Here is a 144,179-nt window from a genome sequence, read left to right as displayed (position 1 = left end):
CCCCACCATCTCTCCACACACTCACTTTCATCTGCAGCTACCCGCTCTCCACTTTCCACACACAACTTTCTCAACACCTCACTCTCCACTTCACACGCCTCCTATTCCTCAGCCTCATTCTACCTCTACCTTTACCCTCATATCAAGATCACTTAACAAGTCAGTAGCTCTGTAACCGCGAACGCTGCAGATTCCAGATTCACGGTAATGTTCGTTATATTGAGGAAATCACAGTTAGGAACGCCACGGGCTGGCTTATGTATGTTGCCAGCGGGGGGAGGGGGGGGGGCGCTGGTAGCGGACCCAAATGCAAGACACAGACACTGAAGTACTGGGAGCAGGGCTAAGATTATCCAGAATGCAACGGAAGTCAGGAGGAAAGGACGCTGGACATGGATACAGGCCCTGGACGAGACAAGCACACTGAGCCTGGTCTAGGACACAGACTGTGAAAGCGGGACCTGGATGAGGAACTTGGAACTAGATGTCTGGACTAGGCCTCCGAGACAAAGACTGGACAGGGACCCGGAACATGGGTCTTGACTCGGGCTCGGAACCCGGATCCAGTCGAGGACTCGGGACTAGGAACAGACTAGACACAAGATAGCACTGGGAACACAGGGACGTGGCTTTGACTAGACCAGGATCTTGGACGTGGCTAGGGCTGGACGAGGAATCTCCAGTACCAGGCTGGGCGAGGTACTCCTGGGCTCAGTGAGGCACCAGAACTGGATGAGGACACGAAGCTCAGACTTGGACGGGGCTGGAACATGGCGCCCTAACCTGATCTTGGAACACAGAGCCTTGGTGTTGGAATACAGGGTCACTGAGCCGGGACCCCTCCTTGGAAACAGGACTAAGAGCCAGGTTTCTACACAGAACACAGAACCGGAACCCCTCCTTGGGAACAGGACTTAGGGCCGGGGATCTATACAGAGTCAGGACCCCTCCTAAGGCCGGGACTCTTTCCTTGATGGACACTAAACACAGGGCCACAAAGAGACAGATCCAAACTCAGCAATAGATACCTCCATATTTTGGCATGGCGAGGCTCCAGTCTCACTCCGGCGGTTGAACATGACGGCGATACAGGCAAGGACGCAGGCGAGGTTACAGGCAAGATAGCAGGCGAAGGAAACTGACGAAGGTTAGTGCCAAAATAACTGTTGAGGTAAGATGCCAAACTAACTGCCAGAATTTCAGAAGTGCAGGGACAGGAAGAAAGGAGAGAACAGTCCAGCAGACTGAAGATGAATCCCAAAGCTATTTATGGAGCCAGCACAAAACGAGAATCACTACCTGCGTCTCAATATCACCAAGACCAAGGAGATGGTGGTGGACTTTAGGAGATCTAGGCCTCATATGGAGCCAGTGATCATTAATGGAGAATGTGTGGAGCAGGTTAAGACCTACAAGTATCTGGGAGTACAGTTAGACGAGAAGCTAGACTGGACTGCCAACACAGATGCCTTGTGCAGGAAGGCACAGAGTCGACTGTACTTCCTTAGAAGGTTGGCGTCATTCAATGTCTGCAGTGAGATGCTGAAGATGTTCTATAGGTCAGTTGTGGAGAGCGCCCTCTTCGTTGTGGTGGCGTGTTGGGGAGGAAGCATTAAGAAGAGGGACGCCTCACGTCTTAATAAGCTGGTAAGGAAGGCGGGCTCTGTCGTGGGCAAAGTACTGGAGAGTTTAACATCGGTAGCTGAGCGAAAGGCGCTGAGTAGGCTATGGTCAATTATGTATTATGACCATGTATTTATGGTCAAACCCTGAACATCCTCTACATAGCACCATCCAGAGACAGAGAAGCAGTTTCAGCGACAGGTTACTATCGATGCAATGCTCCTCAGACAGGATGAAGAGGTCAATACTCCCCAATGCCATTAGGCTTTACAATTCAACTGCCAGGACTTAAGAACTTTTTTTAAAGCTATTATTAATGCTTTTTGAGTTAGTGATTTAGATGCATATCATATTATTACTGAGTTAAGTATTGTATGTAATTAGTTTTTGCTACAACAAGTGTATGGGACATTGGAAAAAAAGGTTGAATTTCCCTATGGGGATGAATAAAGTATCTATCTATCTATCTATCTATCTATCTATCTATCTATCTATCTATCTATCTATCTATCTATCTATCTATCTATCTCAATTAAGGCAGCCACTGGACCCAGGGAAAACAGGAAATCCCGGAATGAGGATCGATGAACCGGACCGTGAACCGGAATGCGGATTTCACGGACCGGACCATGACACTCACTCCAGTACAATCGCATGTTTATTGTGATTCTTTTTCTCAGTTAATCTGAGAGGGGGTAAGTTCAAAGGAGATGTGAGAGGCAAGTTCATTCACACAGAGATTGGTGGGTGTCTGGAATGCCTGGGGTGATGGTAGAGGCAGATATATTAGACACTTTTAAGAGACGCTGAGACAGGCACATAAATGTGAAGAACATGGAGGGAGATGGACATTGTGCAGGCACAAGGAATCAGTTTAGTGGCCATTTGGTTGCTAATTTATTTGGTTGAGCTCAACATGATGGGCCGAACTTTGTTGACGTTCTTTGTTAGGTCAGCAATATTTCAATGTTATTTTCAGTTCGGTGCATTGTTTTACCGTACCGAGCTGCAGAAATCCTTTCAGCATTTTGTCCAACTTTGCCAACCCATTCCTGATTTCCACAGAGGATTCCCACATCACTCCCTGGGACTGGGAGCCTTTCCCCATCACCAGGTCTGAGGAAAAGCGGGGAATCCTCTGTCACGGTTTCCTTCTCTGTGAGTTCTGTGATTTCCTGTAAACATGGAAGGTGTTGAGTGATGGACTGAGTGAAAGAGAATGGAGAAGAAATTATCTGCTCAGTGATGAAACGTCTCAGTGACTTTGATCACAGCAACAGTCACTGGGCATCCTCGCCAGCCATTCTGTAAATTACCCGGTTCGGTAATTAGCAGCAAAGCACATGACTGTGGAAATTACAAATCAGAATATTATTAGAGTCACAGAGCCCAGCAGCACTGGAACAGGTTTTTCGGCCCTTCTAGTCAATACGGACCCGTTTTTGTTTTTACTGCCAACAACCTGCATCCACTTCCCATCCATGTCCTTCCCCAAATTTCTCTTTAGTGTCTAACTCGAACCCACATCCACCACTTCCACTGGCAGCTCATTCCACACTCGCACCAACCTCTGAGTGAAGAATCCCCCTTCAGATTCCCCCAAAATATTTCACATTTCACCCTGAGATATCAAGTGTGACAGTGGGAGAGTGGGTCTGGAACCGGAGGAAATAGCAGAGGTACTTAATGAATACTTTACTTCAGTATTCACTATGGAAAAGGATCTTAGTGGTTGTACTGATGACTTGCAGCAGACTGAAAAGCTTGAGCATGTAGATATTAAGAAAGAGGATGTGCTGCAGCTTTTGGAAAGCATCAAGTTGGATAAGTCGCTATGGATATGAACATTTGGAGAGGTATAATATGATTAGTAATAGTCAGCATGACTTTGTGAAGGACAGGTCGTGCCTTACGAGCCCGATTGAATTTTTTGATGATGTGACTAAACACATTGATGAAGAAAGAGCAGTAGATGTAGTGTATATGGATTTCAGCAAGGCATTTGATAAGGTAACCCATGTAAGGCTTATTGAGAAAGTAAGGAGGCATGGGATCCAAGGGGACATTGCTTTGTGGATCCAGAACTGGCTTGCCCACTGAAGGCAAAGAGTGGTTGTAGACGGGTCATATTCTGCATGGAGGCCGGTGACCAGTGGAGTGCCTCAGGGATCTGTTCTGGGACCCTTACTCTTTGTGATTTTTATAAATGACCTGGATCAGGAAGTGGAGGGATGGGTTGGTAAGTTTGCTGATGACACAAAGGTTGGATGTTTTGTGGATAGTGTGGATGGCTGTCAGAGTTTACTGCGGGACATTGATAGGATGCAGAACAGGGCTGAGAAGTGGCAGATGGAGTTCAGCCCAGGTAAGTGTGAAGTGGTTCATTTTAGTCGGTCAAATATGATGGCAGTGAAAATGTCGGGACTGAGATGAGGGGAAATGTCTCCACGCCGAGGGTGGTGAATGTCTGTAAATCCCCACCACAGAGGGTGTTGAAGACTCGGTGATCGTCCTCACATAAAACAGAGGCTGGCAGATGCGTGGAGACCCAAGGGATCGAGAAAATGAGGATCGGCAGAAGCATGTGGCTGAGATGGGAGAGTAGCCTCCATCTTGCTGATGGTTAAAGGGGCCGATTGGCCTCCTCCTGTTGTTTCTCACTTAATGTTTCAGTGTTCCTGTCCAGTGAGGCTAGAGGAATGTGAATAGAAATGAGTGTTTATAAACATAGACTGATTTAAATGACAAACACCAGGAAATCTGCAGATGCTGGAAATTCAAGCAACACACACAAAATGCTGGTGGAACGCAGCAGGTTAGGCAGCATCTATAGGGAGAAGCGCTGTCCACGTTTCGGAACGTTTCAGGACCGTCGAAGGGTCTCGGCCCGAAGCGTCGACAGCGCTTCTCCCTATAGATGCTGCCTGACCTGCTGCGTTCCACCAGCATTTTGTGTGTGTTGACTGATTTAAAAGAAACCTGCTCATTTTCTGTGTGGGTCTGAATTGTGTGTCGGGATGGGAAGTGAATCAAAACTATAACTCTGAGAACTCTGTGACCTGGGGCTGGAGGGAAAGGGATCGGGGAAGATATGGAAGGAAAATCTAAATACGTATGGAAATGATATAGGGAAATAATGAAATAATGTGGGAAATGCGGCGGTGGGTAGGGCAGTATGTGAAGGGCGAGGAACAGTCACCGGTCACATGGGAGACTCTCCAGCGAAACGTGATCATGTTTTACCGCAGATCGGCAGCATTTGCGGGTTTGTTTCCGTGGCCCCGCCCACCACCTGTGACGCAAACGAAGCACATTGCGCATGCTCACAGGCCCGAGCCAGGCAGTGATGTTTTTTTCGTTCTTTGTGTAAGTGGGTCAGCGGTGGATCCGGGTTCGGGTTCGGGTTCGGAATCGGGAGGGGGTCCTCGCCCCCTTGGACGGGGAGCCGGAGACGGATTATTCAATGCGGGGCAACACCAACGATTTCCCTTCGGTGAGTATTGAAGCCGGTCCCGAGCGGGGAGGTCTGACGTTGAGTGGTGAGTTAACTTTCCCGAACTCAAACAAGAGAAAATCTGCAGATGCTGGAAATGCGAGCAACGCGCACAAAATGCTGGAGGAACTCAGCAGTCCGGGCAGCATCTAGGGGAAGAATACAGTCGACATTACCGGCCGAAACCCTTCGGCAGGACTGGAGAATAAAAGGAGGGGGTGGGGAGGGAGAGAGAAACACAAGGTGATCGGTGAAACCTGAAGGGGGAGGGGATGAACTTTCCCGAACTGGCGGCCTCTCCTCGCTTCCTTCACAGAATCTGCCGGGGTCGGTCCGGGTTGTGAGACCTTCACACCGAACCGTCTGAGATGAGCCGCCGCTCAGCCCCTGTTGTTCTGGTCCTATTAGAAGAATGAAAGGATGAAGTAAAACATGTTTCTATCTTGTTACTGACAGAGAATTGTATAATTTGTGTTCCGTGTGTTATCTGAATGTACTTGCCTGTGATGCTGCTACAAGTCAGTGTTTCTCTGTCCCTGTACCTTCCCGTACTTGTGCACTTGGTAATAAATTCAACAGGACCTGAGAAATCTCAGTGAGATTTGATTAGTGATGATCATCTTGGCAGCTCGGTAGGTCGATTGTATGAGACAGTACACTGTTAAATGCAAAACCCTGAACAGTGTCGATAATCAGAGGGATCTTAGACTCCAAGTTTATCGCTCCCTGAAACAGACTGCTCAGATTGATCGGGTGGTTAAGAAGGCAAATGGCATGGTTGTCTTTATCAGTTGAAGCATTGAGTTCAAAAGTCGGGAAGTTGTGTTGCAGCTTTATAAAACTCGTTAAACCACATCTGGAGTGTTTCATTCAGTTCTGGTCGCTCCCATTCTCGGAAGGATATCGGGGCTTTGGAATGGGCGCAGAAAAGGTTTACCAGGATATTGCCTGGATTAGAGGGTCTGAGTTTTAACGGAAGGTTGGACAAAATTGTGTTGTTTTCTCCGGAGCCGTGCCAGCAGGGGTGAGACTGGATGGACGTTTATAAGATTACCAGAGGATTAGAAGCAATGTCTCAGAAAGGCAGCGTCCATTATCAAGGACCTCCAACACCTAGGGCATGTGGTTTTCTCAATGTTACCAGCAGGTATGGAGGTACAGAAGTCTGAAGGCTCACACTCAGTGATTCAGGAACAGTTTCTTCCCCTCTGCCATCCGATTGCTAAATGGATATTGAACCCTTGAACACTACCTCTCATTTAAAATATATAGTATTTCTGTTTGTTGCACGATTTTTAATTTATTCACAGAAACATATAGCACAATACAAGCCCTTCGGCCCACAAAGTTGTGCCGACATGTCCCTACCTTAGGAATTACTATGGTTACCCATAGCCCTCTATTTTTCTAAGCTAGTATTTCTTTATTTTTCTCCAGTGTCTCCAGGTACCTATCCAAAAGACCATATTCTACCCACCTCCACCACCTTGCTGGTAGCCAATTCCACACACTCACCAACCACTCCCTGAGTAAAAAAGCTTATCCGTAACATTTCCTCTGCAACTACTCCCCAGCACCTTAAACCTGTACTGTCTTTTCATAACCATTTCAGACCTGGGAAAAAGTCTCTGACTATTGTTACGTACCCGTGACACGTGACAGTGGTACCCTTGTCACGTGACTGGGGTTGAAGTTATACTGGACATGAGGTAATGGTGGAGTGATGTCATTTTCCCGCCAGTAGAGGTCATGTGACAGGTTTTTTCTACAGGGTATAAAAGGAAGACCCACCCTGTCGGGTGGGGCAGTTCGTGGCTGGATTTGCCAAGATGACTTCATATCACTGTGTGATTTAATGTGATGACGCAGTTTAGTTGAAAAATGAAGTTTTATATAATGCCTAAAGTTTAAAAGGTCAGAGCCAACGGTTTCTTTGCCAAGGGAGAGTGAAGCTTGGAAGACAAATTGAGAAGAATCGATTTTCGATGGATTGACTTCGACCTTGTGTGATCCTCATTCGGAAGGATTTCGTTTACTATTCTCACGATAGTCTCCGCTGGAAAAGCGGGAGATTGAGAATATTGTGGAAGGAAGGTCAGTCACTTTAAGTTGTTATATTTAATAAAATTCGACGTGGGAGTTCGACGCTGGGAATCGAAGGACATCGACGTGGAAGAGAATTTACATCGCTTTAAAAAGTCTCTCCTTCTAAAAGTACCGTGAGCTTTTGAACTGTCGGCATATCGTTCTTTGAACTGTTTTCATTCGGCAATTCGCTTTAGAGAACTGAGTTTTTTTCAATACTGCTTTAAAGACTGTTTGGGACTGCAACGCTATTAAGAACTGTTTGATTCAGCTGCCAGCAGCTGGTTTCGGGTCATTGTTTGGGTTTGTTTACTTTTGAAGGGGGTTTGTTATCAGTGTTTAATAAACGTGTTATTTGTTATAAAACCCCTTGCCTAACTCATCTATATTATTGTTGCCCGAATACGTAACATAATTATGGGGGCTACGTTCGGAATTGAATTACTTGAGTTTAAAAAGTTTTTTGAATTTTGAATCGGTGTTTTGGTAACGGGGATTGCTCGATTTTTTTTTTGTTTGATTGGCTTGTGAGTGGTATTCGGCAACGATGAATATTGATGAGTTTCTGGATTCGCCAGTCGCGGATTTGTTAGCGAAGGCGAAAAAAACTGAAGTCTTTGAATTTGCTGATCGGTTGCATCTTAAAGGGATTTTGCCAACTACATCAAAAGCTGTAATACAGAGAAAGATCGCATCACATTTTGTGGCTTCGGGTCATTTTGAAGAATCGATTTTAGAATCGTTTCCAATAAGTAATCTGGAGATGCAGTTGCAAATTGAACAAATGAGGTTGGAACAAAGTAAAGCAGAGTTAGAGAGGTGTAAATTGGAATCTGAGCAGAAGAAAAGAGAATTTGAATATGCAATGGTGAATTTAAGGTCTGAGAATCAGTCTTCTGATTCTAGAAAACCGTTTGTTGCTAGCCAAGAAATTAAATTGGTCCCTCCATTTAGTGAAACAGAAGTGGAGAGATATTTTCAACATTTTGAAACTATTGCTCGGATGTCAGAGTGGCCGAAAGATAAATGGTCAGTGTTGTTACAGAGTGTAATCAAAGGCAAGGCACAACAGGTTTACACAGCTTTAACTGCTGCGCAAGCATTAGATTATGATATTGTGAAAGAAAATATTCTCAAATCGTATGAATTGGTCCCAGAAGCATACAGGGAAAGATTCAGGAGTTTGAAAAAGTCTGTGGAAAAGACTTATGTGGAATTTGCCTATGATAAAGCTATGTGTTTTGAGAGATGGGTTTCTTCTAAAAATGTAAATGGGGACTATGAGACATTGAGAGAGCTGATTTTAATGAAGGAATTTAAAAGAAGCATTCCTGTTGAAGTAAGGACCTACTTAAATGAGAGGGATACTGATAAATTGCAGGACTGTGCTAGATTAGCTGATGAGTATGTTTTAATCCATAAGAATAAATTTCCTCAGGGTAGAATTTTCAAGAGGAAAAATAATATGGAGACTCCAGGTAAATTAGAAATTAAATCAGAGGTTAATGAGAGAGGTAAGGAGGAAGGAAAGCCTGTGAAGGAAAGACAGTTTGGTCTTATTTGTAACTATTGTAAGAAGCCTGGCCATGTAATAGCTAACTGTTTCAAATTGAAAAAGAAAGAGAAAGAAGCAGTTCCGGATGCTTGTGTGCAACATACTAAAGCACCTGTAAAGTTACAGGGTTTGGTAAACACAAATGAGGATTTGTTAGAGTCTGACAAAGTTAGAAAGGGATATGATCATTTTATAACTGAAGGGTTTGTATCCTTGAAAGAAGGATCTACTCTGGTGCCAATAAAAATTCTTAGGGATACTGGAGCTTCTCAATCACTGATGTTAGATAGTGTGTTGAAGTTTAATGAAGAGAGTGATACTGGTGAGGTAAATTACATAAGAGGTGTTGGAAGTGATTTTATGCCTGTACGTTTACATGAAGTAAATTTAAAGTCAGGGTTAGTTACAGGATTTGTTAAGGTAGGACTACAGCATAGCTTACCTGTGAAGGGTATTTCTTTATTGTTAGGTAATGACTTGGCAGGTGGACAAGTTTTTCCTGAAGTGCATTTGACAATGGAATCAGAGGAACCAGAGGTGAATTCTAACACAGATTCTTCTTGTGTTGTGACTAGAGCTATGGCTAAAAAGATTGATGTGCAGAATGAGGTTGTTACTCATGACTGTTCAACTCAGGATTTGAGTTTTGAGGATGTGTCAGAAACTTTCTTACCTTCGTTGTTTGAACAAGATTCTGGGAGTAAGTCTGACTATGAAGATTTATCTCTGTCTCGGAAGGAGATGATAGCAGAGCAGAATAGAGATCCTGAGATTGTAAAATTAAGGGAACAAGCTTTACTAGGTAGTGAAATTGAGAAGGTGTCAGTAGGATATTACTTGGAAAAAGGATTGTTGATGAGGAAGTGGAGGTCGCCTACAATTCCTGCAAGTGAGGAATGGAATGTTGTTTATCAGGTGGTTGTTCCTAAAGTTTATCGGAATGAGATTTTGACTTTAGCTCATAGTGTGCCTTTAGGTGGACATCAAGGGGTAAGGAAAACTGTGGACAAGATTTTAAAACATTTTTACTGGCCTGGTTTAAGAAAAGATGTGGCGATGTTTTGTAAGACGTGCCATACTTGTCAAATTGTGGGTAAACCAAATCAGGTTACACCAGTAGCTCCATTACAACCTATTCCAGCATTTGGTGAACCGTTTTCTAAAGTTATTGTAGATTGTGTTGGTCCATTACCAAAGACAAAAACTGGTTATCAGTATTTGTTGACTATCATGTGTACTTTGTCTAGGTTTCCAGAGGCAGTACCACTTAGGAATATAAAAGCTAAAACTGTGACGAAGGCTCTTATAAAATTCTTTACTTATTTTGGATTGCCTAAGGAAATACAAACTGATCAAGGTAGTAATTTTATGTCTGGATTGTTTCAACAGATAGTTTATAAATTGGGAGCTAAGCAAATTACTTCGTCTGCATACCATCCAGAATCGCAAGGTGCCTTGGAGAGGTTTCATTCTACTCTCAAGAATATGATTAGGACATATTGTGTGGAGAATGAAAGTGACTGGGATGAGAGTATAAACTTACTTTTATTTGCAGTAAGGGAATCGGTACAGGAATCTTTAGGGTTTAGTCCATTTGAACTTGTGTTTGGACATAGAGTTAGAGGACCTTTAGCTTTATTGAAGGAACAGTGGATTAGTAAGGAAGTGCATACTAATTTGTTGGACTATGTTTTGAAATTTAAGGACAGGTTACATAAAGCTTGTAGCTTAGCCAAGGAAAATTTAAAGTTGGCTCAGGAGAAAATGAAAACTTGGTATGATAAGGAAGCTAGGATGAGGATGTTTAAGCCTGGAGATAAGGTGTTGGTTCTTTTCCCAGTGCAGACAAATCCTTTACAAGCTAGATTTCATGGACCTTATGAAATTGTGTCTAGAGTTAATGATGTGGATTATGTAATAAAAACTCCAGATCGTAGAAGGTCAACACAACTTTGCCACATAAATATGATTAAACCATATTTTGAGAAACAATCTGATACTGTGACTGTTGTGGTTAGTGAGAATGAGTTGGATTTAACTGGGAACATGATAGATGATTCATCTGACTTTCATTCTAAATCTAACATTGTTTCTGTTAGGTTACCTAATTCGACTATTTTGCAAAATATTGATGAGAAATTAGCACATTTACAGCTAGAGCAGAAACAACAGATGAAGGAATTGATTTTTAAGTATAAGGATTTGTTTCCAGATGTTCCGAGAAGGACTACTATAGCTTCACATGATGTAGATGTTGGAGATGCCAAACCTATTAAACAACATCCAATATAGGATGAACATGGAAAAATGTGAACTTGCTGAGAAAGAAATTGAATACATGTTAGAGAATGATATTATTAGACATTCTAACTCGAATTGGAGTTCGCCATGTGTAATGGTGCCAAAACCTGATGGTAGTATTAGGTTTTGTACGGACTATAGGAAGGTGAATGCTGTAACGAAGACAGATGCCTATCCAATTCCTAGAGTGGATGATTGTGTAGATAAAGTTGGGAAAGCAAAGTTCCATACAAAGATTGATTTATTGAAAGGGTATTGGTGTGTTCCATTAACGGACAGAGGTAGAGAGATTTCTGCATTTGTAACTCCATCTGGGTTATATGAGTATAATGTTCTTCCATTTGGGATGAAGAATGCCCCAGGTACTTTTCAGAGGATGATTAATTCTGTGATTCAGGGATTGAAAGATACTGATGCTTATATTGATGATTTAGTGACAGGAAATGATACTTGGGAAGCACACATTATTGCGGTGGAGAAATTGTTTGAAAAGCTTTCAAAAGCTAACTTGACTATTAATTTAGCCAAGAGTGAATTTGGACATGCTACTGTGACTTACCTTGGTTATGTTGTGGGTCAAGGTAAGGTAGCTCCTGTTCAGGCAAAAGTTCAGGCAATTTTAGAAATTCCCACTCCGACGGGGAAAAAAACTCTCAGAAGGTTTTTGGGAATGGTAGGATATTATCGAAAATTTTGTAAGAATTTTGCTAATGTTGCCCTTCCATTAACTAATCTTCTGCAGAAGAATGTAAAGTTTGTATGGACAGTGTTTTGTCAGGAAGCATTTGAAAAATTGAAAACAATGATATGTGAACAACCTGTGCTTAAGGCACCTGACTTTGAAAAACCTTTTTCATTAGCTGTAGATGCTAGTGATGAAGCTGCGGGAGCAGTATTGATGCAGAGGAATGAGGGTGATGAGGTTGATCATCCAGTAGCTTACTTTTCTAAGAAATTTAATAAGCATCAAAGAAACTATTCAACAATAGAGAAAGAATTGTTATCTCTTGTTTTGGCTTTGGAATATTTTGAGGTATATGTTGGTACGACTCAAAAACCACTTATTGTTTACACTGATCATAATCCGTTAGTTTTTCTGAGTAAGATGAAAAACAAAAACAGAAGATTGTTAAATTGGAGTTTGATGTTACAAGAGTACAATATTGTGATAACTCATATTAAAGGTAAAGATAATGTGGTTGCTGATTGTCTATCTCGATATTGAATGTACAATGTTTTTTTTTGGAGTGGTTTTTTTTTATTGTAACACTCCTACTGTATTGTATATTGTGTATGTTATATAATTTATACATTTGTTTTTCTTGTAAGTGATTGTTAAAATTTTTGTTCTTGTCAGACCAAAAATGTTTTTTTTGGAGGGAGGTGTTACGTACCCGTGACACGTGACAGTGGTACCCTTGTCACGTGACTGGGGTTGAAGTTATACTGGACATGAGGTAATGGTGGAGTGATGTCATTTTCCCGCCAGTAGAGGTCATGTGACAGGTTTTTTCTACAGGGTATAAAAGGAAGACCCACCCTGTCGGGTGGGGCAGTTCGTGGCTGGATTTGCCAAGATGACTTCATATCACTGTGTGATTTAATGTGATGACGCAGTTTAGTTGAAAAATGAAGTTTTATATAATGCCTAAAGTTTAAAAGGTCAGAGCCAACGGTTTCTTTGCCAAGGGAGAGTGAAGCTTGGAAGACAAATTGAGAAGAATCGATTTTCGATGGATTGACTTCGACCTTGTGTGATCCTCATTCGGAAGGATTTCGTTTACTATTCTCACGATAGTCTCCGCTGGAAAAGCGGGAGATTGAGAATATTGTGGAAGGAAGGTCAGTCACTTTAAGTTGTTATATTTAATAAAATTCGACGTGGGAGTTCGACGCTGGGAATCGAAGGACATCGACGTGGAAGAGAATTTACATCGCTTTAAAAAGTCTCTCCTTCTAAAAGTACCGTGAGCTTTTGAACTGTCGGCATATCGTTCTTTGAACTGTTTTCATTCGGCAATTCGCTTTAGAGAACTGAGTTTTTTTCAATACTGCTTTAAAGACTGTTTGGGACTGCAACGCTATTAAGAACTGTTTGATTCAGCTGCCAGCAGCTGGTTTCGGGTCATTGTTTGGGTTTGTTTACTTTTGAAGGGGGTTTGTTATCAGTGTTTAATAAACGTGTTATTTGTTATAAAACCCCTTGCCTAACTCATCTATATTATTGTTGCCCGAATACGTAACACTATGCACACGATCAATGCCTCTCATCATCTTATACACCTCTATCATGTCACCTCTCATCCTCCGTTGCTCCAAGTAGAAAAGGCCGAGTTCACTCAAACTATTCTAATAAGGCATGCTCCCCAATCCAGGCAACATCTGTGTAAATATCCTCTGCACCATTTCTATGGTTTCCACATGCTTCGTGTAGTGAGGCAACCAGAATTGAGCACAGTGGGGTGTGACCAGCGTCACATATAGCTGCAACATTACCTCTCGGCTCCTAAATTCAATCCCACGATTGATGAAGGTCAATGTATCATATGCCTTCTTAACTACAGAGTCAACCTGCGTAGCAACTTTGAGTGTCCTATGGAGTGGGACCCCAGGATCCCTCTGATCCTCCACACTGCCAAGAGTCTTACCATGAATGTTATATTCTGCCATCATGTTTGACCTAACAAAATGAACCACTTCACACTTATCTTGTTTGAACTCCATCTGCCACTTTTCAGCCTATTTTTGCATCCTATCAATGTCCCACTGAAACCTCTGACAGCCCTCTACACTATCCACAACTCCCGCAACCTTTGTGTCATCAGCAAACTTGCTAACCCATCCCTCCACTTCCTCATCCAGGTCATTTATCAAAATCACAAAGAGTAAGGGTCCCAGATATGCTGTAAATGATTCAGTTGTTTATTTTTATTATTTTATTTTGGGTTTTTTCCTTCTATAATATGTATTGCATTGAACTGCTGCTGCACAGTTTTCAAATTTCATGACACACACCGGTGATAATAAACCTGATTCTGATTTTGAGTGGACAGACAATCTATTTTTCCTGGGGATTGAAATGTCCAATATATTTACAGTGAGAGGAGATGTAAGCAGCAAGTTTGTTTCTTTACACAGAGTGGTGGGTAGCTGGAAAACTCTGCCTGGGGTGGGAGACCCGACTGGTCACGTGATCCCGTTTTCCCCTCCCATTTAACAGCAGATGGGCAGCACCTGTGCATCTGTTTCCGAGGCCCTGCCCTCCGGATGATGTGACACTCACTTCGCGCATGTTCACTGTCTCCGGCCAGTGCTGAAGTGCATCATCTGTGGGATCGAGGGAAGGGTCCTCACCTCCTGGGTGGGGGAGCCAGGGGTCGGGATCACTGTCTGTGGGCCGAAGATATTGCGTTCCCATCGGTGAGTATTGAGACCGATCCCAAGCAGGGAGATCTGATGTTGGCGGTGAGCCCCGAACTGAGGACCAATTACTCATTTATTTTCCGATTATCTGGTCTGGTCAAAAATGTGTAGACTTCACTTAATCTGCATTGAACGATCCAAACCTGGAGCCCAGGCTGTCTATTTCCGCAGAGTTGAAATGGGAGACCCACCAATAGGTCATGTGAGGCTGTTTACCGTCGATCAGCCCTACCCTTCACTTTGTGATGCAAGATGACATGGTGTGTGCTCAGAGTCCCCGGTTGGGTCAGGATGCTTCCTCTATGTTGTGTTGGGGGATCTGACATTGGTCACTGAGTCTCGTTAACTTCCCCCAACTCGCCACGCTTCCTGAGGCTGCTCACATTTGTCCTTGAGCTTTCTGGCTGTTGTTTCTTCTCCCGGATTGGGGTGGGTGAGTAATGAGAACATCCCAGGTTTTGGGGATCTTTGATTTCACTGCCTGCTTTACCGAGGGACTGGGAAGTCTAGGGGCTGAATGCTTTCTGTGATGTGCACATGGCCGAGTGGTTAAGCAATCTGAAGATCATGAGTTCGAGCCTCAGGCCAGGCAGTGCATTGTATCCTTGAGCATGGCACTTAACCACACATTGCTCCTGCACGTTTATAGCCCAGATGGATCAAATCACCAAATCCTGTTCCTGTGTCTTATGTATTACCATGACAGAATGATGGCTCCTTCTTATCCCATATTGTTTTGTGATGTGTGAGGGACAATAAAAGATTGTTCACTGAGATTATTATATTTGGCTTCAACGTTTAAATTTCAGTGAGTTTTGTTCTTAGTAACATTAAGCAGAAATGTTTGCTTCTCCTTTTCATTGTTAATGTGCTTCATTATATCTCTGGTTAATGTTAGACCTGCGGTGAGAGGTTTATTGGAAGAAAAACCCCAACTGGAAGCCAACCACGGCTGAAGATGTGGGAATAGCAACAAGTGAACCAGCCCGAGGACTGAGAGCATCAACTGGAGAGAACAACTCTGAATCAGCTGACTTGGAGTTCCCAGTGAGTCAGTGAGGAGGAAGTTTGGTGAGTCTCATTTACTCAAACACTGGTCCTTTATACATTACATACCTGTACAATAGAAGGTGGGAAATAGTTGGTGAGACTGAATGTGCCCAGAAGAACCATTTATGCCTCTGTCAGACACAGTTGCAATCACACCAGGTCTGGTAATGTGCTTCCAGCAGCCCAGCCCTTTAAAATCACTCGCATTTTGTGGAAGTCAAAGCTGGATAAAGCGGTGGAAATCGGGCAGAATCTCAAGTTGCTGGAGATCTGCACTAAAAACTGAAAATGAAGTCATCCTGACAAAATGTAATTAACCTGAATTGTAAAGATTGTTCCTCTCCCCACAGCTGTTCCTTACATGCTGAGCAGTTTGGTAATACCAATTTCTTTTTATTACATTCACTCTGGATTGGTTTATGTTTCCTGAAATGTACCGTTTTTAATGTGGAAGTGGAAATGGCTGACTCTGTGATAGTAGAACAGTAAAGTAACCACAACTTTTCCCTGCAAATTACCCTGGTACCAATTAGCTTGTTATTCCTAGAAATGTGTTCAGTACAGTTGTTGCGAACAAGGTTTACAAGAATAATCTCAGGAATGTTCGGCGTTATGTTTGAGGAGCATTTGATGGTTCTGGACCTGTGCTCAATGGAGTTCAGGGGGACAGTGGGGGTGGTGGGGGATATTTGGTTAAGTAAACCTACCAAATGCTGAAAAGCCTGGATACAGTGGACATGGAGAGGATGTTTCCATTAGACTGTGATCTGATGGCACAGTATTGGAATAAAGAAGCTTCCCTTTAAAACTGAGAGGAGAAATAAAATTTGGCCAAATGATGTCTGATCTGTGGAATTTGTTGCCACAGAGGTTGGTTGAGGCTGCCATTTGGGTATATTTATGACAGAGATTAACATATTCATGATTGCTGAGTAGCTTCAGGGTTACAGGAGGAAGGCAGGAATATGGTGTTGGAATAAACATCAGCCATGGTTGAGTGGTGGGCAGACCTGATGGATCGAATCACCTAATTCTGTTCCTGTGTCTTATGTCTTACCGTGACTGAATGATGGCTCCTTCTTATCCCATATCATTCTGTGACATGTGAGGGACAATAAAAGATTTTTCACTGAGATCATTAAATCTGCCTTCAGTGTTTAAATTTCAGTGAGTTTTGTTCTTAGTAACATTAAGCAGAAATGTTTAGTTCTCCTTTTCATTATTAATGTGCTTCATTGTCTCTCTGGTTAAAGTTAGACCTGTGGTGAGAGGTTTATTTGAAGAAAGATCACGACTGAAGACGAGGGAACAGCAACAAGTGAAGCAGCCCGAGGATTGAGAGCATCAACTGGAGAGAACACATCTGACTCGGAGATTCCAGTGATTCAGTCAGGAGAAAGTTTGATGAGTCTCATTTACTCAAACACTGGTCCTTTAGACATTACGTACCTGTACAAAGGAAAGTAGGAAATATTTGGGAGTGAGACAGAATGTGCCCAGAAGAACCTGTTATGCCAGTATCAGTCTGACCCAGTTGTGAAGATGCCCCCCCATTATATTCCCTTTAAACTTTTCGCCCTTCACCCTTAATCCATGTCCTCTGTTTTTTTTTTCTCCCCTAGCCTCAGTGGATAAAGCCTGCTTGAATTCACTCTATCTGTACCCATCATAATTTTATATACCTCTATCAAGTCTCCCCTCATTCTTCTACACTCCTAGGAATGAAGTCCTAAACTATTCAACCTTTCTCTGTAACTCAGTTTCTCAAGTCCCGGCAACATCCTCATAATCCTTCTCTGCACTTTTTCAGCCTTATTAATATCCTTCCTGTAATTCGGTGACCAGAGCTGCACATGATACTCCAAATTCGGCCTCACCAATGCCTTATACAACCTCACCATAACATTCCAATTCTTATACTCAATACTTTGATTTACAAAGGTCAATGTATCAAAAGCTCTCTTTACTACCCTATCTACCCGTGACGCCACTTTTAGGGAATTTTGTATCAGTATTCCTAGATCCCTCTGTTCTACTGCACTCCTCAGTGCCCCACCATCTACCTTATATGTTCTACATTGGTTTTTCCTTCCAAAGTGCAACACCTCACACTTGTCTGTATTAAACTCCATCTGCCATTTTTCAGCCCATTTTTCTAGCTGGTCCAGATCCCTTTGCAAGCTTTGAAAACCTTCCTCACTGACCACTACACCTCCAGTCTTTGTATCATCAGCAAATTTGCTGATCCAATTTACCAAATTATCATCCAGATCATTGATAAAGATGACAAATAACAATGGACCCAGCACTGATCCCTGTGGCACACCACTAGTCAGAGGCCTCCACTCAGAGAAACAATCCTCCACTACCAATCTCTGGCTTCTCCCATTGAGCCAATGTCTAATCCAATTTACTACCTAACCTCCCATGTGGGACCTTGCCAAAGGCCTTACTGAAGTCCATGTAGACAACATCCGCTGCCTTGCCTTCATCCACTTTCCTTGTAACCTCCTCAAAACACTCTAATAGATTTGTTAAACTTGACCTACCACACACAAAGCCATGTTGACTCTCCCTAATGTCCCTGTCTATCTAAATAATTGTCGATCCTGTCTCTCAGTACTCCTTCCAATATTTTACCCACTACCAACATCAAACTTACCAGCCTATAATTTCGAGAATTACTTTTAGAGCCTTTTTTAAGCAATGGAACAACATGAGCTATCCTCCAATCCTCTGGCACCTCACCCGTAGATAATGACATTTAAATATATCTGCCAAGGCCCCTGCAATTTCAACACTCGTCTCCTTCATGGTCCGAGGGAATACCCTGTCAGGTCCTGGAGATTTATCTACTTGCCTCAAGGTAGCAAGCCCCTCCTCCTCTTCTCTCTGTATAGGTTCCATGACCTCAATACTTGTTTGCCTTATTTCCATTGACTCCATGCCAGTTTCCTTAGTAAATTCAGACACAAAAAAAACAATTAACATCTCCCCAATTTCTTTTGGTTCCATACATAGCCCACCACTCTGATCTTCAAGATGACCAATTTTATCCCTTAACTATCCTTTTGCTATTACTATACCTGTGGAAGCTCTTACTATCCTTCACCTTGACTGCCAACGCTACCTCATGTCTTCTTTCAGCCCTCCTGATTTCTCCCTTAAGTTTTTTTTTTGCACTCTTTATACTCCTCCAGTACCTTATTTGCTCCCTGTTTCTTACACATGTCATACATCTTTCTCTTCTTTATCAGAGTTCCAATATCCATCGAGAACCAAGGTTCCTTATTCTTATTCACTTTGCCTTTAATCCTGAGACTTTGTTCCCAGGGTGTCCTCATGGGCCGTCCAGAAATGATTTCAGCTGGTGACAGCCCTGTTTTCCCCTGTGGGGTAACCCTCATGTGGAATCAGGCTAATGGTCGGACCTTCAACCAAGTGAGTCCAGTCTCCGCTGTTAATCTGGCCAATTTACTCTTCAGAATGCCATTGGCTCTTTCCACTCTGCCAGCGGCCCATGGGTGGTGTACAAAGTAGAATTGTTGCTTGATAGCTAGTTTGTTACATACCCCTTCGTTTGCTTTCACCATAAAGTGTGGGCCATTGTCAGAGCTCAGCATCTCTTGCAGGCCATACCTGGGAATTATTTCCCGTAATAATACCTTCACAACAGTCACAGCAGTATTGATGGCAGTTGGAATAGCTTCAATCCATCTACTAAACACATCTATAATAACTAAGCAATATCTGTAGCAATGTGCTCTAGGGAATTCAATAAAATCAAATTGTAGACACGAAAAAGATCCACCTGTCTAGGGAGTCGTACCCGGTGTGCAGGGTACAGGTTACCAACCATTCCCTCCTTTCCCAGGTGTGTAAAATCATGTTTCTGATCGACTGATATTGGTAAAAAACTATTTAGGAACACAAACCTGTCCTGCTGGGTGATCCGAAAACTTACGCCAGGGACTTTCTGGCACCTCATATGGGACTACAGTTTGCACTCCTCCACAGAGGTGTTTCCCTGAAAAGAAATAACTTGAGGTAGCTGTAGAGTGGTGTATAAGTTCTTTACAAAGGTGGCATTACTAATGGGGTGGCCAAAGGAAGTCAGGAATCCCCATGTTCCTAGAGAGCCCTGTAGTCATGTACAATTCCAAATGCATAACGGGAGTCTGTGTAAACATTCCCACTTTAGTCTGTTGCTTGGATACATGCACGAGTCAGAGCAAACAGCTCAACCTTCTGGGTGGAGACAGCTGCTTCAAAAGATGCCTGCTCAATTACTTCACTGTCCATCACTATCGCATAGTCAGAATATCATTTTCCTGCTGGATCCACAAAAGAGTTTCCATCCTCATAAAATGTTGCCTCAGGCTAGAGGGGGTATTGCAGAATGGATGGGAGAGTCTGTTCTTCTTTCACAGTGATCCAGACGGGCTAGAGGGGGTATTGCAGAATGGATGGGAGAGTATGTCCTTCTTTCACTGTGATCCAGACGGGCTAGAGGGGGTATTGCGGAATGGATGGGAGAGTCTGTCCTTCTTTCACTGTGATCCGGACAGGAGGGCTGACTTCATGGACTGAAATTGCCCAGAGATGGGGTACAAAGTCTTGGGTTCGGTCACTATTAAAAGAATGTCTTACCAGATGTCCTGTCTTCACCTCAGACTCCTTCCAGTATCGGAGTTGGCCCGCGGCCAAGTCTTGCCAGTTTCCCTTGGTGCTGGAGGCCTGTTTTGTCAGGGTGTAGGCAAGGAGCCCTAGTCTCTTTGGCTTGAACCCAGGGCAAACCCTAACGGTGGTATGGGGAAACACCAGTCCTGTCTGTCGTCAAAAGAAATCTGGAACTTCGACCAGAAATGCAATGTCGTCTCTTCCTTTAACCTCTTCAATCACCATGACTGGGAAATTCTGTCCCTCGAGGGGTGCATAATATTGGCTTTCCTCAGTTGAGCACCATGTAGGGCCATAGCACAGAATCACATGGGAGCTGGCCACTGGCAGACGGGGTTCAAATGCAGTGGAGTCCAGAAAAAGTGCCCACCACTGGGTGATCAGAGGAAGCTATCAGTTGTTCGCAGTTCCAGCGTGCTATCCTTGTCCCTGCATAGAATCTCGACTTCCAACAGACAGAGCAAGTCTCGCGCTATGAGATTACTCCCCTGAATGGTGGTGACTGTAAATGAAACCTCACACTGGTTCCCCTAGAATTCCACCTGCAGTGGCTGGGTACGTGAATACGTACGTTCCGTGCCTCTGAACCCTGACAGAGTGATTGTAGCGTCTGATAGCTGGAATCCCTTTTCCGATACTATTTCCTGATCGAGAGTGGTTGTGGTTGCCCCATATCAATCATAAACGGAATTGAAACTCCAGCAGCTGTCAATATTACACTGGGCTCTTCCTGAGGGGTGGTACTCACGGTAGGAAGCATCCTTGCTTGTCAATTTCTAAACGGGTTGTTGTCCCCACCTGTCCCTTGGTAGGTTTTTGTTCCCATTTCTGATCCCCAGATATAGCCCGCTCGCGTCCTTCTTCCGGCTGAGCATATTCACCTTTAATATTAGTTCCCTTTGGGGTTGATTGGGATTCGAAAGTTGGGTCCTAATGATAGGTCAAAGCTCGTTGCATTCGATTTCGGTCATTGTCAGTCCAATCCATATTATTTGTTTTAATCATGTTGGCTAACTTAGTTGGTAAGCATTGGAGCAGTAAGGTATTATACTGGGGGGACAGATTCCCATCATTAAATATTTGGTCTCCTGCGAAAGTGCCATAGCAGGCCACAAATCGCTCCCAATAGCCTGGTCCTGATTCCCCAAGGTTAGGTTTGCATTCAAGTACTTTAGTGATGTTTACAGGTTGCTGGACAGCCCTTTCCAGGGCTTGAATGATCTGGTCTGTCTGTTCATACTCGTTATGTTTTCCTGCCTGTAACTCCTGATAGGTTTGGTTTCTCAATTCTGCCTTCCATTTCCGCCCCTCATCAGCTGAGAGAATCATGCAGGAGAGACCGAATAAATCTTGCAGAGTTGCATTAAACATTTGTGTAGTACTGTGGACACACTGAGCAAACTGTGCTGGTTTTTCTTTTCTATCTGGGGCCTGATTCATGATCATTATCATTTCTTGAGGCTTCCAGGGTGCATACACAGGAATCACTGAGCGCTGTCCCTCCTCCTGCTCGTGGATTGGGCAGCATTTGGGTGGGCAGTTGTCTTTGTGGAGCCATTAACTCTGGGGTTTTATTGGATTCTTCCCTCCCTGTCTTGGAATAATCCTGGGTATTCCCTTTCTGGATCTCAGGATGTAGTGACATCCCTTCCCTATGCCGCTGTTTTACCTGAGTGGCCACCGTATCTGAGTACTGGGAGGATTGGGGTTTGGGAGCACTGGGTGAACTTGGCCCCTGGTAAGGTAGGAGAGGTACGGGGTCGGGGGGTGCCCATTCCTCATCACGGTCATTGTCCCCAAACTGAGTCAGTATGACAGACATGGGTTCGTGATCCCTTGTTTCCCTATACGTTTGAACTTTAGACTGACGTTCCTGCCCTTCTCTCCTATCTGGACCAGCCTTGGTTTGCTTACGTTGTTTTTCCTGCTCTCATTTTCAGCATCCATCCCCCCATTCACACTCCGCTTTTAGCGTCTCCCAACCTTTGGCGTTCCTTCTGCAGTACATACCTCTATCCCTTTGTCACATGTATTATTCCTCCAACTTGCTGATAATATAATGTTCCACTTTACATCTTCATTCCATTCCCTTTTCAACAAATTCCTCTTCAATCCACAGTTCTTTTTCCACATCAAATTTACTGCTTGTTCTCATGAGGTAATATCCCAGGTTCCCACCCTCCCCAGTGGCCACATTTTGTTCCCCAATTTCCTATTCAGTGCTGCACTCAACATTCACAAATCTTTTTCCTTGTCTGGAAAACTCTCACAGAAAATTGTGCAGGGCTGCTCCTGGCCCACTCCAGCTATTGCTGCTCTGCTGTCCTTCCTGTTAGTGTCCCTTTCCAGTCAATCTCGGCCAGATCCTCTCTCATGCCATTCCTTTATTCTGCTGAAATACCGACACATTGACATTTAGTTTCTCATTAAATTTCAAAGTGAACTCGATCATATTGTGATCACTGTTCCCTAAGGGTTCCTTAACCTGAATCTGTCGTATCACCTCACGGTCATTACACAGCACCCAACCCAACACAGTCAATCCCGTATTGGGTCCAACAACAAGCTGTTCCAAAGAACCATCTCTTAGACATTATTTAATTTCTCGGTGTTGAGTTCCAGTACTGGCCTGGTTTGCCCAAACCACTTTCATGTTTAAATCCCCAACGATTATCATGACATTGCCCTTCTGACAGGCCTTTTCTATCTCCTGCTGTAATTTGTAATCACATCCTGGATGCTGATTGGAGGCCTGTTTACAACTGCCATTCGGGTCCTTTTACCCTTGCCATTTCTTAACTCAACCAATAGAGTCTCTAAACCTTCTGATCCTGTGTCATTCTTTTCTCATACACAGAGCCACACCACCCATTCTGGTTACTAACCTATCTTTCCGATACACCGTATATCCTTGGACTTTCATCTCCCAATGGCAGCCATGTTTCAGAGATGGCCACAACGACGTACTTGCCAATCTGTAGTTAAATATCTTCCGTTTTATTTCTTATGTTGTGTGTATTCAACTGCAACACTTTCAGTCCAGTATTTGTTGCTTCAACTGCACCACGCCTCCATTGACCTGCAACTCATCCCACTGGCAGTGATTATGCCTCCCCTGCTGTCTTTCCTTCTATCATTTCTGTTGCTCGCTATCTGTGATTTATTTCTATTTTCCCCTTCCTGATGCATATCACTCTGGTTTCCATCCACCTGCCCATTAGTTTAAACCCTCCCAAACAGTTTGTGCAGGGGATCTTTCTCCCGGTCGTGCGTTGTCGAAAGCTGCGACTAGCGTTTCAATCAAAGCTGAAACGAGCCAAGTACACTTGTAATAACATATCTCCGTTCTTGTACACTGTGCCTCAGGAAATTAAACGAGGTTTCCTGATGTGTAACAACTAAGATTTTATGCTCTTCGCAATGACTTCTTGATGACTTTAATCTTGCGCTGATTTAACTGTGGTTCCATATGAGCATAAGACCATAAGATATGGGAGCAGAAGAAGGCCATTCGGCCCATTGAGTCTGTCCAGCCATTCAATCATGGGCTGATCCAGTTCATACGGTTCATACACTCATCTGCCTTCTCCCCATACCCCTTGATGACCTGGTTAATCAAGAAAATATCTACCTCTACCTTAAATACACCCAACGGCTTGGCAACAAATTCCAAAGATTTTCCACACTCTGACTATAGTAACGTCTCCGCATCTCTGCTCTAAATGCCCTCTTGCCCTAGACTCCCCTACCACGGGAAATAACTTTGCCATGTCTAATATGTTCAGGCCTTTTAACATTCGGAAAGTTTCCATGAGATATCCCTCCCCCCATTCTCCTGAACTCCAGGGAATACGGCCCAAGAGCTGCCAAACGTTCCTCATACGGTAACTCTTTCATTCCTGGCACATTCTCGTGAATCTTCTCTGAACCCTCTCTAATGTCAGTACATCTGTTCAAAGATAAGGAGCCCCAAACCGCACACAATGCTCGGTGCGGTCTCACGGGCCTTTATAGAGCCTCACAGTCACACCGCACACAATGCTCGGTGCGGTCTCATGGGCCTTTATAGTGCCTCACAGTCACACCGCACACAATGCTCGGTGCGGTCTCACGGGCCTTTATAGAGCCTCACAGTCACACCGCACACAATGCTCGGTGCGGTCTCACGGGCCTTTATAGAGCCTCACAATCACACCGCACACAATGCTCGGTGCGGTCTCACGGGCCTTTATAGAGCCTCACAATCACACCGCACACAATGCTCGGTGCGGTCTCACGGGCCTCACAGTCACACCGCACACAATGCTCGGTGCGGTCTCACGGGCCTTTATAGAGCCTCACAGTCACACCGCACACAATGCTCGGTGCGGTCTCACGGGCCTTTATAGAGCCTCACAATCACACCGCACACAATGCTCGGTGCGGTCTCACGGGCCTTTATAGAGCCTCACAGTCACACCGCACACAATGCTCGGTGCGGTCACACGGGCCTTTATAGAGCCTCACAGTCACACCGCACACAATGCTCGGTGCGGTCACACGGGCCTTTATAGAGCCTCACAGTCACACCGCACACAATGCTCGGTGCGGTCTCACAGGCCTTTATAGAGCCTCACAGTCACACCGCACACAATGCTCGGTGCGGTCACACGGGCCTTTATAGAGCCTCACAGTCACACCGCACACAATGCTCGGTGCGGTCACACGGGCCTTTATAGAGCCTCACAGTCACACCGCACACAATGCTCGGTGCGGTCACACGGGCCTTTATAGAGCCTCACAGTCACACCGCACACAATGCTCGGTGCGGTCTCACAGGCCTTTATAGAGCCTCACAGTCACACCGCACACAATGCTCGGTGCGGTCACACGGGCCTTTATAGAGCCTCACAGTCACACCGCACACAATGCTCGGTGCGGTCACACGGGCCTTTATAGAGCCTCACAGTCACACCGCACACAATGCTCGGTGCGGTCACACGGGCCTTTATAGAGCCTCACAGTCACACCGCACACAATGCTCGGTGCGGTCACACGGGCCTTTATAGAGCCTCACAGTCACACCGCACACAATGCTCGGTGCGGTCTCACAGGCCTTTATAGAGCCTCACAGTCACACCGCACACAATGCTCGGTGCGGTCACACGGGCCTTTATAGAGCCTCACAGTCACACCGCACACAATGCTCGGTGCGGTCTCACGGGCCTCACAGTCACACCGTTGCTCTTATATTCTTTCCCGCCAGTCACTCTCGGCCACTTCACCACCAGCTCAACCCTGGAGGTTCATCTTTAGGGTACACTGCACAAAGACCCCAAGTCCATTTTGCATCTCTGTATTTTAAATTCTCTCCGGAGTTCTAACTCGCTAACTGGTTGCACTGAAAGCCACGGATCTGCTGATCGGTGTTCTGGGCCAGATATTAAGCAGGGTTCCGAATATTTCAATACCAATCGAAATTTTCTTCTGTTCTGAGTGTACCCCATCCACGCTGTTCCTCTTTGTTCGGTCTGGGACATAGTCTCCTTCACTTTTGATCGATCTGTGGCCATTTGTTCCCAAAAGAATAAAATAAAATGCACCACGGAAATCGCGGCAATGATTCTGGGGACACTGATAGTGATCAGCTGGTTAAGTATTTTCCTTTCTCGTAGTGTTAGACAATAATAATTACTCTATTTATTTGTTTGCCTTTTGTATACTATTTGTCCTTATCTTTCGCGATGCTAATGAACTTATTTAGTTGCATCCTCAACTTTGTAAATCCCAATCCTAATGGTTCTGACGAATGGATTAACCGTCGGGTACGTTTTAGTCACCAGCAGAGGGCGCAGGAGTGTCCGATGTGCTGACATGGGGAAGGTGCCAGAGACCCGGAGATGGAGAATCTTCGGAAACCTCTAGTGCCACGAGGTGCTTAAGGGCAGTAACAAATGCAAGATAACACTTAGGAAGAAAGCAGAAGGGTAAAAAAAAAGGCATAATGTTGCCTTACCATACAAGGTGAAGAAGATTCCTCAGGACTGCTGCTGATATGTTAAGAGCTAAGAGATTGCAAGAGACTGACTTGGTCCTCTGGGAGATCAGAATGGTAAACTGTGTGTGCAGCCAGAGGGATGCATTCAACGTGCATCTGTATTTACTTGGGAGACGGAGAGAGAGTCTACAGAGGTAAGGCAAAACGGCATCAAGTCCATGGACTATACAGTTTACAGAGGAGTTGTTTGCTGCCTTGAGGCAAATGATGGGGGATAAATCAGTGCCCGTCTTCTGCTGTTTTCATCGATATGAACGATCTGAATGATAATGTGGTTAAATGCATCAGGACAGTTTCGGTTGACGCCAAACGTAGAAGTGCGTTCGGCAGCAGGGAATACGACAGCGGCTTGCAGCGGAACGTGGGCCAGCTGGCAAAATGACATCACAGATCAGCGGGGTGGTGAGGCAAGCTGCCGGCACACAGGCCAAAGTGCCGAGTACACGGGACGGGATGGTAAGCTGAAGTTGTACAGGACACTGTCGGTGTCTAATCTGAAGGGTTGAGCGCAGCTTTGGCCAGCTCCCCGCAGGGAAAATGTGAGTCAGGTGGGAAGAGGGCAGAGGAAGTTTACAAGGATTTGGCCGGGTCTGGAAAACGTGAGTTATAAGATTAAAACTGGCTCCTTAGAATATAGAAGATTCGAGAGGAGATTTTACGGTGGTATACAACGTTATGAGGGGTTGAGATAAGGTAAATGCAAGCAGGCTTCTTCACTAATGCTGGTAGGACCACAACCGGAGCTGATGGGTGAAGGGTGAGGAAATTAAGAGGGATACGAGGTAAAACCTCTTCACTCAGTGGGTCGTCAGAGCGTGGAACGACCTACCAGCACCAGTGTCGCATGTGAACTGGATTTCTACGTTAAGGAGATCGTTTAGAATGTAGGGCTATGGTAGATACCGCCCCTGTGCAGATTGGTGGGAGAAGACAGTTTAAATGGGCCTGTCTCTGTGCTGTACTTCTCCCTGACACTTTAACTCTGTGACTCCTTGGTGGCTCATTCACAACTGTCCACGGGTTGATTACACAAAGATCGGAAGTTTTATTATTCCGTCCTAAATTCACCAAGTATATTCGCGGATATTCTTGGATATTTTTTGAGGTAGTTAAAACTGCCCCGCCCACTACACCAAACGTTCCCTCTCGCCAGTCGGGGAAGAGGCCGGGTTACTGATTAATTCGGAAGGTTCGGGTTGTTGTTCTGAGAGACTCGGGGCTCAGGTCTGTGTGACAGCAGCGGCCTGTCCGCCCACATTCCTCAGGACAGGGAGCGGCCTTTCTGCTGAAATCAAATCCTACCGGTTCGACGATTCACTCTCACTCAGGTGTGAACAACGCCACTTTAATATTGTATTTAACCATTTCTGCTGCAGGGAAGAGTGATAGGATCTTTAACGTGATTCAAAGAAAACTACCTGGGGTCTTCAACTCGCAACTTTACCAGTCACTCTACCCCGTTCGCAGCGAGTTTCCATCATTTTATTTCTACTCCAGACTCGCGTCATCTGCATTATTTTAAAATATTTTTAAATATAAAAAAACAAATTTTAGAAAAATTGAGTTGTAAGGAAAGATCGAGTAGGTTCGAAATTTATTCCTTTGAACGAAGAGGATCGAGAGGAGATATAACAGAGGTAGAGAAAATCATGAGGGGGATTGAGAGGGTAAACGCAATCAGTCGTTTTCCACTGAGGTTGGGTGGAGCTATAGCCAGAGGTCATGGGTGAAGGGTTGAAGATGAAAAGTTTAAGGGGATCATGAGGGGAAACATCTTCACTCAGAAGGTCCTGAGAGTGGGAACGTGCTGCTGGCTACACATGTTACAAGAGAGTTCGATTTCAACCACTAAGAGACAGTCTGGATGGGAGGGTGTGGAGGGGTGTGGAGGGCTTCGGCCCCGGTACAGCTCGAAGGGATTAGACAGTTTAAATGGCTCAGCCGAAAGGCCTGTTTTTATGTTGTACGTTTCTATGTTACCTTGATCTCTGATTCATAACAGAGACAACGGGTTAACTAAACAAAGATCTGAAATAATTATCAGAATTTTAATTCTCCACAGCTTAATTCCCCAAGAATATTCTAACAAGGAGGATATGTTCTGAAGACTTTTCAAGCTGCCCCTTCTCTCTGCCCCACGCGCTGATCTTTCGTAACCATGGTAACACACAAAATGCTGGAGGAACCCAGCAGGACCGGTAACATCTGTGGAACGGTGAACTAAGTCGAGCTTTCGGGCCAAGACCCTTCAGTGGAACTGGAAAGGAAGGGTAAAGAAGGCAGACCATGGATGCGGGTTGTTGTTCTGTGAAACTCAGAGCTCAGGGTCTGTGTGGAAGCATCGGCTGGACCCCACATTCCTCGGAACAGGGAACGGCCTTTCTGCTGGAATCAAATCCGACCGGTTCGACAATTCACTGTCACTCAGGTGTGCAATAACTCACTTTTATAATGTACTTAACCATTTCTGTTGCAGGGAAGACCGATAGAACCATTAATGTGTCTTTAAGAAATTTACCTGGGGTCTCGAACCTGCAACAATACCCGTTACAGTGCTGCGAGTTTCCAGCATTTTATGTTCCCCTCGGACTCGCATCAGCTGTAATTATTCTACAAGTATTTTCAGGATTCCTTCAAATAATCAGTCCGTGGCATTCCTAACCGCAACATTAACTTAGCTATGTTCCCAGTTACGGCTGCCAGTAATTTTTAAATATTTCCTGTAACCGCGAGGGTGAGGGGGAGGGAGAGGCTGATGGAAAGGAGGAGAGTGCAGGTTGAAGGGGTGAGCAGGCGGAGGAGGGGCAGGATGAGAGTGTGCAAGTTGGAGAGGGGGAAGATGAAGTTGCATCAGGAGCAGAAAGAGTGGGAGAGAGTTAAAGAGATGGGAGACATGGAGAGAGCGAGAGAGAAGGGAGAGACAGAGAAAGAGGGGAAAGTGAAACAGATGGAGGGAAAGCAAGGGGCAGATAGAGGGCGGAGATAGAGGGAGAGTTTGAGAGAAAAGGTATGAGGCATCGGGAGAGGGTAACTGAGAGGGATATCGAGCGCGTCTGGGAGAGATGATAATAAGTTGGAAAGAGGGTGAGTCACGGGTAAGGAGGGGAATAGGATAAGAGAGAGAAGGGTGGGAAAAGGGGAGAAGGGAGAGAGTGGCGGCAGAATGTTCAGCAGAATGGGAAAGACGATGATGGAGAGGGGTGCGAGGAGGGTTGGGTGAGGGAGAGGAAGGAGTGTGCACGAGGAGGCGTGGGAGGGGTGAGAGGGAAGTGCAGTGAGCAAGAAGGGTAAGTGACCGGGAAGCATAGAGGAGAGAAATGAGTGAGGTGGGCGCCAAGGAGAGAGGGGTGTAGAGGGGTACTCTTTGCATCTCGTGATCACAATGGCACCGTATTCAAAGAAAATATGGAAAAGCGTATCTGCATGGGTTGCGATTAAAATTTGGAAAGGACGATTTGATGGTATCAGAAATGACCTGGCCACTGTGGAATGGGGCAGGCTGTTTTCTGACAAAGGCGTTCTAATAAGTGGGGGACCTTCAAGGGAAACATTTTGAGAGTATAAAGCTGTTAATGTGCCTATCAGAATAAAAGGCAAGGATAACTGGTTGAGGGAACCTTGTTTTATTTTTGAGAGATGTTGAGGCTCTGGTTACATAAAAGGAGTTCCTTCGTAGGTTAAGGGTGGTTGTTACTTACTGAGTATACGAAATGCAAGGTAGAACTTAAAAAAAAAATCAAGTTTGCTAAATGAATGCTTTGGGTGAAGGCCAGTACTAACGGATTATGCAGATTAGAAAAAAAGGATTGCAAGGAATATCATTGGTCCCCTGGAAGATCAGAACAGTAAACCATACATGGAGCCAAAGGAGATGCGGAAATGACGAGATGGAAGCGATGGATATTCTGCATCTGTAATTCCGCAGGAGATGGATACAGAGTCTGTATAAGTACCGCGATCCTGGATCCTCTGTGGATTAGAGAGGATCCTCTGTTTCAGAAAAAAAGTCTAAAACTCTATAACATTCTCATAATGTTATAGGCAGGTGAGTCTGATATCAACAGCGGGAAAGATTTTGGGAGCTATTCTAAGCAATAGGATATATGATTTATTTGATCGACATTGACTGATTATGGATAGTCAGCATGGCGTCGTACGTGGTTGGTCCCGTCTCAGCAAACTTATAGATATTTGTGACGGTGTTACCACGAAAGTTGATGAAGACAAGGCAGTGGATATAGTCTTCATAGAGTTTAGAAGAGAATTGCCAAGGTCTGGCATGGGAGGGTAGTCAAGAAGGTTCAGACACTCGGCATTCAATAAACTGGATAAGACATTGCCCTGGTGATAGAAATCAGAAAGTAGCAGTAGATGGTTACTACTCTGACTGGAGGCTTGAGACTAGTGAAATGCTGTAGAGATCAGCGCCGTCTCGGTTGCTCTTTGTCATCGAAAGCAACAATCTACATGATAATGTCGTTAACTGGATCAGCAAATTTGCAGAGAGCGACAAGATTAGGGGTATATTGGATATTGAGGAAGGTTATCATGACTTGCAGCGGGAATTGGACCAGCTGCAAAAATGGGCTAAAAACCCCAAAGGTAATTTAATGCAGTGCGAGGTTTTGCACTTCAGCAAGACCAGCCAGGGTAGGACTTAAGCAGTGAACGACAGGGTACTGAGGAGTGTAGAAGAACAAAGTGATCTGGGGTTACTTTTCCATAATTCATTGAATGTAGCGTGACAGTCGTAAAGAAAACAATTTCAAACATTTGCCATCATAAATCTATGTATTGAGTACAGGAGATGGGATGTTATGTTGAAGTTGTACAAGACTTTGGAGTACAGTGTGAAGGATTGGTCATCGACCTGCAGTAAAGATGTGAATATGGTTGTAGGATACCGAAAAATTTTACAAGGATATTGCCGGATCGGGATGACCTGAGGTATAAGGACAGATTTAATAGGTTAGAAAATTGAGAGGGGATTTGATCGAGGTATACAAAATTATGAGTCATATAGGGCAAGTTTAAACAATCTTTTTCCACTGATGGTGAGTGGGACTGCAACCAAAGGTCACGGGTGAAGAGTGAAAGATGAAAAGTTTAAGAGGAACATGAGTGGAAACTTCTTCACTCAGAGGGTCATGGAATGAGCGGCCAGCAAAAGTAGTGCATGAGAACACCATGTCACAGTTTAACTGATCGATTGGATGGTAGGGGTATGGTGGGTTATGGCCCCGGCGCAGGTCGGTGGGATTAATAATTTGGATGGTAGGGGTATGTTGGTCTATAGCCCTGGCGCGGGTCGATGAGATTAATCATTTGGATGGTAGGGGTATAGTGGGCTATGCCCCGGCGCAGGTCGGTGGGATTAATCATTTGGATGGTAGGGGATGGTGGACTATGGCCCCGGCGCAGATCGGTGGGATTAGGCAGTTTAAATTCCTCGGCCGAAGGACCTGTTCCTGTGCTGTACTTTTCCATGTCTCCATTACTCCTTGATCTCCGATCCATAATACAGACAAGGGGCTGATTAAATTATTGTCCAAAATAAATATCAGAAGTTGAATTGTTCACACTTAATCTCGCCGCCCAAATAAAATCCAACAGCATGGATGTGTTTTGAAGTAGTTTCACACTGCCTTGTCCATTGCGTCACACGCTCCCACTCGCCGATCTTTCGTAACCATAGTAACACACAAAATGCTGCAGGAACCCAGCAGGTCTGGCAGCATCTATGGAAGTGAATCATCAATCGATGTTTCGGAATGAGGAAGAGGCCAGATCATTGTCCGTGCACATTCCTCAGAACAGAGAGCGGCCTTTCTGCTGAAATCAAATCGGACCAGTTTGACAATTCACCCTCATGAGGGTGTGAAACAAAGTCACTTCAATAATGCATTTAACCATTTCTGCTGCAGGACAATGCGAATAAAAGCTGGAATGTGATTTATAGTAAATTACCTGGGGTCGTGAACCCGCCACGTTACCAGTTACAGTTGCTGCTGCCCCGTTTGCTGCGAGTTTACAGCACTTTATGTTCACCTGAGACTCACATAATCTGCTGCTGTTTTAGAAACTATTTTTCATGATGCCTTTAAATAAATCAACCCTTGGCATTCCCAACCTCGACATTCCACAATATAAAGAACTGTATCGAATATCTGGAACCTGGCTCATACCTAGTCACAGTTACAAGTAAACTTGTAAATGGGGCTGATGTACGGGTGAGAGTGAGGGGAAGGGGCTCTGTGATGTGGATGGTCAGGGGGTGAGCAGGGCAGGGTGTGGGGTGGAAGTTGGAGAGGGGAAAGCTGAAGATGTGTTTCACTATTTGGGGCAGGTAGAGGGAGAAGGGGGAGCGAGAGAGCAAGCTAGGGAGAGAGATAAGGAGAGAGGAGAGAGTGAGAGGTGAGGAGAGGGAGAGAGCGGAGGACAGCGAGGGGAGAGAGGGTGAGTTAGAGGAGGAGATTGTGAGAGAAAGGGTCTGAAGGATGGTGAGAGGCTGAGTGAGAGAGGTAGAGAGAGTGTGAGTGGGATAGAAGAGAGAGAGGTGGAGAGGGGAGGTAGTAAAGTATGGGGAGAGAGTGAGGAATGAAAAGGTTAAGTACGATATGATAATGTCCTGATGGTGATATGACTAACATTTCAGTGTAATAATCACTGAAGGACAGGCAGATGAGCTACTGTAGTCATTAGACTTGTTTACAGGACGGCAGGCGTGGCAGCTCAGAATTTCGGCGTTCCGGTGTTTTAGATGCAAGAATGTGGGCGGGATTAAAGGGGGGTTGCGGCGTTACTGGTCAGGGAAAAGATCACATCATTGCTCAGTCAGGACAGACTGGAGAACTCTTCCACAGAGAACACAGAACAGCACATCATAGGAACAGACCACGGGGCCCACAATGTTGAGCCAAAGCACCTCAGAGGCAAATCAAAGCACACAACCACTAATCCTTCCCACCAACACCATGTCCATATCCCCAGTCTTCCTTACATCAATGTGCATATCCAAACGTCTCTTAAAAACCTCTACTGTCTTTGCCTCTCTCTCCATACCAGGCAGCACATTCTCTGAACACGACTCTGAATAAAGAAGCTTACTCCTCACATCCGCCTTGAAGCCACCCCCTCCTGCCTTCAATGCATGCCCTCAGGAATCAGACATTGCAACCCTGGGAAATAGATAACCCCTGTCCACTCCATTTAAGCCTCTCATAATATTTTAAACCTCTATCAGATCTCTGCTCAGCTTTGTTGCTCCAGTGAACAACGCATTTATTCAGCTTCTCATGGTAACTCATACCGTCTGTACAGGGCAACATCCTTGTAACCCTCTCCAAAGCCTCGACATCCTTTCCATAGTGGAGTGACCAGAAATGTAGCAGTTCTCCAGATGTGGACTCACTAGAGTTTTATAAATTTGCAATATAGTCTCAAACTTTTGAGCTCAATGCCTCGACTGATATTGGCAAGCATTCCATAAGCCTCCTTAACCACCTTAGAACATAGAACAGTACAGCACAGTAGTGGCCCTTCGGCCCACAAAGTTGTACCGACCCTCAACTCCTGCCTCCCATATAACCCCCTACCTTAAATTCCTCTTTGTACCTGTCTTGTAGTCTCTTAAACTTCACTAGTATATCTGCCTCCACCAGTGACTCAGGCAGTGCATTCCACGCACCAACCACTCTCTGAGTGAAAAACCTTCCTCTAATATCCACCTTGAACTTCCCTCCCCTTACTTTAAAGCCATGTTCTCTTGTACTGAGCAGTGGTGCCCTGAGAAAGAGGCGCTGGCTGTCCACTCTGTCTATTCCTCTTAATGTCTTCTACACCTCTATCATGTCTCCTCTCATCCTCCTTCTCTCCAAAGAGTAAAGCCCTAGCTCCCTTAATCTCTGATCATTATCCATACTCTCTAAACCAGGCAGCATCCTGCTAAATCTCCTCTGTACCCTTTCCAATGCTTCCACGTTCTTCCAATACTTAGGCGACCAGAACTGGACACAGTACTCCAAGTGTGGCCTTACTCGAGTTTTATGGAGCTGCATCATTACATAGCGTCTCTTAAACTCTATCCCTCGACTTATGAAAGCTAACACCCCATAAGCTTTCTTAACTACCCTAACTACCTGTGAGGCAACTTTCAGGGATCTTTGGACACGTATCCCCAGATCCCTCTGCTCCTCCACACTACCAAGTATCCTGCCATTTACTTTATTGTCTTGGAGTTTGTCCTTCCAAAGTGTACCACCTCACACTTCTCCAGGTTGAACTCCATCTGACACTTCTCAGCCCACTTCTGCATCCTGTCAATGTCTCTCTGCAATCCTTGACAATCCTGTACACTATCTTTCTGAATAAGCCTACCGTGAGAAACATTGTCAAATGCCTTACTAAAATCCATGTAGATCACATGCACTGCACTACCCTCATCTAAATGCCTGGTCACCTCCTCAAAGAACTCTATCAGGCCTGTTAGGCACGCTCTGCCTTTCACAAAACCATGCTGACTGTCCCTGTTTAGACCATGATTCTCTAAATGCCCATAGATCCTATCTCTAAGAATCTTTTCCAACAGCTTTCCCACCACAGACGTAAGGCTCATTGGTCTATAATTACCTGGACTATCCGTATTACCCTTTTTGCACCTTATCCACCTGTGTAGCCACTTCCATTATGACTTTGGATCACGGATCTCTCTGCTCAGCAAAACTGTTAAGGATCTTGTTCCTGACAGTGTACCATCTGCTTGCATTTTGCCCTACCGAAGAGCTGCACCTCAGATTTATCTGGGTTAAATCCATCTGCTATTTCTCAGCCATATCTGTGACTGTTCTACATCACGTTGTATTTATTGACAGTCTTCTACACCATCGACAATTCCACCCGTCTTGGTATGATCCTCAGATGTACTGACCGACTCCTCTGCATTTTCATGCGAATCATTTATATACAGCACAAACAGCAGAGCTCCCGATGCAGATGCCTGCGGATTTCCACTAATTCCAGACCACTAGCTCGAATTAGTCTCTTCAGCCGCTACCACCTGCCGTCTACGCACAAACCAGTTCTGAATTCAAACAGCGAATTCGCTGCGGATCCCGTGCATCCTCCTCTTCTGGATTAGATTTCCATGAGGGGCTTTGTCAAATGACTACTAAAATCGTTGTAGACAACATCCAGTGCCCCACCCCCATCAATCTCTCTCATCATCTTGTCAAAAGCTTCAATCAATTTGGTACGACATGACAAAACAAACACACAGCCAAGCTGGCTCTCCCTAATTAGGCCAAGGTTTCCCAATGCTCCAAAGTCCTAACCGAATAATTTCCTTCCGCAACTTCACTCCACCTGACGTGAGACCCACCGGTCTACAGTTCCCAGGATTTTCTCCTTGCTCCTTTCATAAAAAGAGTTGCAAAATTATCGGCCTGCCTGTTCTCCGGGTCCTCGCCGGTGGCTTGAGAGGACAGAAAGATACTGGGCAAGGACCCAGCAATCTCATCTCTTGCCTCGTAAAATAAAATGGAGTAAACCCCAAAAAGCTCTGGGGACCCATCCACCTATCAAATGTTATGAGGAGCAGGCCAGGGAGTGGGATTGAGGAGGGGTAAAAAAGGATCAGACATGAGTAAATGGCGGAGCAGACTTGATGGGCCGAAAGGCGTAATTCTACTCCGATGTCTTATGGTCTTATAGTCTTAATACTCATTAGGATGTCCAACACCCCCTCGTGTGTTTCTGTTTGATCAAAACTTCTGGAGTTTAACTTTTCCTTCCTGATTACTTTTGACCAGATTTATTCCAGTCGAGTGTGAATATATATAGCCGAACGTGTTTGATTTAATTTCAGCAAAAAAGGTGGCTCCCTGTACCTTAACAGGCGAGGGACGTTGGAACTGAAACTATACCTATTCCGGGCAGTCCAGTTAACACACAGGGCTATGCTCAGATCCTCCGAGAACCCGGACAGGATCAAATTTGCAGCCTGGGACTGGCTGAGTTAAACAGAGAAACTCCGCCCCACTGGTTGCGATGAAACAAAAAGGAGAGATCCACACGGAAATCCGGACAGAAAGGTTAACGCAGCCTGTTTGTTTTCCTCTTTAAGGTTGCTACATTGACCCCACTCCCACCTCCTCCCGCTATCTGACCCGTCCTGAGTCGGTGAGAGTTGACTGCGGCAGTCCCGCTCTACCCCGGCTCACCGGCCCTGTCCATCTGTACTGAGCGACGGGCACATCACAGCCCAGTGGCCTCAGGAGCAGCAGCTCAGACTCAACTCTCTGTACAGGGTGAGCTCACCGGGGCAGGAACATTGTCGATCACCCGGGAAGTCAATCTGTGATTTCCCGGGACCACACTGAACGCCGTCTGGTTACAACATCAGAGGTAAGTGTTGTCTATGATTCTGTACAAATATTCAGCGTTTACAGCGAGGCTCGGCTTTGGTCGGGATTGGGAGAGAATTTAGTGGGAGAACGGAGTCCTGACATGTCCATGTTAACGAGTCAATTATTGTCCAAATGGATTAAGAGAAAAGAGAGTGGTTTCTATTGAGTGCGAGCAGAAGAAATCTTTCACCCTTGTAGTGAGATGTGAAATATCCCACGGGGCAGTGACCCGTCACCGATCTGTCTCAAACAAGAGTAAAAAGCAAATGCTGGAAATCCGAGCAACATACACAAAATGCTGGAGGAACGCTGCAGGCCAGGGAGCGTCTATGGAAAAGAGTACAGTCGACATTCGAGAGCCCAGTAATGTTCTTTACATTGTGCCTTTGGTTCTACTACTCTTCCCTGTAGCAGAAAGGGTTAAATGCAATATTAAACTTTCTTCACACCTGAATGACAGAGTTTTGTCGAACCGGTTTGGATTTGATTTCAGCGGAACGGCCGCTCCCTGTTCTGAGGAATGTGACGGACAGGCAGCTGCTTGCTCGCAGACCCTGAGCACCGAGTCTCACAGAACAACAACCCGCACCTTCCGAATAAGTCAATTATTTCCAAACAACCAGCATTGGATTAGCGACCAAGGAGATTTTGTTTTTTTTAAGCCACTTCTGGCTGTGGTGCCTTTTGTGTTCCAACTGTTTCCTGCTGGCATGATTTACATTTTCCACAGGTTCAGTAAAGTTTAAGATCAGCTCCAGTACAACGGCCACCTGTTTCTAAGCAAGGGTGCGGGATCTGTACAGCAAACACCTGTTCCCTTTTCAGATTTTCTTATTTCAGACGAATACATTTATTGGTCTTGTATTGATTGTGATCAATTTGAACTCTTCTTCTCAATGACCAGCGGAAGCAAAGACTGTAATTCTGTTTAAGCACGGGATTCTTGGCAAACAGTGGGTTTGAAATGTTACAGGGATGGACATAGGGGAATAGGTAATTAAATTTTAGATCTGATCTGCCATGATTTCATGATCCGTAGCAGTTTCGAGATCCCGTGTGGTCGAGTTATGCATGTTGATCTCTTGACTAGAAAAGCTCTAACAATTTAATCAGTGTAAGCTGGTATAATGACTGCCTGCGAAGGGAGACAGGATTTTATTTATGCTTTGAAGTGAAATCAAACATTAATTATTTACGTTCAGCTTTGTGTGGTATTTATGTACCCCAGCTGCGAGAGGGGATCGAGTTTATGACTAACTCTGTGAATTGTACACGCTCCCCGTTCCCTGTTAATCCCGCTGCAGACTCTTTTGGGATTTCCTGCAGCAGCTCACCGCCTCGCCCCGCCCACTGCCCGACACGCGCGCTCTCGCGGAGCTCGTTACCCTCGTGCTCCCGGGCTCACGCTCAGACCATTTGGGAAACCTTACGGTCTCGTCATCTGCCAGACAATTGTCGTCAATTGATGAGCGAGTTATTTAGCTCCCTTTGCTGCCGGAAAATGTCAATTAATGCCTCATCTCAGAGTGAACTGACCTCGCAGGTTAGGCACACTGGACCAGATCCATTGCCCCTCACCCGGGAATTCAGATGGGGTTACCCGACACCGTGCTGAACGCCGCCCGGTTACAGCATCAGATGTAAGTGGTGGCTCCTATATCAGGTTATAGGCTTTATCGGTTTCCCTGCAGGATAAAGGGTTAAAACGACTTTGCTCATTCCGTAATGAGAGTGAATTGTCGGATAAATTGGACTTAATTTCAGCAGAAAGGCCACTCCTGTATGAGGAATGTGCGCGGACAGGCAGCTGCTGACACACAGACCCGAGTCCCTCAGACCCACAAGCGACGCCTCCCTAATCAATCAATCATCTGGCCCTTCTCCATCCCTATCCTATACTGATTAAGTTTCTCGGCCCGGTACGTTGACTGTTTATTCCGTCCACGGATGCTGCCAGGGCTGCTGAGTTCATCTCGCATTCTCCCAATGCTAGAAAACATTAGCGAGAGCTCGCGTGTGAGGCAGTGGGCGGGTTGATTTGAAAGGAACAATTTGCTGGATGGTGATGCATTTATGGATACAGAAATCGTATCCACACTGTCAGAATATTTCTGGGGAATTAAGAAGAAATCCCCACGGAGCCCCCAAGTAGCCGGAGGTCCCCACACGCTACTAGTGGTTGGAAGCCGGAGGGACAACAGAGAGAGCTCGGCTGTCCGGTCCTTTCTCTGTGACACTCCCGACCTCCACATCAACTCAATCCATCTGATTCTAGCAAACTTTAACAATCAGCAAACACAATTCCTCTCAGCGACCAGCTGTCTGAATGATCCCCTGGCTGTTAGGGAAAGGGTTCCCTATGCTCCACATTGTCAGAGTGTATAGTTTACCAGGATTTAAAGACTGCAGTAACGAGAGGTCTTCTGTTGTCAGACCAATGGTCACTGTGTGTAGACCCGGCTGGCAATTCTGGTGTACATTAGTAAAACAGCTGTTTTTCAAACTACTGAACAGTGGGACACTGAGCCGATTAAAGCTGTAGGAAACAGAATCATCCTAGAAAGTCCCCGGCAAAAAATTGGGATTTTGTGACCCAACTCGTGGCAAACAGCACACTGCCCACTACACCAGGAACACGGTACGGCTGGGCGAATCCCATGATTGATTCTGTTTTCCCTTGGAAATCAAATTTAACGTCCATTCAGGTACTTTAAAGCACAAATGCCCCCCCCTCCCCACACGGGGATCTGACGTCATATGTGTGGTATTTTACGTCATACACGCACTGTCCAGCTCACGCTGAGATGGGTTAATGGCTGAAGTATTAATCACGTCACCCCACATCCACCGGCGCTCTCAACAGAGTATTTACAAGGCGCGTTACTCCCAATGATTCGCAGAGATGTCAATCACAGGCTACACCCAATAGCGGAGGCGGACCAGCCAAGAAGGCGTTATCCTCGCTGTTCAGCGTCCCATCCCGCTCCGAATTCCCCATCAAATTGGAACAAACATCAAAGTAAATGTTCGCTTTCTGATTTATTTCCATTTCTCTCCGAGGGAAGTTGAGGCCGTTTGTGAAGCGTCTCCTGCGGCCGGAGTCCGATGTATCACTGAGAGGTAGCAGGAGAACACTTCTGATGCCGGCTCCCCAGAGAAGGAGGGATCGCAGATGAGGAAAGAGGGAGAGAGAGGAGGATTTTGTTGAGAAGATTTACCGTAGATGTTGTGAGAGGGGACGGGCAGGACATTTGTCCCGGTGGGGACAGGAGGGGCTCATCTGTGGAAATGTCTGAGCCCACGGTGGTGACGAGCATAGGGATTCACACATTGGGGGGCAAACACGGGCAGACTGTTGTCCTGCAAATGGGACCAATAGTCCAGGAAAGCGGGGATAGGAGTAGTGTTGGGGGGAAAGGATGTACTGGCTTGGGGTGTTATTGAATGAAATGACATGCTGGAGGGGCCGAGTGGCCTGCTGCTGTTCCTGAGTTTAAATACAAGGAATAACCAGATCCTTCTAGGCCTGCAGGATGTCCCATTGGGTGTTGTAGGGACCTGTGCTTGGAGCCTAGTTGTTCCCAAATTGTCAACAATTTGGTTGAGGGACCAAATCAACATTTTCAAGTCTGTTATCGATACAAAATGCATATTTATTTATCGTTATTGACATAAAACCGATATTTTTATATTGCTACTGACAGAATTGTATAACTTATGCTCCGTGTTTCATCTAAATGTACTTGCCTGTGATGCTACCACAAGTCAGTGTTTCTCTGTACCTGTACCTTCCCGTACTTGTGCACTTGGCAATAAATTCAACAGGACCTGAGAAATCTCTGTGAGATTTGATTAGTGATGATCATCTTGGCAGCTCGGTAGGTCGAATGTAAATGCAAGAGACTTAAAAGTGTCGATGAGCAGAGGGAATTTTGGAGTCCAAGTTCATCGCTCCTTGAAAGTGATGCCACAGATTGATCGGGTGGTTAAGAAGGCAAACATCATGCTTTACTTTATTATTCGAGGGATTGAGTTCAAAAGTCAGGAAGTTGTGTTGCAGCTTTATAAAACTCAAGTTAGACCGCATCTGGAGTATTTTATACAGTTCTGGTCACCCCATTATAGGAAGGATGTTGGGGTTTTAGAAAGGACGCAGAAGATGCTCACCAGGATATTGCCTGGATTGGAGGGCAGGAGCTATAACGAGAAGTTGGACAAACCTGGGTTGTTATCTCTGGAGACATGCAGGCTGTTGTGAGCCTTGACAGAGGTTTACAAGATTATGAGAGGCATAGGCAGAGTAAACAATAACCATCTCTTTAAAATAGTAGAAAGTTCTAACACTAGAGGCCATATTTAAGGTGAGAGGGGCTAGTTTGATAGGAGATGTCAGGGTCAAGTGTTTCTTACAGAGAGAGTGGTGGGTCACTGGAATGTGCTGCCTGGGATGGTGGTAGATCAAACAGATTGGGGACTTCACAGGGACGTTTGGATAGGCACACGGATGTGAGGAAAATAGAATGCGCCCTCTTCTTTGTGCTGGCGTGTTGGGGAGGAAGCATTAAGAAGAGGGACGCCTCACGTCTTAATAAGCTGGTAAGGAAGGCGGGCTCTGTCGTGGGCAAAGTACTGGAGAGTTTAACATCGGTAGCTGAGCGAAGGGCGCTGAGTAGGCTACGGTCAATTATGGAAAACCCTGAACATCCTCTACATAGCACCATCCAGAGACAGAGAAGCAGTTTCAGCGACAGGTTACTATCGATGCAATGCTCCTCAGACAGGATGAAGAGGTCAATACTCCCCAATGCCATTAGGTTTTACAATTCTACCGCCAGGACTTAGAACTTTTTAAAAGCTATTATTAATGCTTTTTGAGATAGTGATTTAGATGCATATCATATTTTTTTTACTGAGTTAAGTATTGTATGTAATTAGTTTTACTACAACAAGTGTATGGGACATTGGAAAAAAGTTGAATTTCCCCATGGGGATGAATAAAGTATCTATCTATCTATCTATCTATCTATCTATCTATCTATCTATCTATCTATCTATCTATCTATCTATCTATCTATCTATCTAATATGGGCATTGTGTAGGGAGAAGGGATTTGATTGGTTAACATTTTGAATTAAAAAAATTATTTCATTGTCACAGCATTGTGGGCTGAAGGGCCTGTTCCTGTGCTGTACGGCTCTATTTTCTGTGTCTCTTGTCTAGAGATTTCAGCGTAACTGAGGCAAAAGGAGTGAGTGGGAACAACAGGTCAGCGGGAGCCCAATGTAGGAAATGTGAGATCACCCATTTCTGTAGGAGAAACAGAAATACTGTGTTGGTTTAATGGTGATAGACTGAGGTTCCGTGGGTAGGGAGGAAGGTCAAAAGTACATTGTATTGATTGTAAGACTCATTGGTATAAGACTGACAATTACTTTAACAATTAGTTGCATTTTGTTGAGATTGTACCTGAAATATGGTGTAAAATCCAGCTCCCCATACTAACCCGGGTTATACAGACCAAAGAACAAATTGCCGGAGGAACTCAGTGGGTCGGGCAGCATCTGTGGAGGGAAATGGACCGTCAACATTTCGGGCCGAGACCCTCCCTCTGGACTGAGAGTAGACGGGAAATAGCCAGAGAAAAGAGGTGAGGGGTGGGGATGGGTCAAGAGCTGGGGAGTGAGAGGTGGATCCAGGTGAGGGGGGGGAGGTGGGAAGGTTGAAATACTGACAGAGGTCGGCAGCTGTTTGGAGACCGAAGGGATCAGGGAAATGAAGATTGGGACGAAACATGGAGCAGCCGTCATCTTGCTAAGGTTGGAGGGGTTGAATGGCCACCTCCTGCTGTTTCTCACTTGATGTTTCAGTGTTCCTGTCCAGTGAGCCCGGGGAATGTGAATAGATATTAGTGTCTATTAAACATAGAAGTGGTTTGAATGCACAATTCTTTTTTGGGTCTGAATTGTCTGTTGGACAGTAATAGGAATCGAACCCCTATCTCTGTGACCCAGGAGTTGCAGGGATGGGACGGGGAAGATGCAGAGAGAAAAATTAAAAATGTAACTGGTGCAAATTTGAAATGTGGAAAATGTGGCACGTGGATCAGGCAGCGTGTGAGGAGCGAGGAGAAGAGTCACTGGTTTAAATGAGAGACCCTGCACCCATCACATGATCCTGTTTCCCGCTCCCTTTTTACCGCAGATCGGCAGCATCTGCAGGGTTTTTTTTTCTGAGGCTCTGCCCCCGCGATATGACGTACGATCACATTGCGCATGCTCAGTCCCCGGATGGGCAGTGATTTTTTTTTGGATGGATGCGGGGGATCGTGTGGAGTTGGGATCAGGTGAGTGGCCCTGCCTCCTGGGACGGGCAGCGCAGGCTGACTAATAATTTCCACACCATTAAAATGGGAAATCTGTTTATTATTGTCATGTATAGAGGTTCAGTGAAAGATTCGTCTTGCGTTCCAACCACCCACATCAATTCATTAAACAGTACTGTTACGAAGGATGAACAGCTCTGATGGGCAGAAGGGTGCAGGGTTGCCCATGACTCCCTCCCCTGGGAGAATTACAAACCGTTACTGTTACCAGGCTGCTAATGAGAGAGAAAGAGATGGAACAAAACATACTTGGACTGGACCATTTGCTTCAGATAAGGGAGAGATAACACAGGGAGGAAGAGACTTGTTGTTCCACCATATTATGACTCCTGTAAGACTTATGGCTCCGGAGAGACCTGTTTACTTGGTACCATTCTGCTCATTCTCGTCTGGGAGTCTTTTAAATTTTCCTTTGCCAAAGCGCATAGTTTATGGAGTCTTTCCCGGAATTTTAAAACATAGTCAATCACACTGACTTGAACGTTCGGGCTAGACCACTTCCATTTAAGTAGGGTTAAAGGTCCTCTGGGCCTGTGACCAAAAACGGACTGAACCCCAGAGATTCCTGAACCGTATCCCTCACTGCAAATAACAGAAGTGGTAATGCATCATCCCAGTCTCGAACGTTTTCCTGACAGTAAGTTTTAATCATCGTCTTATCTGTTTCTCATCTTTACTCTGTGCCTCTATAAATTCTGTCTTGGCAAAGGGTAGGTCTACCTCCTCTCCTTTACCCTCTTTCACCTCCCTATTCTCCGCTTTACCATCCCCTAACCCCTCTTGGTACAGGGTCGGTAAAAACGTCTCAGCCAAATCAACACAGGACTCATGTAAACTGTCCTCATTCTCAGCCGCCTTTCTCGACATGCTGCGAGTGATTGCGCATGCGGGATAGATCTTAAAATCCAGGGGCGTGTCCTCAGCACTCACAGGCTTGCTCGTCAATTTCACTGCTGCACACACGTCACCACCTGATAAATCATTACCAAGAAGGACGTCCACGCCGTCTCCCGGTAATTCTGACCGCACCCCTACTTAGACTGGTCCAGATACCAGGTCACATTTTAAAATGATCCCATGCAAAGGCACAGCTTCTGTCCCTTTTCCTATACCTCTTAAAACTACCTCTCCAGTCTCAGGACCAAAATCTAGCACCTTACTTAGGATCAATGACTGATCAGCCCCAGTATCTCTCCAGATTCTCTCGTACTCTATCTACCTTTGCCTTCCTCGTCGATTTGCTGATCGACTCAATATACCCTGTAGGGACTGCTGTTTTCCCTTTTCCTGTCTCCTTCTTCGGAGCAAAGCACTTAGATGCAATATGACCAACCTTTCCACAATTATATCAGGTCAAGCCAGAAACCTTCCTGCCAGCCTGCTTGTCCTCCTCCTTACCTTTACCACCAGCTCCCGGCTTATTCTCGACCTTAACCGGTGGACTTACTTTACCGTCCCTACTGCCTTTCTGGTAACTCTTATTTGAGGAAAACTTTGTCTTGTGGGTTAGGGCATATTCATCTGTGAACCTGGCAAATTACGATATAGACTTATTCAGCTTCTCGTTCAGATACATCCGGATATTATCCGAAACACAACCTTTAAATTCCTCAATCAGAATTAACTCTCTGAAACGATGGAAATCCTCCTCCACCTTCTGCAGCACACCAGCGATCCAAGAGCACACCCTTATCATAGGCAAACTCTGCATACGTCTGATTCCACAGTTTCTTTAAATCTTTGAACTTTTGTCTATACGCTTCAGGCACCAACTCATAGGCCCGAAGGATAGCCTCCTTTACTTGCTCATAATCCTCAGACTCGTCCATGGGCAATGCCGCATATGCCCGTTGAGCATTACTTTTTAATGCACTTTGTAACAACGCCACCCACTGATCTCTGGGCCACTTCTGATTCACTGCCACCTTTTCAATATGCAAGAAGTAACTATCAACATCCGTCTCCTCGAACGGAGGTACTAACCTAAACTCCCTACTAACATTAAACTTCTCCTCTCGCTCTGCCCCGCTACCCACATGTTGCCATTTCTCTCTCTCGAACTGCCGTTGTTTTTCAGCCTCCTTTTAGCTTTCCTTTCTTCCTCCTCTGCTTCCAGCTGTTTTAACCTAAGTTCATGCTCCCTCTGTTTCTCTTTCTCAACCAACTTTAATTTTTCTATCTCTAACTGAACCTCCCCCTCGGCTGGTTTCCTCTCAGGGAACAGGTCCAATTCATCTGGTGTGAACACACCCTTGGATAAATAATGCTGAGCTATTTCTCTCTGTATATCCAACTTTCTCATCGACGATTTCACCTCTGGGAGATCTAGTCGTTCAGCCTTCCTGGCACCTCTAATGCCCCCGCAGTCGGATCTTTTAAAAATTTGACAATGTCCATCTCTGCTGGTTTCCCGTCTGGTTCCCCACGCAACCAGATCAAATAATGGACATAGCCCAGTTCACTGGCCCCCCAATTTGGTATCAAATCTCGAGACGAGGCCCCAATTTGTTACGTACCCCGTAACTGGGTGTCTTCCCAGCAAAGATAGAAGCATCCGTTGGAGTCTGGTACTATTATCCAAACAGCGTTTATTAGTAAAATATACAAATCAATATCAACAATGCAAATATACAGATAATACACGTTAGCAATACTAAACCTAAAAGTGTGTGTATAATAATAATCAATAATAAACAAGCTCTACCGATGTCTAGGGGATAATAAATTGTCATACGTGTATAAAGTTCAGTTCAGTTCATACAGGCTGAGGTAGTTGTTGGTCGATGTGTTGTAATTGTTGGAGAGAGAGAGAGAGAGAACGAGCAAACAGTGACAGCCAGTCAAACCTTCCTTTACGTTCTTGATCCGTCGATGTGTTGTTGTGGCCATTCAGGTATGACCCCTCTGTCCTTTAGCTAGACCGTTCTTCTATGGTGGACTCGTCACCCAGGCAAGGGTGGACACACACACAAGCCCCCACCGACCTCGCTATAAACACTGTGTTAAAATTTACCGATCCTTCGTTCGGTCTCCGCTGCCCCCACACCTTCTCGTGAGTTCCAACACTTAAGCAGTGCTCACTATTGTATCTCTTGCAGCGTCTGAGGGGTGTCTCCCCAGACCTCACTTTTATCCCTACTCACTGGACCTCAGGTGTCAATCAGTTTTGAATGGCTTAGCCCATCAAACCAGCCCACTCCGGCTGTCCACTGAGGAATTTTAATGAACAGAATAGTACCAAGTAAACAGCCCTATCCGGAGCCATAAGGCTTACAGGAGTCATAATATGTTGGAACAACAAGTCTCTTCCTCCCTGTGTTACCTCTCCCTTATCTGAAGCAAATGTTCCAGTCCAAGTATGTTTTTGTTCCATCTCTTTCTCTCTCATTAGCAGCCTGACAACAGTAACGGTTTCTGCCGGGCGGGGGGGACATGGGCAACCCTGCACTCTTCTGCCCATCAGATCTGTTCATCCTTCGTAACAGTACATTGAGGTGATTCAAGGTGAAACAATAACAGTGTTACAAAGCATTATGCTTCCAGAGAAAGTGCCATGCAGAAAGTGTCAGGTCACTTCAAGTAACACAGTGTGGTCAGCTGTTCATCTTATCACACTGGGGACATTCAATTTGTTTATAACAGCAGAATGGAAACCGTCCTTGAGCCTGGTGGTACATGGTTTCAGGTTTTTGTAGCTCCTCCCCATTGGGGAATGGGTGAGAAGTGAGAATGTCCCAGGTTGTGGAGACCTTTGAGTACACGGCCTGCTTTACTGAGGCAGTGGGAAGTGAAGACAGAGTCCATGGAGGGGCGGTTGGTTTCTATGATGTCCTCAGCTCTGTCCACAGCTCTCCACAGTTCCTTGCTGTCATGGGCAAAGCAGTAGCCAGAGGAAGCTGTCAAGCATCTGGATGGGATACATTCCATGGTGCGTTCATAACATTTAGTTAGGGGAGAAGGGCATGTGCCAAATTTCCTGTTGTCCTTTCTTGGTCATTTTAGATGCAGTTGTATCTACTATTAATTCAGTATCTGTGTATTTCTGGAGAACCATCAGTGATCGTCCTTCATCCTTTCTCCAATCTGGTTCCATCTCCTCTTCCCCACCCACATCGTTATACCTTTGTCTATCCTGTATCTTACCACCTCAATAATATATATCAACCATCTTGTTCAATTTCAGTCCAGCCTGTGAAGTAGCAATGTTTATATATCAACTATCTCTCTTCTATCGTTGTCTTCATTGTGAAGTATTTTGTCTCACTGAGTTATTCCTGAAATTGGTGTTTGTTACCTGGAATTACCAGAGGATTTATTGAATACAGCACGTTGTAGGGTAATTGCAGCCATTACGATTTTAGTTTCAACGTTACCAAATGTCCACTGTGTTAATCTTAGTCAGAAGGAGACTTGGAAGCAGATGGAACAGCTTGAGAGTAGGGTAGGAAGGATGTTTTGAGCATTGACTGTATCGACTGTATGATTCATGTGTTGTAATGACGGGCTAATTAATGAATGTGGGCATTATATTTGTACAACTTTGTTCAGGCCCTCACAAACATCTTGTAATCAGTCAATAGTTGCACATCATTTAAAGTAAAAAGAGAAAATGCTGGAACCGTTCAGCAGTTCGGGCAAAATCTTGGACAGTCCCAGTTCCGATACTTTCCACACTTCCAATCTGATGTACCGAGTTTCCAGCACTTTGCTGTCAATTTTATATTCAAAGTATTTTATTCCTGTTAGCCTGCAGGAAATGTGATCATTGTGTAGGGCTAGATCCCATTTTCTTCAACTCCAGTTATACCACCAGATCTGAAGCCACTGTAACGACATTTGTATCTCACTGGATGCTGTACGAACCCGTGTCCTTCTCTGGTGCAGAGGTCAGTGACCCCACCCCACCCTGCTTCCCAATCTGCACTGGCAGACCATGCTGGTGACAGATGTGCCAGACTCTGGGACTCTGTAATAAACACAATATTAACAGCAAGATTAGACAGTAACTAATATGAAGAGAGGATTGTTTCTTCCTGAAAGGACACGTGAGCTGAGCTGTCGGACCCAATGGACCAGATCCTCCCTTGTTTACAGCTTAATTTGCCCGGTTCCCATCCTCCCCGGGTCACGCAGCCTCCGATAACGCTCAGTACCCGAACATCCCTCTACCCTGGCAATCGCCCCGCATCCTTCCCACTATTTACCCCACACCCGCAGACGTGACTGATCCCCTTCACCCACATTCAATATCTCAACGACTTCCGCATCTAACTGATCCCACAGTCCCGGGTCAGGCGCAAAACCGGGGCTGCAAGATTGGAGAGTCCGGAGTTTCTGACTGTCAGGCAGAGCTCGGACCCGGCCCTTTCCCACTGCAACCCACCCTCGATTTACACAATCCCGAGATCAGCCCCTACCTCACCACCGCTCGTACAGGAGTACGGCCGGCGTTAGCTGGAGTCGGCACCACGTCTGCGCTTTGCAGGACGTCCCCGCGGCACCATCCGTGGCAGGAGGTCACTAGGTCAGAGCGTTTGGCAGTCCGGTTCTTTCACTGTGATACCCCGAACTGCATATCAACTCCATCCAAACCACGCTAGGCGAACTTTCATGACCAACAAACATAATCGCTCTCAGTGATCAGCGATCTGAATGATTCACACGCTTTTAGAGGAAGTGGTATCTACATTCGAAGTTGTCGAAGTGTGTAGTTTCCCAGGAGACAAAGACCACGAGGTTTTCTGTTACCTGTTGCAATCTGTGTTTACCTTGCGGTTCCAGTTTACATCAATAAAACTGTTATTTGTGAAAATCCTAAACAACCAGACTGCACTGACTGCAGCCACTCCATCCCAAAGCAGATCACCCAGGACAGTCATCACCGCTGATGACGCATTGATCACATCGCGCATGCTCACCTTCTCGAATGGGCGGTGTTTTCCTTTGCATTCTTTGTTGAATCGGTTTCGGGATTGGTTAAAGTCCCCCGGAGCAGCGGGATGGACTGCAGAACGAAGACATAAATTTCCCATCGGTGAGTATTGAGACTACTCTCGAGTGAGGAGGTCTGATGCTGGGCAGTGATTCCCGGTAACACACTCGAACTGATGGCTTTAGCCCCGCTTCCTGGACTGAACCTGCCGGAGCCGGTCCTTCACACCAAATCGCCTGGGATGAGCTGACGCTCAGCCCCTGTTGTTCTGGTTCTCGGGAGGGGTGGGAATGAAGTGGTGATGCTGGGACCACACCCATATTTCGCCCGTTTGTACATGGCAGTGAGAACCACATCTGTCACGTCCTTTCGTTGTGGGCGGGAAATATGTTTTACTTGACTCCATTCCACTCTTACGACCTGCCGAAATGCAGCCAGTGTTTCTGGGTATATTACCCATTTATGTGAGAATTTGGCCTTTTCTATTTTTCTGAGCTTCTCAAAAATGTGTACACTTCCTAAGCCTTCCTCCAGAATTTCCAGTCTATCTGATATGTCGACACAATTAAAATGAGCATCCGGTTTACCGTCACGGGAGACCCTCCACCAGTGACAGGATCCGGTGTCCACCCACTCCTCATTTTACCGCAGACCTGCAGCATCTGCAGGTTTCATTTCAGCTCTGCCTCCCCCCCCCCCCGCCCCCCGCCGAACCGATGATGCAATCACAGCGCATGCTCACTGTTCCTAGAAGGGTGGCGGTTTGGCGGTTTCCTTTCAATAGGGGCTGGGATTGGGAGAGGACCTTCGCCCCCTGGGGCAGTGAGCCGCAGGAAGCATCACCAGCACAGGTTGAATTAAATGCAGTACGAGGCAGGTTAAAAGGAGCCATTGCAACTTTAATTTCATTGTTACAGAATGCTTCGGCGTTGTTCTTGGTAATAATTAAACTCACAGTATACGATGAAGACCTTTGTTATTTGCCTTTTTTGGGTTTTTTTTTTGGTGAGCCATTATTCAGTAACAGCACAAGAAGAGGTATTGGATGTTTTTCATCATTCTCTGATCACTGCCCTTCAGTGAAGTATCAAGTGACCTCAACAGCAGATGTAACAGGTTGACAGTGAGGTGGTGGCGGGGGATTGGGGGGGGGAGGATGTTGTGAACTGTATGGACTGTATTGGAATGAAGAGAAAACTAATGACTATCTGCTTTGCATTTCTGCAAAATCTGTTCAGGATGTCACAAGCATCTTGAAATCAGTCATTGTTTGGGCATTATTCAAAATAAAGAAGAGAAATTACAGGAAATTCAGCCTCCCAGATAACCACATCTGCACCAGTTGCACCAAGCTTCAACTCCTCAGAGAATGTGTTAAGGAACTGGAGCTGCAGCTCGATGTCATTTGCCTCATACGGAAAGCTGAGTAAGTTCAAAGTAAAAATTATCGGAGTACCTTGAAAATCATCATCCACTAAATAATCAGTAAACTCCAAGACCTGACCTCAATACCTCCCTGTGCAATTGGATCATGGATTTCCTCACTTGTAGACCGCACCCAGTTCAGATTGGCAAAACATCTCCTCCACAATCTCCATCAGCACAGGAGTACCACAGGGATGTGTACTTAGCCCCCTGCTCTTCTTGCTTTACACCTGTGACTGTGTGGCTAAGTACGGCTCCACCACCATATATAAGTTTGCTGATTATATCTCTGTTGTGGACTCTATCAAAAGGGGTGGTGATCAGGATACCGCACTGACTGACCCACCCCAGACCAGATCACGCTGGAAAGTCCTCCACAGTAACATTTGGGGTTTTGTAACCCAACTCAAGAAAAAGGCAACGCTGCCCACTCCATCAACAACATGGCAAAGCCAGGCACATCGCAGGGGACATTCGCTCACACAACCCTGGATTCAGTGATAAAACCTGTTAACTTTCCTTCATTGTCCTCCTGAAATCATTAAAAACGTCCATTGAACAGCTTTTGAAAACAAGCTCTCACCCACACGTGACGTCATTCTGTGCCCCCACACTGGGATCTGACGCAGTCTGCAGCCTCACATGCCCGCTGTCACGTGTGGGTTTCCCACATCTGGGTCTGATACCAGTCTGCGCCCCCACATGCCTGATGTCACGTGTACATCACACAGGCTGTGACACGGTTGAACTTTACCGGATAAGGTAACAATTACCTGACCCACCTAACCCACCCCACAGTCAACAGAGGAGTTACATTCTTCCTATTAGTGCGAAGAGATGTCAATCACTGTTTACACCCAATAGCGGAGGCAGACCAGCCGAGAGGGCATTACCCCCTCTTGAGACCGTCTCCCGCTCCAGGCGGAACTCCCCGTCAAAGTAGAACAAATCCGATAGTAGATGTCCAGCATTTTGAATTATTTCCATTTCCATCCAAGGGAAGTTGGGGGTGTTTCTGAAGTATTTCTGCGACCAGTGTCTGAAGTATCGCCGAGAGTTAGGAGGAGACTGCCCGGCCCATCGGTTGATGCCGGTTCCCCGGGGAGGGAGGGATCCGGGCAGAAGGAAGGGGGAGAGGGAATTAACTGAGAGGATAAATATTGTGTGAGTTGTTGGATACGATGGAGTCTGAGAGGCTGCTTGTCCCAGTGGTGGATGAAAGAGCAGGTTGGGGGAAGGAGCCCTAAACAATCGGGAAGGGACATGGGAAGTTCGTCCATGAAAACGTCTGAGCCCACGGTGGTGGTAAGTAGAGATATTCACCACATTGGGAGGCAAACACTGGTAGACTGTATTTCCAAATTGATAGTGACACAGAATTGTACAATTTGTGTTCCGTGTGTTATCTGAATGTACTTGCCTGTGATGCTGCCACAAGTCAGTATTTCTCTGTACCTGTACCTTCCCGTACTTGTGCACTTGGCAAAAAATTCAACAGTACCTGAGAAAACGCAGTGAGATTTGATTGGTGATGATCATCTCGGCAGCTCGGTAAGTAAAATGTGAAAAACATAAAACATATAAATCTAAAGTACATTAAAGGCCCCTCAGCGCACAATGTTGTGCCGACCATGTAAGCTCCTCTAGAAATTGACTGGAATTTATTTGCAGCATAGCCCTTTATTTTTATAAGCACCATGTACCGATCTACGAGTTTCTTAAACGACCCTTTTTATTCCCTTCTACCACCGTCGCTGCCAATGCATTCCATGCACCTACAACTCTCTGTGTGAAAAAAAAACTTGTCATCCCCTGTCATCCCCCTTGTGCCTTCTTCCAAGCACCCTAATACTGTGCTCTCTCTTCTTAGCCATTGTAACCCTGGGAAAAAAGCCTCTGGCTATCGACAGAAGCAAAACCTCTAATCTTATACACTTCTGTCAGGTGACCTCTCATCCCCCAACGCTTCAAAGACAAAAGGCCAAGTTCACTCAACCTATCCTCATCAGGCATGCTCCCCAATCCAGACAACATCCTTGTAAATCTCCTCTGTGCTCTCCCTATAGAATCCATATCGTTTCCTGTAGTGTGGTGTCCAGAACTGAACACAGTACTCCCGAATGGAGTCTAATTAAGGTCTCATAAAGCTGTAATATTACCTTATACTCTTGAACTCTTGAACTCAATTCCATGGCTGATGAATGCCTACACACCATATGCTTTCATAACAACTCTGTGACGTGTGCAACACAAACCTCAAGTTCTCACTCATTCTCCACATTGCCAACAGTCTTACAATTAATCTTATATTCTGTCTTCCAAGTTGACCTACTGAAATGAACCACTTCACGCTTATCAGTATTGAACTCCATCTGCCGCTTCTCTGCCCAGTTCTGCATCCTATCGGTGTTGCACTGTAACATCTGACAACCCTGCAGACGATCCACAACTTCCCAACTTTTGTGTCATCAGCAGACTTACTAACCTATCCTTCAACTTCCTCATCCAGGTCATTTGTAAAAATCACAAAGAGAAGGGGTCCCAGAACAGACCCAAGGGAACACTATCGGTCATCATCATCCCTGCAGAATACCAACATCTACAACCGCCTTTTGCATTCTGTGGACTTGCCAGTTCCCGATCCACAAAGCAAGGACTCTTTGGATACCATACCTCATTATTTTCTGAATGAGTTTTCCATGGAAAACCTTAGCTAACCTCTTACTGAAATCCATATACAGTACTTCCACTGTTCTACCTTTATTAATGTTTTTTGTTACATTGTCAAATAATTCAATCAGCTTCATAAGGCATGACCTGCCCTCGGCAAAGCCATGCTGACTATCCCTAATCAGATTATGTCTCTCCAAATGCTCATAAAGCCTGCCTCTCAGGACCTTCTCCAAAACTTGCCCACTACTGAAGTAAGACTAACTGGTCTATAATTTCCTGAGTTATCTCTACTCCCTTTCTTGAACAAGAGAGCAACATTTGCAACCTTCCAATCCTCTGCTACTTCTCCCCACCTAATTGATGATGCAGAGATCATCTTCAGAAGCTTAGCAATCTCCTCCCTCGATTCCTACACTAGCATCGAGTATATCTGCTTCAGTCACGGCGACTTATCTAACTTAATACCTCGCAAAAGATCCAGCGCATGCTCTTTCTTAAAGTCCATACACTCATGTGTTTCAGTCTGCGGTAAGTCATCCCCACAATTCCCAAGATCCTGTTCACTGGTGAATACTGAAGCAAAATACTCAGTATCTCTGAATATTTCAACGATTGGGAGGTTGAGAAACATCCGTTGAGAATGTAGCGGTGAGATTTAACCAAGCTAATGTGCCATTGCTGGTGACCCCCCGCGGATTTGTTATACTTGCATGTCGCACCCTCAGCTCCCATGCTGATTGGTACAAAAGTCGCTGATATGTATTGGGTCCTTTATTAGCAATCAGCAAACATACAATCGAGAGGCGATGAAACGGAAATGTACCTAAGATTAAGTTTTTCGTACTTGAGTGGATAATAACGATATATTACATTCATCGGTCTTCAGCTGTGTACTGGACTGAACAGAGCAGAAATGATTCCCTTTGCGTTTACCACACCGTCACTGGTGCGATTCGTTACCATAAAAAAGCATCATAAATACACAACGCAGAATACAAAGAGAACAGATACAGGGTCTTCCACCTGAAATATTAACATACTCACTGTCTTGTTGAATAATTCCATCATTTTGTTGTATTTATTTTGACTATTTTTTTCAACTGACTGTTTTGGATGTATGGCATGTCGACATTGTGTTTAACAAGGTGTCATATAACTAACTATCTGATAATAGCCAGGTGATGGGCTCAAAAAAATCTTAACCAAGGTTTGGTGCTAATAATAATTTTAAAGTCCTGCCGGAAAAACTATAGTGGTTCAGGACAAGATGTCACGATGCTGTGTGTGAGATTGCATTGATCAGGTTGTCAGAGTATTTCTCTATAGACTCAAATCATATATTGCCATAGGTGTCAATGCCAGGCGATGTTAAACTGAAAGGAGACGGTGAGAATCAGGTGTGACTGAGAAATCTGTATAATCCAGTGACGAGAGGAATAGCTGTCTCATCTTCAGCAGAGATGATTCAGCCCACTCTGCTGTAACACTTGTCCATAGCGCCACCAGTGGTAGGAGGACCAAAGCAGTGGGCGCTGTCTGCTCAGTTTGCCTTGCTATTCTATTGACACATCACTCCCAGTCCAGGACAGAAGATTGACACTTAAAAGGGAATTTCCTGCAATATAGCAAGTAGATACCCTGTAGAATCCTACTCCAGTGTACAATCCATGGAGAGTGGAAATGGACATTGTGTGACTGTGGGTGGATGGGTGCAGGAAGATCAGGCCATGTTTAGTGTTCGGTGGGTAGGCCCAAGATGTTTGTAAGTGTTTGCCTCAGTTTAAAAACAAAACAGCGTTCTCCTTTATACCCAATTAATGGCTGACCCTCCTGTTTTTTTTTCGTTACAGAGCAGCAAGAAGTGATCATACCTGTACTCAAAATGGATCAAGGTGCGAGCAGTGGAGGAGTTCCAGTGACGTCAACATCGGGAAAAGATACGGGTCTGTTGGCAAATTATTTTAATTTATAAATACTCTACTGATTCTGCGTCTGAGTTTAATGCAATATCGACAATTCACAAAATATTTGTGAAAGATGAGCAGAGAGATGAGAGAAAGAGAGGTGGAGAAAGAGTTAACATCTCTGGAGGAAACACATACACACGTGAAAGGGATACATTCACCGTCTGCTCCTGCTCCTTGAGCAGATTGTGATTAAAGTAGCGAGTTCCTCCAGAAGACAAGACATTCTGCAGATGTTGATAGTTTTGGGCAACACAAAGACACCCAAAATATTGGCAGAACTCAGCAGGTCAGGCAACATCCATGGAGAGGAATAAGCATTTGAGGTTCTGGATCAGGACAACCAGGAGGAGAAAGTAATGTAGCAATATCTAGAATGTCTGTCCCCTCTTTTCCAGTCCGATGAAGGACCTTGTACTGAAACATTGGTTGTATATTCTCCTCCATAGATGTTGCCCGACCTGCTGATTAGCTCCAGAATTTTGTGAGATATTCCAGAAATTTGCTGACGAAGGCGTTGTTCAGACAGGCAGACAGTAAACCAGAGCAAAGCGGTGGTGATGGGCAGTACCAGGAGAGTGATGGTGATGGGTTACTGTATTCTCAGCAATAAGCAGAGTCCTTTCCAAAACAGAGAGGTATATTCCCAGGGACACGAAAGAGCAGCCTTCAACGGATGGAGGTATACCCACTCTTACACCACCCGGCGACCCCCACCCCCAGCCCAAGCCCGTTACTTCTCCCTCCCCTCCCTCCACCATATATATACATTTCGGAATGTGTTTGGTGATCTTTAGGCTCCAGAGGGAAAGTTACTGCCCAGTATGGGGTCAGTAATTTCTTTAATTTTCCCCATTTTCCTTCACAGGTCCGAGCTCAGTGATCACCGAGCTCTTGGCAAGCTGGAATGATTTCCAGCTGCTGCAGTTGACGGATTTCTACCGGGACAGGCTGGAGCAGGCGATGGAAGGAGGAGTGCACGGAGTGAACCTGGCGTTAACGGCCGAGAATGAGTTCAGCGGAGAGGAACATCGGGTGAGTGGGAGGGAGAATGGGTTTGAATTTTCACACATCACAGGACTGATGTGTGTCGGAATTCTCACTCATTGGATAATAAAGCATAAAAACAAATCAGAAATAAATATATATAATTCTTAAAACTGTGACTCTGATGGAATGATTGAAAGAGGTGTAAATACTCCAGTGGTAGCTTAATGCTCATAGCGAGGGGAGCAGGGAACAATTGTATGAGGTTGCAATAAAGGAGTTTAAATGGAAATACAGTAGGAATTTTCATTTTGAAAAGATCGTTCAGTGTGACAGCAGGATGTCAGTGAGAACCGGGACATCATCAGTGGATGCCACAGGAGCTCGAGTGTGTTCTGTTCTGGGTGGAGATGATTGTGTTACAATCTGTAACTGTAAACAGTGTGGATCGGGGAATACTGCCATGTTGTAATGTGTAATCACTGAATAAACCTCCACTGGAAAAGGCAAAGGAAAGGCATCAGGTGTCAGCCGGTAATCCGCTGTCATGCTGGACACTGGCGGACTGAGGAGATGAATCACATAATCTTTTCTGCAACTTCTCTGTGACTGCTCACTCTGTTATAAAAGCCCACCTGACTTCTTTCTTCATCTGTGATCGTTATTTTCTGATTTCTGTTTTACACCGTCAAATCCGGTGAGGAATTATTTATGGATTTGGAGCCACGTCAATGAAGCGTTCACAGACCAGCCAGGATCTCATTGACTGGTGGACCAGGTTCACGGTGAATGTCCCTCCGTGTGCTCTGCACTCAGAATGTACAGTCCATGTCCAGACAGGATCAGCACCCGTCCGGGTGACTGCTCAGTGTGATCCCGTTACAGAGCACATCATTTACTTCTCATTCTCTGTGTGAATCTGTCAGTCCCCAATATGTTCACCGTTACTCTTCACAGAAAATCTCTGATCTCGTTGATAAGGGAGAGCGGGCGGACAGTTCTAAACTCCTCCTGAGCCTGGTGATGGAGAAAGGCTCCTGCGCCCGTAGGGTGATGTGGGAAACCTGTGTGAAAATGAGGATTGGTGTCCCAAAGTTTGACAAAATACTGAAAGAGATACAGGAACATGGTGAGATAATATCAGAGATTTATTTAATTTTGGATTCAAACTACACACTTAATAATTTTACACATTTCAATTCCTTAAATTGTTTATATCCGAACAGGTTGTGTTCCGGTCCATCGACCCGTACCGAAGATTCCCAGAGAGCTGAAAGGTAATTGAAAAAAACCGCTGTTTCCACCAAATGTTAGTATTGTGTAGGGACATATCTTCTTTGAGCCATGAGGATTTGACCAGATAAATGTTGGCAGCGTGACACAGAACATATTAAGGCACATAGTAAATGTTTGCTGGAGGGAATGTTTTCACAGGATAGTATGAGGAAAAACTCGGAGAGTTGGGGAGCTTTCCGAACTCCGCTCTGAGTCCTGCAACGATAGGGCCCTCAACCATGGCCAGAGTGGAGAAGAGGACGATCTGGAGGAGTGAAATTCTCAGAAATTCTTCACTCCGAAATGTGAAATCCTTCCCCTACAGCTACACAACCTGTGGAACAGACCTCATCCTGGATTACTTTTCTAAATTCCCACAGACACACAGGTTATCATTTTTAGAACCGTGAGTCCATTGAAGTCACAGAATAACAATGAGAACATCCATTTAATGAGAAAAGCTGTAAAATCCAACTGCTCTGTTCAACCCCAAAGTAACAAATGAACCCAACTCTGTTCACATCTGCACTCCCTTAGTGCAAACACAGCTAAAGTTATCCAGTTTAATATCCCATTGAATAATCCTGGGGAGTCCATCAGGAGACAGTGTTAGAGATTCTGAGATGGGGAACAGAACCCTCAGCTCAGTACATAGAAGCTGAAATTCAGGTGTGTCGGATTGTGTGATGGACACTGTGGAAGGGTGAGAGATCAGAAATAGGACAGAGAAACTGAGTGTTGTGGGATTGCGGCAATTTGCCTGTACACTTGTTCTGCATTGTTCTTTATGTTGTTTGCTAAGGGATCAGACACAGCATTGAAATACCCACACCTACTTCTGAATACGGAACAGTTTCTCTCCCTGGTTATTGAACAACATCATTTCTACCACTGTCACATTCTCGAAAGTAACTATTTCAACAATCAACGTTTTCCTACGCCCCATATCTCAACCGAATACACTGAATAGAGAGCCTGCACACACCCAGCAGTGTCCCAACACACTGGGAGACCCCAACACCCTTGGTAGACACCCTGACGCACTGTTGGACCCCGCACACACCCCTGACATGGTCCTGACACACTGGAAAACCACACGTACCACTGGCACGGTCCTGACACTCTGTGAGACCCCTCATATCTCTGAGCGAACCTGACACACAGGGAGACACCACACAACCCTGGCAAGTTCCTGAGACAATGTGCTTGCATGGACTTCTTTACCACAGACTCAACCTTCCGGGAGCCTTCCATGAGGACTCTTAGGTCCTTCTGCATCTCTGCTGTTTGAACCTTCTCCCCATTTTGATATTCGTCTGCACTATTGTTCTTGTTTTTACCAAAAATGAAATCTCATAATTTCCACAACACTGCATTCCATCTGCCACTTCTTTGCTCATTCTTCAATTTTGTATTGTTAAGGAGACTCATATTTGGCACCTTGTCAAACGCCTTCAGAAATGTAAGGAAGTGACATCCATTGTCTTTCCTTTGTCCGCCGTGCTTGTTACTTCATCTAAGAAACCATGCTGTCTTTGTATTATTTTATCATTAGTCTCCAACCTTGAAAGCTCATCCTTAAGAATAGACTCCAACACTTTTCCTGCCACTGAGGTTAGGCTAACTGGCCGATAATTTCCTTTCTTTTGCCTCCCTCCCTTCTTGAAACATTTTTAGAAGCCTTTTTGAAACATAGAAAACCTACAGCACAATACAGGCCCTTCGGCCCACAAAGCTGTGCCGAACATGTCCCTACCTTAGGAATTATCTGGTGTCACCCATAACCCTCTGTTTTTCTAAGCTGCATGTACCTGACCAGGAGTCTCTTCGAATACTCTATCTTATCCGCCTCCATCACCGTCACTGGCAGCCCATTCCACACACTCACCACTCTGTGCGTAAAAAAACTTTCCCCTGATATCTCCTCCGTACCTACTTCCAAGCACCTTAAATCTATGCCCTCTCGTGTTAGCCATTTCAACCCTGGGGAAAAAGCCTCTGACTATCCACATGATCAATGCCTCTCATTATCTTTTATACCTCTTTTGTTAGATTTTAAAAGCTTTCATGTAATTGAACCTTCCACTCATTTTTGCTGCCGTATATGTCCTTTTCTTGGCTTTTATGCAGTCCTTAACTTCCCTTAACAGCCACGATTCCCTACCCCTGCTGTTTGGGAACTTATTCCTCTGTGGTGCATATCTATCCTGAGGCTTGTGAACTATTCCCAGAAACTCCAGCCATCTCTACTCTCCTGTCATCCACGCCAGTGTTCTTCTCCAATCCTCCGGTGCAAGCTCTTCTCTCATGCTTCAGAAATTACTTTCATTCCATTGTGATACAGATGTATGTGAGTTCTGCCTCTCCCTCACAACCTGCAGTATGAATTTAATTATATTGTGAACACTGCCTCCTATGGGTCCCATTACATTACAAATATCTGAGTTATGACACACCAGCCAATCTAAGATAGCCTTTCCCCAAGTAGGCACAATCACAAGCTGCTCTAAAAAGCCACCTCATAGTAATTCAACAAATTCACTCTCTTGTGATCTGACATCAATCTAATTTTCACAGACTCCTTGCATGTTGAGCCCCCCATTAGAATTGTGTCATTACCCATATAACATGCGTTTCCAGCACCCTTTGCAATTTAATTCCCACATTGACTACTATTTGAAGGCCTGTATAACAATCCAATAATGCATTTTAACCACTACAATTTATTTCCACCCACAAAAACTCAACACTCTCTGACCGTAAGATAACTCGTTCTAAAGATGTAATTCCATCTCTTACCAACAGAAACACATCACCACACAAGCCTTCCCGTCGATACAAAGTTTATCTTTTGAGATTAAGCTCCTAACTATTTCAGCCATGACTCAGTGATGCGCACAATTTTATACCGACCGATCTCTAATTGCGCCACGAGTTCATCCACCTTATTCCGAATACTACCCGGATTTAAATACAGCACTTTCAGTCCTGCATTCTTCGCCCTTTTGAATTTTCCTCTGAGGTACAATTTAACTCTTTGTTCTGACTGCATTGTACCCAGTCATGCACTTGTCGTTCCTTACATTCATGTTGCACCCATCATCTACCTGCTGACTCATCCTTAGCTCTTTCATACTGCTTCCCATCATCCTGCATTACTAGTTTAAACCACTTCCAACAGCTTGAGTAAACCTGCCACAAGAATATTGGTACCCATTGGATTCGAGTGCAACCTGTCCGTTTATACAGGTCCCACCTTCCTCAGTAGAGGTCCCAATTTTCCAGGAAACTGAATTCCTGCCCCAACTCCAGCCATGCATTTATCTACCACCTCATCGTATACCTGTCCTGACTGTCGCGTGGCATAGACAGAAAACCGGATATTAGCTCCACTGAGGACCTGCTTCTCAGCTTTCTTCCTTCCTAACTACCTGCACTCCTTTTTCAGGTCCTGACACACTGGGGAAACACCACACACTGTTGTAATGGTCCTGCACACGTTGAGACCCCACATATCCCTGAAAGGTTCCGGACACACTGTGAGACCCCGTGCATCTTTGGCAAGGTCTCGACACAATGTGAGACCCAACACATCCTTGGCAGGGTCTGGACACTCTCTGAGACTATTAGGAAGGGTTTAAACTAATTTGGCAGGGGAATGGGAACCGGAGTGATTGGGCTGAGGATGGGGAAAACAGAAATAAATCAAATATAGCGTGCAACAGAGTTTACAGAAAAAGCAGGCGGGGATGAGCCTTAATCATAGCCAGTGGCATGAGTTATAGGGCGATAGAGGCATGGTGCAGTTAAAACAGAAAGCATCAAATACTGGACTGAGAGTGTTGTGTTTGAATGCACGCAGCTTAAGGAATAAAATGGAAGATCTTGAAATTCAGCTGCAGATAGGTAAATATGACATTGTGGCCATCTCTGAAACTTGGCTAAAGTATGGCTGCCATTGAGAGCTGAACGTCCAAGGATATACAGTGTATCAGAAAGATAGATTAGTAGGCAGAGGGCGTGGTGTGGCTCTGTGTATAAGAAATAATATCAAATCTTTAGTAAGAGATGACATAGGATTGGAAGGTGTAGAGTCTCGTTGGGTTGAGTTAAGAAATGGCAAGGGTAAAATTACCCTAATGGCAGTTGTATTCAGACCTGAAAACAGCAGCCAGAATGTGGATTACAAATTACAGCAGGAGATCGAAAAGACATGTCAGAAAGGCAATATCATGATGATCGTTGGGGTTTTAACATTAAAGTGGATTGGGAAAACCAGGTCAGTACTGGACCTCAAGACAGAGAATTTGTTGAATGTCTAAAGGAGGGTGTTTTAGAATATAACGTTGTTGAGCCCACTAGGAGATGGGTTGTGCTGATTTGGGTGTTGTGCAATGATCCGGAGGTGAAGAGAGCTTAAGGTTAAGGAACCCTTAGGGAACAGTGATCACAATATGATCGAGTTCACATTGAAATTTGAGAGGGAAAAATAAAATCCAATGTGTCGGAATTTCAGTGGAGTAAAGGAAATTACAATGGCATGAGAAGGGAACTGGCCGATGTTGACTGGAAAGGGGCATTTGCAGGAAGGACAGCAGAGCAACAATGGCTGGAGTTTCTGCGAAAAATGAGAGAAGAGCAAGACAGATATATTCCAAATAGGAAGAAATTTTCAAAGGGAGAAAGGACACTACCGTGGCTGACAAGTGAAGTCAGAACCAAAGTAAAAGCAAAAGAGAGGGCATGCAAGGAAGTCAAGAGCTGGTGGGAAAATAGAGGATTGGAGAGTATTAAAAACATGCAGAAGGACACTGAGAAGGTCATTAGGAGGGAAAAGATAAATTATGACAGGAAGCTGGCGAATAATATCAAAGAAGATACTAAAAGTTTTTTTTAAGTATACAAAAGGTAAACGAGAGTCAAGGGTAGACATAGGAACAATACAAAATGACGCTGGAGATGCTGTAATGAGAGATGCAGAGATGACAGAGGAGCTGTATGCGTATTTTGCATCAGTCTTCACAGTAGAAAACGTCTATGGTATACCGGGCATTCAAGAATGTCAGGGAAGTGAAGTCTGTGCGGTGATCATTAGGACTGAGAAGGCTAACGTCTGAGTGTGGATAAATCGCCTGGACCTAATGGAATGCACCATCGGGTTCTCAATGAAGTAGCTGGAGTGATTCTGAGGTATTAATGATGATCTTTCAAGAATTCATAAATTCTGGCATTGTACCAGATGAGTGGAAAATTGCAGATGTTACTCCGCTATTTAAGAAGGGTGGGAGTCAGCAGAAAGGAAATTCTGGAATTGTTAGGCTGACATTAGTGATTGGGAATTTGTTGGAATACATTGTTAGCGATGAGATTATGGAATACCTGGATGCACGTGACAGGACAGACCAAAGCCAGCATGGTTTCTTGAAAGGAAAAACCTGCTTAAATTCATTGAGGAAATTACAAGCAGGGTAGACAAAGGAGATGCAGTCGATGTGGTATACTTGGATTTTCTGAAGGTCTTTGACAAGGTGCCGCACATGAGGCTGCTTAGCAAGAAAGGACCCATGGAGTTACAGAGAAGTCACTAGCATGGGTGGAACATTGGCTGGTCGGCAGAAAGCAGAGAATGGTAATAAATGGATCCTATTCTGGCTGGCTGCTGGTTACCATTGGAGTTCCACAAGGGTCAAATGTTGGGATCGCTGCTTTTTACTATGTATGTCAATGATTTGGACGACGGTATTAATGGATTTGTGGCTAAATTAGCCGATGATACAAAGGTAGGTGGAGGGGCTGGTAGTGCTGAGGAAACAGAGAGTCTGCAGAGAGACTTAGATAGTTTAGGGGAATGGGCAAAGGTGTAGCAAATGAAATACAAAGTTGGAAAGTGCATGGTCATGCACTTTGGTGGAAGATGAAAAACAGGGAGACTATTTTTTAGATCGGGAGAGAATTCAAAATGCAGAGTTGCAAAGGGACTTCGGAGTCCTTGAGCAAAATACCTTAAAGGCTAATCTCCAGGTCGGTGGTGAAGAAGGAGATGCCATGTTGACATTCATTTCTAGAGGTTTAGAATATAAGAGCAGGGATGTGATGTTGAGGCTCTATAAGGCAATCGTGAGACTGCACTATTGTGCGCAGTTTTGGGCTCCTTATTTCAGAAAGGATACACTGACATTGGAGAGAAGATCCATTCGTAGCAACCAATTACACAGATTTTCCACCCTATGACTAAAGTAATTTCTCTGCATCTCTGTTCTGAATGGACATCCTTCAATCCTGAAATCGTGTTCTCTTGTCCTAAATGCCCCTGCATGGAAAATAACTTTGCCATATCTAATCTGTTCAGACCTTTTAATATTCAGAATATTTCTATGAGATCCTCCTCTCATTCTCCTGAACTCCAGGGAATACAGCCCAAAAGCTACCAAAAATTCCTCATAAGTTAACCCTTTCATTCCTGGATTCATTCTGAATCTTCTCGGAACCCTCGCCAATGTCAGTATTTCCTTTCTAAAATAAGGAGCCCAAAACTGCATACAATACCCTGTGCGGTCTCACCAGTGCCATATAAAGCCTCGACATCACATCCCTGCTCTTATATTCTATACCTCTAGAAATAAGTGCTAACATTGCATTCGTCTTCTTCACCAACCTGGGGGTTAATCTTTAGGGTATCCTGCAGAAGAACTCCCAAGTCCCTTTGCATCTCTGTATTTTGAATTCTCTCTCTATCTAAATAATAATCTACCCGATTATTTCTTCCACCAAAATGCATGACCATACACTTTACAACTTCGTATTTCATTTGCCACTTCTTTGCCCATTCCCCTAAACTATCTAAGTCGCTCTGCAGGCACTCTGTTTCCTCATCACTATCCGCTCCTCCACCTATCTTTGTGTCATTGGCAAATTTAGCCACAAATCCATTAATACCATAGTCCAAATCATTGACATACATCGTAAAGAGCAGCAATCCCAACAGCGACCAGTGTGGCGCTCCAAGGGTAACCGGCAGCAAGCCAGAATAGGATCTCTTTATTTCCACTCACTGCTTTCTGCCGATCAACCAATGCTCACCCTTGCTAGTAGCTTCCATGTAATTCCATGGGATCATATTCAGACATCCCACCTCTCCCAGAAGTTCTGGAAGTTTCCTACATATTGATAGCGGCTTCTTGGTGCCCGCAAATTATATACGATATCCCGGAAATTGATTTTTTGAGAGCGCGCGAGAGAGAGAGAGAGCGCCATGGCAGAGTATTCCAAAAAAGAAAATGCAAAAGGTACGTCACCCTGGACTACACTAAAGTGTTCCCCTGCCTAATTGGGGTCAAAAATAATGACAGTGTTGCTCGCTGCACTGTTTGCAACAGTGACTTTTCTATTGCCCATGGTGGGTTAAATCACTGTTGAGGTGAGCTTAACAGGTGTCATTCGTTCATTCGCAGAACAAACGTTATTTAAACTAGCTGGCTAGCCGCTAAGGAGCTACTCTATTGCAAACATCCCACCTCTGCCGGTAATTCCGGCAGTCTACCTCAAATTAATCGTGCTACCGCGCTAAATTGCTCCCTGAATTGAATCCTTCCCTGAGAGTTGCGTGCTCAGTCCACTGCTGTTCACTCTGCTGACCCACGACTGTGCTGCAACACACAGCTCAAACCATATCATCAAGTTCGCCGATGACACGACCGTGGTGGGTCTCATCAGCAAGAACGAGTCAGCTTATAGAGAGCAGGTGCAGCGGCTAATGGACTGGTGCAGAGCCAACAACCTGTCTCTGAATGTGAACAAAACAAAAGAGATGGTTGTTGACTTCAGGAGGGCACGGAGCGACCACTCCCCGCTGAACATCGACGGCTCCTCGGTAGAGATCGTTAAGAGCACCAAATCTTTGGGGTTCACCTGACGGAGAATCTCACCTGGTCCCTCCAGCTCCATAGCAAAGAAAGCCCAGCAGCGAATCTACTTTCTTTGAAGACTGAGGGAAGTCCATCTCCCACCCCCTATCCTCATCACATTCTGCAGGGGTTTAATTCAGAGCATCCTGTGCAGCTGCATCACTGCCTGGTTCAGAAATTTCACCATCTTGGATCGCAAGACCCTGTAGCGGATAGTGAGGTCAACTGAGAAGATCATCAGGGTCTCTCTTCCCAAAATCACGGACATTTACACTACACGCTGCATCCGCAAAGGAAACAGCATTATGAAGGACCCCATGCACAAGTCATACAATCTCTTCTCCCTTCTGCCGTCTGGGAAAAGGCTCGGAAGCATTCGGGCTCTCACAACCAGACTATGTAACTGTTTTTTCCCCCAAGCTATCAGACTCCTCAATACCCGAAGCCTGGACTGACACCTTGCCCTACTGTCCTGTTTATTATTTATTGTAATACGTGCACTGTTTTTGTGCGCTGTATGCATTCCTGTGTAGGACTGTAGTCTAGCTTTCTCTGGGTTGTATTTTTTTTATTGCGTAGTTCAGTCTAGTTTTTTTGTACTGTGTCATATAATACCATGGTCCTGAAAAAGGTTGTCTCATTTTTACTATGTACCAGCATAGTAATAATTGGGAATTTTAACATGAAATTGGATTGGGAAAACCATGTCAGTATTGGACATCATTTCGACCAACAGTATGGTCGAAATGACAATAAAAGTGACTTGACTTGACTTGAAATGAGTTTTTGCAGGATGCGATGTCTGCATATTGCTAAGCAGCCTCCTGTGTGGCACCTCTCAAAGTACTTCTGAAAATCCAAGTACACCACTTCCACTGCATCTCGTTTGTCTACCCGGCTGGTAACTTCCAGAAAAAAAAATATGCAGTAGGCTCTTTTGGAAGGAGACAGCGAGGCTTTGAGAGGAAATGCGGCGGCGGCCATTTTCAAATTGCTTCTCAGATCGGAGTTCTGAGAGGCGGGACTGCGCAGGCGCGTGAAGGAGGCCTGGGAAGGAGGGAAGATATAAAAAAGAACGCAGCCTTAAGCAGCGGGCAGCTTCGTTTGCGGGCAGCAGAGTGAGCCGGGAGTAGAGTGTAGGGCTTGGGCTCAGAGGGCTTCGGCGGAAGAGGGCACAATAGGCTTATCTTTTAGTTCTTGTTATTTTCAGTTATTCGAGAAGTATGAGTGTGAGGGCAGCTTGTTGCTCTCGGTGTCGGATGTGGGAGATCCTGGAGTCTCCGAGCCTCCTGGACGTCCACATCGACGCCGGGTGCGCCGACCTGCGGCTCCTGAGGGACCGAGTTAGGGAACTGGAGCTGCAGCTCGATGACCTTCGCCTGGTCAGGGAGAGTGAGGAGGTGATAGAGAGGAGTTACAGGCAGGTGGTCACTCCGGGGCCACGGGAGGCAGATAGGTGGGTCACGGTCAGGAAGGGGAAGAGGCAGGTACTAGAGAGTACCCCAGTGGCTGTACCCCTTGACAATAAGTACTCATGTTTGAGTACTGTTGGGGGGGACAGCCTACCTGGAGGAAGTGACAGTGGCCGGGCCTCCGGCACAGAGGACGGCCCTGTAGCTCAGAAGGGTAGGGATAGAAGAAAGAGGACCATAGTAATAGGCGACTCGATAGTCAGGGGTTCAGACAGGCGGTTCTGTGGAGGTGATCGGGAGTCCCGGATGGTAGTTTGCCTCCCTGGTGCCACGGTCCGGGACGTTTCTGATCGCGTCCAAGATATCCTGAAGTGGGAGGGTGAGAAGCCAGAGGTCGTGGTACATGTAGGTACCAATGACATAGGTAGGAAAGGGGAAGAGGTCCTGAAACGAGAGTATAGGGAGTTAGGAAGGCAGTTAAGAAGAAGGACCGCAAAGGTAGTAATCTCGGGATTACTGCCTGTGCCACGCGACAGTGAGAGTAGGAATGGAAATAGGTGGAGGATGAATGCGTGGCTGAGGGATTGGAGCAGGGGGCAGGGATTCAAGTTTCTGGATCATTGGGACCTCTTCTGGGGCAGGCGTGACCTATTCAAGAAGGACGGTTTACACTTGAATCCTGGGGGGACCAATATCCTAGCGGGGAGGTTTGCTAGGGCTACAGGGCAGACTTTAAACCAGTAAGATGGGGGGGGGGGGCGGGAATCAATTTGAGGAAACTAAGGGAGAGGAGGTTAGTTCACCAGTAGAGCAAGTAAGTAGACAGTGTGTGAGGGAGGAAAGGCAGGTGATGGAGAAGGGATGCGCTCAGCCCGAAGATGTAGGGGAGAAGAAAGAAAAGGATAATAAATTTGAATGCATTGTTAGGGATGAAAAGAGAGGAGAAGGTGGAGAGTATCTTAAATGTATCTATTTTAATGCTAGGAGCATTGTAAGAAAGGTGGATGAGCTTAAAGCGTGGATTGATACCTGGAATTATGATGTTGTAGCTATTAGTGAAACATGGTTGCAGGAAGGGTGTGATTGACAACTAAATACTCCTGGATTTAGTTGCTTCAGGTGTGATAGAGTAGGAGGGGCCAGAGGAGGAGGTGTTGCATTGCTTGTCCGCGAAAATCTTATGGCGGTGCTTTGGAAGGATAGATTAGAGAGCTCCTCTAGGGAGGCTATTTGGGTGGAATTGAGGAATGGGAAAGGTGTAGTAACACTGTTAGGAGTATATTATAGGCCACCTAATGGGGAGCCTGAGTTGGAAGAGCAAATGTGTAAGGAGATAGCAGATATTTGTAGTAAACACAAGGTGGTGATTGTGGGAGATTTTAATTTTCCACACATAGATTGGGTAGCTCATTCTGTAAAAGGGCTGGATGGTTTAGATTTTGTGAAAAGTGCGCAGGATAGTTTTTGCAACAATATATAGAAGTACCGACTAGAGATGGGGCAGTGTTGGACCTCCTGTTAGGGAATGCGATAGATCAGCTGACAGATGAATGTGTTGGGGAGCACTTCGGGTCCAGTGATCACAATAGCAATAGCTCCAATATAATTATGGAGAAGGACAGGACTGGACCTAGAGTTGAGATTTTTGATTGGAGAAAGGCTAACTTTGAGGAGATGCGCAGGGATTTAGAGAGAGTGGTTTGGGTCAAGTTGTTTTATGGGAAGGATGTAATAGAGAAATGGAGGTCATTTAAGGGTGAAATTATGAGGGTACAGAATCTTTATGTTCCTGTTAGGTTGAAAGGAAAGGTTAAAGGTTTGAAAGCGCCATAGTTTTCAAGGGATATTAGAAACTTGGTTCGGAAAAAGAGGGATGTCTACAATAGATATAGACAGCATGGAGTAAAGGAATTGCTCGAGGACTATAAAGAATGTAAAAGGAATCTTAAGAAAGAGATTAGAAAAGCTAAAAGAAGATACTAGCTTGGTTTGGCAAATAAGGTGGAAGTAAATCCGAAAGGCTTCTACAGTTATATAAAAAGCAAGAGGATAGTGAGGGATAAAATTGGTCCCTTAGAGAATCAGGGTGGTCAGCTATGTGTGGAGCCGAGGGAGGTGGGAGAGATTTTGAACGATTTCTTCTTTTCGGTATTCACTAAGGAGAAGGATATTGAATTGGGTAAGGTGTGGGAAACAAGTAAAGAAGTTATGGAACCTATGACAATTAAAGAGGTGGAAGTACTGGCACTTTTAAGAAATTTCAAAGTGGATAAATCTCCGGGTCCTGACCTTATGATGTTCCACAGGACCTTGAGGGAAGTTTGTGTAGAGATAGCAGGAGCTCTGACGGAGATCTTTCAGATGTCATCAGAAACGGGGATTGTGTCGGAGGATTGGCGTATTGCTCATGTGGTTCCATTGTTTAAAAAGGATTCTAGAAGTAAGCCTGGCAATTATAGACCTGTCAGTTTTACATCAGTGGTGGGTAAATTAATGGAAAGTATTCTTAGAGATAGTATTTATAATTATCTGGATAGACAGGATCTGATTAGGAGTAGCCAGCATGGATTTGTGCGTGGAAGGTCATGTTTGACAAACCTTATTGAATTTTTTGAAGAAGTTACGAGGAATGTTGACGAGGGTAAGGCAGTGGATGTAGTCTATATGGGCTTCAGCAAGGCCTTTGACAAAGTTCCACATGGAAGGTTAGTTAAGAAGGTTCAGTCGTTAGGTATTAATGCTGGAGTAATAAAATGGATTCAACAGTGGCTAGATGGGAGATGCCAGAGAGTAGTGGTGGATAATTGTTTATCAGGATGGAGGCCGGTGACTAGCGGGGTGCCTCAGGGATCTGCTTTGGGCCCAATGTTGTTTGTAATATACATAAATGATCTGGATGATGGGGTGGTAAATTGGATTAGTAAGTATGCCGATGATACTAAGGTAAGAGGTGTTGTGGATAATGAGGTGGGTTTTCAAAGCTTGCAGGGAGATTTATGCCGGTTAGAAGAATGAGCTGAACGTTTGCAGATGGAGTTTAATGCTGAGAAGTGTGAGGTTCTACATTTTGGCAGGAATAATCCAAATAGAACATACAGGGTAAATGATAGGGCATTGAGGAATGCTGTGGAACAGAGAGATCTAGGAATAACAGTGCATAGTTCCCTAAAGGTGGAGTCTCATGTAGATAGGGTGGTGAAGAAGGGTTTTGGAACGCTGGCCTTTATAAATCAGAGCATTGAGTACAGAAGTTGGGATGTAATGTTAGAATTGTACAAGGCATTGGTAAGGCCAAATTTGGAATATTGTGTACAGTTCTGGTCACCGAATTATAGGAAAGATATCAATAAATTAGAGAGAGTGCAGAGACGATTTACTAGGATGATACCTGGGTTTCAGCACTTAAGTTACAGAGAAAGGTTGAACAAGTTAGGTCTCTATTCATTGGAGCGTAGAAGGTTAAGGGGGGATTTGATCGAGGTATTTAAAATTTTGAGAGGGATAGATAGAGTTGACGTGAATAGGCTGTTTCCATTGAGAGTAGGGGAGATTCAAACGAGAGGACATGATTTGAGAGTTAGGGGGCAAAAGTTTAAGGGAAACACGAGGGGGTATTTCTTTACTCAGAGAGTGATAGCTGTGTGGAATGAGCTTCCTGTAGAAGTAGTAGAGGCCAGTTCAGTTGTGTCATTTAAGGTAAAATTGGATAGGTATATGGACAGGAAAGGAGTGGAGGGTTATGGGCTGAGTGCGGGTAGGTGGGACTAGGTGAGATTAAGAGTTCGGCACGGACTAGGAGGGCCGGAATGGCCAGTTTCCGTGTTGTGATTGTTATATGTCCCATCTACAGGGTGGTGTCTCTCAGCAGGGAATGTTCTCCCGTCACAGTGTGTTGTCTGTCGGACTGGGAGTGTTCTCTCATCTGTAGTGTGGTGTCTCTCAGACAGGGAATGTTCTCCCATCTACAGGGTGGTGTCTCTGAGACAGGGACTGTCCTGCCATCACAGTGTGGTGTCTCTGAGACAGGGAATGTTCTCTTATCTGCAGTGTTGTGTCTCTCAGACAGTGTATGCTCTCCTATCTGCAGTGTGGTGTCTCTCAGATAGTGTATGCTCTCCCATCTGCAGTGTGGTGTCTGTCAGATAGGACATGTATTCCCATTTGTAGTGTGCTGTGTATCAGACAGAAAATGTTCATTCTGGGAAAAGAGGGATGTGAACTTATACCTCCCTAGAAATGGAAAGTCAGAATATTCGTTTTCTCGTTAATCCTTCCACTAATACCTGAAACTCTTGATTCGTGCTGTTTGACCGAAATGCCAAGGGATATTCACACCTAGTTATTCTGCCTGGCATGTCTGAATTCATATACCTCGAAATAATTGCTCTAAATAATACCTTGAAAGTATCCCACATTTCCAAAGAAACCACCCCTGTTCCCTTAAACCTTGTTCTTCCAGAGTGTATCATTTGATGAATCTCTGGCATATATATTTCAGATCATTCTTGCTTTGTTTCTCAGAGCTTTGTGTGTTGAAATATTTAGGGATCTGTGTCTCTGGTAAGGATGAGATGTATTGTCTGTCAGTTGCCCAGTGAGTGAGCTGTTGGTTCCAATCAAGCCAAACCGCACGAGAACGGGGCAGTTTCGAAGATGGTTCAGAACAATGACGGTGATGTGGAAGGAAAGGCTATTTCTCCAAGTGGTGTTCCGTGCAGAGGGCAGTGCTGCACGCGTTGCGCTTGTTATCTCTGAGACTGTGGGTTTCAGAGATGCTGTTGGAATCTGGCCAGCAAATATCTGCAGTGCATTTCTGTCAAGGACCAGAGGTACTTTGTGACATTGGTGGATTTGAATATTTAGGGTGAATGCAAGCAGGAACTAGGTGGGGCAAATGGCTGCTGATCCTCTTCCACTATTGATTAAGATCACAAGTAATGAAACCTGTCCTCACTATGACTTTTTTGCTCTTTCTCTAGAATCTGTGATACTTCCGCCTTGAATGTGTTTAAGATTCCAGTCCTAAACAGCTTGTGCAAGAGAACTTCAAGGAGTCACGATAGGGAATAAATTCATACTAATCTGTTTTGAATCGATCCATAAGATATAGGAGTAGAACTAGGTCATTTGGCTCAACGAGCACACTCCAGCATTTAATCATGCCTGATCAATTTTGCCTCTCAGCCTCAGTCTCCTGCCTTCTAGCCTTATCGCTTCAGGCCCTGACTAATCACGAATACTAACAACCTCTTCCTTAAACGTACCAAATGACTTCACCTCCACAGCTGCCTATAGCAACGAATTCCACAGATTCACCACTCTCTGGTGAATGATATGCATCCTCATCACTGTTGTAAACAGAAGTCCCTGTATTCTGACTCTGTGTTCTCTGTTCTTAGACTCCTCCACCATACAAATCATCTTCTCCACATCCATTATATCGAGGCCTTTCAAAATTCGACAGGTTTCAATGAGGTCACCCTCATTCTCTTGACTTCCTGTGTAGAGAGCCAGAGCCGTCAGACGCTCCTCATATGCCCCTCATATGGAAACTCATTCCCATAAACATTCTCATGATGTTCCTTTGAAACCTCTCCAATGTCAGCACACCATTTCTTTTGATAAGGAACCCAAAACCTCACATCACTCAAGGTGGGGCCTCACCAGTGCTTTATAAAGACTCAACATTACATAGTTGTTTTTATATTTTAGTCCACTCGAAATAAATGACAATATTGCATTTGCTTTTCTCACCACCGACGCAACCTGCAAATTAACGTTGAAGACATCCTGCACAATCACTCCCAAGCCCCTTTGCACCTCAGGTTATTGAATTTTCATTCCATTCAGTAAAAGGACAAACCTTTTATTCCTTCTAACAAAGTGAATGATCAGACGTTTCCCGACATTGTATTAAACATGCCATATCTTCGCCCATTCTCCCAATCAGTCCAAGTACTTCCACGTTCTGAGGATAGCCTCTCTACTTCCTCAAAACTACCTTCCCCTCCTCATATCATCTGGAAACCTGGCCAATAAGCCTTTAATTCTGTTATCCAAATCATTGACCTATAACGGTCCCAACACGGATGTCTATGGAACACGACTAGTCACCAGTAGCCAACCAGAAAAGGAAACCCTTTGTCCCACTCTTTGCCTACTGCCAATCAGCTAATCCTTAATCCATGCTAGAACTTTTCCTGTAATGCCGTGGGCACTTAACATTTTCAGCAACCTCTTGAGTAGCAACTTATCAAAAGCCTTCTGAAAATCTAAGCACACAATATCCACGAATTCTCCTTTGTCTATCCTGTTTGTATTTCTACAAAGAATTCCAACAGCTTTGTCAGGCACAATTTTTCCTTGAGGAATCCATGCTGACCACGGCGTATTTTTATCATGTGCCCGCAAGTACCCAAAGCCAACTACCCTTGGTACCCTTAAGTGTATCAAGTACCCTTAACAATCAACATCTATACCTTTGCAAACGGTGAGTTCAGACTAACAAGCCTATAATTTCATTTCTTCTGACTCAGTCCATTATTGAAGAGAGTAGCAAAATTTACAATTTGCTATTCCTCGTGAGCCATGCCAGAATCAATGAATTCCTGAAAGATCATTGCTGGCACTTATACATATGCAGTAAAAAAAGAGCTTAGCTAGAGAATACAGGAATATCTCGAACTGTTTTTGCTGCTGTGGCTCAGAAGAGAACAGATGTCGTGATGATGGAAGATTCCTTAGTCGGAGGAACAAAGATGAGATTTTGTGGGCACGATGGAGAGTCCTGTATGCTATGTTGCCTCCCAGGTGCCATGGATGACTCTGTTCAGTTCCACAGCATTTAATAGGGGGGGGGAGGAGTGAGCAGCACAGGTAGTAAAGGTGAGGTGGTTCTGGTAAGAGATTTCAGGGACCTAGGAAGAGAACAGGACCAGCAGGGTAGTAATTTCAGGATTACTGTCATGGCGCCCAGCATGGGGGTAAATATACGATGACTTGGCAGATGAATGCATCGCTAAGGAACTGCTGCGGGGGGGGGGGGGGGAGGCGGGAGTGGAGGGATCAGATTTATGGATAATTGGACTTTGTAGCCAGTACAGCTTAAATGCCATCTATAAATTTCTAGACGTACCATGCAAGGCATTCTAACTGGCTGCATCTTTGGCGCCCTAGCTGTATATATGTCCCCAACACTTCTGCGCAACACTGTAGTAATTTTATGTAATGGATGCCACTTCAGCTGCAAAACAAAAAAAAAGGGACTTGTGAGTGATAATAAATCTGACTCTGATATGGGTCTTTATTGTGTACAAAGTTGGAAAAGGGCAGAGTGAAGGGAATCATGATTTGGAAGGGAAAGAACACCAGAGAGACATTCTGTAATGATCAATAAGCCAGTTGTTTGGAATCAAATGACCTTGTCTCAGGGCTGGATGTGTCCATGCTCTCACTACACCCCACCCCAGGCACTCCTTTACTGCTACCTGTCCCACTCCCCTCCCACCTCCTCTGCCACCTGTCCCATACTCCTCACACCATCTTTGCCATGGGTCTCATGGCCTCCCTGCGGCGCATGCTCCATAATCACTTTTTCCAACATAATTTGCTCCCCGTCATGTTTACCAACTCGCTCTCCACTCCACGTTGCACAGTACTGCATTTTTATATTTCTATTCCCAGATTCCAAATCTACGATCTCAGATCTCCTGACACAGTGTGAAGATTATCAGCTGCTCCACCTGACTATTTTCTACCGAGAGAGACTGAAACCTGCGATTGAAGAACGGGTAGAAGGACTCAGCTGGACGTTGAGACAGGAGGGACAATTCAGTGAACGGGAACACGAGGTGATTGGGAGTAACAGTTGGGATACCGTTCATTTTAGTGAAAGGAGGGATGAGAGACAACGGTCAGGCTGGCTCATCCTCTTGTTTCTGTACACTGCAGTGATGATATTGATCACTGAGCAGTTTGTGACCAAAACCTTTACACCAGGGTTAAAATCAGTGAATTAGAAAAATCCGAACTGCAGATTCAAACTTTATTCATCAGTCCAAATAGACTGAGCTCAACACAGTGGTGAGAGAAATGTGATTCAATGAATCAGCATTAGAAATGAAAACCTGATCAAAATACCATCAAGGCCTTTGGTCACATTGGGATGAAACTCATTTCTCCTCATGGATGATGCAAATGTCCAGTTCTCTGCTGCCATGTGTGGAAGGACACCTGGCTACCACAACGAAGTGGTCACATTACTCCCGAACACAGCCAGGTACCTGGAATTTTGCCAATTGTCATGACCCTAGAATTAGAATCACACAACAGGAAAATGGGCCATATCACCCTAAAGCTTTCCTATCACCTGTTTCTCGAATTATCCTCGGCATTTCAAAGTTTCAAACAACACTTATTATCAAAATATGAATACAGTATACAACCCTGTGATTCACTTTCTTACAGAAATTGAAGAAACACAATAGAACCCATTTAAAAAAATAGAAACTCACATAACAAAGGCCGCCAAACACCCAATGGTTGAAAAACAGAACAGATTGTCCGAACACAAAAAGGAAGTAATTAACTCTGAGAATATGAACTGCAGAGAAAGTGAGACCACGGCCACCGAGCCAGATTCACTATTGAAGCCGGTCCTTGAGCCCAGACCAGTAGCGCAGATGTGAGTAAACTTCGCGAATCAGTGAACTAAACTAATGCAGCTGTGGCATCGGAACCTTTTTGATTTGGTCTAGCACTGATATCGACCAAACATTGGCTGATTACTTACTTTCGGGCCCGTTCCCTGCCACTTTGATCTGGCCCCAAGTTCTCATTAGCAATGACAGTGGCGGAAGTGTACACTCGAGACTCCAGCTTGCCGAATTTCCCCACAGCCCCACACATACACCAGGTCGGTTCAAAAATAACAACTTGCAAATGAAAAATGTGTCAATAATTGTGGTACAGAAATGTGTTATTGAATGAGTATTCAGAGTTTTCTTTGCTGCCAGTAAAGCTTCGCTGTGTCTCACCAGCTCTATTTTTCTAGGACAGTATGAATGTATTCATGATGTAGAATCTGATAACTAACTCAGGGGATTCACTTTAGATGAGGCCACATCAGCCCGGGTCACCCGGGAGGATCCTTTAGGACAGTCAATATCATGAACAGGAATTTGCTGTTGTCCCAGAGACCAGTCAAGACACAATCCAATATAATCAAACATAGTCAGCTTTTCCAACTTGTGGTATCGGCCAACAGAGGTCATCAGCCCAAGTGTTTGTGGGTAGGAAATGTTCTCACTGAGCATATCCATGTCACTTCCATCACACTGAAAGAGACAGACCCAGACCAGAGAGCAGCGAGTGAGAGCGCTCTTTGTCCATGCGATAATGCATTGTGCAGGAACAGTAGAGTTGTAATGAGCCATAATCCACTGTTTAATGGCCAATGCCTACCTCACATTGCCCTCACCAACAAAAACATGTAACAGCTCTACAAGCGTTATGAAGAAATGTGGCACTCATTTGTCACTCTGCGACAATAATCCCGACTTGTAATTGTCTTCAGTTCGTGTTTCGGTTCCATTTCCTGACCCCATAGATTTACAGAATGGACCAGGAGACAGACCAGTGGTTGTCCCGGTGCTCTTGGGCAATGAGACTAGTTGAATATCCCATCAATGAGCATATTTTCTTCATCGTTCTGTGTCTGTCTGTTCGATCTTCACTGTTGTTCTTCACAGGAAGTCAAAAAGCTTGCGGAGTGGGGAAACTGGACAGAGAGTTCCAAACTCTTCCTCAGCCTGGTGATGGAGAAAGGCGCCCAGGCCCAGAGGGTGATGTGGAAATCCTTTGTGGAAGTGAGGAAGGAGTTACCAAAGTTAGAAAGGATACTGAAGGAAATCCAGGAACTTGGTACCGTGAAATAACGCACTCTGCCGTAAATCAGATTGAAACTTTCCAGATTTAACAATGCATGTTGGATTCAAGTTCATGGAAGTTTTTCGATGTCAACAGGTCCTGATCCATATGAAGATATGAATGTCAGCCGAGGCTTTTGTGAGTTATCCTCGCAACTGAAGGGTGAGTGATGAAATAAACGATTCAAACTGATTACTTGACAGAAATGATGTTGAACAGCGAGTGTTCACAGTTTGCTGAAAGTAGGAGTCCAGTTGTCAGTGTTTGTTGAAAGGGATGGTCTTGACTGTAAATCACTATCAGTGATTTTGTATCTGAATTAAAACACTTCAGTCCATTTCTGACATTTTGTGCAAATATCTCTGTTTAGTATTTCGGCTGTTCAGCCATAAGAGTCACTCAGGCATCTACACTCAGCAAGGTCGTGTTGCCCAAGAAGCACCCAGACGTTGCTGGCAGTCTGCCGATGTGTTGTGAATTCCAACAATGCTGGTTGTTGATACAGCAGCAAATCCCAGATTGTCTGAGAGCGGAAAAATCAGGAATTTCTTCCACGATTAGGACGACATTCTAGAGTTACGGCTAGAGTACTTCTTTACAGTTCAGTTCCCGCTGCAGACTGTAAGGAGCTTGTACTGTCTCTCCGTGACTGTGCGGGTTTCTTCTGGATTTAAAGATTTCTTCCCACATTCTAAAGATGGAGTCATAGATAAGTACAACACAGAAACAGGCCCATTAGCCCATCTATTCCTTGCTGAACCACTTAATCTGCCTACTCCAACTGACCTCCATCCATGTACCTATCCAAACTTCTTAAATATTGAAATTGAGGTTGAATGCACCACTTGTGCTGGCAATGTGTTTCACACTCTGACAAACATCTGAGTGAAGAAGTTTTCCCATATATTCCCCTTAAAAAGTTAACCATGGCCTCTAGTTGTGGACCCACATATTGTCAGCGGAAAAACTTGCTTAAAATTTTCCTATTTATACCCCCCATAATTTTGTATACCTCTATCAATTCTCCTCTCGATTTTCTGCGTTCCAAGGTTTGCAGACCTAATCTAATCAAACTTTTGTTATAACTCAGGTCTTCCAGACCTGGCACCGTCCGTGCAATATGTTCACTGAACTCGTTGACCCGTATTTCCATCTTTCCTGCAGGTCACCGAAACTTCACACGATACTCCAACCTCAGCATTGCCTTATACAAGTCTTCAACATAGCATCCCATCTCCTGTACTCAGTACATTGATTTATGAAGGCCGATGTGCCAAAAGCTTTCTTTATGACCCTGTCTACCTGTGACGCCACTTTCAATTAATTATGTACCTGTATTCCCAGATCTTTTTGTTCTATCACATGCCGCACCATTAACTGTATAGACCATAGTTGGCCATATCAAAGTGCAACATCACGCATTTGTCTGCATTAATTTGTATCTGCCATGTTCAACCATTTTCCCTAACGTTTCAGATCCCACTACAAGTCATGATGGACTTTCTAGCTCTCCACTACACCCCTAATATTGATGTCGTCGGAAATGTGCTGATCTAGTTAGCTACATTATAATCCAGATCTTTGATATAGATGACAAACAACAACAGAACAAACACCAATTCCTGCAGTACACCTCACCAGTCTTGAGTCAGAGAGGCAACTCTCTGGCTTATCCCTCAAAGCCAATGTCTAGTCCAATTTACCACCTCATCTTGAATGCCGAGCAACTGAAACCTCTTGATCAATCTCCCATGCGAGACCTTGTCAAATGCCTCACCAAACTCCACGTAGACAACTTAAAACTGTCTGGCCTTTATCAACATTCCTGGTAACTTCCTCGAAGAACTCTGTAAGTTTGGTTAGACATGACCCATCACACATGAAACCATGCAAACTATCCTCAGTCGGTCCATGTCCAGATGTACAGGTCAGGAGGTTAATTGGTCACATCGGTGTAATTGGGCCGTGTGGGCGCATGGACTGGAAGGGTCTGTCACTGTGCTGTATCCCTAAAATTAACGAAGCAGCTCCATCAGCCCGAGTCCCACTCAGCACAATTCGCACGAATGTTAAACTATACTTCATTAATTCCACACTATGACCATGGACTGAACAGCTTGTTGATGCACTGTAAAACTGCAGACAGCCCTGGCTGGATCTAAACATACTGTCAAGCAACATGCACTTCCTGGAGTTTCCCGATACATGGTCGATCCCTGAATACACCCCTGGAGGTTTCCTCATACACTGAACTCCAGAGTACTCTTGGCAGTGTCCTGATACACTGAACCTCTCTTGTCTGTAATATATTCACAAAGTGCTTTTGCATTAACATCATAATGTCATGTCCCAGCTGGTCTCATAATTTATTTTAAGTTCCTCTACCCTACTCTTCGCAGAACATTTTCTTTGTTTATATATATACTTTAATCCGAGAACAGCACCTTTTATCAGTAAAACCATTGATATACCTTGATTTTCAATGTTCCTTACAATTTACTCTTTTCTTGCGCACATTGACACCAAACTCCCACTATCACTTTTGAATGGCTCCAGCCTACTGGGTGAAGAATCACCTTCAATCAGTGCTGTGGTATACAATCGAAATCATCCCTCCCGAACGTCAGGATATCTATGTCCAATCCATCTGTTCTCCTTTCCATGACTGCTATGAAGCTTAGCTTCATATTCCATATTTAAATGGTTTATCGACATGAAAGAACAGGATCTCTCCTCAACACACTTTAAAACTTATATCCTCTTCAAGCCCTTAATAAAGGAATCTAGATTCCTTTTTAGGGAAGTCGGAATCTACGTCTACGATGGCACTTTCATTCATAACAGCTCTGTGTGATTTATCTACTCCTGTATCTCCTGATAACTGTTCAGCGGTGTGCGGTATGTCTGAATCGAAGTGGTTACACTCTTTCTGCAAGGAAGGGACTGAGTTTGTTTATGTTCGCTTTCACTTCGCGGTTAAAGAGATATTCTATTCAAAATGTAGGTGTTTTGATTGAGATTTTATCTCAGATTTGTTACTTCAACAGATTTATTGTTTATTACGTTTATGGACAAGAGTTGGGAATCTAACTTCAATGCAGCTTGATGACCTTTGTCTGGTCAGGGAGAATGAGGAGCTGATAGAAAGGAGGTATAGGCAGGTAGTTACACTGTGGCCTTGGGAGATAGATAAGTGTGTAATAGTCAGTAGAGGGAAGGGCAAGAGTCAGATACTAGAAAGTACCCCATTGGCTGTCCCTGTTAAAAATAAGTACTCCTGCTTGAGTACTGCTGGAGGGTGAGACCTACCTGGGAGAGGCACAGAGTCTGGCCCTGTGGCTCAGAAGGGAAGAGAAAGGAAGAGAATGGCAGCAGTGATCGGGAACTCTATAGTTACGAGGTTAGACAGAGGATGCAGGAAAGAAACGCATTTTAGTTAGTCTCCCAGGTGCCAGAGTCCGGGATGATTCTGATCGTGTCCACAATATCCTGAAGTGGGAAGGAGAACAGCCAGAGGTCGTGGTACATATTGGTAGCAATGACATAGGCCGGGAAAGGAGGAGGTCCTGAAAAAAGGCTACAGGGTGTGAGGAAAGAATTTGAGAAGCAGGACTTCAAAGATAGTAATCTCGGAATTACTGCCTGTTCCACGAGACAGTGAGTATAGGAATAGAATGAGGTAGAGGATAAATGTGTGGCTGAGGGATTGGAGCAGGGGGCGGAGATTCAGATTTCTGGATCATTGGGAACTCTTTTAGGGCAGGAGTGACCTGTACAAAAAGGACGGGTTGCATTTGAATCCCAGGGGGACAATTATCCTGGCAGGGAGGTTTGCTAAGGCTATTGGGGAGAGTTTGAATTAGAATTGCTGGGGGGTGGGAATCGAACTGATGTGATGGAGGAAAGGGAGGTTGGCTCAGAAATGGAGAAAGCTTGGAGACAGTGCGAAAAGGGAGGATAGACAGGTGATAGAGAAGGAACGAGCTCCAACCGATGGTTTGTGTTGAGTCTATTTTAATTCAAGGAGTATTATGAACAAAGCGGATGAGCTTACAGCCTGGATCATTACTCGGAGCTATGATGTTATGGCCATTACACAGACTTGGATGGCTCAGCGGCAGGAATTATTACTCTGAGTGCCAGGCTTCAGAAACGAAAGGGAGGGAGACAAAAGAGGTGTGGGCCGTGACACTCTTAATCAGAGATAGTGTCACGGCTGCTAAAGAAGGAATTCATGGAGGGGTTGTCTATGGAGTCTCTGTGGGTGGAGGTTAGGAATAGGAAGGGGTCAATAACACTACTGGGTGTTTTGTTATTAACCATACAATAGTAACAGGGACGTCAAGGAGCAGATAGGGAGACAGATTCTGGGAAGGTGTAATAATAACAGGGTTGTCTTGATGGGAGACTTTAATTACCCAAATATCAATTGGCATCTCCTTAGAGTGAAGGGTTCAGATGGAGTAGAGTTTGGTAGGTGTGTTCAGGAAGGCTTCTTGACACAATATGTAGATAAACCTACAAGAGGAGAGGCGGTCCTTGATCTGTTATTGGGAAATGACCCTGGCCAGATGTCAGGTTTCTCAGTGGGAGAGCATTTTGGCGATGGTGATCACGATTTTATCTATTTTACCATAGCATTGGAGAGGGATGGGAACAGACAAGTTAGGAAAACATTTAATTGGGGTAAGGGGAAATATGAGTCAATCAGGCAGGAACTTGAAAACATAAATTGGGAACAGATGTTAGGAAAATGTACGGCAGAAATATGGCAAATGTTCAGGGGATATTTACCTGGAGCTCTGCATAGGTACATTCTAGTGAGACAGGGTACACGAACCGTGGTGTACAAAGGTTGCTATAAGTCCAGTCAAGAAGAAAAGAAAAGCTTACCAAAGGTTCAAAAAAGTAGGTAATGATAGAGATCTAGAAGATTATAAGGGTAGCAGGAAGCAGCTTAAGGAAATTAGGAGTCAGAAGGGGCCATGTACTATGCTCAGTTCTGGTCGCCTCACTACCGGAAGGATGCGGAAAACATAGAAAGGGTGCAGAGCAGATTTACAAGGATGTTGCCTGGATTGTGGAGCATGCCTTAAGAGAATAGGTTGAGGAAACTTGGCCTTTTCTCCTTTGAGCACCAGAGGATGGAAGGTGACGTGATAGTTTATACGATCATGAGAGGCATTGATCGTGTGGCTAGTCAGAGGCTTTTTTCCCTGGCTGAAATTGCTAACATGTGAGGGCGCAGTTTATGATGCTTGGAGGTAGGTACAGAGGAGATGTCAGTCGTGTGTTTTTTTACGAAGAGTGTGGCGAGTGCGTGGAATGGGCTGCCGGCGACGGTGCTGGAGGTGGATACGATAGGGTTGTTCAAGAGACTGCTGGATAGATACATGCTTAGGAAAATCGAAGGTTAAATGCAACCCTAGGTAAATTGGAAGGTAAGGACATGTATGGCACAGCTTTGTGGGCAGAAAGGTCTGTATTGTGCTGTAGGCTTTCAATGATTCTAATTGGTCGTTGGTTAATACATTAAAACTGATATTATGGATCCAGGCGTAGTTTCAGAGACAGAAATCAGAAGGGGAATAAGAACGTGCCATGGTCCAATGAAATCAGTGTCCAAGTGAAAAAATACAATTCAATATTCGCCAGTCTCAGACTCCAGTATCCATGAAAGTGCACTCACTTCCCAACAACTCCATTGTTTATTACATTCCATTTATCAACCCTATCATGGTTGACCAGAGTCCTGTTAACCTAATTGACAGGGGGACATACATGCTTATGATCTCCTCTTGCTACATAGTTTCAACTGCCTCCAAAATATTTTTTTTTCAATCTGTAAGACGGTTTCTATTCCTGTTTATAATATTCTATTTATAACATTGCAATACATCCGTCTACAGTTGCAGTGCAACAGGAACCTTTGCCAGTGAACTAGTGAGCGTAGTTGCCCGGGATATTCAATAGGTATTTTCTCAGGGAATCTATGCCATATTTTTCATATTCTGTCCCAATTTATGCGTGCAATACCCCGGATAACAAATTCAACAATAAAGGGAATGGATATTATATTTCAGATCCAGGGGTATCAGTGGAGATTTGGAGAGCGTGAAGAGGCAGAATGGCTGAACTGCAGGAGGACAGGTTACATGTGGGCTTTTGCGTTTGGGCAGGTTAGAGTACCGGGAGATAACGATGAGCAGCGGGAACTTTCACCTTCAGTGATCGCTGAATACTAGATTGCACAAGTCTTATATTTTCTTGGTCTCTGCACCAGGTATTATTGTCCACACCATCAGCCGTAGGAACGTAGAATTCTTGCAATATCAGCACAGTGATCCGGTTGCAGTTTTCAAGTTGTGTCTTTGACAAGTGTAATCTGGTGATCATTTTATTTCTTTTGCCATTTAAGATGTTCAACAGAAACACAAGAAGACTCTGCGGGTACAAACTGAAACACTGAGAGTGAACACGATCCTGATGAGGGAGAAGGTGAAGGTTTTCCAACTGGTTGATCGATACGCTGAGCTCACGGTCATTTCTACTGTTCGAGATCGGAGACTGGTGGAACATGAGCTCCTTGCAAGAGGCAAAACCCATGAAAAATGGAGAAAGAAATATCTCCATGCAGAGCTGGAAAAAGTCCGGACTGATCAGTTGTTCCAGAGCAGCTATTCCCGGAGTAAAACCAAATCTGGGAGTTCAGCAGCAGTGGCCGGAGTCCCAGGGATCGGGAAAACAACAATGGTACAAAAGATTGTTTATGACTGGGCCACAGGGAAAATATACCAACAGTTCCAGTTTGTCTTCAGTTTCAAGTTCCGGGATTTAAACTTTATTAACTGCAGGATAAACCTGAGGGAACTGATTCTGGATCAATATCCTTACTTTGGGAATTTACTGAGAGAGGTCTGGAAGAACCCAAAGGGATTGCTGTTTATATTCGATGGTTTAGATGAATTCAAACACAGAATCGATTTTGCTGACAGTCGGAGAGATACAGAACCCAAGCACCAGTGCCTAGATCCCGAGTGGTGGTGTGAAGTGTCTGACATTGTGTACAGTTTAATCCAGGGCAAGCTGCTCCCAGGGTGTTCAGTGCTGGTGACCACCCGCCCCACTGCATTACATTTATTGGAAAAGGCTGAGATCAGTGTCTGGGCTGAAATCCTGGGATTTGTTGGTGAGGAACGGAAGGAATATTTCATGAGGTATTTTAAAGATCAGACGGTGGCGGAAGCTGTTTTCAAACACGTGAAGGAGAACGAGATCCTGTACACCATGAGCTACAACCCCTCCTACTGCTGGATCCTCGCACTGGCACTGGGCCCCTTCTTCACACAAAGAGTCAGGGACCCGCAGCGAGTTCCCAAGACCATCACCCAACTGTACTCCTACTATATTTACAACATCCTGAAAAACCACGGCCGTGAGATTGAGAACCCCCGTGATGTGTTACTCAGGGTTGGTCAGATGGCCTTCAGAGGAGTGTCCGAGAGGAAGATTGTGTTTACAGATGGAGATTTGATCAAGTACAATCTGCAGCCTTCCCAGTTCCTGTCCGGGTTCCTGATGGAGCTTTTGGAGAGAGAGGATTCTGGCCGGAGCGTGGTGTACACATTCCCACACCTCACCATCCAAGAGTTTGTAGCTGCAGTCGCACGATTCCTGAATCCACATCCCGGGGATATCAATAAATTCCTCACTGAAGCCCAAAACATGACAGATGGGCGATTTGAGGTATTTCTCCGTTTTGTTGCTGGTCTCTCCTCCCCAATGACAGCTCGGGGCCTGGAGGAGTTTCTGGGTCCATTTCCTCATGAAACAACCTGCCGGGTGATTGACTGGGTGAAGGAGGAGGTTAAATGCCAGAGTGGAAACACGTGGAGTGAAGCTGGTAAAAGGAGCCTCCTGAACACATTGCACTACCTGTTTGAGTCTCAGAATCGTGGACTGGCTCAGGCCGCACTGGGATCTGTGGAAACACTTTCATTCATAGGAATGACACTGACCCCGATTGACTGCGCGGTCCTGTCTCATGTCATCGGACTCAGTGATACAATAAAACACCTCAACCTGGAGAACTGCCACATACAGTGTGAAGGAATCCAGAAGATGGGACCCGGGCTGCACAAGTGCCAGGAGTTGAGGTAACTTGATTTATCTCTCACTCTGAGCTGTGGAACTGTCTCATTGTGTAGTTACAATGTAAAGGAATTTCGGTAAATTTGTAGTAAATCAGATCGTGAAGACTTCATTAGATCAGTGAACAACGGCCATTGGTTTAATGGTAGTAAATCACAGGAATGGCTGTGTTTCTCGCTGCCTGTGACACGTCCATTGACAATGTTACTTCTCACTGTTACTGACACCCAGACCGACACTGACTGCAGCAGGTGGGTCAGAGATTCACACCCCCTTCCCGGTGAGGGACAAGAGTCCGTCAGCAGACTGTCCCAGTGAGAAGGAAAGAAATACCATTGTGAGATTGTCCTCCCCTGCCCTTCCCCTTGTGTGACTTTGCACACTTCCAGATATGCAGAGAGCGAGTGCGCATCTCCTCTGGGCCTCTGTTCAGACCCAGCATACACGTACAAAAAATATCTGCATCATCTCGTCTTGTAGGATTATCGTTTACCCTTGGAATCCTCCTGTGGGACCCCTCCTCCCAATCCCCCTTCCATTCTTTGGAATCTCGCCCCCATCCCCATTCCTCCTGTGGGCTCTCTATTACTCTTTCCTCATCCTCCTGTGGGATGTCTTTTCCAGAAAGCCCCCCCCCTTCCTGTGAGTTCTCTCTTCCCCATCCCCCTTGTGGGATCTCTCCTCCCCATCCCTCTTCCTCCTGTGAGATCTCTCTTCCCCCATCGACTTCTTCCTGTCGAATCTCTCTTTGGCATGTCCTATCGTCCCGTGGAATTTCTCTTCCCCAACCCCCTTCCTCCTGTGAGATTTCTCTTCCCAATCCTACATTCTCCTGTCGTAACTCTCTTCCACATCCCTCCTCCTCCTGGCCGATCTCTCAACCCGTTCCCCCTTCATCCTGTTTAATCTCTCTCTATATCCGCCTTCCTCCCACGGGATCTCTCTTCCCCATCCCCCTTCCTCCTGAGGGATCTATCTCTTCCCCACCCCCTTCCTCTTGAGGGATTACTCTGCCTCATCTCCCTTCCTCCTGTGGGAACTCTCTTCCCCATCCCCCTTCCTCCTGTGGGTTCTCTCTTCCCCATCCTCCTTCCTCCTGTGGGATCTCTCTCCCCCATCCCCATCCCCCTTTCGCCTGTGAGAACTCTCCTGCCCATAGAAGCATAACATCATAGAACACTACAGCACAGAAAACAAGCCATTCGGTCCTTCTAGTCTGTACCAAAACCTTATTCCGCTAATCCCATTGACCTGCTCCCAGTCCATAACCCTCCAGTCCTCTCCCATCCATGTATCTATCCAATTTATTCTTAAAGCTTAAGAGTGAATCCACATTTTCCACATCAGATGGCAGCTCGTTCCACACTCTCACCACCCTCTGAGTGAAAAAGTTCCTCCTAATGCTCCCCCCTGTACCTTTCCCCTTTCACGCTGAAGCCATGTCTTCTCATATTTATCTCTCCTAATCTATGTGGAAAGAGCCGATTCGTATTTACCCTATCTATACCCTCATAATTTTGTAAACCTCTATCAAATCTCCCCTCATTCTTCTATGCTCCAAGGAATAATGTCCTAACCTGTTCAATCTTTCCTTGTAACTCAACTCCTGAAGACCTGGCAACATCCTAGTAAAGCTCCTCTGCACTTTTTCAAACTTACTGATATCCTTCGTATAGTTAGGTGATCAGAACTGCACAATACGCCAAAGTTCACCTCACCAATGTCTTAGACAACCTCACCATAACATCCCAACTCCCATACTTAATACATTGATTTATGAATGCCAGCATGCCAAAAGCCTTCTTCACAACCCTGTCTACCGGTGACGCCACTTTCAGGGACTTGTGTATCTAAACCCCCCAGATCCCTTTCTTCCTCCGCACTCTTCAGTGCCCTACCGTTTATCGTGCATGTCGTACCTTGATTTGTCCTTTGTTACGAACCCCGTAACTGGGTCACTTACCAGCAAAGATAGAGAGGTCAGTTGAAGTCTGATGGTACTATTTTTACAGTATTTATTAGTAAAAATATAAAAAAATAATATCAATGCAAACATACAGATAATATACGTGGTCAATACTAAATCTAAAAGTGCGGATATAATAATAATCATTAAGAAATAGCTCTATCGTTGTCTAGGGGATAAATGTATTGTCCGATGGAAATATAAAAGTCACTCAATTCATTTAGACTGCAGCCTTTTGTTTGTCGCTGTGTTGCACTTTGTTGGAGAGAGAGAGAAATAGGAGTAGAATGGGAACAGTTACCGCTGCGGGTTTTCCAACCTTTATGATTTCGATCTGTCAGGAGTCCCGTTGGTGTGGCTTTTCACTTGTGGCCTCTCCTTTTGCTAAAGCCGTTCTTCCGTGGTGAGGCTGCAAATCCCAGGCAAGGGAAAGGATGCAAGCGAGCCCCACCGGCAGTCGCTATTAACCGCTGTCACGGGATTTCTAGCGTTTCTCCTGGTGCGTCTAAAGTGGTTGTTTCCCAGACCCTCTTTTATCCTTACTCACGGGGTCTCAGATGTCAATCAGGTTGGAATGATGCAATCCCTCAACCAGCCCACTCTGGTCATCCCCTGAGGGGCTTCAATGAATAGTACAGTACTTAATACACAATTCCATCACCAAGAGACAATAGCCGTTATCGGTGGTTTTGTTTTCGCTGAGGCCAGGACACATTCCAAAGCCTTGTGGATTCTCTCTCATTTCCTGGGTCCCAGACCCGAATTAATAGCGATCTTGCGATTCTCAAAAAGGAGGGGGCTACTTTGTACCCTTTGGCCCCTCAGAGTTGTGGCCCATTCGTAACACCTCCTTCCTTCAAAGATTTTTTTACCATCGGTAAAAATAAATTAATACAGAGTCTTACAGGATTTTAGAATCTAACACAATACAAAAGAGTTTTTTTCACTACAGAGTAATACAGTTATACATTCAATTCAGCATCTAAACAGTTAGCGATTACATTGTCACTTCCTTTAATATCTTAACATCTTGTACCTTAATAAATTCTTGTAGCATCAGACTCCAATTTAATAACCACCTATTTTTATTTTCCTTTTCTTCAGCAAACAAAACTAAAGAGTTGTGATCTTAGCTTATGTGTATATTACAAAAGTTCATGCAAATACTAATATTTATGTTACTTTCAAATTTAACAGTCAATCTTCCATGGGGTTGTCTTTATTATTCACATGCTTTGTCGAAATCCCTTAAAACCGGATCCTGTTATTTAAAATCGCATCCCGTCAAACCTCGCCCGTTTCCAGTTAACTCCCATGTGGTTAACTTGTATACTAGTGTGGAATAGGCTTTCGCATGCTCCTTTCATAGCAGTTATTTTATCAACAATGTGTTCCAAACTTAGACCATTTTCCGAATTTCCACACAATTCTTTAATTTTAAGCAAGTTGTTAGCCCGAGTTTGCAGTTTAAACTCTGCAAGCGTTCTCCCTTTGTTCAAACCGCATTTCAAATTCTGTCTTTCCACAGCAAACTCTTGAATTACAACAGCGTGTGGGGCACCTTTACATTCCAAATCAACCTGTACTTGATTCGCAGGCACCGTGTTACCAAGCCATTGTCTCTGCAGCCTGGTTGCTGCTTCTGACATCAATCCAGATTCTAAATTTTCTTCATTCAATTTAGAAACTACACTTTTCCCTTTTCCTTCAATAATAATATTCACCTCACCACCTTTTATCTCCTCACTAACTTTTAACACACCTTCGAGCACAAACAATTGGGAATTCTCACTTCCCACAATTACCAAGGTTAACCCTTTCTTCACTGAACCAAGTCCATCTGACCCACAAGGACTGCATTCCTTTTCAACTGAATCAAATACCTCAGACTTTTTCTGAGCTCCATTACTAAGTTCAGTACCACGTGCGTCCACATCTTGAACACACTCAAACGCGACATTTGCCTCTTCCAGGCTTTCAATGCCCGTACCCTTTTCAAATTCTAAATTCCGCTGATCCTCCCAGTCACTCTCTGGGCAACTCCCTTCCGGAGTAAACTCAACTCCGCGGGCTGAAACAATCTCATCTGCCAACCCAGCAGACTTCTTCAAAGTAATGGCATCCTTTTCATCTAGGACTGCCCTCATTTCATTATCGGGAACAGCTTTAGAATCTTCAACTTCTTCAAACAGTTCTGCCAAACCAGACAGATCGTCCATGTCCAACCCTGGACCTTTTAACAGCCTTATCTGTTTCTCATCTTTACTTCATGCCTCTATAAATTTCCTCCTGGCTAAGGGCAGGTCTACCTCCTCTCCCTTACTCTCTTTCACTTTCCTATTCTCCGTCTTACCACCCTCTAAACCCTCTTGATACAGGGTCGGTAAAAACGTCTCGGCCAAATCGATACTGGCCGGATTTAAACTGGTCTCGTTCTCAGCTGCCTTTCTCGACATGCTGTAAGTGGTCGCGCAAGCGGGATAGATCTTGGAAGCTAGGGACGGGTCCTCAACACTTACCGGCTGGCTCGTTAGCTCCATGGCCGACCAAACGTCACCACCAGCTAAATCGTAACCCAGAAGGACGTCCACGTCAGTTCTCGGGAATTCTGGTCGCACCCCTATTTCAACTGGTCCAGATACCAGCTCACAATTTATAATGATCCTATGCAAGGGCACCGCTTCTGTCCCTTTTCCTATGCCTCTCAAAGCCACCTCTCCAGTCTTGCGACCAAAATCCAGCACCTTACTGCTAATCAATGACAGCTCCGCTCCCGTGACTCTCCAGATCCGCACTGGAACTGGTGTGTCTCCCTCTCTCACAGACACGGTTCCTTCTGAAATAAATTTCTCAGACCCTTCTCGTACTCTGTCTACGTGGGGCTCTCATGTCGATTTACTGATCACCGCAACACATCCTATAGGGACTGCTGCTTTCCATTTTCCTGTCTCCTACCTCGGAACAAGGCACTTAGATGCAATATGACCCACCTTTCCACAATTAAAACAGGTCAAGCTAGGACCTCGCCTGCCGTCTTGCCTCTCCTCCTCAATTTTACCACTAGCTCCCGGCGGGACCTCTGCCTCTGCCGGCGGGCTTTCTCTACCGTTCCCACGGTCTCTCTGGTAACTTTTATTCGAGGAAAACTTTGTCTTGTGGGTTAAGGCATATTCATCTGCGAACCTAGCAAATTCGGAGATGGACTTATTCGGATTCTCATTCAAATACATTCGGATATCATCCGAAACTCAACCTTTAAATTCCTCAATCAGAATTAATTCCCTGAGACGCCAAAAATCTTCTTCCACTATTTCTGCTGCACACCAACGATCCAAGAGCACACCCTTCTCATAGGCAAACTCGGTATACGTCTGATTCCACCCTTTGTTTAAATTTCTGAACTTTTGTCTATAGGCCTCAGGTACCAATTCGTAGGTCCGAAGAATGGCCTCCTTTACTTTCTCATAAATCTCCGACTCTTCCTCCTCCATGGACAACGCCGCATATGCCCGTTGTGCCTTCCCTTTTAACACACTTTGTAACAACGCCACCATTGCTCTTTGGGCCACTTCTGACTCACTGCCACCTTTTCAAAATGCAAGAAATAACTATCAACATCTGTCTCCTCGAACGGAGGTACTAACCTAAACTCCCGACTAACATTAAACCGCTCCTCTCGGTCTGACCCTTGAGCTCTTCGCTCTTGCCTTAAATTCTCCATGTCCAAGTTATGTTGCCTCTGTTTCTCTTTCTCCCTTTGGTTCTCAGTTCTTTCCCTCTCCTTCTCAGCTCTCTCCTTCTCTTTTTCAGCTGCTTCCAGCTGTTTTAACTTAATTTCATGCTCCCTCTGCTTCTCGGCTCTTTCATGCGTTTTTTCCTTTTCACTCCTTTCTTTGTCTTTCTCCGCTCTTTCCTTTTCCTTTTCCTTTTCAGCTGCTTCCAGCTGTTTTAACTTAATTTCATGTTCCAACCTTAATTTCTCCAACTCTAACTGAGCCGTCCCACTAGCTGGTACCTTCTCAGGGATATTTTCCAATACCTCAACTGAAAACACATTCTTCACAATATAATACTGAGTTATGGCCCTCCGCACCTCCCGCTTTTTCATCGACAACCTCACCTCTGCGAGGTTTAGTCCTTTCGCAATATTTATCAATTCCGAATTTGTGGCCACCTCTAGCACCTCCAGAGTCGAGATTTCTATAAATTCATCCACGTCCATTTTGCTGGTTTCCCGTCTGGCTACCCGAGCAACCAGACACACGTTTGGACTTAAGCCCAATTCACTGGCCCTCCAATTTGGTATCAAATCCCGAGACGAGATCCCACTTTGTTACGAACCCCGTAACTGGGTCACTTACCAGCAAAGATCGAGACGTCCGTTGAAGTCTGATGGCACTATTTTTAACAGTATTTATTAGTAAAAATACACAAAAACAATATCAATGCAAACATACAGATAATATACGTCGTCAATACTAAATCTAAAAGTGCGGGTATAATAATAATCAATAAGAAGTAGCTCTATCGTTGTCTAGGGGATAAATGTATTTTCCGATGGAAATATAACAGTCACTCAGTTCATTCAGGCTGCAGCCTTTTGTTTGTCGCTGTGTTGCACTTTGTTGGAGAGAGAGAAATAGGAATAGAATGGGAACAGTTACCGCTGAGGGTTTTCCAACCTTTATGATTTCGATCTGTCATGAGTCCCGTTGGTGTGGCCGTTCACTTGTGGCCTCTCCTTTAGCTAAAGTCGTTCTTCTGTGGTGAGGCTGCCAATCCCAGGCAAGGGAAAGGACGCAAGCGAGCCCCACCGGCTGTCGCTATTAACCGCTGTCACGGGATTTCTACCGTTTCTCCTGGTGCGTCTAAAGTGGTTGTTCCCCAGACCCATTTTTATCCTCACTCACGGGGTCTCAGATGTCAATCTGGTTGGGATGATGCAATCCCTCAACCAGCCCACTCTGGTCATCCCTTGAGGGGCTTACAGTACTCAATACACAATTCCATCTCCAAGAGACAATAGCCGTTATCAGGGGTTTTGTTTTCGCTGAGGCCAGGACACATTCCAAAACCTTGTGGATTCTCTCTCATTTCCTGGGTCCCAGACCAAATTAATAGCAATCTTGCGATTCTCAAAAAGGAGGGGGCTACGTTGTACCCTTCGGCCCCTCAGAGTTGTGGCACATACGTAACACCTTCCAAAATTGAACACCTCACAGTTGTCTGCATTAAATTCCATCTGCCATTTTCTGGCCCATTTTCCCAGTTGGTCCAGATCTCTCTGCAAGCTTTGAAAGCCTTCCTCGCTGTCCACAACGCCTCCAATCTTAGTGTCATCAGCAAACTTGCTGGTCCAATTTATCACATTATCATCTAGATCATTGATATAGACAACAAACAACAATGGTCCCAGCACAGATCCCTGAGACACACCACTAGTTACAGGCCTCCACTCTGAGAAGCAATCCACCACTACCACTCTCTGTCTTCTCCCACACAGCCAATTTCGAATCCAGTTTACAACCTCTCCATGGATACCTAGTGTCTGAACCTTCTGAACTAACCTCATATGTGGGCCCTTGTCAAAGGCCTTACTAAAGTTCATGTAGACAACATCCACAACCTTTCCTTCATATGCATTCTTTGTAACCTCCTCAAATAACACTACAGGATTCATTAAATATGATCTACCACGCACAAAGCCATGCTGACTATCTTTAATCAGCCCTTGGTTGTCCAAATCCTTGTATATCCGATCTCTCAGAACACCTTCCGATAATTTACCTACTACTGATGTCAGGCACACTGGCCTGTAATTACCTGGTGTACTTTTGGAGCCTTTTTCAAACAATGGAAGAACATGAACAACCCTCCAATCCTCCGGCACCGCACCCGTGGCTGAGGACATTTTAAATATTTCTGCCAGGGCCCCTGCAATTTCTACACTAGTCTCTCTCAAGGTCCGAGGAAATATCATGTCAGGCCCGGGGGATTTATCTACCTTTATTCACTGTAAGGCAGCAAGCAGCTCCTCCTCCTTAATCTCTATATGTTCCATGACACTACTGTTTGTTTGCCTTAATTCCATATCCGCTATGCCAGTTTCCTGAGTAAACACTGATGCAAAAAACTGTTTAAGATTTCCCACATCTCGTGAGGCTCCACACATAGACGACCACTCTGATCTTCCAGGGAACCAATTTTGTCCTTTACTATCCGTTTACTCTTAATATACTTGTAGAAACACTTCGGGTTTACCTTCACATTATCTACCAAAGCAACCTCATGTCTTCTTTTTGCCTTCCTGATTTCCTTCTTTAGTATACCCTTACATTTTCTATACTCTTCAAGTATCTCATTTGTTCCTTGTTGCCTATACCTGCGAAACACCTACTTAACCAGATCGCCAATATCCCTTGAAAACCAAGATTCCCTGTGCCTGTTAACTTTGCTTTTAATCCTGGCAGGAACACGCAAACTCTGCACTCTCAAAATTGCACCCTTGAAGGCGTTCCATTTACTGAACACATCCTTGCCAGAAAACAACTTATCCCAATCCACTTTTCCCAGATCCTCTCTCATTTCCACAAAATTGGCCCTTCTCCAATTCAGAACCATAACTGGTGGAACAATCCTACCCTTATCCATAATTATCTTGAAACTAATGACATTATGGTCACTGGACCCAAAATGTTTGCTTACACATAGTTCTGTCACCTGACCTGTCTGGTTCCTTAATAGGAGATCAGGTACTGCACCCTCTCTCGTTGGTACCTCAATATATTGATTTTGAAAACTTTCCTGAACACATTTGACAAACTCCATGCCATCTAACCCTTTCTCAGAGTGGGTGTCCCAGTCAATATGTGGAAAGTTAAAATACCCTATGATTACAACTTTGTGTTTCTTACATTGGTGGGCTAACTCTCTACACATTTGCTCCTCCAATTCTCTCTGCCCATTGGGCACTCTGTAATACAACCCTATTAGTGTGGTCAGACCTTTCCCATTCCTCAGCTCCACACATATCACCTCTATAGACGAGCCCTCCGGGCTGTCCCGTCTACGCACAGTTGTGATATTCTCCCTGACTGGTAATGCCACTTCTCCCCCTTTCATTCCTCTCCCCTATCACATCTGAAACAACGGAACCCTGGAACATGAAGCTGCCAGTCCTGCCCCTCCTGCAACCAAATCTTACTAATACCAATAATGTCGATATCATCATGTGCCAATCCACGCCCTAAACTCATCTGCATTACCTACAAAACTCCTTGCATTGAAATAGATGCACCTGATAACATTTCTATCACGTACAAACGTTTGATATATGTCTATACAAGCAGTCCTCGCATGACCCTTATCCTCCTCCACATCACTATCTGCTCTAACACTCTGCCCCCTCCCTCTGCAATCTAGTTTAAAACCCCCGGAGCAGAACTTGCTAACCTACCGGCAAAGTTGTTAGTCCCTCTCCAGTTCAGGTGCAAACTGTCCAATTCGAACTGGTCCCACCTATCATGGAAGAAATTTCAATTGTCCAGAAAAATGAACCCCGCCCTCATGAACCATCTCCTCAGCCACGTAATTAGCTGCATTATCTTTCGATTTCTAACCTCACTAGCACGAGGCACGGGTAGCAATCCACCTATGGGATCTCACTTCCCCATTTTCCTTCCTCCTGTAGCATCTCTCTTCCCCATTACCCATCCACTTGTGGGATCTCTCTTCCCCAAACCCCTTCCTCCTGAGGAATCTCTCTTCCCAATGCCCTACATTGGGTGGGATCATTCTTCCCCATCCCACTTCCTCCCGTGACATCTATTAACCCATCCCTCTTCATCCTATGGGATCTCTCCTACTCATTACACAACCATATGTATGCTCTCGCTCCCAACCCACTTCTTTCTAGCTCAACTCTCTTCCCCATGCCCCATCATCCTGTGGGAATTCTCTTCCCTATTCCCATTCTTCCTGTGGGATCTCTCTTCCACACCCACCTTCGTCCTGCGGGATCTCTCTTCCACATCCCTTTCCTCCTGTGGCATGTCTCTTCCCAGTTCCCTCCCTCCGGTGGGATCTCTCTTCCCCACCCTTCTCCTACTGTGGGAACTCTCTTCCCCATCCCACTTCCTCCTGTGGGCTCTCTTCTCCCCAAACCCCTCCCTCCTGTGGGATCTCTCTTCCCAGTTCCCTCCCTCCGGTGCGATCTCTCTTCCCCACCCTTCTCCTCCTGTGGGAACTCTCTTCCCCATCCCACTTCCTCCTGTGGGCTCTCTTCTCCCCAAACCCCTCCCTCCTGTGGGATCTCTCTTCACCATCCCCCTCCCTCCGGTGGGATCTCTCTTCGCCACCCCCTTTCTCCTGTGGGAACTCTCTTCCCCATACCCCTTCCTCCTGTGGGATCTCTCTTCCCCATATGCCTTCCTCCTGTGGGATCTCTCTTCCCATTCCGCCTACCTCCAGTGGTATCTCTTTTCCCCATCCCACATTCTCCGGTGGGTCCTCTGTTCCCATCCCTCACTCTTCTTGTGGGATCTCCCTTCTACATCCCCAGTCCTGATTTTGGTTCGCTCGTCCATCCGACCTCCTCCTGTCGGGCCGCTCTTCACCATCCCCCTTCCTGCATTTGGGCCTCTGTGCTGATTCCCCTCTTCCTGTGACATCTGTCGTTCTCATCTCCCTTTCTCCGGTGGGATCTCTCTTCCCCATCCCCCTCCCTCGGGTGGGATCTCTCTTCCCCACCCCCTTCCTCCTGTGGGATCTCTCTTCCCCTTCCGCCTTATTCCTGCGGGTTCTCTCTTCCCCATCCCCTTCCTCCTCTGGGATATCTCTTCCTCATCCTCCTGTGGGATTTCTCTCTCTCATCCACCTTCCTCCTGTGGGATCTCTCTTCCCCACCCCCCTTCCTCCTGTGGGATCTCTCTTCCCCATCCCCCTTCCTCCTGTGGTAACTCTCTTCCCCAACCCCCTTCCTCCTGTGTGACCTCTATTCCCATTCCTCACTGTTCTTGTGGGATCTCCCTTCAACATCCCCAGTCCTGATTTTGGTTCGCTCGACCACCCATCCTCCTCCTGTCGGCTCTCCCTTCACTTTCACCCATCCTGCATTTTGGCCTCTATTCTAATTCCCCTCTTCCTGTGACATCTGTCGTTCTCATCTCCCATTCGGATCTCTCTCCCCCACCCTGCTCCTCCTGTGGGATCTCTCTTCCCCATCCCACTTCCTCCTGTGGGATCTCTTCTCCCCAAACCCCTCCCTCCTGTGGGATATCTTTTCCCCATCCGCCTTCCTCCTGTGGGATCTCTTCTCCCCAAACCCTTTTCTCCTCTGGGATCTCTCTTCCCCAGACCCCTTCCTCCTGCGGAATCTCTCTTCCCCATCCCCTTCCTCCTGTGGGATATCTCTTCCCCATCCCCTTCCTCCTGTGGGATTTCTCTCTCCCATCCCCCTTCCTCCTGTGGGATCTCACTTCCCCATCCCCCTTCATCCTGTGGGATCTCCCTCTTCCATCCCCCTTTCTCCTGTGGGAACTCTCTTCCCCATACCCCTTCCTCCTGTGGGATCTCTCTTCCCCACTTCTCTTCCTCCTGTGGCATCTCTCTTCCCCATCCCCCTTCCTCCTGTGGGATCTCTCTCTCCCATCCCCCTTCCTCCTGTGGGATCTCTCTTCCCCACTTCTCTTCCTCCTGTGGCATCTCTCTTCCCCATCCCCCTTCCTCCTGTGGTATCTCTCTTCCCCATCCCACTTCCTCCTGTGGGTCCTCTGTTCCCATCCCTCACACTTCTTGTGGGATCTCCTTTCTATATCCCCAGTCCTGATTTTGGTTCCCTCGACCACCCATCCTCCTCCTGTCAGCTCTCCCTTCACTTTCCCCCTTCCTGCATTTGGGCCTCTGTTCTCATTCCCCTCTTCCTATGACATCTGTCGTTCTCATCTCCCATTCTCCCGTGGGATCTCTCTTCCCCATCCCACGTCATCCTATTGGATCTCACTTCCCCATCCCCGTTCCTCCTGTGGGATCTCTCTTCCCCATCCCCGTTCCTCCTGTGGGATCTCTCTTCCCCATTCCCTTCCGACTGTGGGAAATCTCTTCCCCATCCACCTTCCTCCTGTGGGATCTCTCTTACCTTCCCCCTTCCTCCTGTGGGATCTCTCTTCCCTATTCCCATTTTTCCTGTGGGATCTCTCTTCCACACCCCCCTTCCTCCTGCGGGATCTCTCTTCCACATCCCCTTCTTCCTGTGGGATCTCTCTTCCCCGTCCCCTTCCTCCAGAGGGATCTCTCTTCCCAATAACTGTCCCTCCGGTGGGATCTCCCTTCCCCATCCCCCTTCCTCCTGTGGTAACTCTCTTACCCAACCCCCTTCCTCCTGTGGGTCCTCTATTCCCATCCCTCACTGTTCTTGTGGGATCTCCCTTCAAAATCCCCAGTCCTGATTTTGGTTCGCTCGACCACCCATCCTCCTCCTGTCGGCTCTCCCTTCACTTTCACTCTTCCTGCATTTGGGCCTCTGTTCTAATTCCCCTCTTCCTGTGACATCTGTGGTTCTCATCTCCCATTCGGATCTCTCTTCCCCACCCTCCTCCTTTTGTGGGATCTCTCTTCCCCATCCCACTTCCTCCTGTGGGATCTCTTCTCCACAAACCCCTTCGTCCTGTGGGATCTCTCTTCCCCATCCCCCTTCCTCCTGTGGGATCTCTCTTCCCCATCCCTCTTCCTCCTGCGGGATCTCTCTTCCCCATCCCCTTCCTCCTGTAGGATATCTCTTCCTAATCCCCTTCCTCCTGTGGGATTTCTCTCTCCAATCCCCCTTCCCCCTGTGGGATCTCTCTTCCGCAACCCCCTTCCTCCTGTGGGATCTCTCTTCCCCATCCCTGTTCCTCCTGTGGTAACTCTCTTCCCCAACCCACTTCCTCCTGTGGGTCCTGTATTCCCATTGCTCACTGTTCTTGTGCGATCTCCATTTAACATCCCCAGTCCTGATTTTGGTTCGCTCGTCCATCCGACCTCCTCCTGTCGGCCCTCTCTTCACCATCCCCCTTCCTGCATTTGGGCCTCTGTTCTCATTCCCCTCTTCTTGTGACATCTGTAGTTTTCATCTCCCATTCGGATCTCTCTTCCCCATCCTCCTCCTCCTGTGGGATCTCTCTTCCCCATCCCACTTCCTCCTGTGGGAGCTCTTCTCCCCAAACCCCTTCCTCCTGTGGGATGTCTCTTCCCCATCCCACTTCCTCCTGTGGGATATCTTCTCCCAAAACCCCTTCCTCGTATGTGATCTTCCTTCCCCATCCCCCTTCCTCCTGTGGGATCTCTCTGCCCCATCCCCCTTCCTCCTGCGGGATCTCCCTTCCCCATCCCCTTCCTCCTGTGGGATATCTCTTCCCCATCCCCCTACTTCCTGTGGGATTTCTCTCTCCCATTCCCCTTCCTCCTATGGGATCTCTCTTCCCCACCCCCCTTCCTCCTGTGGGATCTCTCTTCCCCATCCCCCTTCCTCCTGTGGGATCTCTCTTCCCCAACCCCCTCCCTCCTGTGTGTCCTCTATTCCCATCCCTCACTGTTCTTGTGGGATCTCCCTTCAACATCCCCAGTCCTGATTATGGTTCGCTCGACCACCCATCCTCCTCCTGTCGGTTCTCCCTTCACGTTCACGCTTCCTGCATTTGGGCCTCTGTTCTAATTCCCCTCTTCCTGTGACATCTGTCGTTCTCATCTCCCATTCGGATCTCTCTTCACCACCCTCCTCCTCCTGTGGGATCTCTCTTCCCCATCCCACATCCTCCTGTGGGATCTCTTCTCCCCATACCCCTTCCTCCTGTGGGATCTCTCTTCCCTATCCCCCTTCCTCCTGTGGGTCCTCTATTCCCATCCCTCACTGTTCTTGTGGGATCTCCCTTTAACATCCCCAGTCCTGATTTTGGTTCGCTCGACCACCCTTCCTCCTCCTGTCGGCTCTCCCTTCACTGTCCCCCTTCCTGCATTTGGGCCTCTGTTCTCATTACCCTCTTCCTGTGACATCTGTCGTTCTCATCTGCCATTCGGAACTCTCTTCCCCACCCTCCTCCTCCTGTGGGATCTCTCTTACCCATCCCCCTTCCTCCTGTGGGATCTCTCTTCCCCATCCCCCTCCCTCGGGTGGGATCTCTCTTCCCCACCCCTTCCTCCTGTGGGATCTCTCTTCCCCTTCCGCCTTCCTCCTGCGGGATCTCTCTTGCCCATCCCCTTCCTCCTCTGGGATATCTCTTCCTCATCCTCCTGTGGGATTTCTCTCTCTCATCCACCTTCCTCCTGTGGGATCTCTCTTCCCCACCCCCCTTCCTCCTGTGGGATCTCTCTTCCCCATCCCCCTTCCTCCTGTGGTAACTCTCTTCCCCAACCCCCTTCCTCCCGTGTGTCCGCTATTCCCATCCCTCACTGTTCTTGTGGGATCTCCCTTGAACATCCCCAGTCCTGATTTTGGTTCGCTCGACCACCCATCCTCCTCCTGTCGGTTCTCCCTTCACGTTCACGCTTCCTGCATTTGGGCCTCTGTTCTAATTCCCCTCTTCCTGTGACATCTGTCGTTCTCATCTCCCATTCGGATCTCTCTTCACCACCCTCCTCCTCCTGTGGGATCTCTCTTCCCCATCCCACATCCTCCTGTGGGATCTCTTCTCCCCATATCCCTTCCTCCTGTGGGATCTCTCTTCCCTATCCCCCTTCCTCCTGTGGGATTTCTCTCTCCCATCCCCTTTCCTCCTGTGGGATCTCTCTTCCCCAAACCGCTTCCTCCTGTGGGTCCTCTATTCCCATCCCTCACTGTTCTTGTGGGATCTCCCTTTAACATCCCCAGTCCTGATTTTGGTTCGCTCGACCACCCTTCCTCCTCCTGTCGGCTGTCCCTTCACTGTCCCCCTTCCTGCATTTGGGCCTCTGTTCTCATTCCCCTCTTCCTGTGACATCTGTCGTTCTCATCTGCCATTCGGAACTCTCTTCCCCACCCTCCTCCTCCTGTGGGATCTCTCTTACCCATCCCCCTTCCTCCTGTGGGATTTCTCTCTCCCATCCCCTTTCCTCCTGTGGGATCTCTCTTCCCCAAACCGCTTCCTCCTGTGGGTCCTCTATTCCCATCCCTCACTGTTCTTGTGGGATCTCCCTTTAACATCCCCAGTCCTGATTTTGGTTCGCTCGACCACCCTTCCTCCTCCTGTCGGCTGTCCCTTCACTGTCCCCCTTCCTGCATTTGGGCCTCTGTTCTCATTCCCCTCTTCCTGTGACATCTGTCGTTCTCATCTGCCATTCGGAACTCTCTTCCCCACCCTCCTCCTCCTGTGGGATCTCTCTTCCCCATCCCCCTCCCTCGGGTGGGATCTCTCTTCCCCACCCCTTCCTCCTGTGGGATCTCTCTTCCCCTTCCGCCTTCCTCCTGCGGGATCTCTCTTCCCCATCCCCTTCCTCCTCTGGGATATCTCTTCCTCATCCTCCTGTGGGATTTCTCTCTCTCATCCACCTTCCTCCTGTGGGATCTCTCTTCCCCACCCCCCTTCCTCCTGTGGGATCTCTCTTCCCCATCCCCCTTCCTCCTGTGGTAACTCTCTTCCCCAACCCCCTTCCTCCTGTGGGTCCTCTATTCCCATCCCTCACTGTTCTTGTGGGATCTCCCTTTAACATCCCCTGTCCTGATTTTGGTTCGCTCGACCGCCCCTCCTCCTCCTGTCGTCTCTCCCTTCACTTTCCCCCTTCCTGCATTTGGGCCTCTGTTCTCATTCCCGTCTTCCGGTGACATCTGTCGTTCTCATCTCCCAGTCGGATCTCTCTTCCCCACCCTCCTCCTCCTGTGGGATCTCTCTTCCCCATCCCAGACCCTCCTGTGGGATCTCTCTTCCCCATCCCCCTTCCTCCTGTGGGATCTCTCTTCCACATCCCCCTTCCTCCTGTGGGATCTCTCTTCCCCATCCCCCTTCCTCCTGTGGGATCTCTCTTCCACATCCCCCTTCCTCCTGTGGGATCTCTCTTCCCCATCCCCCTTCCTCCTGTGGGATCTCTCTTCCACATCCCCCTTCCTCCTCTGGAATCTCTCTTCCCCATCCCCCTACCTCCTGTGGGATATCTTTTCCCCATCCGCCTTCCTCCTGTGGGATCTCTTCTCCCCAAACCCCTTTCTCCTGTGGGATCTCTCTTCCCCATCCCCCTTCCTCCTGCGGAATCTCTCCTCCCCATCCCCTTCCTCCTGTGGGATATCTCTTCCCCATCCCCCTTCCTCCTGTGGGATTTCTCTCTCCCATCCCCCTTCCTCCTGTGGGATCTCACTTCCCCATCCCCCTTCATCCTGTGGGATCTCCCTCTTCCATCCCCCTTTCTCCTGTGGGAACTCTCTTCCCCATACCCCTTCCTCCTGTGGGATCTCTCTCTCCCATCCCCCTTCCTCCTGTGGGATCTCTCTTCCCCACTTCTCTTCCTCCTGTGGCATCTCTCTTCCCCATCCCCCTTCCTCCTGTGGTATCTCCCTTCCCCATCCAACTTCCTCCTGTGGGTCCTCTGTTCCCATCCCTCACACTTCTTGTGGGATATCCTTTCTATATCCCCAGTCCTGATTTTGGTTCCCTCGACCACCCATCCTCCTCCTGTCAGCTCTCCCTTCACTTTCCCCCTTCCTGCATTTGGGCCTCTGTTCTCATTCCCCTCTTCCTATGACATCTGTCGTTCTCATCTCCCATTCTCCCGTGGGATCTCTCTTCCCCATCCCACGTCATCCTATTGGATCTCACTTCCCCATCCCCGTTCCTCCTGTGGGATCTCTCTTCCCCATCCCCGTTCCTCCTGTGGGATCTCTCTTCCCCATTCCCTTCCGACTGTGGGAAATCTCTTCCCCATCCACCTTCCTCCTGTGGGATCTCTCTTACCTTCCCCCTTCCTCCTGTGGGATCTCTCTTCCCTATTCCCATTTTTCCTGTGGGATCTCTCTTCCACACCCCCCTTCCTCCTGCGGGATCTCTCTTCCACATCCCCTTCTTCCTGTGGGATCTCTCTTCCCCGTCCCCTTCCTCCAGAGGGATCTCTCTTCCCAATAACTGTCCCTCCGGTGGGATCTCTCTTCCCCATCCCCCTTCCTCCTGTGGTAACTCTCTTACCCAACCCCCTTCCTCCTGTGGGTCCTCTATTCCCATCCCTCACTGTTCTTGTGGGATCTCCCTTCAAAATCCCCAGTCCTGATTTTGGTTCGCTCGACCACCCATCCTCCTCCTGTCGGCTCTCCCTTCACTTTCACTCTTCCTGCATTTGGGCCTCTGTTCTAATTCCCCTCTTCCTGTGACATCTGTGGTTCTCATCTCCCATTCGGATCTCTCTTCCCCACCCTCCTCCTCCTGTGGGATCACTCTTCCCCATCCCACTTCCTCCTGTGGGATCTCTTCTCCCCAAACCCCTTCGTCCTGTGGGATCTCTCCTCCCCATCCCCCTTCCTCCTGTGGGATATCTTCGCCGAAAACCCCTTCCTCCTATGTGATCTTCCTTCCCCATCCCGCTTCATCCTGTGGGATCTCTCTTCCCCATCCCTCTTCCTCCTGCGGGATCTCTCTTCCCCATCCCCTTCCTCCTGTGGGATATCTCTTCCTAATCCCCCTTCCTCCTGTGGGATTTCTCTCTCCAATCCCACTTCCTCCTGTGGGATCTCTCTTCCCCAACCCCCTTCCTCCTGTGGGATGTCTCTTCCCCATCCCACTTCCTCCTGTAGGATCTCTCTTCCACATCCCGATTCCTCCTCTGGAATCTCTCTTCCCCATCCCCCTACCTCCTGTGGGATATCTTTTCCCCATCCGCCTTTCTCCTGTGGGATCTCTCTTCCCCATCCCCCTTCCTCCTGTGGGATCTCCCTTCCCCATTTCCCTTCCTACTGTGGGAATTCTCTTCCCTATTCCCATTCTTCCTGTGGGATCTCTCTTCCACACCCGCCTTCCTCCTGCGGGATCTCTCTTCCACATCCCCTTCCTCCTGTGGGATCTCTCTTCCCCGTCCCCTTCCTGCTGTTGAATCTCTGTTCCCAATAACCCTCCCTCCGGTGGGATCTCTCTTCCCCATCCTTCTCCTGTGGGATCTCTCTTCCCCAACCCCCTTCCTCCCGTGTGTCCTCTATTCCCATCCCTCACTGTTCTTGTGGGATCTCCCTTCAACATCCCCAGTCCTGATTTTGGTTCGCTAGACCACCCATCCTCCTCCTGTCGGCTCTCCCTTCACTTTCACCCTTCCTGCATTTTGGCCTCTATTCTAATTCCCCTCTTCCTGTGACATCTGTCGTTCTCATCTCCCATTCGGATCTCTCTCCCCCACCCTCCTCCTCCTGTGGGATCTCTCTTCCCCATCCCCCTTCCTCCTGCGGAATCTCTCCTCCCCATCCCCTTCCTCCTGTGGGATATCTCTTCCCCATCCCCCTTCCTCCTGCGGGATTTCTCTCTCCCATCCCCCTTCCTCCTGTGGGATCTCACTTCCCCATCCCCCTTCATCCTGTGGGATCTCCCTCTTCCATCCCCCTTTCTCCTGTGGGAACTCTCTTCCCCATACCCCTTCCTCCTGTGGGATCTCTCTCTCCCATCCCCCTTCCTCCTGTGGGATCTCTCTTCCCCACTTCTCTTCCTCCTGTGGCATCTCTCTTCCCCATCCCCCTTCCTCCTGTGGTATCTCCCTTCCCCATCCAACTTCCTCCTGTGGGTCCTCTGTTCCCATCCCTCACACTTCTTGTGGGATATCCTTTCTATATCCCCAGTCCTGATTTTGGTTCCCTCGACCACCCATCCTCCTCCTGTCAGCTCTCCCTTCACTTTCCCCCTTCCTGCATTTGGGCCTCTGTTCTCATTCCCCTCTTCCTATGACATCTGTCGTTCTCATCTCCCATTCTCCCGTGGGATCTCTCTTCCCCATCCCACGTCATCCTATTGGATCTCACTTCCCCATCCCCGTTCCTCCTGTGGGATCTCTCTTCCCCATCCCCGTTCCTCCTGTGGGATCTCTCTTCCCCATTCCCTTCCGACTGTGGGAAATCTCTTCCCCATCCACCTTCCTCCTGTGGGATCTCTCTTACCTTCCCCCTTCCTCCTGTGGGATCTCTCTTCCCTATTCCCATTTTTCCTGTGGGATCTCTCTTCCACACCCCCCTTCCTCCTGCGGGATCTCTCTTCCACATCCCCTTCTTCCTGTGGGATCTCTCTTCCCCGTCCCCTTCCTCCAGAGGGATCTCTCTTCCCAATAACTGTCCCTCCGGTGGGATCTCTCTTCCCCATCCCCCTTCCTCCTGTGGTAACTCTCTTACCCAACCCCCTTCCTCCTGTGGGTCCTCTATTCCCATCCCTCACTGTTCTTGTGGGATCTCCCTTCAAAATCCCCAGTCCTGATTTTGGTTCGCTCGACCACCCATCCTCCTCCTGTCGGCTCTCCCTTCACTTTCACTCTTCCTGCATTTGGGCCTCTGTTCTAATTCCCCTCTTCCTGTGACATCTGTGGTTCTCATCTCCCATTCGGATCTCTCTTCCCCACCCTCCTCCTCCTGTGGGATCACTCTTCCCCATCCCACTTCCTCCTGTGGGATCTCTTCTCCCCAAACCCCTTCGTCCTGTGGGATCTCTCCTCCCCATCCCCCTTCCTCCTGTGGGATATCTTCGCCGAAAACCCCTTCCTCCTATGTGATCTTCCTTCCCCATCCCGCTTCATCCTGTGGGATCTCTCTTCCCCATCCCTCTTCCTCCTGCGGGATCTCTCTTCCCCATCCCCTTCCTCCTGTGGGATATCTCTTCCTAATCCCCCTTCCTCCTGTGGGATTTCTCTCTCCAATCCCACTTCCTCCTGTGGGATCTCTCTTCCCCAACCCCCTTCCTCCTGTGGGATGTCTCTTCCCCATCCCACTTCCTCCTGTAGGATCTCTCTTCCACATCCCGATTCCTCCTCTGGAATCTCTCTTCCCCATCCCCCTACCTCCTGTGGGATATCTTTTCCCCATCCGCCTTTCTCCTGTGGGATCTCTCTTCCCCATCCCCCTTCCTCCTGTGGGATCTCCCTTCCCCATTTCCCTTCCTACTGTGGGAATTCTCTTCCCTATTCCCATTCTTCCTGTGGGATCTCTCTTCCACACCCGCCTTCCTCCTGCGGGATCTCTCTTCCACATCCCCTTCCTCCTGTGGGATCTCTCTTCCCCGTCCCCTTCCTGCTGTTGAATCTCTGTTCCCAATAACCCTCCCTCCGGTGGGATCTCTCTTCCCCATCCTTCTCCTGTGGGATCTCTCTTCCCCAACCCCCTTCCTCCCGTGTGTCCTCTATTCCCATCCCTCACTGTTCTTGTGGGATCTCCCTTCAACATCCCCAGTCCTGATTTTGGTTCGCTAGACCACCCATCCTCCTCCTGTCGGCTCTCCCTTCACTTTCACCCTTCCTGCATTTTGGCCTCTATTCTAATTCCCCTCTTCCTGTGACATCTGTCGTTCTCATCTCCCATTCGGATCTCTCTCCCCCACCCTCCTCCTCCTGTGGGATCTCTCTTCCCCATCCCCCTTCCTCCTGTGGGTTCTCTCTTCCCCATCCCCATTCCTCCTGTGGGATCTCTCCTCCCCATGCCCATTCCTCCTGTGGGATATCTTCTCCCAAAACCCCTTCTTCCTATGTGATCTCACTTCCCCATCCCCTTCCTCCTGTGGGTTCTCTCTTCCCCATCCCCCTTCCTCCTGTGGGATCTCTCCTCCCCATGACCATTCCTCCTGTGGGATATCTCTTCCCCATCCTCCTTCTTCCTGTGGTATTTCTCTCTCCCATCCCCCTTCCTCCTGTGGGATCTCTCTTCCCCAACCCCCTTCCTCCTGTGGGTCCTCTATTGCCATCCCTCACTGTTCTTGTGGGATCTCCCTTTAACATCCCCTGTCCTGATTTTGGTTCGCTCGACCACCCCTCCTCCTCCTGTCGTCTCTCCCTTCACTTTACCCCTTCCTGCATTTGGGCCTCTGTTCTCATTCCCGTCTTCCGGTGAGATCTGTCGTTCTCATCTCCCAGTCGGAACTCTCTTCCCCACCCTCCTCCTCCTGTGGGATCTCTCTTCCCCATCCCACTTCCTCCTGTGGGATCTCTTCTCCCCAAACCCCTTCCTCCTCTGGAATCTCTCTTCCCCATCCCCCTACCTCCTGTGGGATCTCTTCTCCCCAAACCCCTTTCTCCTGTGGGATCTCTCTTCCCCATCCTCCTTCCTCCTGCGGAATCTCTCTTCACCATCCCCTTCCTCCTGTGGGATATCTCTTCCCCATCCCCCTTCCTCCTGTGGGATTTCTCTCTCCCATCCCCCTTTCTCCTGTGGGAACTCTCTTCCCCATACCCCTTCCTCCTGTGGGATCTCTCTTCCCCACTTCTCTTCCTCCTGTGGCATCTCTCTTCCCCATCCACCTTCCTCCTGTGGTATCTCTCTTCCCCATCCCACTTCCTCCTGTGGGTCCTCTATTCCCATCCCTCACACTTCTTGTGGGATCTCCTTTCTACATCCCCAGTCCTGATTTTGGTTCCCTCGACCACCCATCCTCCTCCTGTCGGCTCTCCCTTCACTTTCCCCCTTCCTGCATTTGGGCCTCTGTTCTCATTCCCCTCTTCCTATGACATCTGTCGTTCTCATCTCCCATTCTCCCGTGGGATCTCTCTTCCCCATCCCACGTCATCCTATTGGATCTCTCTTCCCCATCCCCGTTCCTCCTGTGGGATCTCTCTTCCCTATTCCCTTCCGACTGTGGGAAATCTCTTCCCCATCCACCTTCCTCCTGTGGGATCTCTCTTACCTTCCCCCTTCCTCCTGTGGGATCTCTCTTCCCTATTCCCATTCTTCCTGTGGGATCTCTCTTCCACACCCCCCTTCCTCCTGCGGGATCTCTCTTCCACATCCCCTTCTTCCTGTGGGATCTCTCTTCCCCGTCCCCTTCCTCCAGAGGGATCTCTCTTCCCAATAACTGTCCCTCCGGTGGGATCTCTCTTCCCCATCCCCCTTCCTCCTGTGGTAACTCTCTTACCCAACCCCATTCCTCCTGTGGGTCCTCTATTCCCATCCCTCACTGTTCTTGTGGGATCTCCCTTCAAAATCCCCAGTCCTGATTTTGGTTCCCTCGACCACCCATCCTCCTCCTGTCGGCTCTCCCTTCACTTTCACTCTTCCTGCATTTGGGCCTCTGTTCTAATTCCCCTCTTCCTGTGACATCTGTGGTTCTCATCTCCCATTCGGATCTCTCTTCCCCACCCTCCTCCTCCTGTGGGATCACTCTTCCCCATCCCACTTCCTCCTGTGGGATCTCTTCTCCCCAAACCCCTTCGTCCTGTGGGATCTCTCCTCCCCATCCCCCTTCCTCCTGTGGGATATCTTCGCCGAAAACCCCTTCCTCCTATGTGATCTTCCTTCCCCATCCCGCTTCATCCTGTGCGATCTCTCATCCCCATCCCTCTTCCTCCTGCGGGATCTCTCTTCCCCATCCCCTTCCTCCTGTGGGATATCTCTTCCCTATTCCCATTCTTCCTGTGGGATCTCTCTTCCACACCCGCCTTCCTCCTGCGGGATCTCTCTTCCACATCCCCTTCCTCCTGTGGGATCTCTCTTCCCCGTCCACTTCCTGCTATTGGATCTCTGTTCCCAATAACCCTCCCTCCGGTGGGATCTCTCTTCCCCATCCTTCTCCAGTGGGATCTCTCTTCCCCATCCCACTTCCTCCTGTGGGCTCTCTTCTCCCCAAACCCCTCCCTCCTGTGGGATCTCCCTTCACCATCCCCCTCCCTCCGGTGGGATCTCTCGTCGCCACCCCCTTCCTCCTGTGGGTCCTCTATTCCCATCCCTCACTGTTCTTGTGGGATCTCCCTTTAACATCCCCTGTCCTGATTTTGGTTCGCTCGACCACCCCTCCTCCTCCTGTCGTCTCTCCCTTCACTTTCCCCCTTCCTGCATTTGGGCCTCTGTTCTCATTCCCGTCTTCCGGTGACATCTGTCGTTCTCATCTCCCAGTCGGAACTCTCTTCCCCACCCTCCTCCTCCTGTGGGATCTCTCTTCCCCATCCCACTCCCTCCTGTGGGATCTCTCTTCCCCATCCCCCTTCCTCCTGTGGGATCTCTCTTCCACATCCCCCTTCCTCCTGTGGGATCTCTCTTCCCCATCCCCCTTCCTCCTGTGGGATCTCTCTTCCACATCCCCCTTCCTCCTCTGGAATCTCTCTTCCCCACCCTCCTCCTCCTGTGGGATCTCTCTTCCCCATCCCACTCCCTCCTGTGGGATCTCTCTTCCCCATCCCCCTTCCTCCTGTGGGATCTCTCTTCCACATCCCCCTTCCTCCTGTGGGATCTCTCTTCCCCATCCCCCTTCCTCCTGTGGGATCTCTCTTCCACATCCGCCTTCCTCCTCTCGAATCTCTCTTCCCCATCCCCCTACCTCCTGTGGGATATCTTTTCCCCATCCGCCTTCCTCCTGTGGGATCTCTTCTCCCCAAACCCCTTTCTCCTGTGGGATCTCTCTTCCCCATCCCCCTTCCTCCTGCGGAATCTCTCTTCCCCATCCCCTTCCTCCTGTGGGATATCTCTTCCCCATCCCCCTTCCTCCTGTGGGATCTCACTTCCCCATCCCCCTTCATCCTGTGGGATCTCCCTCTTCCATCCCCCTTTCTCCTGTGGGAACTCTCTTCCCCATACCCCTTCCTCCTGTGGGATCTCTCTCTCCCATCCCCCTTCCTCCTGTGGGATCTCTCTTCCCCACTTCTCTTCCTCCTGTGGCATCTCTCTTCCCCATCCCCCTTCCTCCTGTGGTATCTCTCTTCCCCATCCAACTTCCTCCTGTGGGTCCTCTGTTCCCATCCCTCACACTTCTTGTGGGATCTCCTTTCTATATCCCCAGTCCTGATTTTGGTTCCCTCGACCACCCATCCTCCTCCTGTCAGCTCTCCCTTCACTTTCCCCCTTCCTGCATTTGGGCCTCTGTTCTCATTCCCCTCTTCCTATGACATCTGTCGTTCTCATCTCCCATTCTCCCGTGGGATCTCTCTTCCCCATCCCACGTCATCCTATTGGATCTCACTTCCCCATCCCCGTTCCTCCTGTGGGATCTCTCTTCCCCATCCCCGTTCCTCCTGTGGGATCTCTCTTCCCCATTCCCTTCCGACTGTGGGAAATCTCTTCCCCATCCACCTTCCTCCTGTGGGATCTCTCTTACCTTCCCCCTTCCTCCTGTGGGATCTCTCTTCCCTATTCCCATTTTTCCTGTGGGATCTCTCTTCCCCACCCCCCTTCCTCCTATGTGATCTTCCTTCCCCATCCCGCTTCATCCTGTGGATTCTCTCTTCCCCATCCCTCTTCCTCCTGCGGGATCTCTCTTCCCCATCCCCTTCCTCCTGTGGGATATCTCTTCCCTATTCCCATTCTTCCTGTGGGATCTCTCTTCCACACCCGCCTTCCTCCTGCGGGATCTCTCTTCCACATCCCCTTCCTCCTGTGGGATCTCTCTTCCCCGTCCACTTCCTGCTATTGGATCTCTGTTCCCAATAACCCTCCCTCCGGTGGGATCTCTCTTCCCCATCCTTCTCCAGTGGGATCTCTCTTCCCCATCCCACTTCCTCCTGTGGGCTCTCTTCTCCCCAAACCCCTCCCTCCTGTGGGATCTCTCTTCACCATCCCCCTCCCTCCGGTGGGATCTCTCGTCGCCACCCCCTTCCTCCTGTGGGTCCTCTATTCCCATCCCTCACTGTTCTTGTGGGATCTCCCTTTAACATCCCCTGTCCTGATTTTGGTTCGCTCGACCACCCCTCCTCCTCCTGTCGTCTCTCCCTTCACTTTCCCCCTTCCTGCATTTGGGCCTCTGTTCTCATTCCCGTCTTCCGGTGACATCTGTCGTTCTCATCTCCCAGTCGGAACTCTCTTCCCCACCCTCCTCCTCCTGTGGGATCTCTCTTCCCCATCCCACTCCCTCCTGTGGGATCTCTCTTCCCCATCCCCCTTCCTCCTGTGGGATCTCTCTTCCACATCCCCCTTCCTCCTGTGGGATCTCTCTTCCCCATCCCCCTTCCTCCTGTGGGATCTCTCTTCCACATCCCCCTTCCTCCTCTGGAATCTCTCTTCCCCACCCTCCTCCTCCTGTGGGATCTCTCTTCCCCATCCCACTCCCTCCTGTGGGATCTCTCTTCCCCATCCCCCTTCCTCCTGTGGGATCTCTCTTCCACATCCCCCTTCCTCCTGTGGGATCTCTCTTCCCCATCCCCCTTCCTCCTGTGGGATCTCTCTTCCACATCCGCCTTCCTCCTCTGGAATCTCTCTTCCCCATCCCCCTACCTCCTGTGGGATATCTTTTCCCCATCCGCCTTCCTCCTGTGGGATCTCTTCTCCCCAAACCCCTTTCTCCTGTGGGATCTCTCTTCCCCATCCCCCTTCCTCCTGCGGAATCTCTCTTCCCCATCCCCTTCCTCCTGTGGGATATCTCTTCCCCATCCCCCTTTCTCCTGTGGGAACTCTCTTCCCCATACCCCTTCCTCCTGTGGGATCTCTCTCTCCCATCCCCCTTCCTCCTGTGGGATCTCTCTTCCCCACTTCTCTTCCTCCTGTGGCATCTCTCTTCCCCATCCCCCTTCCTCCTGTGGTATCACTCTTCCCCATCCAACTTCCTCCTGTGGGTCCTCTGTTCCCATCCCTCACACTTCTTGTGGGATCTCCTTTCTATATCCCCAGTCCTGATTTTGGTTCCCTCGACCACCCATCCTCCTCCTGTCAGCTCTCCCTTCACTTTCCCCCTTCCTGCATTTGGGCCTCTGTTCTCATTCCCCTCTTCCTATGACATCTGTCGTTCTCATCTCCCATTCTCCCGTGGGATCTCTCTTCCCCATCCCACGTCATCCTATTGGATCTCACTTCCCCATCCCCGTTCCTCCTGTGGGATCTCACTTCCCCATCCCCGTTCCTCCTGTGGGATCTCTCTTACCTTCCCCCTTCCTCCTGTGGGATCTCTCTTCCCTATTCCCATTTTTCCTGTGGGATCTCTCTTCCACACCCCCCTTCCTCCTGCGGGATCTCTCTTCCACATCCCCTTCTTCCTGTGGGATCTCTCTTCCCAATAACTGTCCCTCCGGTGGGATCTCTCTTCCCCATCCCCCTTCCTCCTGTGGTAACTCTCTTACCCAACCCCCTTCCTCCTGTGGGTCCTCTATTCCCATCCCTCACTGTTCTTGTGGGATCTCCCTTCAAAATCCCCAGTCCTGATTTTGGTTCGCTCGACCACCCATCCTCCTCCTGTCGGCTCTCCCTTCACTTTCACTCTTCCTGCATTTGGGCCTCTGTTCTAATTCCCCTCTTCCTGTGACATCTGTGGTTCTCATCTCCCATTCGGATCTCTCTTCCCCACCCTCCTCCTCCTGTGGGATCACTCTTCCCCATCCCACTTCCTCCTGTGGGATCTCTTCTCCCCAAACCCCTTCGTCCTGTGGGATCTCTCCTCCCCATCCCCCTTCCTCCTGTGGGATATCTTCGCCGAAATCCCCTTCCTCCTATGTGATCTTCCTTCCCCATCCCGCTTCATCCTGTGGGATCTCTCTTCCCCATCCCTCTTCCTCCTGCGGGATCTCTCTTCCCCATCCCCTTCCTCCTGTGGGATATCTCTTCCTAATCCCCCTTCCTCCTGTGGGATTTCTCTCTCCAATCCCACTTCCTCCTGTGGGATCTCTCTTCCCCAACCCCCTTCCTCCTGTGGGATGTCTCTTCCCCATCCCACTTCCTCCTGTGGGATCTCTCTTCCACATCCCGATTCCTCCTCTGGAATCTCTCTTCCCCATCCCCCTACCTCCTGTGGGATATCTTTTCCCCATCCGCCTTTCTCCTGTGGGATCTCTCTTCCCCATCCCCCTTCCTCCTGTGGGATCTCCCTTCCCCATTTCCCTTCCTACTGTGGGAATTCTCTTCCCTATTCCCATTCTTCCTGTGGGATCTCTCTTCCACACCCGCCTTCCTCCTGCGGGATCTCTCTTCCACATCCCCATCCTCCTGTGGGATCTCTCTTCCCCGTCCCCTTCCTGCTGTTGAATCTCTGTTCCCAATAACCATCCCTCCGGTGGGATCTCTCTTCCCCATCCTTCTCCTGTGGGATCTCTCTTCCCCATCCCTCTTCCTCCTGTGGGCTCTCTTCTCCCCAAACCCCTCCCTCCTGTGGGATCTCTCTTCACCATCCCCCTCCCTCCGGTGGGATCTCTCGTCGCCACCCCCTTCCTCCTGTGGGATCTCTCTTCCCCATATGCCTTCGTCCTGTGGGATGTCTCTTCCCATTCCGCCTAACTCCAGTGGTATCTCTTTTCCCCATCCCCCATTCTCCGGTGGGTCCTCTGTTCCCATCCCTCACTGTTCTTGTGGGATCTCCCTTCTACATCCCCAGTCCTGATTTTGGTTCGCTCGTCCATCCGACCTCCTCCTGTCGGCCCTCTCTTCACCATCCCCCTTCCTGCATTTGGGCCTCTGTGCTGATTCCCCTCTTCCTGTGACATCTGTCATTCTCATCTCCCTTTCTCCGGTGGGATCACTCTTCCCCGCCCCCCTTCCTCCTGTGGGACCTCTTTTCCCCATCCCCCTCCCTCCTGTGGGCTCTCTTCTCCCCAAACCCCTCCCTCCGGTGAGATCTCTCTTCCCCACTCCCTTCCTCCTGTGGGACATCTCTTCCCCATCCCCCTCCCTCCTGTGGGATCTCTCTTCCCCATCCCCCTCCCTCGGGTGGGATCTCTCTTTCCCACCCCCTTCCTCCTGTGGGATCTCTCTTCCCCTTCCGCCTTCCTCCTGCGGGATCTCTCTTCCCCATCCACTTCCTCCTGTGGGATATCTCTTCCCCCTTCCTCCTGTGGTAACTCTCTTCCCCAACCCCCTTCCTCCTGTGTGTCCTCTATTCCCATCCCTCACTGTTCTTGTGGGATCTCCCGTCAACATCCCCAGTCCTGATTTTGGTTCGCTCGACCACCCATCCTCCTCCTGTCGGCTCTCCCTTCACTTTCACCCTTCCTGAATTTGGGCCTCTGTTCTAATTACCCTCTTCCTGTGACATCTGTCGTTCTAATCTCCCATTCGGATCTCTCTTCCTCACCCTCCTCCTCCTGTGGGATCTCTCTTCCCCATCCCACTTCCTCCTGTGGGATATCTTCTCCCAAAACCCCTTCCTCGTATGTGATCTTCCTTCCCCATCCCCCTTCCTCCTGTGGGATCTCTCTTCCGCATCCCCCTTCCTCCTGCGGGATCTCTCTTCCCCATCCCCTTCCTCCTGTGGGATATCTCTTCACCATCCCCCTTCTTCCTGTGGGATTTCTCTCTCCCATTCCCCTTCCTCCTATGGGATCTCTCTTCCCCACCCCCCTTCCTCCTGTGGGATCTCTCTTCCCCATCCCCCTTCCTCCTGTGGGATCTCTCTTCCCCAACCCCCTCCCTCCTGTGTGTCCTCTATTCCCATCCCTCACTGTTCTTGTGGGATCTCCCTTCAACATCCCCAGTCCTGATTTTGGTTCGCTCGACCACCCATCCTCCTCCTGTCGGTTCTCCCTTCACGTTCACGCTTCCTGCATTTGGGCCTCTGTTCTAATTCCCCTCTTCCTGTGACATCTGTCGTTCTCATCTCCCATTCGGATCTCTCTTCACCACCCTCCTCCTCCTGTGGGATCTCTCTTCCCCATCCCACTTCCTCCTGTGGGATCTCTTCTCCCCATACCCCTTCCTCCTGTGGGATCTCTCTTCCCTATCCCCCTTCCTCCTGTGGGATTTCTCTCTCCCATCCCCCTTCCTCCTGTGGGATCTCTCTTCCCCAAACCCCTTCCTCCTGTGGGTCCTCTATTCCCATCCCTCACTGTTCTTGTGGGATCTCCCTTTAACATCCCCAGTCCTGATTTTGGTTCGCTCGACCACCCTTCCTCCTCCTGTCGGCTCTCCCTTCACTTTCCCCCTTCCTGCATTTGGGCCTCTGTTCTCATTCCCCTCTTCCTGTGACATCTGTCGTTCTCATCTCCCATTCGGAACTCTCTTCCCCACCCTCCTCCTCCTGTGGGATCTCTCTTCCCCATCCCCCTTCCTCCAGTGGGATCTCTCTTCCACATCCCCCTTCCTCCTCTGGAATCTCTCTTCCCCATCCCCCTACCTCCTGTGTGATATCTTTTCCCCATCCGCCTTCCTCCTGTGGGATCTCTGTTCCCCATCCCCCTTCCTCCTGTGGGATCTCCCTTCCCCATTTCCCTTCCGACTGTGGGAATTCTCTTCCCCATCCCCCTTCCTCCTGTAAGCTCTCCCTTCTATATCCCCCTTCCTCCTGTATGAAATCTCTTCTCCATTCTTCCTCCTCTTGTCGGTTCTCCTATCCCCATTCTGTCCTGCTGTTGGATCTCCATTCCCCTTCCCCCTTCTTCCTGTGGGATCTCTCTGTCGCAAACCCCTTCATCCCTTGGGTTTTCTCTTCGCCATCCCACTTCCTCCTCTGGGATATCTCTTCCCCACCCGCCTTCCTCCTGTGGGATCACTCGTCCATTGCCCCTTCCTCCTGTGGGCTCTCTCTTCCCCATTCCCTTACCCCTCTGGAATCTCTCTTCCCCATCCCCCTTCCTCCCGTGGGATCTCTCTTCCCCATCCCCTTCCTCCTCTGGAATCTCTCTTCCCCATCCGCCTTCCTTCTGTGGGATCTCTCTTCCCATTCCGCCTAACTCCAGTGGTATCTCTTTTCCCCATCCCCCATTCTCCGGTGGGTCCTCTGTTCCCATCCCTCACTGTTCTTGTGGGATCTCCCTTCTACATCCCCAGTCCTGATTTTGGTTCGCTCGTCCATCCGACCTCCTCCTGTCGGCCCTCTCTTCACCATCCCCCTTCCTGCATTTGGGCCTCTGTGCTGATTCCCCTCTTCCTGTGACATCTGTCATTCTCATCTCCCTTTCTCCGGTGGGATCACTCTTCCCCGCCCCCCTTCCTCCTGTGGGACCTCTTTTCCCCATCCCCCTCCCTCCTGTGGGCTCTCTTCTCCCCAAACCCCTCCCTCCGGTGAGATCTCTCTTCCCCACTCCCTTCCTCCTGTGGGACATCTCTTCCCCATCCCCCTCCCTCCTGTGGGATCTCTCTTCCCCATCCCCCTCCCTCGGGTGGGATCTCTCTTTCCCACCCCCTTCCTCCTGTGGGATCTCTCTTCCCCTTCCGCCTTCCTCCTGCGGGATCTCTCTTCCCCATCCACTTCCTCCTGTGGGATATCTCTTCCCCCTTCCTCCTGTGGGATCTCTCTTCCCCACACCCCTTCCTCCTGTGGGATCTCTCTTCCCCATCCCCCTTCCTCCTGTGGTAACTCTCTTCCCCAACACCCTTCCTCCTGTGTGTCCTCTATTCCCATCCCTCACTGTTCTTGTGGGATCTCCCGTCAACATCCCCAGTCCTGATTTTGGTTCGCTCGAACACCCATCCTCCTCCTGTCGGCTCTCCCTTCACTTTCACCCTTCCTGAATTTGGGCCTCTGTTCTAATTACCCTCTTCCTGTGACATCTGTCGTTCTAATCTCCCATTCGGATCATTCTTCCTCACCCTCCTCCTCCTGTGGGATCTCTCTTCCCCACCCCACTTCCTCCTGTGGGATATCTTCTCCCAAAACCCCTTCCTCGTATGTGATCTTCCTTCCCCATCCCCCTTCCTCCTGTGGGATCTCTCTTCCGCATCCCCCTTCCTCCTGCGGGATCTCTCTTCCCCATCCCCTTCCTCCTGTGGGATATCTCTTCACCATCCCCCTTCTTCCTGTGGGATTTCTCTCTCCCATTCCCCTTCCTCCTATGGGATCTCTCTTCCCCACCCCCCTTCCTCCTGTGGGATCTCTCTTCCCCATCCCCCTTCCTCCTGTGGGATCTCTCTTCCCCAACCCCCTCCCTCCTGTGTGTCCTCTATTCCCATCACTCACTGTTCTTGTGGGATCTCCCTTCAACATCCCCAGTCCTGATTTTGGTTCGCTCGACCACCCATCCTCCTCCTGTCGGTTCTCCCTTCACGTTCACGCTTCCTGCATTTGGGCCTCTGTTCTAATTCCCCTCTTCCTGTGACATCTGTCGTTCTCATCTCCCATTCGGATCTCTCTTCACCACCCTCCTCCTCCTGTGGGATCTCTCTTCCCCATCCCACTTCCTCCTGTGGGATCTCTTCTCCCCATACCCCTTCCTCCTGTGGGATCTCTCTTCCCTATCCCCCTTCCTCATGTGGGATTTCTCTCTCCCATCCCCCTTCCTCCTGTGGGATCTCTCTTCCCCAAACCCCTTCCTCCTGTGGGTCCTCTATTCCCATCCCTCACTGTTCTTGTGGGATCTCCCTTTAACTTCCCCAGTCCTGATTTTGGTTCGCTCGACCACCCTTCCTCCTCCTGTCGGCTCTCCCTTCACTTTCCCCCTTCCTGCATTTGGGCCTCTGTTCTCATTCCCCTCTTCCTGTGACATCTGTCGTTCTCATCTCCCATTCGGAACTCTCTTCCCCACCCTCCTCCTCCTGTGGGATCTCTCTTCCCCATCCCCCTTCCTCCTGTGGGATCTCTCTTCCACACCCCCCTTCCTCCTCTGGAATCTCTCTTCCCCATCCCCCTACCTCCTGTGTGATATCTTTTCCCCATCCGCCTTCCTCCTGTGGGATCTCTGTTCCCCATCCCCCTTCCTCCTGTGGGATCTCCCTTCCCCATTTCCCTTCCGACTGTGGGAATTCTCTTCCCCATCCCCCTTCCTCCTGTAAGCTCTCCCTTCTATATCCCCCTTCCTCCTGTATGAAATCTCTTCTCCATTCTTCCTCCTCTTGTCGGTTCTCCTATCCCCATTCTGTCCTGCTGTTGGATCTCCATTCCCCTTCCCCCTTCTTCCTGTGGGATCTCTCTGTCGCAAACCCCTTCATCCCTTGGGTTTTCTCTTCGCCATCCCACTTCCTCCTCTGGGATATCTCTTCCCCACCCGCCTTCCTCCTGTGGGATCACTCGTCCATTGCCCCTTCCTCCTGTGGGCTCTCTCTTCCCCATTCCCTTACCCCTCTGGAATCTCTCTTCCCCATCCCCCTTCCTCCCGTGGGATCTCTCTTCCCCATCCCCTTCCTCCTCTGGAATCTCTCTTCCCCATCCGCCTTCCTTCTGTGGGATCTCTCTTCCCATTCCGCCTAACTCCAGTGGTATCTCTTTTCCCATCCCCCATTCTCCGGTGGGTCCTCTGTTCCCATCCCTCACTGTTCTTGTGGGATCTCCCTTCTACATCCCCAGTCCTGATTTTGGTTCGCTCGTCCATCCGACCTCCTCCTGTCGGCCCTCTCTTCACCATCCCCCTTCCTGCATTTGGGCCTCTGTGCTGATTCCCCTCTTCCTGTGACATCTGTCATTCTCATCTCCCTTTCTCCGGTGGGATCACTCTTCCCCGCCCCCCTTCCTCCTGTGGGACCTCATTTCCCCATCCCCCTCCCTCCTGTGGGCTCTCTTCTCCCCAAACCCCTCCCTCCGGTGAGATCTCTCTTCCCCACTCCCTTCCTCCTGTGGGACATCTCTTCCCCATCCCCCTCCCTCCTGTGGGATCTCTCTTCCCCATCCCCCTCCCTCGGGTGGGATCTCTCTTTCCCACCCCCTTCCTCCTGTGGGATCTCTCTTCCCCTTCCGCCTTCCTCCTGCGGGATCTCTCTTCCCCATCCACTTCCTCCTGTGGGATATCTCTTCCCCCTTCCTCCTGTGGGATCTCTCTTCCCCACCCCCCTTCCTCCTGTGGGATCTCTCTTCCCCATCCCCCTTCCTCCTGTGGTAACTCTCTTCCCCAACCCCCTTCCTCCTGTGTGTCCTCTATTCCCATCCCTCACTGTTCTTGTGGGATCTCCCGTCAACATCCCCAGTCCTGATTTTGGTTCGCTCGACCACCCATCCTCCTCCTGTCGGCTCTCCCTTCACTTTCACCCTTCCTGAATTTGGGCCTCTGTTCTAATTACCCTCTTCCTGTGACATCTGTCGTTCTAATCTCCCATTCGGATCTCTCTTCACCACCCTCCTCCTCCTGTGGGATCTCTCTTCCCCATCCCACTTCCTCCTGTGGGATCTCTTCTCCCCATACCCCTTCCTCCTGTGGGATCTCTCTTCCCTATCCCCCTTCCTCATGTGGGATTTCTCTCTCCCATCCCCCTTCCTCCTGTGGGATCTCTCTTCCCCAAACCCCTTCCTCCTGTGGGTCCTCTATTCCCATCCCTCACTGTTCTTGTGGGATCTCCCTTTAACATCCCCAGTCCTGATTTTGGTTCGCTCGACCACCCTTCCTCCTCCTGTCGGCTCTCCCTTCACTTTCCCCCTTCCTGCATTTGGGCCTCTGTTCTCATTCCCCTCTTCCTGTGACATCTGTCGTTCTCATCTCCCATTCGGAACTCTCTTCCCCACCCTCCTCCTCCTGTGGGATCTCTCTTCCCCATCCCCCTTCCTCCTGTGGGATCTCTCTTCCACATCCCCCTTTCTCCTCTGGAATCTCTCTTCCCCATCCCCCTACCTCCTGTGTGATATCTTTTCCCCATCCGCCTTCCTCCTGTGGGATCTCTGTTCCCCATCCCCCTTCCTCCTGTGGGATCTCCCTTCCCCATTTCCCTTCCGACTGTGGGAATTCTCTTCCCCATCCCCCTTCCTCCTGTAAGCTCTCCCTTCTATATCCCCCTTCCTCCTGTATGAAATCTCTTCTCCATTCTTCCTCCTCTTGTCGGTTCTCCTATCCCCATTCTGTCCTGCTGTTGGATCTCCATTCCCCTTCCCCCTTCTTCCTGTGGGATCTCTCTGTCGCAAACCCCTTCATCCCTTGGGTTTTCTCTTCGCCATCCCACTTCCTCCTCTGGGATATCTCTTCCCCACCCGCCTTCCTCCTGTGGGATCACTCGTCCATTGCCCCTTCCTCCTGTGGGCTCTCTCTTCCCCATTCCCTTACCCCTCTGGAATCTCTCTTCCCCATCCCCCTTCCTCCCGTGGGATCTCTCTTCCCCATCCCCTTCCTCCTCTGGAATCTCTCTTCCCCATCCGCCTTCCTTCTGTGGGATCTCTCTTCCCCATTCCCCTCCTCCTTTGGAATCTCTCTTCGCCATCCCCCTTCCTCCCGTGGGATCTCTCTTCCCCATCACCCTTCCTCCTGTGGGATATCTCTTCCCCATCCGCCTTCCTCCTTTGGGATCACTCGTCCATCCTTCTTCCTCCTGTGGGATTTGTCATCCCATGCCCCCTCTTCCTGTGGGATCTCTCTTTCCCATTTCCATTCCTTCTGAGGTTTTTCTCCTACTCATCCCCCATCATCCTGTATGATCTCTCTTCCCCATCCCCCTTCCTCCTGTGGGATCTCTCTTCCCCACCCCCTTTCTTCCTGGTGGATTTCCCTTCCCCTTCCCCCTTCCTCCTGTGGTATCTCTCTTCCCCATCCCCCTTCCTCCTGTGGGATCTCTCTTCCCTATCCCCTTTCCTCCTGTGGGATCTCTCTTCCCCATCCCCCTTCCTCCTGTGGGATCACTCTTCCCCACCCCCACCCTCCTGTGGGATCTCTCTTCCCCATCCCTTTATCTCGGGTTGCTCTACTTCACTGTGTCCCGTTGACATTTCTGCATTTCCTTCAGGAACACTTTTCTCTCCATCGGAGAATGGGAGAGAATATGTGGAGTTTACAGGGTCACACCGACAGACGAAATTACTGACATTCGGCGAATACCCTGGAGCTGGGCAGTGAGGGACTTTGACAGTGATGGGAACTCCGATCAGTTTAATGTTTCCTGAAATATCCGAGTGAGAGAAATTCCCTCAGACCCACGGTTTTGAATCACTTTGTTCATCAATCTGTCTGTTTGTGTTTAGACTTGGGTTGAATGACCTGGGAGATTCAGGAGTGAAACTGGTGTCTGCGGCTCTGAGGAACCCGGAGTGTAAAATACAGAAACTGGAGTAAGTACCAGACTGTGGGAGATTGTGTTTACAGTCACTGGGTGTCTGACACTGAACATTAATGTGAATTTTGATTGTGTTACTGATAAACTCTGGGGATTTGTACCGTCTTCTGTCTCTCTGTGTTCTTCACACACACTCTCTCTCTCATCTCCAGGCTGTACAATGTCGGTCTCACAGATTCTGGTGCCGAGGATCTCGCCTCCGCTCTCAGTACAAACCCATCACTGACGGAGCTGAACCTGAGTGAAAATAAACTGGGAGATTCAGGAGTGAAACTGGTGTCTGCAGCTCTGAGGAACCCGGAGTGCAAAATACAGAAACTGCGGTAAATACCAGACTGTGGGAGATTGTGTTTACAGTCACTGGGTGTCTGACACTGAACATTAATGTGATCAGTAATTGTGTTACTGATAAACTCTGGGGATTTGTACCGTCTCCTGTCTCTCTGTGTCCTTCATCCTCACTCTCTCTCATCTCCAGTCTGATGGATGTCAGTATCACAGATTCTGGTGCCGAGGATCTCGTCTCCGCTCTCAGTACAAAATCATCACTGACTGAGCTGGTTCTGGGTCACAACTCTCTGACAGACCGATCTGTCCCCGCTCTCCGCCGCCTCATACTGACTCACCCGAGTCTGGAGCTGATCGGGTGAGTGTTTGTGTCAATGTTCAATGTGATAAAATATCAGCGGATCCGCGGATTTTCTGGTGATATTTGTCTGTGAGTGTTGTTGAAACATTAAGTCCTATCCCTTGTTAGTGATTCTGTAGTGTAATCTGTTTATTTCATCTTTATTCTTCCATCTGTTTCAGGCTGATGTGGAATCCGTTCAGTGAGAGCGGGGAGAAGGAACTGAGATCTCGGCAGGGAGTCAGACCCGGACTGAAAGTGTATCTGTGAACATCTGAATGTGTGAACATCCCCGCCCGCGGGATGGGGACATCTTGGCCGATTCCCCGCCCTCCCCTTTAACTCCCGCCTTTACCTTTAATGGCCGCGCGCCGGGGGTGATTCCCAACGATTTTAACAGAACCGGCTCAGGTCTCGCGCTGTGTGTCACTCGGAGCTGTCCCGCAGTGACGTGTTTCCGCCTGTTGTCCGGCGGGGCAGCTTCAGCCGGATGTGCGTTTTGGAGACTCCCACGTGGCACCCCGGGGAATTACCCAGACAGGAAGAGCCCGGGGTCCAGGCTCAGTCTGGGGCACCGGTATCCCGGGAGAGAATCATTTTGCTCCCTTTGCTGAGGACGGTGCATTCGACAGTCTGGCCGATATAATGATGTTAAATGGACAAATCCCTCGGCAGTGACCCTGGATCTGCAGTGATTCCGGACACGGCCCTGAAGTGTGATTTTATAATCATCGGTTCCCCGATGCAGAGTGACGGTGAGAAACGGGACTGATTATTCAAACTGTCACTCGTTGTCGCCGGTCCGTTAATTGTGTGTGACTGTGAGTGAGTCGGGAGCAGCTTATTTATTCCCGCACGTCAGCAGCTCACACATTGTTTAATTTACATTTGTAAATTTACTCACACCCGGGACCAGACACAGTGAATTTCCCTCCACACGGTCCCATCACACACTTGCATTGCCAAACACACAGTGAAGCTCCGTCTGCACCATTCCATCACTCAATTAATTCCACCCTGCAAAATCTCATTTCAGGGAAGCAGGCACCATCAATTTGCGGGAGACTCCCGGAACTCCCGGGAGAGATGGGATGTCTGCAATAGAGTAGCTCCGTAGCAGCCAGCCAGCTAGTTTAAATAGCGTTAGCTATGCTAATGAACGAATGACACCAGTTAAACTCATCTCAACAGTGATTTAGCCCCCCCCATGGGCAATAGAAAAGTCACTGTTGCAAACAGTGCAGCGAGCAACACTGTCATTATTTTTGACCCCTATTAGGCAGGGGTGCACTTCATTGTAGTCTGGGGTGAAGTAATTTTTGTATTTTCTTTTTTTAAATACTCTGCCATGGAGCGCTCCCTCCCTCTCCCTCTCCCTCCCCCTCTCTCCCTCTCCCTCCCCCTCTCAAAAAATCGATTTCAGGGATATTGTATATAATTCGCGGGCGTCAGAGAGCCGCTATCAATATGCGGGAGACTCCCAGAACTTCCGGGAGAGGTAGGATGTCCGACGCTTCACTTGAAATGGCCGCTGGGGAGAGGTGGGACGGCTTTGGTAGAAGTGAGCACAAGAGAGGGAGGGACGCGCTGACTTAAAATGGGCGAATCCTTGGTTAATGTGTCCGCCAGGGATGGAGTGAGACACCGACTTACAATAGCCACTGTCACACACAGAATCCATGGCGAAGGAACATGCGGTGTTCATGGATACAATCCCGGGATCGAGTGTGTTATCGGCTTTGTTTATATGTTTTAAGTCCAATAATTTTGTCATCGAATAAACTAATGTATATATCTCAGATATTCACACATCCACATAAACATGTGGGTTTTGGGGAGGAGGGGTGAGGGGTTTGGGAGGAAGAGGAGTGATGGGACGAGGAGCTGACTGATGAGACGGTGAGCGTGGCGAAGTCTCTGACTCAATAGGGGACGGAAAGGGGAGGGGCGAAAGTTCCTGGCACAAATTGGCGGCCGACATGGAGAAGAGAAAGACGGGGTGAATAGGAGTGAAACGACAGGAAGGGAGAGGGAGTGATGGGACGGGGAGGGAGGGACGTGATGGGACGGGAGGGAGTGGTCTGATTGGACAGGGTGGGGAGTGTGGGGGAGTGACTTTTTCAATAGTGGAAGATGAATGGGTGGTGACAATTCCCTTTGCAAATAAAACGAGCAGCAAGAAAGGGGGCTCGGAGGCAAGGGGGGGCGGGGGGGGGGTGGTGGTCGGGAACGCGGCCAGGGCTGATGAGACGGAGAGTTGAGTGCCCCATCAGAAAGAGAGAGGAGCGACTCACTCAAAGACGGAGGGAAGGGATTGGGTGCGGGAGCAGAATTTCCCATCAGAAAATGTTCACCACCCAGGATGTGGTGGATGACGGGAGAAAGGACAAGGGGCCAGAGAGGGGAGGGTGTCAGGAGTGACGGGGTGAGTAGGAGAGTGACACTGGGTAACAGAGAGAGAGAGAGGGCGATGAGGAGAGGTGAAGATTGGCATCGCAAAATGGCAGCCCCAAACAGCATAAGATGCAGAGCATCGAGATGCGGGGAGAGGAGAGCAAGGGGAGTAAGGGAAGGGATTTGCGAGTGATAGGATGGGAAGGAGGGTGACAAGATGGTGAGTGTGAGGGAGTGACACACTTCGTGGTGGAGGAAGTGGGAAGAAGGGTCTCACACTGTCACAAAATGGCTGTCGGCAGAAGGTTAAATGCAGAGTCAGGAGATCGGGCACCGAAGGGAAGGAGAGGAGGGATGAGGAGATGAGATTGAATAAGCAGGGAGGGAAGAGAGTGGAAGGTGAGGAAAAGGGTGTGCCCCATTCTATGATGCGGGGAGAGCGGTTGTCAATGGTAACCACCACAAAATGGCCACAAGCTAGGGTGAGATGGGCGGTGATGGAGGGGAGAGCGAGGGGACAGAGAGCGAAGTGTTTCCAGAGTGACGGGAGCCGAGGGTGGGAGAGGGCGTCTCGTAACAAGGGAGATGGAACTGGGAGGTTCCCACGGGGGAGGAATGTGACTACGGGAAGAGGCTAGCACTGTTACCCACCCCTCCCCTTCTCAGTCTCGAAAGTCCTGCTTTGACTTTTCTTTCGGGCTGAGTCTCAGATCTCTCGCCCCGAATCCTTCAGGCTGTTCCATGGAGTAAGGGGACATGTCGTCACTGGGGCCCGTCAAAGGCAGGAGTGGGCGCCGGCTTGCCGGAGAAGATGGAGGCGAGGTCTGGCGGTGCGGGCTGGTTGGCGTGGATCACCACCATTTTCTGCAGGGTGGGGGAGAGGGAGGGGTCAGATTTGGGATGCGAGGGGAGAAAGAGAAGGTGAGGAGAGGAGATGAGACCCACTCCCTCAGCCTCTCTCTCAGTCCCCTCTGTCCCCTCTTCTCTCTCCATCTCTTCCCCACCTATCTCTCCCCACCCTATCCTCCTCTCTTCACCCCTCTCCCCACCCTATCCTCTCTCCACCCCTCTCCACCCTATCCTCCCCTCTCCCCAACCTATTCTCCTCTCTCCACCCCCTCCACCCTATACTCCTCTCTCCACCCCTCTCCCCACCCTATCCTCCTCTCTCCACCCCTCTCCCCACCCTATCCTCTCCCCACCCCTCTCCACCCTATCCTCCTCCCCTCTCCCCACCCTATCCTCCTCTCTCCACCCCTCTGTTCACCCTATCCTCCTCTCCCCTCTCCCCACCTGATCATCCTCTCTCCACCCCTCTCCTCGCCCTATCCTCCTCTCTCCACCTCTCTCCGCACCCTTTTATTCCTTTTCTGCCTCCATCTCTCTCTACCCCTCCCGCTCTCTTGCTCCCTCCCCACGCTGTTCACCTCCCCCATCTCTTGTACCCATGCCCCATCCCTCGCCGCCCACACACACCCCCCGCCGTGCACAGGAAGATCCCACTCACCACCGGAGGCTGTGCGGCGCAGCACTCGAGGTCCCTGCAGTTGGCGATGGCCGTGAGGACCGACATCACCAGCGAGACCAGGCAGTTGACCAGCAAGATCACCGTGATCCCGCTGCCAAACCTCTGCGAGATTCGGTGTTTGGCGAAGGGAGCATGGGAGGGGGGTGAGAGCCAGACGGAAAGAGAGGAGTGGAGAGGGAGAGAGAGAGAGAGAGAAATGGGGTGAGAGACAGAGAGGGGGGAGAGGGAGGGAGGGGCATGGGTGGAAATGGCTGGGGAAGAGAAAGGGATGAGGGAGAGTGGGTTTTGGGGTAGGCGGAGGTGGGGAGACCCAGACGGGGAGGGAGAGAGAGGGAGGGAGGGGCATGGGTGGAAATGGCCGGGGAAGAGAGAGGGGTGAGGAAGAGTGGGTATTGGGGTAGGCGGAGGTGGGGAGACCCAGACGGGGAGGAAGAGAAGGGGGGCAATGGGTGAGGAAGAGAGTGGGTGGGTGGGAGAGAGATGGGTGTAGGGAAGGGGGAGAATGAAGAGAGGTGGCAGAGGACAGTTGATAGAGGGAGAGACATGAGAGTCAGATGGGGGAGAGAGAGGTGAGAGGCAGGAGATGAGAGAGGTCGGACAGGGAAGGCAGAGAAAACAGAGAGGGGCAGAGACAGAGAGAGTGAGACATGCACAGGGTGAGAGACGGAGAGGGGTGAAAGAGGGAGGATTGAGAGACGGAGAACATTAGCCTTCGATTAACGGAACACGCCAAGTTTTGGTTTATAACCATATAACAATTAATGCATGGAAACAGGCCATTTCGGCCCTTCTAGTCCGTGCCGAACGCTTACACTCACCTAGTCCCACCGACCTACACTCAATCCATAACCCTCTATTCCTTCCCTGTCCATTTTTTTAATGACAAAATCGAACCTGCCTCTACCACTTTTACTGGAAGCTGCTTCCACGCAGCTACCACTCTCTGAGTAAAGAAATTCCATCTCGTGTTGCCCCTCAACTTTTGCCCCTTAACTCTCAACTCATCCCCCCTCATAATTTTAAAAACCTCTGTCAAGTTCCCCCTCAGCCTTCTACACTACAAAGAATAAAGACCTAACTTGTTCAACCTTTCTCTGTAACTTAGGTGCTGAAACCCAGGTAACATTCTAGTAAATCTCCTCTGTACTCTCTCTATTTTGTTGACATCTTTCCTATAATTCGGTGACCACAACTGTACACAGTACTCCAAATTCGGCCTCACCAATGCCTTGTACAATTTTAGCATTACATCCCAACTCCTATACTCAAGGCTCTGATTTATAATGGCCAGCATCCCAAAAGCTTTCTTCACCACCCTATCCACATGAGATTCCACCTTCAGGGAAATATGCACCATTATTCCTAGATCACTCTGATTTATGGTTCCCTGGAAGTGGGGTCACAGGCAGACGGGGCGGTGAAGGCGGCGTTTGGCATGACCGCCATCGTCGGACAGGGCACCCTGTACCGGAGGCAGGAGCTCACGGGGATTTACGAGGGTGTCGCCGGGACTCGAGGGGCTGAATTACGGAGAGAGGTCGGGCAGGTAGGGACTTCATTCCCTGGAGCTTAGGGGGGACCTGACAGAGATGTGAAAACCACGAGGGGCACAGATAGGGTGAATGTGAACAGACTTTTCCCCAGGGTCGGGGAATCTTGAACCACAGGGCACAGGTTTTAGAGATTTAATAGGGGACCCGAGGGGAAACTTTTTCGCCCAGAGGGTGGTCCGTCTGTGGAAGCAGCTGCCAGAGGAAGTGGTCGAGGCAGGTACATTAACGACACTTGGACAGGGACATGGATAGGAAAGGATTAGTGGGATACGGGTGGTCCGCCTGTGGACGGAGCTGCTGGAAGAAGTGGTCGAGGCAGGTACATTAACGACACTCGGACAGGGACACCGATAGGAAAGGTTTAGAGGGATACGGGTGGTCCGTCTGTGGAAGCAGCTGCCAGAGGAAGTGGTCGAGGCAGGTACATTAACGACACTTGGACAGGGACATGGATAGGGAAGGTTTAGGGGGATACGGGTGGTCCGCCTGTGGATGGAGCTGCTGGAAAAAGTGGTCGAGGCAGGTACATTGACGACACTCCGACAGGGACACCGATAGGAAAGGTTTAGAGGGATACGGGTGGTCCGTCTGTGGAAGGAGTTGCCGGAGGAAGTGGTCGATGCAGGTACATTAACGACACTGGGGCAGGGACACGGATAGGAAAGGTTTAGAGGGATACGGGTGGTCCGTCTGTGGAAGGAGCTGCCGGAGGAAGTGTTCGGGGCAGGTACATTAACGACACTCGGACAGGGACATAGATAGGAAAGGTTTAGAGGGATATGGGTTGTCCGGCAGTGGAAGGAGCTGCCGGAAGAAGTTGTCGAGGTAGGTACATTAACGACACTCGGACAGGGACACGGATAGGAAAGGTTAAAGGGATACGGGTGGGTCCGTCAATGCAAGGAGCTGGCAGAGGAAGTGGTCGAGGCGGATACATTAACGACACTCAGACAGGGACACGGATATGAAAGGTTTAGAGGGATACGGGTGGGTCCGTCTGTGGAAGGAGCTGCCAGAGGAAGTGGTCGGGGCAGGTACATTAACGATACTCGGACAAGGACACGGATAGGAAAGGTTTAGAGGGATACGGGTGATCCCTCTGTGGAAAGAGCTGCCGGAGGAAGTGGTCGAGGCAGGTACATTAACGACACTCGGTCAGGAACACGGATAGGAAAGGTTTAGAGGGATACGTGTGGTCCGTCTGTGGAAGGAGCTGCCAGAGGAAGTGGTCGGGGCAGGTACATTAACGATACTCGGACAAGGACACGGATAGGAAAGGTTTAGAGGGATACGGGTGATCCCTCTGTGGAAGGAGCTGCCAGAGGAAGTGGTCGAGGCAGGTACATTGACGACACTCAGACAGGGACAAGGATAGGAAAGGATTAGAGGGATACGGGTGGTCCGTCTGTGGAAGGAGCTGCCGGAGGAAGTAGTCGAGGCAGGTACATTAACGACACTCGGACAGGGACACGGATAGGAAAGGTTTAGAGGGATAGGGGTGGTCTGTCTGTGGAAGGAGCTGCCGGAGGAAGTGTTCGGGGCAGGTACATTAACGACACACGGAAAGGGACACGGATAGGAAAGGTTTAGAGGGATACGTGTTGTCCGTCTGTGGAAGGAGCTGCCGGAAGAAGTTGTCGAGGCAGGTACATTAACGACACTCGGACAGGGACACGGAGAGGAAAGGTTTAGAGGGATACGGGTGTCCGTCTGTGGAAGGAGCTGCCAGAGGAAGTGGTCGAGGCAGGTACATTAACGACACTCGGACAGGGACACGGATAGGAAAGGATTAGAGGGATACGGGTGGTCTGTCTGTGTAAGCTCCCGAAGGAAGTGGTCGAGGCAGGTACATTAACCACACTCGGACAGGGACACGGATAGGAAAGGTTTAGAGGGATAGGGGTGGTCTGTCTGTGGAAGGAGCTGCCGGAGGAAGTGTTCGGGGCAGGTACATTAACGACACTCGGACAGGGACACGGAGAGGAATGGTTTAGAGGGATACGTGTGGTCCGTCTGTTGAAGGAGCTGCCGGAAGAAGTTGTCGAGGCAGGTACGTTAACGACACTCGGACTGGGACACGGAGAGGAAAGGTTTAGAGGGATACGGGTGGTCCGTCTTTTGAAGGAGCTGCCGGAGGAAGTGTTCGGGGCAGGTACATTAACCACACTCGGACAGGGACATGGATAGGAAAGGTTTAGAGGGATACGGGTGGTCCGTCTGTGGAAGGAGGTGCCAGAGGAAGAGGTCGAGGCAGGTACATTAACGACACTCGGACAGGGACACGGATAGGAAAGGTTTAGAGGGATACGGATGGTCCGTCTGTGGAAAGAGCTGCCGGAGGAAGTGGTCGAGGCAGGTATATCAACGACACTCGGACAGGAACACGGATAGGAAAGGTTTAGAGGGATACGTGTGGTCCGTCTGTGGAAGGAGCTGCCGGAGGAAGTGGTCGAGTCAGGTACATTAAAGACACTCGGACAGCGACACGGATAGGAAAGGTTTAGAGGGATACGCGTGGTCGGTCTGTGGAAGGAACTGCCAGAGGAAGTGTTCGAGGCAGGTACATTAACGACTCACGGACAGGGACACGGATAGGAATGGTTCAGAGGGATACAGTTGGGTTTGTCTGTGGAAGGAGCATCCAAAGGAAGTGGTCGGGGCAGGTACATTAACGACACTCGGACAGGGACACGGAGAGGAAAGGTTTAGAGGGATACGGTTGGTCCGTCTGTTGAAGGAGCTGCCGGAGGATGTGTTCGAGGCAGGTACATTAACGACACTCGGACAGCGACATGGATAGGAAAGGTTTAGAGGGATACGGGTGGTCCGTCTGTGGAAGGAGCTGCCGGAGGAAGTGGTCGAGGCAGGTACATTAACGACACTCGGACAGGGACAAGGATAGGAAAGGTTTGGGGTGATACATGTGGTCCGTTTGTGTAAGGAGCTGCCAGAGGAAGTTTTCGGGGCAGATTCATTAACCACACTCGGACAGGGATAGCAAAGGTTTAGAGGGATACGGGTGGTCCGTCTGTGGAAGGAGGTGCCAGAGGAAGAGGTCGGGACAGGTACATTAACGGCACTCGGACAGGGACATGGATAGGAAAGGTTTAGAGGGATACGGGTGGGTCCGTCTGTGGAATGAGCTGCCAGAGGAAGTGGTCAAGGCAGGTACATTAACCACACTCGGACAGGGATAGCAAAGGTTTAGCGGGATACGGGTGGTCCGTCTGTAGAAGGAGCTGCCGTAGGAAGTGGTCGAGGCAGGTACATTAAGGACACTCGGACAGGGACACGGATAGAAAAGGTTTAGAGGGATACGTGTGGTCCGTCTGTGGAAGGAGCTGCCGGAGGAGGTGGTCGAGGCAGGTACATTAACGACACTCGGACAGGGACACGGATAGGAAAGGTTTGGGGGGATCCGGGTGTTCCGTCTGTGGAAGGAGCTGCCAGAGGAAGTGGTCGAGGCAGGTACATTAACGACACTCGGACAGGGACATCGATGGGAAAGTTTTGGGGGGATCCGGGTGTTCCGTCTGTGGAAGGAGCTGCCAGAGGAAGTGGTCGAGGCAGGTACATTAACGACACTCGGACAGGGACACGGATAGGAAAGGTTTGGGGGGATCCGGGTGTTCCGTTTGTGGAAGGAGCGGCCAGAGGAAGTGGTCGAGGCAGGTACATTAACGACACTCGGACAGGGACACGGATATGAAAGATTTAGAGGAATACCGGTTGGTCCGTCTGTGGAAGGAGCTACCAGAGGAAGTGGTCGAGAGGGCGATGGGTAACCCCAGGCAATCTCTAAAGTAAGCACATGTTCGGCACAGCATTGTGGGCCGAAGGGACTGCATTGCGCTGCAAGCTGTCTGTGTTTCTGAGGCGCTGCAGCGACGGGGCTGTGATTTTGGGGAACCCAGGGGACACCGCCAAAGAACATCGGACAGCACAACACAGGAACGGGCCATTCGGCCCCCCAGTGTTGTGCCGTACCAGTAAAGATAACCCAAGTTTGTCCAGCCTCTAAACCGGGCAACACCCTGGTGAACCTCTTCTACTCCCTCTCCGAAGCCTCGGCGTCCTTCCTTTAGCGTGGCCACCGGAACTAACCAAGATGTGGACTGTCGCGACATATCCTGCCCACCTTTGAATCCAAAAGCCCCGAGACCGTTCCATTAGCCAAGCACATTTCTACAGATATCCAGGCGAGGGCGCTCTATTGGGGCTTGAACTGCAGCTGCTAAGGTAACGTGCCGGTGATAATAACCCTGATTCTGATTCTGATGTGTGAACACGGCCGGCAGCAGCAGAGGTCGCCGTTGCGCCGTGTATTTTACCGGACGGGGCGGAGCGCTTGGAAATGAATCTGGGCCTTTCGTCCGTCTACCGAGCTGCAAGATCGGACAATTCCTCACGCTGTCGTGCACCTGCCCTAATCCCTCATCTGCCCATCTCGCTTCAGGAAAGGGAACACAGGCAAGGAGGAGAATAGTAAATCTAGAGAGCAGGCCATTCTAGACTGGGTATTGAGCAATGAGGAAGGGTTAGTTAGCAATCTTGTTGTGCGAGGCCCCTTGAGTAACAGTGACCATAATATGGTGGAAATCTTCATTAAGATGGAGAGTGACATAGTTAATTCAGAAACAAAGGTTCTGCAATTAAAGAAGGGTAACTTTGAAGGTATGAGACGTGAATTAGCTAAGATAGACTAGCAAATGATACTTAAAGGGTTGACGGTGGATATGCAAGCATTTAAAGATCACATGGATTAACTACAACAATTGTTCATCCCAGTTTGGCAAAAGAATAAACCAGGGAAGGTAGTGCACCCGTGGCAGACAAGGGAAATTAGGGATAGTACATTAGCCAGAAAAAGCGGCACACCTGAGGGCTGGGAGAAATTCAGAGTCCAGCAGAAGAGGACAAAGGCATTAATTAGGAAAGCGAAAAAAGATTATGAGAGAAAGCTGGCAGGGAACATAAAAACTGACAGTAAACGCTTTTATAGATATGTGAAAAGAAAAAGATTGGTTAAGACAAATGTAACAGGTAAATTGATCATGGGGAACAAGGATATGACAGACCAATTGAATAACTACTTTGGTTCTGTCTTCACTAAGGAGGACATAAATAATCTTCTGGAAATAGTAGGGGACCGAGGGTCTAGTGAGATGGAGGAATTGAGGGAAATACATGTTAGTAGGAAAATGGTGTTAGGTAAATTGAAGGGATTAAAGGCAGATAAATCCCTAGGGCCAGATGGTCTGCATCCCAGCGTGCTTAAGGAAGTAGCCCAAGAAATACTGGATGCATTGGTGATAATTTTTCAAAACTCTTTAGATTCTGGATTAGTTCCTGAGGATTGGAGGGTGGGCTAATGCAACCCCACTTTTCAGAAACGGAGGGAGAGAAAACCGGGAAATTATAGACCGGTTAGCCTGACATCGGTGGCGGGGAAATGCTGGTGTCAGTTATCAAAGATGTGATAACAGCACATTTGGAAAGAGGTGAAATCATCGGACAAAGTCAGCGTGGATTTGTGAAAGGAAAGTCATGTCTGACGAATCTTACAGAATTTTTTGAGGATGTAACTAGTAGAATGGATAGGGGAGAACCAGTGGATGTGGTATATTTGGATTTTCAAAAGGCTTTTGACAAGGTCCCACACAGGAGATTAGTGTGTAAACTTAAAGCACACGGTATTGGGGGTATGGTATTGATGTGGATAGAGAATTGGTTGGCAGACAGGAAGCAAAGAGTAGGAAGAAACGGGACTTTTCAGAATGGCAGGCAGTGACTGGTGGGGTACCGCAAGGCTCAGTGCGGGGACCCCAGTTGTTTACAATATATATTAATGATTTAGACGAGGGAATTAAATGCAGCATCTTCAGGTTTGTGGATGGCACGAAGCTGGGCGGCGGTGTTAGCTGTAAGGAGGGTGTGAAGAGGACGCAGGGTGACTTGGATAGGTTAGGTGAGTAGGCAAATTCATGGCAGATGCAATTTAATGTGGAAAAATGTGAGGTTATCTACTTTGGTGTCAAGAACAGGAAAACAGATTATTATCTGAACGGTGGCCGATTAGGAAAAGGGGAGGTGCAACGAGACCTGGGTATCATTGTACACCAGTCATTGAAGGTGTGCATGCAGGTACAGTAGGCGGTGAAAAAGGCAAATGGTATGTTGGCATTCATAGCAAGAGGATTCGAGTATAGGAGCAGGGAGGTTCTACTGCTGTTGTACAAGGCCTTGCTGTGACCACAGCTGGAGTATTGTGTGCAGTTTTGATCCCCTAATCTGAGGAAATACATTCTTGCCATAGAGGGAGTACAGAGAAGGTTCACTAGATTGATTCCTGGGATGGCAGGACTTTCATATGAAAAAAGACTGGATCGACTGGGTTTATACTCGCTGGATTTTAGAAGATTGAGGGAGGATCTTATTGAAACGTATAAAATTCTAAAGGGACTGGACAGGCTAGATGCAGGAAGATTGTTCCCGATGTTGGGGGAGTTCAGAACGAGGGGTCACAGTTTAAGGACAAAGGGGAAGCCTTTTAGGACCGAGATGAGGAAAAACTTCTTCACACAGAGAGTGGTGAATCTGTGGAATTCTCCGCCACAGGAAACAGTTGACGCCAGTTCATTGGCTATATTTAAGAGGGAGCTAGATATGGCCCTTGGGGCTAAAGGGATCAGGGGGTAAGGAGAGAAAGCAGGTACAGGGTTCTGAGTTGGATGATCAGCCATGATCATACTGAATGGCAGTGCAGGCTCGAAGGGCCGAATGTCCGTCTCCTGCACCTATTCTCTATGTTCCTATGTTTCTACGATATGTCTTACGGTTAACCCGTTAAACACTAGCATTGAGCAGATTGGCAGCAATGGTGTTAAAATACAACCCGAGTGAATCTGCAGATGCTGGAAATAAATAAAATCACAAAATGCAGGCAGAACTCAGCAGGCCAGACAGCATCTATGGGAGGAATGAGGAAAACTCCTGATGAAGGGTTTCGGCCCGAAACGTCGTCACTACCTCCTCCCATAGATGTTGTCTAGCCTGCTGAGTTCTGCCAGCATTTTGTGTTAAAATACTGTCCAGTAATTGGTATCCTCTCCACACGGGTGAAGTAGCGTATTCATATGTGGCGGTGAACCGCCACGGCGTGTTGTCAATGATGACGTAAGGTTCAATGACAAAGTATAACGGGACCCCTGTCCCGCAGCTCACTATAACCACGGTCACGATAACCACCGTTGCTGTTCTCTCGGTGCAGTATCGCTCCCGCAGCTTTCGGCAACATATTGCGATGAAGCGATCGAAGGTAAAACTGACCGTGAGCCAAACAAAACAGTCCCGCGTCGCAGCCACAAATACAAGTGTCAGACCGCATACAGGAGTGATGAGCAGGGATTTGGAATAAATGTAGATATTGTTGGTCTGTTCCACTAAAGCAACAACGATAACCACCATCAGATCCGCTGTTGCCATTCCAACCAGGTAACGGGTGATGGATTTGGAGAGTCCGCATTTTCCCCGAGAAAGGATCACAACCGCCGTTAAATTAACTGCAAGACATTTGGAAACAAAATAGAAATACGGTCAGCTCCCTGAATGCCCCCATTCTACCGATGCTATGCAGGGTATGGTCTGTTTGGAAGTGGAAAGTGGGAGTCCAGTGTGTGCGGTCTCGGTCGCTGCACTCCGACTGGAGGACAATGACGGATGTGAGTGTCAGTGGATTGGCGACCTTCTCACAGTTTAGAGCGAGGCATCCGAGTTCCACGACTCACGGACCGGTGAGCAGTCGATCGCTCCTGTAAACAAGACCATTTCCATTATTAGAGGTGAAATAGCTGAAGGGATTGTTTGTAGCGGTGTCAAAGTGCCATCGAGGAGGTATAAAGCACGAGTTCTCATTTGCAGACTTACAGAAGAACAGACCTACGTGGCGGAAATAGACCGGACCGTCATTTAAATAAGCTGCCACGTTGTTATAAGATCGAAGTGTCTACACTGATAGAGACTCAGAACTAGAAAAGCAGAGACCAGCATCAATTCAGAAAGCTAAGCGAAGTGAAATTATGAAACAACGACAATATCGACACCAGCTTAATTGAGAAAAGAAGAAAACACTGCGATCGAAATATGGAAAATGAAAATAAAACCATTAGATGCCTGAATCCTCCATTCCGGAAACACGTTTCAGCCGATGGTAACATCTGTGCTCAGTAACAGTGCGGATACCGCAGCAGAGTAACGACGGCACCATACATAAAGTAACCAGCTCCGGCATCTTACCGGGGACACCGACCGCTACAAGTGTGGGATAGAAAATGGCTGCGATGTAGTAAATCGCCGGATATCCCATATTCCGTCAGAAGCAGCGTTCAGTTGTACGGAGCGTTTCAGCTGCTCAGATTGACTGGGGATCGGTTTAGCAGACTTTTATTGGGGTGAGAGCAATTCCACTGAGGCAATTAGCGTGGCTATCACGTCAGGGACATTACTGACAACCAACTGCACAAATACCTTGCGTTAAACTATTTATCCCCGTGTCATGAATTTGACTCCTTAAGAGATTTTGCAAAGTAATTACTTTAAAACAAAAGTTGATGTGCTTTTTTTCCCATGTTATTTTCCATGATACCTGGCTTCAGCTATTTGAATGAAAATATATTTTGTCATTGTTGCTTTTAAATCAGGCATTCATCTTGAAGTCGGTTTATTTTGTAACAATTGACGGAGTACATTCGCTTCTGAAATTGAGGGAAGGAGTTTGTTCTGGCAGGGGGAACGGAGACCAATTCTTTATTAAAGGGGAACATTCGTTCATTCTTTTCTTTCGTTCGTTCCAGTCATTTCGGGGGATTGAGTGTTGGAAATCACAGTGACAGCTGACATGTATTACAATAAAATACACTGCATATATTCCTCCAAACACTGTAAAAGATTCACAGCGATATTCCAGAGACCTGTGATCAAAAAGGGAACGTGTCCTCGGGAGATTAGCGAGGGCTGTGGACAGTTTGAAGAACAATGTTTTCCAGCGCACACATGGGGTGTTTGGCAGGAACTTGTCCTCTGCCAGTGAATGACTTGACCACCCCATACCTGTGTCATGCGATTCAGTCTTTTTAACTTTAATGATATTCTCAGACCTGCCACAATTCTACCATTATTTATCCATCCATTCGGTCTTTGAACAAAAGTAGCAAGTGAAATCTGTGCACTATCCGCAGGTTCCAGGACTTTTCTATTATTTGCCAGGAAGTTCTATTTTCTTTCTCCTGATTTACTGTCAGGTATATTGAGTGTGTGCAGAACAGCGAAAGTGTTCAACCTCACCTTTCAATCACATTTCTACCTGCTCCTGCAGTGCACCGTTCCGTGCCGATTGTGGTTCTCGTAGCGATGAGCGGGTCTCGGCTTATTGGAGAAAGTCTCATCACTCTGTTTCCGTTGGGGAACTCGTACTAATGTGCGGCCCTCGGTTGACTCGAGAAAGTATCACCACTGCCTTCAGATTCATCCTTCCAAAGTGAATCACTCCGTAACCTTCCGGGTTGAACTCCATCTGTAACTTCTCAGCGCTGCTCCGCGTCCTGTCACTGTCCTCTTGTAAACTCTGATTACTTTCTATACTATATACATAATTCCTCCAACTTCCACATTGCAGATGCAATAACTCACCGTTCCACTTCCTTATACACGTTATTTTTAAAGCACAAATATCCTGGGTTCTCAGAACAGATCTCCGCAGGACACCACTGGTACCGGCATCCGGGGAGAAAACGCCCCATCCACAACTACCCTCTGCCTTCTGGGGCGTCAGTCCTGAATCCACAAGCCAACTTTCCCAGGATACCAAGCCTTCTGAAAGGTCCTGCCATGGTTAACCATAAGTATAACCGTCACATCCTCACAGATTTGAACCAGGCTCGTGAGTCATGATCTGCTCCTCACAAAGCCATACTGACTCTGCCAAATTAGGTAATGTTTCTCCAAATTCTCGTAAATCCTGTTTCTAAGAAAGTTCTCTGATAATTTGCCCATCACTGAGGTAGGACTCACCGCTTCCCGCAGTCACTCAGGCTTTCTCCCGACCACACAAGAAGACGTATTTAACCTACTGTACTTTTTTTCAAAAGTTCCAGTACATCCTTTCTCTTAACCTCGGTATGTTGTCGCACATCGGCCTGCTTAACGCTCTCCTCACAAATGTCCCTCTCACTGGTGAATACTGAACTAAAGTCTTCATTCAGGACTTGTACTTCTTTCCCCGACCTCAGGGGCTTGTTTTATCTTCTATCCCCGACCGGTCCGACACTCATTCCAGTCATCTTTTTCTTCACATACATCTCGAATGGCTTGGGGGTTTCCTTAAAGCCACTGTAGGCCTTCTGTAGACGTTTCTAGTGATCCTAATTTCATTCTTCAGTTTTTCCCCGGCTAATTTGTAAATCTACAGTAATCTCTGATCCTTGCTTTCTAATCCTCTGAAGTCAGCTTCCTAAAGCTTCTTTCTTCCTGTTGATCAGATGTTTCACATCGTTTGTCGACCATGGCTCCTTTACCCTACCGTCCCTTCCCTGCCGGAATGGAGCAAACCTATCCAGAACCCCATGTAAGTACAGCCTAAAATATATTCACATTTCCGTTGTGTATTTCCCAGGAAATATCCGTTCCAGATTTATGCTTTGATGTTCCAACCTAATATCATTGTAATTCCAATTACTCTGTTAATAATTTTTGGAACTGACATGGGGCTGTGGGACGGGAGCGGGCAGTGTGATTAATATGGACCCTGACACGGGGCAGTGGGCAGAGAGTGGGGCAATGGGATGGGTATGGGGAATGACACGAGGTTATGGGGACACAGCCGGGCATTGAGATTACTTAGTGACTGACACGGACCTGTGTGATTAGTGGATGGAACCCTTTTACGAAAGGAGGGTGCTGGACCCCTTATAATTTGCCTACCGACACAACCGATGGACAGACGGCGCAATGGCCACTGCTCTACACACCGTCCTTACACATCTGGAGAAGAAGGATGCTTATGTTGGAATGCTATTCTTGGACTACAGTTCAGTATTCAACACCATAATTCCCCCCGGGCTCGACAGGAAGCTCAGTGATCTTGTCCTTGACCCCACCTCTCAGATCGCCAGTATGTTGTAAGAGTGGGCTCCCTCACCTCCACCCCTCTGACTTTCATCACAGGAGCCCTCAGTGCCATGTACTGAGTACCTCACTTACTCTCTATATTCCAATGTCTGTATCGCCACCCACAGCTCGTCTGTTAAGTAAATTTGCCGATGATACTATATTGATTGGACTAATCTCAAAATATAACGAAGTTGCCTGCACTTGTCCTGTCTAAAGTTCTTGCGTAAATCTTTAGAATATAGTTCTGCCAATTATTTAAATAATTCTTATATCTTTGATGATGAAGGAGCGATCGACTGCCTGTACATGGTTTGTCAACCTATAATACTTATTATTATGTTTTAATTGTTTTTAGCTCAAGGTGGTATAACTTGAGGTAGAGCCATCGCGAAGATTTTTCTCATTTCTCAGTTTGCTATGAAATTGTGCGCTCAGATCGCTGGGATGTCTTCTATGGATGGACATGAGTGGTTCACTTGACCTTCCAAGGTGACCATTTCTTCATGTTTCTGGATTGTGCTCTCATTTGAGTTTAGTGCTGTGTATTTTGTATTAGTTTTACACATGCCGGCATGTAGTGCTCAATTCTGGTTTCGTTAAGAAAAACATCCTGAAGAGGTTTCCTTTTAAATTACCACCCCTCCCCTTCTCCCAGTTTCACCGATGAATTCACCTCCTTGTTATTTTCCCTCCTCTGTCCACTTTTTATTCTGACATCATCTTCTATTTCTAAAGAAGCCAAAAATTGAAGGACCGAAGCGAGTGTAGATGCAATTATTAATGAGAAAATGTGCTTTGGAAGCTTGAACGCCTCGAAGTAGATAAGACTCCTGGACCTGATGATGTACACCCCAGGGTTCAGAAAGAGGTAGTTGAAGAGTTTGACAAGAGTTTAATGTATAATTCCAAGAAATATCCCTATTATCTTTCGTCAACAAATGAATAACATTTTCCACCCTTCAATTTTCTAGTTCTACTTTCGTGGCCAGCGAAGACACACATATAATGTCCAAAAGCGCAGCAATATCTTCGCTCGCTTTCCCAAATTACCTGGTATCCCAAATTCTGTTATTGGGAAATCATCTATCACAATACTTTCCAAGTTTCCAGCGCATTCTCTTTCTGAGCGGCGGTATGTTCTGGCATATCTGCCTTTTTACGCTGAGTTCACATTGATCAATGTATTCAGTGAGGAGCTGCACCGCCTCCTTGGACTCCCGAGACGAGTTTTCCTCTGATCTGCCCACACTCACTCCAGTCTCTTCCTGTTCTTCACAGTGCTACTCGCCAAGGCCTTCTCAAGTCCCTTTCTAAATCTTTTAAGTCCATTGTTAAATTATTTCCTAGTTACATTCTGACTCGCCATAACCCTAGCTGATCCTTTCTTCCTAATCTTTAAGTTTCGTTCTTTCTTCCTCCTGACGAGTTTTTGAAACTTTCTTGTCACCCAGGGTTACTTTACGTTATCATCCTTTCCCTGCGTCAACGAGACAAACCTATACTAAAACCGATGTCAGTTCTCCCGAAACAATCTCCACATATCTGTTGCGCATTTCCCTGAGTGCATCATTTCCCAATGTATGTTCCCAAGTTCCTGCCAGGTAACACCGTACATTGCAGACCCCAAATTCCAGGCACCCTTCTCCTATCACTGTGCAATGTAAATGTCGGGGAGTTCTCCCTATCGTTTTGAAATGCTGACCCGCAGAGAGATCTGTCACCGGACCGGTTTGCTTTTCTAATAATAGATCCGGTATCGACTGTTTGCGAGTCCGCCTTTCTTCTTATAGTGGCATGAATCCATCCTGGACACAACTGAGAAATTATGCCATACCTGAACCTGTTACCAGACCCTGACAATTTTGAAATATCTTAAACCAGGAAAGTCCTGAAGCCATCCCTGCCCTTGTGACAATCGAGTGTCTGCGATGACTTGATCCAATGTAACACTAACGCCAGCAGCATTGAACGTTTGCATTGCTACCTTTCAGAACTGTATGAAGTAATCAAACTTCCGCCAATTTTGCAATTTCCGGAATAAGATTGTTTGAATTAATGACATATTTGCCAAACTATTTCATTGTAAAACGGCTTTAATTGAAAACTCCGTTGACTTATCATTGGACGTTGGCGTTATCTACACAGATGACCATTTAATGTAAACACATACTTCATTCCATTCCTCAGCTCTTCTCTGAATTTCCTCTGTGTCAGTGTATAGATACAAGTATTGGTGGACATGCTGAGAAATTGTAACATGAACCCAAATTGTTGTAGGATATATACCGGGGAACTCAAATATCTGTCCTGGTAAAAATAGTTTTGCACTTGCCATTTCAGGGAATGCGCTACACTGGGCATCCACAATAATCTGAAATTAGCTGATATAGAAAACAACAAAATCATCGACTTTCTGCGTTTTTCTGCCTCGGCATCTTTCTGATTGTCGCTGCTGTGTCGAAGCTTTCTGCGGACTCTATTTGCCATAACGATATGTCTTACGGTTAACCCGTTAAACACCAGGACTAAGCCGATTGGTAGCAATGGTGTTAAAATACTGTCCAGTAATTCGTATCCTCTCCACACGGGTGAAGTAACGTATTCATATGTGCCGATGCACCGCCACGGCGTGTTGTCAATGATGACGTAAGGTTCAATGGCAAAGTAAATCGGGACGCATCTCCCGCAGCTCACTATAACTACGATCACGATAACCACCATTGCTGTTCTCTCGGTGCAGTATCGCTCACGCAGCCTTCGGCAACATATTGCGATGAAGCGATCGAAGGTAAAACTGACCGTAACCCAAACAGAACAGTCCGCCGTTGCAGCCGCAAATACAACTGTCAGAGCGCATACAGGAGTGATGAGCAGGGATCTGGAATAAATGTAGATATTGTTGGTCTGTTCCACTAAAGCAACAACGATAACCACCATCAGATCTGCTGTTGCCATTCCAACCAAGTAACGGGTGATGCATTTGGAGAGTCCGCATTTTCCCCGAGAAAGGATCAGAATCGCCGTTAAATTAACTGCACGAAATTGAAAAAACAAAAAGAAATATAATTAGACTAAATGTAGATAAGGTTGGTCTGTTCCACTAACGTAACATCGATAACCACCATCAGATCCGCTAAAGCCATTCCAACCAGGTATGGGTGACGCATTTTCCCCGAGAGAGGATCACAGTCGCTGTTAAATTAACGACAAGATAATTGGAAATTAAACAGAAATATTGTCAGCAGCATCTCCGTGAATGCCCCCATTCTTCCGATGCTATGCAAGGTATGGTCTGTTTGGAAGTGGAAAGCGGGAATCCAGTGTGTGCGGTCTCCGTCGCTGCACTCCGGCTGGAGGATAACGACGGATGTGAGTGTCAGTGAATTGGCGACCTTCCCACAGTTTAGAGCGAGGCATCCGAGTTCCACGACTCACGGACCGATGGGCAGTCGATCGCTCCTGTAAACAACACCATTTCCATTATTAGAGGTGAAAATAGCTGAAGGCACTGCTTGTAGCTGTGACAAGTGGAGTCAATGAGATATAAAGCACGAGTTCTCATTTACTGACTTACAGAGGAACGGACCTACGTGTCGAAAATAGACTGGACCGTCATTTAAATAAGCTGCCACGTTGTTATAAGGTCGAAGTGTCTGCACTGATGGAGACTTGGGCTTGGAAAAGCAGAGACCAGCATCACTTCAGAAAGCTTAGCGATGTGAAATTGTGAAACAACGACAATATCGGCACCAACTTAATTGACAAAAGAAAGAAAACACTGCTATCAAAGTACGGATAATGAAAATAAAACAATCAGATGCCTGAATCCTCCATTCCGGGAGCACGTTTCAGCCGATGGTAGCATCTGTGCTCAGTAACAGTGCGGATACCGCAGCAGAGTAACGACGGCACCATACATAAAGTGACCAGCTCCGGCATCTTACCGGGGACACCAACCGCTACAAGTGTGGGATAGAAAATGGCCGCGATGTAGTAAATCGTCGCATATCCCATATTCCGTCAGAAGCAGCGTTCAGTTGCACGGAGCGTTTCAGCTGCTCAGATGGACTGGTGATCGGTTTAGCAGACTTTTATTGAGGAGAGAGCAATTCCACTGAGGCAATTAGCGTGGCTGTCACGTCAGGGACATTAGTGACAATCAACTGCACAAACACTTACGTTAAACTATTTTTACTCACTCTGTCTCCGTGTCATGAATTTGACTCCTCAAGGGACATTGCAATCTACTTACTTTAAAACAAAGTATAATGTGAATTTGCCAATTTAAATTCCATGACAACTGACCTCAGCTATTTAAACAGGACATTATTGCATCAGTGTTTATGGAGGCGTTCATAATGAAGTCGACTTATTTTGTAGCATTCAACGGAGCACATTTGCTTTTAAAATTGAGGGAAGGAGTTTGTTCTGGCGGGTGAAATGGAGAACGCTTCTTTATTAAAGGGGAATATCGGTTCATTCTTTTCTTTTGTTGGTTCCGGTCATTCCGGGCGGTTTGTGTGTTGGAAATCACAGTGAGAGCTGACACGTGTTACAATAAAATACACTGCACATGTATTCCACGGCACAATTTAAAAGATCCACAGCGATATTCCAGAGATCTGTGATCAAAAAGGGAACGTGTCCTCGGGAGATTAGCGAGGGCTGTGGAAAGTTTGAAGAACAATGTTTTCCAGCGCACACATGGGCCGTTTGGCAGGAACCTGACCTCTGCCAGTGAATGACTTGACCACCCCGCACCCGTGCCCTGCGATGCAGTCGATTTTACTTTAAAGATATTCTCAAACCAGCCACAATTTTCCCAGTATTTCGCCATCCATTCTCTGTTTGAACAAAAGTAACAAGTGAACATTCCGCAGGTTGACAGGCTGTTCTATTATTTGCCACGAAGTTGTCTGTTTCTCTCCTGATCTGCTTTCCGGTATATTGTCTTTCATACAAACATAGAAACATAGAAAACTTACAGCATAATACAAGTCCTTCGGCCCACAAAACTGTGCCGAACATTTCCCTACGTTAGAAATTTTTCGGATTACCCATAGCCTTCTATTTTTCTGAGCTCCATGTACCTATCCAAATGTCTCTTAAAAGACCCTATCGTATCCGCCTCCACCACCGTTGCTGGCAGCCCATTCCATGCACTCACCATTCTCTGCGTAAACAAACCACCCCTGACATCTCCTCTGTACCTGCTCCCCAGCACCTTAATCCTGTGTCCTCTTGTGGCAACCATTTCTGCCCTGGGAAACAGCCTCTGACTATCCACACGATCAATGCCTCTCATCATCTTAAACACATCTCTCAGGTCACCTCTCATCCTCCGTCGCTCCGAGGAAAAAAGGCCGAGTTCACTCAACTGCTTTCATAAGACAATCGTCACTATGAGTCTGTGCTGAACAGCAGATGTGGTCAAGCTCACCTGTCAATCACACTTCCTTCTGCTCCTGCAGTGCACCGCTCCGTGCCGATTGTGGTTCTCGTACCGATGAGCGGACCTCGGCTTATTGGAGAGAATCTCATCACTCTGTTTCCATTGTGGAACTTGTACTAATGTGCGGCCCTCGGTTGACTCGAGCAAGTAATACCTCTGCCTTCAATTCCATTCTCCCAAAGTGAATTACTTCGTACCTTTCTGGGTTGAACTCCATCTGTAACTTCTCAGCGCTGCTCTGCGTCCTGTGACTGTCCTGTTGTAATCTATGAAAACCTCCTATACTGTCCATAATTCCACCAACGGCCACATCATTGCAAATACAATAATCCACCTTTCCACCTCCTCATCCAAATCGTTCATAAAAACACAAAAGCCGGGAGTCTCAGACTGACCATTGCAGGACACCACTGGTCACCGACATCCAGGGAGAAAACGCTCCATCCACAACTACAGTCTGCCTTCTGTGGGCATCAGTCCTGGAATCCACCAGCCAACTCTCCCTGGATGCCAAACCTTCTGACGCTATGAACGGTCCTACCATAGTTAACCGTATCAAATGCCTTATTAAAAACTATTTATACCAGATCAACTTCTCTGCCTTTACCAATGTGCTTTGTCACATCTTCACAGAACTGAACCAGGCACGTGAGGCATAGATAGATAGATAGATAGATACTTTATTCATCCCCTTGGGGAAATTCAACATTTTTTCCAATGTCCCATACACTTGTTGTAGCAAAAACTCATTACATACAATACTTAACTCAGTAATAATATGATATGCATCTAAATCACTAACTCAAAAAGCATTAATAATAGCTTTAAAAAAAGTTCTTAAGTCCTGGCAGTTGAATTGTAAAGCCTAATGGCATTGGGGAGTATTGACCTCTTCATCCTGTCTGAGGAGCATTGCATCGACAGTAACCTGTCGCTGAAACTGCTTCTCTGTCTCTGGATGGTGCTATGTAGAGGATGTTCAGGATTTTCCATAATTGACCGTAGCCTACTCAGCGCCCTTCGCTCAGCTACCGATGTTAAACTCTCCAGTACTTTGCCCACGACAGAGCCCGCCTTCCTTACCAGCTTATTAAGACGTGAGGCGTCCTTCTGCTTAATGCTTCCTCCCCAACACGCCACCACAAAGAAGAGGGCGCTCTCAACAACTGACCTATAGAACATCTTCAGCATCTCACTGCAGACATTGAATGACGCCAACCTTCTAAGGAAGTACAGTCGACTCTGTGCCTTCCTGCACAAGGCATCTGTGTTGGCAGTCCAGTCTAGCTTCTCGTCTAACTGTACTCCCAGATACTTGTAGGTCTTAACCTGCTCCACACATTCTCCATTAATGATCACTGGCTCCATATGAGGCCTAGATCTCCTAAAGTCCACCACCATCTCCTTGGTCTTGGTGATATTGAGACGCAGGTAGTTTGAGTTGCACCATATCACAAAGTCCTGTATCAGTTTCCTATACTCCTCCTCCTGTCCATTCCTGACACACCCCACTATGGCCGTGTCATCAGCGAACTTCTGCACATGGCAGGACTCCGAGTTATATTGGAAGTCTGATGTGTACAGGCATGACCTGCCTCTCTCAAAACCATTCTGACTCTTCCAAATCAGGGTCTCCCAAAACTCGTAAATTCGGTTTCGCAGAATGTTCTCCAATAATTTGCCCGTCACTGAAGTAGGATTCAGTGGGCTATAATTTACAAGGGTATCCTTACTCCCTTTCCTGAGCAAAGGGATAATGTTTCCATTTCTAATCCCCTGATACTACAAGTGCGGCAGTGATAACGCAAAGGTAATCGCCAAGGGCGCAGCAATTTCTTCCACCGCTTCCCGCAGTAACCTGGGGTTTCTCGCAACCTCACAAGAGGACTTATCTATCCGAATGTTTTTTTCAAAAGT

At 47.5% G+C, this 144,179-nt stretch overlaps 1 protein-coding gene and 1 long non-coding RNA gene across 2 annotated transcripts; both read left to right on the top strand.

Annotated features, from left to right (window-relative positions):
* The first annotated feature begins 4,979 nt into the window (after positions 1–4,979).
* LOC140722545 (uncharacterized) lies at positions 4,980–22,530 on the top strand. The gene is made up of 3 exons (XR_012097659.1): positions 4,980–5,116; positions 15,379–15,551; positions 16,784–22,530. It is a non-coding gene; the product is annotated as an uncharacterized lncRNA (long non-coding RNA).
* Positions 22,531–36,350: 13,820 nt separating this feature from the next.
* LOC140722560 (NACHT, LRR and PYD domains-containing protein 3-like) lies at positions 36,351–120,439 on the top strand. The gene is made up of 13 exons (XM_073037263.1): positions 36,351–36,648; positions 54,913–55,005; positions 55,895–56,061; positions 56,971–57,142; positions 57,240–57,290; positions 74,288–74,454; positions 76,354–76,525; positions 76,628–76,693; positions 82,950–84,687; positions 119,450–119,536; positions 119,694–119,864; positions 120,020–120,187; positions 120,352–120,439. The coding sequence occupies exons 2-13, from the start codon at positions 54,945–54,947 to the stop codon at positions 120,437–120,439; spliced, it is 3,108 nt and encodes a 1,035-aa protein (XP_072893364.1). The 5' UTR covers positions 36,351–36,648; positions 54,913–54,944.
* The last annotated feature ends 23,740 nt before the right edge of the window (positions 120,440–144,179 follow it).

Source organism: Hemitrygon akajei, unplaced genomic scaffold, assembly GCF_048418815.1.
Source record: "Hemitrygon akajei unplaced genomic scaffold, sHemAka1.3 Scf000080, whole genome shotgun sequence".
Taxonomy (NCBI): domain Eukaryota; kingdom Metazoa; phylum Chordata; class Chondrichthyes; order Myliobatiformes; family Dasyatidae; genus Hemitrygon; species Hemitrygon akajei.
The sequence above is the reverse complement of the archived record's forward strand: the minus strand, read 5'-3'. Positions and strand labels throughout refer to the sequence as shown.

Bases quoted from the DNA above. Each gene is read 5' to 3' on its own strand.
- LOC140722560 (XM_073037263.1), top strand. From the start codon at position 54,945: ATGGATCAAGGTGCGAGCAGTGGAGGAGTTCCAGTGACGTCAACATCG. The intron at 57,143-57,239 runs GTGAGATAATAT...ATATCCGAACAG, and splicing joins GAAAGAGATACAGGAACATG to GTTGTGTTCCGGTCCATCGA. The intron at 84,688-119,449 runs GTAACTTGATTT...GTTTGTGTTTAG, and splicing joins CACAAGTGCCAGGAGTTGAG to ACTTGGGTTGAATGACCTGG.